At 37.8% G+C, this 141,393-nt stretch overlaps 9 protein-coding genes across 15 annotated transcripts; 5 read left to right on the top strand and 4 right to left on the bottom strand.

Annotated features, from left to right (window-relative positions):
* Positions 1-22,965: 22,965 nt before the first annotated feature.
* LOC306877758 (PR domain zinc finger protein 13-like) lies at positions 22,966-28,192 on the bottom strand. Its single transcript, XM_079429707.1, has 4 exons — positions 27,942-28,192; positions 26,310-26,441; positions 26,110-26,230; positions 22,966-24,829 (listed from the first exon to the last, which is right to left on the bottom strand). Exons 1-4 carry the CDS (start codon positions 28,080-28,082, stop codon positions 23,388-23,390), a joined length of 1,836 nt encoding a protein of 611 aa, XP_079285833.1. The 5' UTR covers positions 28,083-28,192; the 3' UTR covers positions 22,966-23,387.
* Positions 28,193-32,157: 3,965 nt separating this feature from the next.
* On the top strand, positions 32,158-35,647 carry LOC306877898 (uncharacterized protein). Of its 4 annotated transcripts, none has more exons than XR_013784906.1 (7): positions 32,158-32,487; positions 32,906-33,022; positions 33,192-33,223; positions 33,390-33,437; positions 33,538-33,605; positions 34,864-34,996; positions 35,299-35,647. XR_013784906.1 is itself a non-coding variant. In XM_079429926.1 (7 exons), exons 4-7 carry the CDS (start codon positions 33,369-33,371, stop codon positions 35,470-35,472), a joined length of 444 nt encoding a protein of 147 aa, XP_079286052.1. In that variant the 5' UTR covers positions 32,707-32,770; positions 32,906-33,022; positions 33,192-33,223; positions 33,352-33,368; the 3' UTR covers positions 35,473-35,647. The 4 variants fall into 4 exon arrangements, 2 of the variants coding, with proteins under 2 accessions (XP_079286052.1, XP_079286051.1); XR_013784907.1 differs by lacking the exon at positions 32,158-32,487 and adding an exon at positions 32,696-32,770; XM_079429926.1 differs by lacking the exon at positions 32,158-32,487 and adding an exon at positions 32,707-32,770 and having other exon boundaries at positions 33,352-33,437.
* A 1,971-nt stretch (positions 35,648-37,618) lies between these two features.
* On the bottom strand, positions 37,619-41,159 carry LOC306877875 (desmin-like). The gene is made up of 9 exons (XM_079429888.1): positions 40,492-41,159; positions 40,101-40,220; positions 39,912-40,007; positions 39,692-39,826; positions 39,346-39,456; positions 39,102-39,212; positions 38,845-38,969; positions 38,029-38,406; positions 37,619-37,812 (listed from the first exon to the last, which is right to left on the bottom strand). The coding sequence occupies exons 1-9, from the start codon at positions 40,504-40,506 to the stop codon at positions 37,725-37,727; spliced, it is 1,179 nt and encodes a 392-aa protein (XP_079286014.1). The 5' UTR covers positions 40,507-41,159; the 3' UTR covers positions 37,619-37,724.
* LOC306878561 (desmin-like) lies at positions 40,994-42,272 on the bottom strand (the record flags this gene model as incomplete). Its single annotated transcript, XM_079430990.1, has 2 exons — positions 40,994-41,171; positions 42,052-42,272. The coding sequence occupies 2 exons, from the start codon at positions 42,270-42,272 to the stop codon at positions 40,994-40,996; spliced, it is 399 nt and encodes a 132-aa protein (XP_079287116.1).
* Positions 42,273-43,520: 1,248 nt separating this feature from the next.
* Positions 43,521-45,883, bottom strand: LOC306878262 (thiosulfate sulfurtransferase/rhodanese-like domain-containing protein 3). The gene is made up of 4 exons (XM_079430497.1): positions 45,614-45,883; positions 45,127-45,315; positions 44,880-45,039; positions 43,521-44,258 (listed from the first exon to the last, which is right to left on the bottom strand). Exons 1-4 carry the CDS (start codon positions 45,738-45,740, stop codon positions 44,192-44,194), a joined length of 543 nt encoding a protein of 180 aa, XP_079286623.1. The 5' UTR covers positions 45,741-45,883; the 3' UTR covers positions 43,521-44,191.
* An 852-nt stretch (positions 45,884-46,735) lies between these two features.
* LOC306878261 (ubiquitin carboxyl-terminal hydrolase 45) lies at positions 46,736-82,357 on the top strand. The gene is made up of 18 exons (XM_079430496.1): positions 46,736-47,036; positions 47,484-47,592; positions 47,807-47,976; positions 48,976-49,076; positions 49,668-49,768; positions 58,611-58,759; positions 61,408-61,503; positions 61,633-61,763; positions 69,629-69,716; positions 75,269-75,350; positions 75,572-75,663; positions 76,061-76,117; positions 76,250-76,378; positions 76,916-77,576; positions 78,230-78,327; positions 78,627-78,713; positions 78,797-78,938; positions 79,987-82,357. The coding sequence occupies exons 2-18, from the start codon at positions 47,490-47,492 to the stop codon at positions 80,115-80,117; spliced, it is 2,418 nt and encodes an 805-aa protein (XP_079286622.1). The 5' UTR covers positions 46,736-47,036; positions 47,484-47,489; the 3' UTR covers positions 80,118-82,357.
* A 2,840-nt stretch (positions 82,358-85,197) lies between these two features.
* LOC306877904 (arginine/serine-rich protein PNISR-like) lies at positions 85,198-94,642 on the top strand. Of its 3 annotated transcripts, none has more exons than XM_079429938.1 (12): positions 85,198-85,257; positions 85,823-85,930; positions 86,012-86,194; positions 88,610-88,842; positions 88,932-89,100; positions 89,192-89,382; positions 90,063-90,212; positions 90,290-90,389; positions 90,992-91,045; positions 91,327-91,518; positions 92,891-93,926; positions 94,279-94,642. In XM_079429938.1, exons 2-12 carry the CDS (start codon positions 85,840-85,842, stop codon positions 94,307-94,309), a joined length of 2,430 nt encoding a protein of 809 aa, XP_079286064.1. In that variant the 5' UTR covers positions 85,198-85,257; positions 85,823-85,839; the 3' UTR covers positions 94,310-94,642. The 3 variants fall into 3 exon arrangements, with proteins under 3 accessions (XP_079286064.1, XP_079286065.1, XP_079286066.1); XM_079429939.1 differs by having other exon boundaries at positions 85,215-85,257; positions 92,894-93,926; XM_079429940.1 differs by lacking the exon at positions 90,992-91,045 and having other exon boundaries at positions 85,215-85,257.
* A 489-nt stretch (positions 94,643-95,131) lies between these two features.
* On the top strand, positions 95,132-101,076 carry LOC306877537 (ubiquinone biosynthesis O-methyltransferase, mitochondrial-like). Of its 2 annotated transcripts, none has more exons than XM_079429358.1 (6): positions 95,132-95,591; positions 95,705-95,857; positions 97,934-98,033; positions 98,931-99,173; positions 99,778-99,937; positions 100,140-101,076. In XM_079429358.1, the coding sequence occupies exons 1-6, from the start codon at positions 95,428-95,430 to the stop codon at positions 100,328-100,330; spliced, it is 1,011 nt and encodes a 336-aa protein (XP_079285484.1). In that variant the 5' UTR covers positions 95,132-95,427; the 3' UTR covers positions 100,331-101,076. The 2 variants fall into 2 exon arrangements, with proteins under 2 accessions (XP_079285484.1, XP_079285485.1); XM_079429359.1 differs by having other exon boundaries at positions 95,329-95,591; positions 100,191-101,076.
* A 3,724-nt stretch (positions 101,077-104,800) lies between these two features.
* On the top strand, positions 104,801-115,992 carry LOC306878045 (failed axon connections homolog). The gene is made up of 6 exons (XM_079430139.1): positions 104,801-105,244; positions 108,712-108,847; positions 109,132-109,328; positions 112,343-112,560; positions 113,526-113,642; positions 114,688-115,992. Exons 1-6 carry the CDS (start codon positions 104,985-104,987, stop codon positions 114,990-114,992), a joined length of 1,233 nt encoding a protein of 410 aa, XP_079286265.1. The 5' UTR covers positions 104,801-104,984; the 3' UTR covers positions 114,993-115,992.
* The last annotated feature ends 25,401 nt before the right edge of the window (positions 115,993-141,393 follow it).

The raw sequence follows: 141,393 nt of genomic DNA, 5'->3' as shown, positions 1-141,393 counted from the left end.
ATTCTTTTCTCGGATGTGGGATGTGGTATTCATTTATGCCCGGTTCTGTTGTGGCAACTACTTCCTGTGACTCCTTTCTCTCTTTTCCAGTTAAAAAATGTCAGGGGGGATCACATGACGCCATCATGAGCCAAGTCACACATTAGCTGAGCTCTGTATATATTACTGTCTTTTACTGTTGTTCTTCTTTTCTTACATTTGGGGTAGTTTTTTTCATTTGTCGTTGGTCTGGAGATGTCACCCAGTCGGAAACTTGCTTATCCTTCACCATCATCCTCGCCAATTAAGAAGAAAACAAAACCAGCCGAGCAGACATACAGTAGAAGACAATATGGTGATCACTTTAAAGCGATTTGAGGACATTTTGAAGGCTGAATTAGCAGCGATGCGCACCGAATTCGCCTCTCACATGACTACAATCCAGAATATGTGCTCTAAATTTGACTTTTTAATCGGGGAACAGAGAGAGCTGAAAAAAGTGATCGACACTGGCCGTCTGGATGCCCTCGAGCAGCAGGATACTGATTTACAAGACTGCAGCAGACGCAATAATCTCCGCCTGCTGGGACTAGCTGAAGCCGCCGAGAAGGATGACCCAATTGGCTTTCTGGGACCGTCACTGCCGAACTGGATCCCATCACTTGCGAGCAGATATATCGAGATCTAACGCGCATCGAGTTTACTCCAGAGCTTCAACTAATCTCTCTAAACCGCGAGTGTTTCTCTTCGAACTGTTGCGCTACAACCAGTGTTGGGCAATAACGCGTTACTGTAACGCAGTTACTTTTGACAGTAACTAGTATTCTAACACATTAGCCTACTTTTTAAATAAAATAACTCCGTTACCATTACAATATGGTGCGTTTGTCCGTTACTTTTTTTTTCAATTAATTCATTTTGGCTGAAGTGTAGCCTACAGCCAAACCTGTTTACAGCGGCGACGCATTGTGGGCGTGTTTGAGTTTATTCGAGTATGTGCGGCGGTCATGGCGAGTCAAGGCGAGAGCAAGACGAGTTTCTCAAAGTGGAAATATGCTCATTATTTCACTTTAGTTGAGCATAAAGACAAAAACATTTTAGTCAAATGTAAGCTGTGTCTTTCTGGTTCGAAGGTCCTATCTACTGCAATAAACAGCAACTCCAATCTGTCGAAGCACCTCCGGAAACTACATGCCTCGACGAAGCTAGAAGCAAACCCGGTGTCGGTAGACACACTCGAAGTGAGTCAAGCCCCTCCAGCCAAACAACAGCGACTAGATTTTAACCGGACTGTTAGCCAGGGACAGATCAACAAAGCTAATGCACGGTATGTTGTTGAAAACATGCAGCCTGCCTCTATGTGGACTATGGTTGTCCATAATAGCATTTTTTGGTGCTGAGTTTCTCCAAATTGATTCTGAATCATAATTTATTTTTTAAAATAAATAAACTTTCATTTATTTATTTCAAAATGTTTTGTGTTATGTTGTACATTGTTGATAGTTTTCATACTTAAGCTGTGAAAGGAACATTTAAAGGGCTGAACACAGCTTTTATGATGCAGAAGCCACTTTAGTTTTTTTTATTTTTGATTCTGAATATATTATTCAGCCTGTTTTGTGTTATCTCAGAAATCCTTGTGATATTTTCAGTTTGTGCTGGTCTGACTTAAAATGGTCTGAAATAAAATAGTGTTCAAAAATTACTATGTGTTCAAGTCAGTTTTGTGTTTGTATAGACCATAACGCATAAAAGAGCATTAATGGGATCTTTAAAAAAATAACAAAAAAATTACTTTTACCAGTAATGCATTACTTTTTGGTATAAGTAATCAACAAAGTAATTGAGTTACTTTTTGAATGAATTAACTAGTAACTGTAACTAGTTACTATTTCTTAGTAACTAGTACAACACTGGCTACAACTACAGGAATTTGTTTCTAAATGAAGCAAGACGCCGCGGTCCTGTGAAAGCGGGTGACGGTGTGATGTTGAGCTTCTTCACCGACTTCTCTCCCACGACGGCAAAGAAGCGGAGCTCCTTCTGTACAATACAGAAGGAATTGAAAGAGGCCGGTCTGCAGACCTTTCTTCAGTATCCTGTTACGCTGAAGATCGTCATGAAACAAGGCAAGACCAAACTAATGCACTCACCAGACGAGGCGCGTCAATTCCTGAGCTCCATTCCCGCTCCTCATTCTCCTGGGATGGAGATATAAGGGTTTGATAATACCGAGTGACTTGACTTCTGATTTACTGATCTAGAAATTCATGTGACAATCGTCTACTGGCAGTTCTTCATGTAAGTTAGGAAACTTGGTATCACTAATTTACAGTTTTCAATGTACATGATGCTATTATTTATGTTTGTTTCCTCGTTATGGAAAGTATACATACTCTTTTTTTTTTTTTTTTTTAACCCCACTTTATCACTTGTGTGAATTCGAAGTTATTCTGTTCTCTTATAATAGGGCTAATGACGGTGTTATAAAGAATTGTTACTGTCACTGATTAAGACAGGGGAGGGCAGCAGCCTGGGTTTTCACCCCAGTCTGTAAAAGTTTTATGGGGTGGGTTTTCTTTATGTTAATGAGCTTTTAAAGGCATACTTGAGTTAATTCATTTGCAGTGGTATAACTTTCTCTCATTTGTTCAGTTCACTTATTTGTTTGATAGCAATTACTGAAATTAATATAATAGGTTGGAATGTCAATGGTTTAAATGGCCCCCATAAACGTACAAGTTTTTTAGAACTACTGCGATGAAAAAAGGTTGACATTGCTTTGATCCAGAAAGCTCATTTGTGGAAGGATTATGTTCATAGATGCAATAATAAATATTACGAGGTGGTCTCTTTTGCTGCGACTGGACTAAAGGTGTTTTGATAACTGTTTGAAGAAATTTAAATATTTCCATTTTAGACAGAAATGGTGATAATGCTGACAGAATTGCCTGTACATCCCTTTATGGAAAGTAATTCTCCCTGATCCTAACTGATTCAGTTGTTTGCTCTTTTCTCCTCAAACAATCATGCAGACCATTGTTGTTTTTGTGTTCATGTATGTTTTTTTTGTTTGTTTGTTTCTTTTATTGTACAGTTTGCCTTTTAAATAAAATGAAAAAAAAAAAATTGTTCACACACAAAAAATGTCTATTATGGATTTTCTCTCTTTTTTTTTTTTAGTGCCAGGGACTTGCCGTTCAAAATTTTGGTGTTGGGACTGTTTTTAATGTTTTGATAGAAGGCTCTTGTCCTCACCAAAGCTGCATTCATTTGATTAACAGAGCAAAAACAGTTTATTTTGTAATATACTCTTTCTTATTTTAAATAATTTTTTCCCTGTTGGCAAGGTGACTTTTCAGCAGCCATTGTTCCAGTCTTCGTCACACGATTCTTCAGAAATCATTCTAATATGCTGATTTGGTGCATAGGTAACATTTTATGTTATTATCAATAATACTGAAAACTGTTTTGCTGCTTAATATGTTTGCGGAAACTGATGCGTATGATTTCAGGATTCTTTACTTTATTGTGCAACAAAAGCATTTATTTGAAATATAATTCTGTTGTAATATTGTATATTTCTTTACTATAATACTTGATGCATCCTTGCTGAATAAAAGCAATGCTTTTAAAAAATATATATTTTTCTGCATTAAAACTCTGATTAAAAAAATAAAAGCTAATGTATGCTCTGTGAGGAAAGAATATTAAGTGTGATATCGTAAAGCCAACAAAATAATTGTTTTCAAAAAAAAAAAAAATTGGATTTTATATTGTTCTTGATAATTATTAATTGATTGTTTATAATTAATTAATTATTTTAAATATATTTGGTTAATATTTATTATATATTTTTAGGGCTAACATGTTCACTTTTACAGCCCAAAAAATACATATTTTTTTCCCCCTCTCTCTCCTCTCAAATTGTTTGCATGTCCCTTTGTGGCCCGCTTGGGGTCCCTTAAACCCAGTTTGTTAATCCCTGCCCTAGAGGACCAGAATTACACACACAGTGCATGTGTAAATAGAAACATTGGGTAATGAGTAGAGAGACGTGCTATATTATCCCAAAGACAAAATGACATCTTAACCTGGCCCCTGCAATTGATATAGGACACCCCACATACATAGAAACAAATAATCAAGACCTAATTATTGACAAAACAGACAAACGAATGAGAACTACTGAAAGGGATGCACAGGAAAGTGTCATTTTCAACTGTGTGAATCCCATTGCATGGTTGCAAGGGCCTGTCGCACAAAGGAGACCGTGGCTGACAAAGCCTACTCCTCGCTATGTGAGCCCAACCTAAAAGCATCCAGATAATAATCTGGTCATTCACATGTTGAGAATACAGAGAATAAGAGGGCTTTTTCCTCCCTGGCCAGGTTAAAACACAGGCCACAATCTCCTCATGTTCTAATCATTGTCTACTTGCAGGGGATTACGGGGGCCAGCCCATCTTTTATCAATGGGTGTGGTTCAGCTATAATCATCCCTAATTTTCCTCTTGTTCCACTGGTTCGTCCTCACTCATTCTAATTCGCCATCTCTCGTGGCCACACTAACATGCTCTAAATGGGTGTCGCTAACATGTGCTGTCAATCAATGGCCCTTGAGAGTGAAGCAGTTTGAGTTGGCACTCAGTGGATCACTTTTTGTCTGCCAGTCAGTGCTTATATCCCACCGCAGGTGGGTGGTGCGATCGCGCTCTTGGGGTTAATTTAAGTTTAAGAATTAGGGCAAGGATAGTGGCAAAACGCTGGTACCCTTGAGCAAGGCACCGAACCCCCAACTGCTCCCCGGGCGCCGCAGCATAAAAGGCTGCCCACTGCTCCGGGTGTGTGTTCACGGTGTGTGTGTGTTCACTGCTGTGTGTGTGTACTTTGGATGGGTTAAATGCAGAGCACAAATTCCGAGTATGGATCACCATACTTGGCCGTATGTCACATCACTTTCACTTTTCATCACTTTCACTTCACTTTTATAATTCTTTCCTTGTTTCATGTTATGGACAATGTGATATCAAATGGGTGATAGTAATACCGTACTATTGTCTAAATAAATGTAAAAATAAAAGCAATCATTTAAATGCCACAATAGGCATCACAACATTATCAAATATCATTATGTATTTTTCATACTGGATATTATAAAGATTACATTTGAGAATTAATTAAAGATTAATTTTAATTGAGTTTTAGATGATGGCAGGTGTAAAAATACAGGAAATGAGCTTGATTAATTAATTCTTTGATTAGGAAGTTCAGAAGCATTTATTTGAAATAGAAATATTTTGTAACATTGTAAATGTCTTTACTGTCACTTTTGATCATTTTAAAACAGCCTTGCTGAATAAAAGTATTAAGTAAAAAAATGTGAATGTGATATTGTGAAAACAACAAAATGTATTCTTTCCAAATTAAATAAGTGGATTTGATATGTTTTTGTCAATTGTTAATGTATTGTTTTATTGTAATTGTTAAAACATTTATTATTTTAAACATATGAGCAGATATGATTAGAAATTAGCATAATTAAATATCCATTTATTAAAAAAGTCTAATAACTGTTATGGTACAGACACAGTAGATCATGTTATTCTCTAGTTTAGGTCTAGAAAAATATACTTCCAATTTGAGCTTATTGTTGAACATTTCCATTGTTGTGTTCTAAAAAATGGTTCAGTAATTTCAGAGCTGTAAAGGGGAACAGGTGCAATGCTTATTACCGTCTCTGATCTGCCTCCAGGAAGTACAAATACACAATCTGTAGAAGATCTGTAGGAGATGCTCTTGTCTTTCTTTCATACCTCTTTTATGCCCATACAGGTAAATACATCTCCTGTTGACTCTCCAAGGTATATAGAACAAGTTTCAGCATATAGTAACAGGAGAGAACAGAGAGTCCATTTTAACAAGGCCATGATTTGGGCTCTTCTATAACTTTTAGAAAGTCATTTGTGCAGAAGGTCATTGATTTGATTCAAAGTAGCTAAAATGCATTGGCTTTCCCATAGATCTGTTGGTTTTGTAACTTAATACACTTTGGTGAATTTCAGTTGGCTTAGACAACACTCTAGGATGTTTTTTTTCCAACTGCTTTAACCATAGTATTCCTTTAGTATTTACAAAAGAACGTTTTGCGCAAGCGATCATGCATACAGGAAGAGAATGAATGTTTTGCCTCCTATTTCTCAGTATGTTTTTTGAGAATGAGCAAAGGCCACATGAATGCAACTTATTTTTCAATCATTAAAGCATTTGTACGTCCCAGCAAATGTATTTCAAAAAGCACGAGCGATGAGGAGGTAACTAGAAGTGCACTGGATTGAAGAGATTAAAGGTTCTGTATGCTGGTGTCCCCGAGTTGAGAATACATTTATCCTTTAAAAATCTTGTCTGCATACCTCATGCAATCAAATTCACCATGTATGAGCTCCAGCTTTATCCGCTCCACAATTATCCGCTAACAGCAATTACTCCGATGGCTGCGTGCTGAATAGAGCCATCTGAAGCGGGGTTTTGAACCCTAGCCGCGGTGTGTAGACTTTCTCATGGTGTGTATTGGTGAACGCGGAGTTCCTGCGAGGCAGGATCACCTTGTGTTTATATGGAGATGTAGGCGATGATAGGCCATCACAATAGAGGCTTTTCTGGTGGAGTGTGCGAGCCTGTGTATGAGCACGATTGAGCGTTTGGTGTGTGAAATTCTCCTTTGGTTCAGTCGTGTGTGTGTGTGTGTGTGTGTGGGTGAGAGTGGGCGCGTGTGGAACATGTGGTGGTGTTCTCAGAGGAACAGCGGGGCCTTAATGAGGACTAGCCCTGGATGGCAGCTGGTAAAGTCCAGCCTTAGAATAGGTGGCTCTTCGTGCCCCTTTATACATGCACAAAGGAATGCTAATGAACCCCGCTGCTGAGTGGGGACTGAGAACCAGCCCACATGTCGCACACACACATGCATATACACTCTTACTTGAAGGCCTTTTCACCGTAACTGTCCACCAACATCTACAAAACACAAGGGGGGCGAGTCTTGTTGCAGCTTGTCTTTGAGTATGGGTGTGTTTGGGTTTTTAAAAATGGTGCATTGCTGCCTACCTGCCTCCCTGTGTTCACATATTAATTCTCATGTCGGGTCTGGTCTAAATAATGTTATATTGCAGGAGAAGTGGCTGGAGTTTGAGGACCCCTCTCCTGTAGAGACATAAAGCCCTTCATTCTGGAGCCCACCTGAGACCTGACCAAACAGACCCTGCTCTCCTGCCTAGGCAATCAGGCTTCATTTACAAATTATTCATCTTTTCATTAACCACTGTAATGCCCTTCAGAATGCTGCATTCTGACAAAAAGTAGGCCAGCTTTTCATCCTTTGCAGTTGTTCAAGTGTTCTTCAGTGGGCTTCAACCATTGTGAGGCAATTGCATTCTCTGTATCTCTCCCTATTTTTTTGTCTTTTATCAGATGCATGATGCTGCTCATGTATCAACAGAAAATATCTTAATTTCGCATTCGAGTCCCTTTATGGAATCCAAGGTCTCGTGTGAGGGAGAGTATGTGCTTGTGCCTGTAACCATGTGTTTGCACATGTCCATGTGCATACATTTTTTATTTTTACGAAAATGACAATAATAATATCGTTTCACTAGATAAGACCCTTATTCCTTGACTCAGATCATATAGAGCCCTTTAAAGCTGCATTGAAACTGCAGTTTGGACCTTCAGCCCATAAGGTCCAATTTAAGTCCACTATATGGAGAAAAATCCTGGAATGTTTTCCTCTTCAACTGAAGAAAGAAAGACATGAACATCTTGGATGACATGGGGTTAAGTAAATTGTCAGGAATTTTTATTCTGAGCTAATCCTTTAACATGAATAATGAATGAACACTGCACATTGAACAAAATGTTCAGTAAGAATTTGTTTTTGTAAAGAAATTTGTCAAAAGAGCGGGTTTTTTGTTTTTTTTGTCCCCTGTTCTTTTGAATTTTCTGAATCTTCAAAGAATCCTGAAAAAAATGCATCACGGTTTCCACAAATGTTCAACATTGATATTAATAAAAGCACCAAAATCAGCAGATTAGAATGATTTCTGAAGGATCATGTGATACTGAAGACTGGGGTAATGGCTGCTGAAAATTCAGCTTTGTCATCACAGGAATAAATTACATTTGAAAATATATTAAAATAGAATAACTTTAAGTTATTAAAGATAAGTTATTTTAGAAAATATTTTAAAAATATTTCAAGTAAAAATATTTCACAATATACTGTTTCTACTCTATATTTGATCAAACAAATGCAGCCTTGGTGAGCATTAAAGACTTTATTCAAAAACTTTAAAAATCTGACAGACCCCATTGAAAATATAGTGTATATATAAATTAACATTAGTCCAAATGATTAAATTCTGTAAAATTATTGTTCATTGCTAATGATACCTAACCCTATTTTTTATAATGATATATAACCACAGTAAACAATTTGTACAGGAAGGAATATTGTTCATTCATTATATTATATAATTCTTTATATAGCCTACAATTAAAATGAACTTGACTGTAAGCTGTTTCAGTGGCCAAAATTAGTTACTGTATAGTCATGGATAATGTACTGTTTACCAATAAATATAATTTTTGGTGGATGATTAGTATTAGTCGAATGCCTTATGCTTTGGGTTTCTGTTTGATGGGTAATATTGCCCGTATTTTCGTTTTTGTTTACTTCCTAACCAGGAACTACTTATTTTAGTTGGAAAGGTTGTAAAATTTGCATTGACCTTTAAAACATGCATGGAAAAATGTTGAATGTGTCCAAGGCTGTTGACTGTAGGAAGGCTGCTATGAAGGACCAGATTTCTAATCCTACAAAATAGACCCTGTTCTGAATAAATATCTTTTTGTTGCAGGATTTGATGTAGTTTTGCTACTATATAAAGGATAACACAGCCAATTACTTGCATATAAAAGTCTGCTTTATAGTGAATGACACTGTAAAAACTCACATCGAGATTCACTTAATTGTGGCTAACCTTAAATTGATTTAAAGGTTTTTTTTTATTTTATTGATTTATCAGGCTATAATGTTATAATGTAGAGCTGTAAATAGCAGAGCGCTGAAGGGTTTTAAGTTAACATTAATTAAAAGAATCCAGTCAGCATTAACCATCACTATTCTTTAGATTTACATATGTGAATCTGCATCAAGAACTTCATCGGAGATATTTGTGATGTGACCACCATGACTGGACTGCTTCTCTTAATCCTTAATAATGGAATTTCATGGGATGCCATTTTGCTGCAGTTCTTTTATAAGATGCCTACAGACTTTGCCCACCCAGAGAGCAGTTCAACTGGTTATGGCAAGTTCCTATGAAGCGGATCTCAAAGACAAAATAGTTGGATCATGATCTATCACTCATTTCACCCTCAATTCAGGTCAGTTGTCAGGGTAACGCATTAAGCCAAATGACGGTTTACGAAATATCAAAGTGTTGCAGCTGTTTTCTCGAGCGTGGAGAGTTTCGTGGGGGACCTCAGGAGGAGCACTTTTTGGAAGGAGCCAAAGAAAGAGCGGAAAGTGAGACTTCAATAGTAATTACGCCGAACGCAAATCGTAATCAAAAAGGGTCCTAGAGACCCGTGTGGTGCCACTTTGTCCAATCAGCCAGGGTGACTTCAAGAATACCTCCATGATACTTCAAAACAAAAGTCTCATTACAGGTAATTATGGTTTGCCAGTCTCGGAGCAGAGCCTATTGACCAACCCCCCCACCCCCCCCCCCCCCTCCTCCTCCTCTTCCTTCCCTCAGCACTTTCATCCCCCCTTCTGTACAAGAGGCCAACAGGGTTTGGAGAAGAGAGGCTATTACCTGAACGTGGTGCATCCGACATCACGGACACCGATGTTCTTCTTCCATTCATCTGGAGTGGCTCACTTTCCACAGCAATTACCGGCCATGAGATCAAAACTGGACCATTGGGGGGAATTGCGAGTCCTCCGGCAGACGGTTGTGTGCGTGTGAATGGACTGGCCAATGGTACTTGGGCGTTGAGTGCATTGGCAGAGTGACTCGCAGAGGAAATTGGTAAACTGACCGACTGGCAGCACGTGATAAAAATGTAGCAGACTGTTACGAACATCTGTAGGCTTGAAGGTCATGTAAATTTGCCAATAATAGTACAGAATTATTCGGGTACTATAAAATTTCACTTTATTACATTTTGTATGCAGGCTAGTATGGTATACTGTATTAGTAGACACAGTGTGCCTGTTTGTGGTGGTCCGCTCCGGAGCTGGTGCAGCAGGCAGCCCTGTCATCTGCAGACCATCTCACAATAAAGGCCAGCAGTGCTCGCGGTCATTTTACTCCAAGACACGTGTATTCATTAGCCTTGTCACATTCAGCTGTTTCCTCTGCTATAATTAAGATCAACGATAGGAAAAATAGGCAATAAATGGGATTTAGAAGATAAAATGAGATTGGAGAACATGTAGACTTTTCTTTGTGTGTCCAAAGAGACCTTTATTCATGAGGCTCCGTATCTGTGAATTTTGCCCTTAGTGTTGCATATGGTAAATACCCAGGTTTCAGTGGTACAGTGGTTACAGTGGTGTTCTGTTGATAGAAATTATAAAGCATTTTTCTGTGATGTAAGGTATTGTTTATAGGCCAGGGTTATTGTAGTTAAAACACTAAAATCTTAAAAAAAAAAAAAAAAAGGTTAATTAAAAAAGGTTAACTGAAATAAAATATAAAAAAGTTACTTATATTTATATCTATCAACATTCCTCATTTATTTAGCCTAGTTTAACTGTAATAATTAAAATGCAATACATACCTGTAATAATAGTGTAAATCTGTGTAGGTTTGCTATGTATGAGACAATTGCTATTTCACAACTGATTGTTTTTTAATTAGGGCATTGTCCAATATAAACACATTCAGTATGCTTTAATGCAGTGTTCTTGTCGCAGCACCTAACATAACCCTATGCACAAAATATTATGAAAACATAAAAAACATGGTATTAGCTTTGATTGTTCAGACTGAGATGCCTTGGAGAAAATCTGATTTTATTCCCGTTCAAACCACCTGTGTGGGCTTTTTTTTTTTTATCTATAAAAAAGATTTGAAAACAGTTTTTTGCCGCCTGGCTTAGTCTGCCAAAATCTAAATGGCTTGTCTTTTTCTACCCTCTTCACAATCAACATTCAAATGATAATAGTAACCATATATCACAAAAAAAACAAAAATCTTTAAATGAATGCAGCCAAGAACAAGTTTTAAACCTGTTTTCCACCACTTTCATCCTTGTAAGCCTGCCAATAAGCGTCATCATATAAAGTCACAACTCCTACTCACAAGTGTTTTCAGTTGTAAAGTATGCAAGAACGATGAAGCACATTCATATTTGTTTGGAAAAAAATTTTGGCCCATTGTTGCAGCATTTTCTTTTTTAATGTAATGGCAAAAGCATGAAGAAAAGCATTTAAATTAAAGTCTGTCCTTTTGTTTACGGTTGGAAAAAATGAAAGTAAGCTGAAATGTTTGGTCTCACTGCATGAAATGATTGTAGTCTAGGTGAATAGATGTCCTTGAAGCACAAAGAAAGGTCTTGAAACAATGTGACGAAGGTTTTTGTCATTTTTTTCTCTGAAAGATGCCTGGCTTCAACTTTGTGCTTTTGTTAATTAGTTATTGCATCTAAAAAATATCAGGGTTTTTTGGCATTATAATGTAACATAATGTAATATAATATAATCTAATATAATATAATAATAGTACCAAAGATGGAAATAAAAGAAAAACATTAACAACAACATCATGGTTTAGTTCTGTACATTTTGTATACAGCTGGTTGCATATTCTATTGACTTGATTCCTGGCTATGTGAAGGGCTCTACACAGCTTTTGGCTCACACACCCCAACATATTCCCTGAAAATTATGGAGATATTCTTCCTATTGATTGTATTAGTTTTCTGTGGTATCGTGGTTATGCTATTATGATGGGGTTTTTTTCTGCACTATTGTGCAATAGACGGGTGTATCATTCATAGAGCAGCTCTTTTCTTCTTTTTGTGAAAGGACAGCCGTCTTTAAATTACTTCCTCTGAAGTTAAAAGGCTTCACGGCTAATCAGCCTATTATTCTCTACTAATAGATGACCAGTAATTGCAACTAATAACTTATTACTCACCTATACAGATATTCTAATAGCATGTATTTAGAGAACAATTTCTTCAATAGAATGAGACAGAGAGAAAGGGAGAGGAAAGAGTCTATTCAGTGTTCAGAAAAGAGGTGTAAAAAAGCCCTCTTACAAAAGGATCTTAAAAGGCTACCTGTAGCATGTTCTTTCCCCCTTGCTAGGATTAATATGTAATCTCATTCATAGACACTGAAGCCCAGGCGTCATCTTCATCTCAAGATCAGACTCTGGGGCTTTGTTTGCTCTCCTCACATGAGGAGGCTGGGAGGAATTAAATGTGTGTGTTTGTAATGATGGGCAGTGAGGCTCCTACTGACGTCATTCCGATCTTTGAGAATAATTATGTTCTTCACGCAAGGACATATGAGCTTCTTGTGTCCAGTAAAGGAAGGTTACATTGAGATACATTTATTGTATAATTGGTTGAAATGCTATTCCACAGTGTTGTCAGTGTTTTGATCCAATATGAAGTCAAAGGCTTCTCGATAACTTAAAAACAAAATGAAATGAAATGAGGCTTCAGGAATTTTCTTCAATCCTTCAAAAAAAAAAACTGTGAAACTATTCTGTCTGCTAATTCGACCCACTGACCAGTGTCCACGGGATTTCAAAGGCGGCGAGACCAAAGGGCCATTTGGCCTTTTCAAACCTGCAATAACAAACCCAGCACCAGACGTCCAATAAAGAGACTTCCACTTCATTTAAAGGTAATTAATATTCTCTGTCAGCCTGGCCGCTTTCTTTGGAGTGGCAGGTCCAGGCACGCCCCCCTGCACTGTAATGGAGTTGACTGGTTAACTTTATGTTTGTGGCCTGTGTGCTGCTGCCCGGGTGAGTGCGCTCAAGCACAGCCTGACGGTCAGCTTAGATCTGTGTGAATGGACCTGTCTCATAGCCCACTGCACTCCAATAGACCTCTCTGTCTCTCACTGTCTACTTCTCTTTATTTTCTTTTTTCGGCCTCTCATTTTTAGATTCGCTCTGTTTCTAATGCTTTTCTGTCTGAGAACCTTCAAAATGTCAAATGTTCATAATGTCGCCAAGAGAATGTTTAAGATGCCAAGCATTTTTAGAGCTTATAAACCCTAAATTGTATGACATTACAAATATTAAGGGTTGACAATTCATAAAATCATGGGAAGGAAATGACATTGACTCATTTGGGAGAAATTGGTTAATGTTGAAATATAGGAATTTACCGATATTAATATTCCTGACAATACTGATATATTGTTGCATTTCCAGATTTTAAGAGAGATATTTTGGAGAGCAATTATTTGCAAAAGCATTTTGCTTTCGTAGAATAATTTTTTACTTTTTAAGAATATTGATGAATGTCTAGAATAAAAGTGGTTAGTTAAAAACTTTTTAATGTAAAATTGAGGACAACTGAAATTGTTGGATTAAACCTTTCCTCAGGCTTTTTCCTATTTTCTTTTTTACCTCAACTTTCACTTGGTTATAGTAAGCCCTTTTAGTGCTGTTTTATTAACAGTGTCCGTAAACAAGACCCTTCGCACAAGGTTACTCCATGGGGACTACTGGTGCAAAAGTTGAAAAGTTATGATGTCAAATATATCATACTGTCTAAATTTGAGTCTGCAATTATAGGTGCATTTCGTGCTGAAATTTTGTCAGCATTCAGCTTCCTAAGCTAACTGTAGCGATAGTTAAATTGAAAACGGGGTGTTGTAATTGCTGGTACATTAGCAGCCTGGTTTGACTACTTGTTTACTAGGCTGAAGATAATGAGGAAATCAATGGGACACATTAAGCCCAGCTTTAGCAGTACTTGGACAGAAAGCATGGCCACAAGTAAACAGATTTCCATTAATCACTCTGGTCCCTGTGCCTCTGGCTCAGTCCCTGAATGTGAGGAACATGGGTAGACCTGAAATTTGCTCTTTTAGAAGCAGGTGATCAGGAATAGGTTTTTAAAATTTGTGCAGGTCTCTGATTCTGTAGTGTCGTGTACTGTATGTGTGTGTGTGAGAGAGAGGTGTGTTTGTGAGAGCCACACTGTCGATTGCAAATAACTGATTAAATTAAGGCCAACATTTGTCAATGAAACCTGGTACTTTTGTTAGACATAAATGTTTCAGTTCTTTGGAATACCACCTGTGAAAATCAGACTTTCTGGTATTTCACTATATTTCTTATGAAAACATTTTTTTTCAAAAATAAAAATTCTGTTTTCCTTTACTCACATTTATGTCATTTCAAATCTGCATAACTTTGTTCTGTGGAACACAAAAGAAAATATTTTGAAGAATGTTGCAGTCAAAATAACATTAGACCCCTTTGACTTTCATTGTTCAGACAAAAAAACATTGAGACATTTTTTTTTTAAACATCATCTTTTGTGTTCCACAGAAGAAAGGATGTCATACAGATCTGAAACAACATGCATAAATAATGACAAAATTTTAATTTATTGGTGAACTGTCTTTAACCATACACACATATTTTATATGTGTTTTCTACCTGTTCTGGTGTCTTGGTGTAGCTGCTGGTGGAACCATCATCAACCTAAGCCTCAGAAATCCCATCTTTTGTAATAGTTTCTCTTCATGGTGATATCTATATGCAGTGTGTGGCACACAATACCTGCTAGGGTGCCATGTTTTTTGGCGGAGAAGACCCTCTCATTGTGGCCCACATCAAACAGGGGTTCAGGGGGAAGAGGCCAAAGCCTGACCTCATTTGCAGTTGAATGTGAGAGCTGGGTCTGTGAGAGGGAGCTGTGATTAGCATGTGTTTGTTTGTGGAGGCCCGAGAGCAGAGGAGAGGGTACCAACAGAACACAGCCGGTGTGAACTGCGCCCTCACCTGCAGGTACTGTGGGTCTCATGTGATGGAGAGACCATCAGAAGAACAGTTTGGTGGTGTGGTAATGGTGGGAAGTCAGATCTTCGTGAATCAGTAAAAATAAATGATTCAGATGTTCTTCTACGTGCCCCTTTATGTGCTCAAATTTTAATGAAGGCACAAACTGCTGATTGTTTTCGTTGATTCCCCCCAATTAATTGTTCATTTCTAAGGGTATTGAGTGTAATTTCATGTTTCCCGGTTTAAGTTGTTGCACTCAATTCAGGTCATCAAAACCAAAATATAATCAGCATCTGCATTAAACCTAAAATTCATCTCTCGACTGTAGAAGAGATTTACTGTAGTAAATTTATTTTATTTAAAACAATATGTAATCTACTGTTGAATAGTTTGGGGATCAGTCAGATTTTTATTTAATTTTTTCAATAAGTCGCTTATATACACCAAGGCTGCATTTATTTGATCAAAACAGTAAAATTCATAACATTGTGAAATACTATTTTAAATATAACATTCTAATACGCTGATTTAGATTTCTTATCAATGTTGAAAACTCTTGTGTTGCTTAATATTTCTGTGAAGACAGTAATGCATTTCTTCAGGATTCATTGAACAGAAAGTTAATTGGAAATCTTCAAGCCAAAGACAAAAATATTCTCAGTAAATTTACTTTAACATTACTGCTATTTTGAAGTTGCTAACCTGTTTGTCCAAGAAAAAAACTGTTATCGGTTCAGCCAGCCAGTCAAGAATCGGTTCAATTCATTCATTCATTGAGGAGATCAGATTCAAAAGAACATGGATTTGCAAATCATGCAGCAATACAGTATCATGTTGGAGAGGAACTGTAATGGGATTATTGTAATGTTTAAGCTGAGAGGTTCTGCATGGAGCTGTGCCATGCATGGTTTACTATGCAGTATTGTTCTCAATAAGCAAGTCAGGATCGACATGAAACCCTGATGTCTGCGTTGTAATACTACATTTGAAGTATTTCTTTCACTAACTAAGCCATTTGTACATTTTTTGCATTTGAGCTGGGACCTCTATTGAAGGCCATCCTCTTAAAACTGAAGTGGACAGTGGTCGATGATAACACTCTGTTCATCTCACATATTTCTGTTGTATTCGTATGTCAAACAGGTGGGTTTTATTATCAATTAGACTATCAAAAATGTGATGCTAAAATGATTACCTGGATCATAGTAAACACTGTTGTGTGAGCTCTGAACTAGGTCTGATGGACATCTCTATTGGTGTGAATAGGGAGGAAGAGGTCAGTGACCTTGAAGGACAAGAGCTGTGGGTTATTGACCACTACCACTGAAACACAATGAGCCGTGGTTAATGGAGTAGTACAAGACATCCAGAAAAGAAAATGTGTTGTAGATTCATTGTGTGTGTGTGTGTGTGTATGTGTGTATGTGAGTAGCTAAGCCATGTTAAATCCTTCATGTCCTTGTCCTTCATGTGGATGTTGTAACCAGCTGTGCGTGTGCTCTACCTGTGTTGGCCCTCTGGTTTTACCTGCTCTAGGAACACAGACTATCAACTTCAACCTCAGCTGTCACATCCACTTTCAGTAACACACACACACACAACAAACTATCCCCTCAGCTCAAAGGAGATGTCAGGAGAGAGGAACATTTGGCCTGCTATTCTGACATGGCTCATTTTTCCAAAACCATTCAGTGCTATTAAATAAAATGTCTTTATTCAGTCTCTTTTTTTTTGGTATTTTAGTGGCACGACAGGTTAGAATGTTGTTGAGAAGAGTGTGGGATCAAGAGGAAGAGGAACACCCCAATTTCATTAGGTTCAGTGTCTCTTAAAGGTGTTTTTGTACAGATTGGTGGTTTTAGTCTGATTTTGAAAGGCTGAGTGTGGTACTTGACTTTCAGTTTCTTAAGGAATCACATTCTGAATTTTTCTTGTATCCTTATGATATGTTTATTATGTTTGCTAGCTGTTATAGCTGCCCGTCTGCAGCAGGGTTGAGCGCCATTCAGATTTGAATTGAGAAGGTCCTTTAAATTCTTGGTTTTGGGTTAAATTTAAATTGAGATTCAGAACTACAATCAGAAAATTAATTAAAATGATAAAAACAAATTTCATTTTCAGAATTCATTACCTGTGATCTTTGAATTGCAATTCTGAACATTTGAACGTTTCTGAGCAAGACGGGCTATTCAGTGAGAAACTGAGAATTGTTATTCGTTGAGGCATTGTTTATTTTTCAGCCTGCTTAAAGAAAGCAATGTTTTTAAAGCACCACACTATAACACTTTTCACACTTTTTGGGGAAATTTAAACATGTTTGGAAGCATCATCTCAAAAATGACCCATGCCAGCTTTAACATCAGGCTTTATGGTCAAAAACGTAAGGGTATGATGAGAAGCGAGTGAAGTGAGAATTGAACTGCAACATTCATAGTAGGATGTTGCAGGTGACAGGGTGTCCGGGTGACGTTGGATGTGTGTCTGTCGGATGAATGTCCTTGTGTCTGTGTGCCGTGATTTTAATCAGCTGTAGGAGACACGGCTCTGATGGCTAGACAAAGATATAAGCAAGATCGCAGCTGGAGGCATGAAGAGGTGGAGGATGAGCACCATAGAGACTGTGTGAGAGAGAGAGGGGTTGTTGGGTAAAATCCAAAACCTGGAAAAATGGTTTCTTATTTCATTCTGCCTTCTAGCATTGTTTAGGCAGGAAAATTGCATCTGATCAACTAATAACAGTTTATTTTCTGGGCATAATGTGTTTGGTGGGTAAATCTGATTCAATGACAAAACAGTACTTTTATAATGTTCTAAGGAATAACATTTTTAATTTTGCTGAAACTGAAGGGACATTCTCAGTTAAATATGAAATTTAAATACAGAATTAAAAAATAAATGAAAATAAAAGCTAAACAAAAGATTTGATAGTGGTAGTTTACCCAAAATGGTCAATTTACTCACTCATGTAATTCTAAACCTATATTACATTACTTTTTTCCACATGAAGAACCAGTGAAGTAGATATTTTCAAGAAATTTCAGGTCCAGACAACAATAGAACCCATAGACTTCAGTTGTATGGACCAAAAAAAAAACTGTGTTCTGCAGAAGACAGCAAGTCATGCAGGTTTGGAACAATATAAGGGTAAGTAAACGGTGACACAACTTTTATGTTTGGGTGAACTGTACCTTTAAATAATAAATAAAATAATATTGAACAATAATTAAATATTTACCTAGTTATCTCTAAATCTCAAATGAATTAGTTCTAGAAAATTGCACAAGACATTATGGTTTGTTGTAATCCGGACGGTTTTCGTGATACAAAAACACTTTGGCAGCTGTTTTTTTTTTCCGACACAGTATACGTGTGTATATGGAGGTGTATAGATACACAAAATGAGCTAAACAAGACGTATTTGAAGTAAAGATTCTGCTCTTATGCCAACCTAACATGCCATCAGTTTAGCCACTGTACAAAATCTATTCCCCATCCATCTCTTCCCCAACTGGCCCTGAATGGCTTTCCACATTACTCCTTTAAGGGAGCTCATTCTTATCCTGATTGGCACTGACATCCCTGTGGCCTTAGAAACAAGTGCACGTCTGATCCCAAACAAGAAGTGTCCTCAGCATCCCTGCACATCACACACAGAAATTGTGGCATGCCTGGAACCCCACAGATGTTTCACCAGCACAGAGACTATTTTGCCACACAACCAGACAAAAGCCTCAGAAACCTGACCAAGGCTCTGTGCTCTTGAGCTCCTCAATGTCTCGTTGCGTTTTTTTCTTCAATTACTTTTCTACATTCAGTCAGGTTTAAAAAGGGCCATGTGTTTACTCCACACAGAGGAAATGAATGTTTCAGCATCAAGTCTTTTTGCACAAAATATATAAATTGTTTCTCTTTTTGGTGTAGGCTTAAGGATGTCTCTTGAGCATTACCTTTATTTTTCAAATCAGCGCTGTTGGAGACATGTTTTCACAGCAATAGTGAAATTTGATGAACTCTGAGAGCCTTCTGTGGCCATAGTAAATGGCGTTAATTGAATGAGTATATGTTTGGTTCTTGTAGAAACAAGTGTATGTACAGTGAATTTTTTTGGTAAATGCAGTGAACTTGCTTGTGTTCCTCCTTTGCCTCTTACTTCTCCTCAAGCACACACTGCACATTGGCTTGTCAGTGTTTCAGTGACATAGATTAGCTGTTATTATAGCCATGAACGGTATTTATTTGCTGCTTTTGATATGCTCAAGAATTATGTTTTTTACATTGCACTTAAGTGCACTGATGAAGCGAACATGTGGAATGAGAGAGAGCTGAATAGAAACTGCAGAATGCTCTTTCAAAAGTGGTTACAGATGAGACGTTAACCTGATTCACAGCTCAACATCAGCTCAAAGAGCAGGAAGTGTTGTGATCACTATCGTTAGGAATCTACCATTTTATTTTGTGTTATTGTTTTATCTAATTCATTTTATTTTTATTTTACTTTGCTTTTGCACTGAGGGGAGAGATGTGAGCAATAAAGCACAGAAAGCCTAAAAGAAATCTCATCCGTCTCCTTTGACCTGTGTGTATATGTATGCATGATAAAGAATTATGTTCGTAATTCTTCAGTAATGGTAATGCTGGTTTCTAACTGATTACCCATCTTAGCAGTCGCTTGCATCTGTCTAGTGCTGCAACGCTGCACAGAGATTTCAATCTTATGGTGGGTCAAAGAGGGTGAAGGATGACATGCCTCGTTGGCTTTCTGTGCTTTAACGCTTGTGTATTTCCCCTTTACCTGTCAACACATTTTCTATACTTCTATGTGTTTCACGGCTAACCAGTCTTTAACAAACACCTACAAATCCAATAGATGTGTGGTGGATGGGTGACGAGGTGCAGCTGAAAGAAATTGAATCGTTCTGCGGTCCTGTTCCTTGACCCAGCTGTCAAGGATTGCAATACATCTTGTTTCCTTTTTGAATGTATTTGTGGTTTTGTATATTTACTATTTCAGTGTTCAAAACAGAACCCAGTACTTTTCTGTTCAAGCTATACTTTTAAAATTATGGTGCTTTTGCTGAAGCAACAAGGCAAGTCAGTGTCCATTTTTACTGTTTGTAAATTAAACTGTAATGTGATTATTATAGGTTAGTTAACCCACTGGTTACAACAAATGAATAAGACGGACTCTGTAAACTGGTACAAATAGTGCAGAGAGAGCTTCTGGGTTTCAAAATAGTGTCCATTTTCACGTAAACAGGCATTTGTTGAGAATCTCTCATTAGCATGCCTCAGAGAGCTTTGTGGAAGTGAAGATATTTTATCTAGTGTAAATTGTACATCACTTGTTTGTAATTAATACTTGGATTGCATTAAAAAAATATTTTTTTTTCCCTGATATCACCATCTGAGTGAATTATGATGATTATCCTAAAAACTGGGTTGGCGTACCTACATATTTTACATTTACAAATGTATTATTTAGATAAGTTATTTATATATATATATATATATATATATATATATATATATATATATATATATATATATATATATATATATATATAATAACAAATTAAATGAATATTTTTTTTTATTTATTTATTGTGTTGTTGTCATTACTTCTATCTTCTATTTTTATTCCCAGATGTAACAATGGTATTAATAAGTGTCTTATAGATGTGGTAAAGCATTCCCAAATTTCTCTAGCTCTCAGACGGTGTGAAAAGCCAACAGACTCTTTATCAATCCCTCTTTCTGGTGTCTGTAGTAATCAACGGCACTAATTGATTTGAGCGCTGGTGGGGGTGGGGGGCACCAGGGGAGGGGATGAGCGGGTCATCTCTGGCCCAGATCCAAGATCTTTCATATTAGCAGTGAATGAACAGTGAACAAGTGAAGAAATAAAGTACTCCCTGGGGGAAAAAACACAATTGTATAAATTCATAAATCTGTAATTAAACAGACGTTCATTTATCCAGAAATAATAATTACATAAGCCTTTCCTCTTTTACTTCATCCACAATAACAAATTAAAACAATCATGGTCAGGTGCTGATGCCATAACTTACAGGCTGTTCTTGTGTTGTCAGTTCCTTGAAGATGCAGAGGCAATGACTGGTAACAACCCAGGCTATGAAAGAGAAGGTCACACATGTTTGTGCCACTGTATGAAGAATGCCAAAGCGTTGCACAGGGGAGAAGAAGAATGCACCATATCAAGGACACAGCAATGTGGAGAAGGACAGAGAAAGAAATAAAGCAAAGAATTCTGTGTGGAGAGAGACTGCTATTTCAGCAGTGCACAATATCCACATTCCCCAACCTTAATGGTAAATTTCTCATAACATAAGTGTGACTGTTTGGATTTATTCCTAACTTGAAAGACTTCACTTTATTTAGTCAAGATGTAATTGTTGATTTTCAGTATATACATATTTATTTAAATATTTAATGTGTTGAGGAGCGATAGAGATACTTAATTTAAATAGTACACTGTAAAAAAAAATCCATAAAATTTACGGTAAAAAACTGGCAGCTGTGGTTACCAGAATTCTACCGTATTTTACGGTAGCAACGTTTTAGGTTTTACAGTTTTAACTTAAATTTACAGTTAAATACCGTAATTTCTTTAACTGATATAATCTTAATATACCAACCTATTAAAGTACTGTAATCTGTTTTGTTCCTTTGAAATACACTGATATCCATCAAATGCAGGTGATGATGAGAAAGTCATATGATGAGTCAAAGCCCATCACAAGCAACTTTTAAACAATAGAATATACAGAAGGTGCACAGTGTCATTCACACAAGCACTAAACACCATCATGGTGAGACTAAACTGAAATATGCTATAAACATTAATTTAACAACATTAGATGTAACATACAACCCTAATAAACATAACCGATAAGAAAAAACTAAGAAGAAAGATAGTTATTTCAAAGAAAAAACCATCAAATTCAAACAGAATTTCAAATGGAATGCAGGGAATTCTGGGAACGTCAGTTTACGGTTTTTCCCTGTAAATTTTACAGGAACTTTCCGTTAACCATGTAACAGGTTTTTACCGTAGCATTTTCACAGTTTTTTACCGTTAAAATCACGATCATTTTTTACAGTGTAGGTCTAAGGAAGCTGTTAGTGGAAAAATGTGCTTCAAAGTTAACAGATTTCATTCATATTTTTTTCATGACTGAATCAATGACTACATTAGGTAATATATTTAAAAATAATTTTTAAAAGTTAGATCAGGAAGGAATAGAGCTCTATAAGTTAACAGATGACTGTAACCGATTTTTACATTGTAAGAAACGTAAATGAAATTGAGATGCTGAAAAGCATTAACCGCCATAGGTATATGTGATTATAATAATCTAATCTGGTGTCTGAGAAAGTGAACAATGTACTGTAAGCAAATCCAGGAAAATTTGATTTTCACATATTTTCTGCATGTCTTCTCAACTAGTAAAAATATTAAAGCCAGACGGTTATGTTTCGGGTCATGAAGGCAGTCTAACCTTGAACAATTTACGAATATGCCTTCCTCGTTTTAATTTATATTTAATCTTAAACTACAATGAAGCACATCTTCGAAGTATTAGTGTGGTGTATAGGTCAGCAATTATTAATTCTTACCATACCGCAAGTTCTTTTCAGAGATCTTATTTTGAAGCCAGACAAATGGTCAGACGTAGATATCCTCCATTAAAAAAGGAATATATGAAATGTATATTAATTATCAAACCTTTTCCATTATTTTCCCCATTTTATTCAAAACGGACAGTGGAAAAGAAATTGAGTTTGTTTGGGAAAAAAGGCATAGGCCTATACAATATTATTATTATTTTAATATAGGCTGATAATAATAAACGATACAACCTACAGCTGTCACTCAACAAATGCTTTACGACTAAATAGACATACCAGTTTTTCTTTTAAACACCACTTTATTTTTATTGGTAGGTGCACGTTGTTCTGCAAAGTTCATTTTTTACAGAATGTGTTAAATGCTTTTGGTAATAAAAGTGCGGATCTGACAGGTCATTTAAACGGTCAGACAATTTTAAAAACAAAATAATGCAGACTCAGGTTTTATGGCATTAACCCGTCTTTATAAAGTGCAGCTCCACATTGGGGGTGCCAAGATGTCCTCAATACCAATAAGCATGTTATGAGATTAACTTGAGTGCCTCCTTCACAAAATTATTGAATTTACTAGGGGAACATTTGCTTCCGCAAGCTTTTCCTTTCACAATATTTTTTATAAAATAAACAAACAATTCATAACTAATTTATATACATGCATAATTTAGCTACTTAAGAGCAAAGTCCATTTCAACGTGTCCAAAAATTGGTCCATTAATCATTGTGTTTACTCGATTCCTGGTCGCTCTGGTCATCTGTGAAGCAAACGTCGACGTCGCTGTCGTTGTCGCTTTTTTGTTCGCCATCCCCGAAGATGCCTTCGATTTTGTCGTCGGATTTTTTGATGCTTTGACCTGGATGCCTCGATTTGACGTGCCTCTCCAAATCTCGCCTGCGCACGAGCACCTTCCCGCAGAACTCGCACCTGTAGGGCGTATTTCCCTCCGCGTGCAGTCTGATGTGTTTGTTGAGATTGCTGGGATCGCCAAACGGCCTAAAGCACACTTTACATTTGAGTGGTTTGTAGCCTGTATGAGTCCTCATGTGAATCTTCAGCCCGTATTTTCGAGAGTACAATTTGCCACAGTATAGACACAAATGGCCCTTTTTTGGCTTGCCCGAGTTGGGGTTAGATGCGGGCAGGGACTCCAGCCGCGAACGGTTCTTCTCTACGGCGATTTCAGACAGCTGTTGCGTGTGCATCGCTATCTCCCTGTCGATGTTCGTAATCGAGTTTAGATCTGGATTCAGAGATGGTGCGCCAAAGTAGTCTGGGTATTTAAGCAGGTTGCCGAAGTGAAATTTAAGAGGGTAGTATGGGGAACTATAAAGGAGCTCTCCATTGTAAACCGTGAATGGCATGAGGGGTATATTGCTGTCAACGTTGTACGATTTCCCCCCATCAAACTGTGGCAAGGAGAACCTCTCGAAGTGAAACCCGGCCGGTAGCTGGGAGTAACGCGAGGGGGACAGGGCAGGGTGCATGCGGCTGTCAACGTGTTTGAAAGCAGAGGTCTCCTCAAAATGTGGCAGCAGAGGAAAGCCACGGATGCTGTTTGCGCAGGGAATCACGGGAGGTGTGCTGTCCATGGGGTGCGCGCATTTTGAGGGATGAACGTTAGGTAGAGGTGACTTGATGTTCCCCAGTAATTTGCTAAACCCGATACTGGTTGGTTTCCCATTAGGCTCGTCTCTCGCGACCTCGGCTGCGGAGATCTTCGAAAGTCCCATTGGTTTGAAAGCAGAGCGCACGCCTGGATGGAAACCCATGCTGTTGAGCACAGAAGATGTCCCGCCGAGGCCCAGGATGTGTCCGGGGTTTCTGGCGGAGGTCACGCTCATGTCAAGGGCTCTGTCTTGCTCCTCTGCGCTCGGTTTTTTCGTTAGTCCCGCTTTATTGGCGAACGGTGAGGTGGACATTACTCGTTTCACCGCGTCTGGTATAAAGGTGCTGTGGCCATTCTGTGGAGAGGAGGACGTATTTTGGATGTTCCCTGATTTCGGAGATCTGTTAAAGTTGTCTGTGCCTCTAGCTTGCTCGTTGTTCACCAAACTTCTGCCGTTGCTTAACGCACAGTGGAAATGTACGTGAGCTTTCAAGGTGTTCGGGTATTTGAATATTCTCCAGCAGTACCAGCAAATGTAGCGCTCCTCGCCTGAAACAAAAATTTAAAAGCAATTAAATGGCGTTAATTTGAATAGGAAAGTGTTTTACAATTAGGGTAGATATAAGAGCCTTTTTCAACCAAGATGAAAATCTACTAGTAATGCGTCATGTTGATGCGTCAAGATGTTTTATTATGCACATAGGCAACTCAAGAACGTATAATTATTGATCAGAAAATGCTTCTTTGCGGAATCTGATAACCTTTCAATTTAAAGCCTGCAGTCGTGATTTTTTATCACATCGCCTTGGTCACGTTGGCATGACACCAGTTGGGCAGTCTGGGGTCAATGATATAGATGTAATGATTTTGTAATCTGCAAAACACCGTTGTTTATTGTCACCATCAAAAGAGCAAGAGCCGGTCCAATCTGGCGCTTAAAAACCAATACATTGAATAGCGACTTTCTCTGTGTGCTTTCCCGTGGAATTGACGGCAGCTGTTGCTTGAAATCGCTAGTCGCATAAGACAATGAGGCTGGCCCATCTGTTGACGCTGGAGAATAGGAAGCGTATGTCAAGGAGCGCACAGCAGCGCTCACAGTACAGCGTCGCAAATCAGGGTAATATACATCCCACATAAAAGTTTGCATTCACTAGCCAACAATACCTTACGCAGCCAGCTAATTTACCGTAGAGCACCTTTTTGAATTTATTTGCTTTTGAATACATGAATATTAATGACTAGATGACATTTGTTAACCTCTTCCCCTCGCTAAACTACACCGCGCGTCAGCCCATAAGAGGACAGCCAGGAGTTTATTAGTGATTGAAACGAATTAGGAGAGATAATGCAGCCGTAGTGATGAGCATGATCAATCATATAGCCTATTATAGCAAATACAGTAGCCTGCAGTATGTGTGTACTCAGCTCGATAATTCCCAACCAATCAATAAGAGTTACTGCCCCAGACTACAGACCTTTCGATTTACTAACTAAACATGGATAATCTGACAGCATTCTCAGATAAGCCTATTAAATTGGATTTGCCTTGATTCTGCTGGTGGAGGCGTTACTTAAAATCAGTTTGTTGCTCATCGTGTTTACTATTATTTCATAACATATTATATTTAGGAATTCCTCTTCGCTTTATTTAATGACACCAAAATTGCCAGAATTACATAGAAAAAAAAATAAGAAAAAAAAAAAATTTCAAAACAATTTCATAATGTATAGCCTACATACAACTTGTATTTCTGAGCTATATTAAAAAGTCTGAAGTGTAATTTCTAAAAAAATTTAAATAAACGAAATTATGATGCAAGTCTCACCTTTTTCGTCATGTGTTGGAGTCGCAGTCGTAGGAATGTCAAACCATTGCGCCAGTGCGTTGGAATACCAAACACTCAACTCTTCTCCAGCCTGTATTTCTCTCAGCACACGGTAGAATATCTTTTGAAAATAAATAAAATTATTGGAAAATGTCCGTTTTTTAAATAGGATCAAATTCATTCGTTTTTGCATAACTCACCTGTCCTCCAGGTAGATCCGAGACTGCCTCGAGGTTCTGTTCTTGACTGTTCCTGGCCGCGCGTATTAAACCGATCCAATCTGGAACTGCACTGCCAGACTCATCCACGAATTCTCCCCTCACCAAACGAATCTACAAATACACCGTTTTAACATGAATAACGTGTTTTAATGTTGCTTACTTAGCTTATTGCTAAAACAGTCCAAATGTTCAGTGAAATTGAAATATAAAATTATTACGATGTTTGCCTTCTTTAAATATGTTGGAAATATTTTGTAATAGTATTTTAGAATATTTATCTAAAGATGTTTAAAAAGTATTTTATATATATTTGAAATGCTACTCATTTCAGATTTTCTTTTGCTGTCTTTTTTTCTTTTTTCTTTTGTCTCAGACATTATTAATTATATCACCCCAAGGTTTTTCAAACAAAAGAGCGTTAATATCGTTTTATTCGGTCTATTAGACAATGGCGATAATTTTCAAGGAACAGGCCACATAATTGAGTTGATATGAGAAACGAATTTGAAGAGTGTCAAAGCATTTCTATTCTGTTCAAACAAATTAAAGATTAAAGCGTGACATTTGACACAGAGATTGCACCTGATGATCGCCCATGGCCCGCGGCGTTGCATTTACGCGCATCAATCACAGAAGCAGACAGCGTAAAGAGCTCCAGTCTATTTACAACTTATTTAAGTAAATGCCATTTATATGTGACGCCTTTTACGCCCCTTTGATTTACGAATATTCCACATATTGATAGCCTTGTAGAATCAAATAATTAAAATATTTTCTATAATTTTAAATAATGTAATGTATATTTAATACATTTGGCTTCGCCTGTATTTAATAGAATTACGATTTTTGCTAATATTTAGAAGTGTTTCCAGTTAAATGTAAGCAGTATTTTATTTACTGATTGCTTGTTGTCTAGTTTACTGTTATCTTTTTTAAATGAAATGTTACATGGGAATAAGCACCCCTCAAGCCTTTGAAATTTAAAGGGGGAGAGGGCATGAAATCTCGCGCAGAAACTCAGGTCACCCTATTAAAGCGGTTAAGTGAAAGGCATAGAATGACATGTTGTCCTGCTAATATAACTCAATTATTTCCAAACTGACAGCACAAACCAATTAATACGAGGATGCTTTATGGAGAGTGAAAGGTCAGCATTGAGGAAAGTAAGATGTTCTTAACTTTTTTTAGCTGCATGTTTTTTTTTTTAAATAAAAGCAATGGTATTAATAATAATAATAATAGTGTGGTAATAATTATATTACTTTGATCTAAAAAGAAAATAATAATAGTTATTATTAACGGTTATTATTGTATAGTTTTAATTGTATGTGTACTTGTATGTAGTTGTCATTCAATAATTTAAATTTAAAAAAGCAGCAGAAAAATTACAAACGTAAAGGTATATTTGCATTCATGATCTAGCCTATTTTTTAAATATGTTGCACGTCTTGTTTAAAAAGTCAAGAATGATGTATCCATTTGCAATGGAAAAGGAAAATATTTCACATTTTTCTTAAGGTACATTTTGTATAAAAAAAATAAAAAAAAACTTTCAAAAGTGATTATAAAACGTTGAACACTTTGGTCAAGAAATAAATCAAACTAACTCACCTTCTTTTTCACTCCAAGTTCCTTGCGGTCCGAAACATACTTCCCCAGTTTGAAGATGCCCGGGACCGGCCCTATCTGAAGCCCGGCTGGGATGCTGCAGTCGGCGAACACACTGATAGTGGGTGTCCGAGTAGCTTGCATGGCTGGCTCTGTGTGGGGCTGCGCTATCCGAACCAGGAAGACCAAGCAGGCACTGATTGAGATGAGCAGAGAGTCTGAGGTGAGGACAGACTAATATCCGCCCGCCAAGTGACGCGGTGGCGTGTGTAATCCGGCTTTTCTTATGGCGCAGTCAGGTACCCCTCGGCACATTAATGCGCAAGGGCGAGCAGCGCGCTATGAGAGAGTTGTGCGCTTTTAGCAGCTGTAGAACCCTCCGACATGGTCACATGGAGACTTTCCCTCACCCTCACGCATAATGAACCGCTCCAAACGGTCAAGAGACAATAGGCCCCAGCGACCTTCCCATCCCCAAAATCCAATTTGTCAAGGGCAGAGAAAAGAGAGTGCAGAATCAAAGGTCTGGCACAACCATTAATCCTCAGCATGTGGCTTTGTCCGCCAGACAGTTCCGATATTTTAAGTGACAAATCCACTGTATAATTTCTCCATAAATTCTCTCCCCTTTTATTGTTCCTATACAAACCAGTTTTTGGAAATCAGTGACTACTTTAAATCTACTTGGCTGCATCCTTTTAGGTTTTATGTACTTCAAAGCTCTTTATTCTCTCCCTGGCTGCATTGTCTGTTGCCGTTTCAACAAAAGGAGCAGGAATGTTTGGGAGACTTGTTAACTTCTATTGACTCCCGGCGTGTGCCGTGCTGGGACCGGGCAGGTACTCAACGGGAGAACCAGCCAAAAAAATAAGAGCCGCTTTCAAAATAACCACCACCTTATCATTTCACACTTTTTGACAACAGGCCACGTATCAGGATGTCCGCATTCAGTTTTGACGAAGCGCCCCGCTGGGCTCCAGAATTAATGGAAAGTGTGAAAAACGACATTTTTATCAAAGGATGCAGGACAAAACAGGAAATCTTGTACAACACAAGAGTTGCTGCTTGCCAATATTTCATCTCCAGCGGCTTTCGGTGTCTTCACTTGTGCTGAATATTCTCAAGGAGAAAGCAATAATACTTTTATTCATTTTATTCAAGTATGTTAAACATTCCGGTAAAGTAATCATTTAGCCTGTACGAATTAATACACTTGAACATTTCGAATTTTCTTTTAAATACGTGTTGTTTTTGTTGTTGTTGTTTTTCGTTCAGATAAGGCAAGAGTAGGCCATTCACTCAGGACCCTTGGGTGTCATTTGAAGTGATTTCAGTGGTATTGTTACCACTGGTTTTAAAACTTCTTTTGACCTCTTTGATCGTGGCCCTCAATGACTGAACAGAGGCCCAGGAAAAGAAACAAGAATTTGTGGGCGATAAATTCAAGCCATGAACATGTCCTGCTAACCTCTGGCCTGGCGACTCTACGATGACACTCCGCTGTAATTGGAGAAGCAGAGGTGGGATTTCTTTCTTCAGGAAAAGGTACCCCACTGCTCCTTTCTGGGAGCTTTCTCTTTGGGCTCCTTAATGAGTCAAAGAGCGTGAACGACACGCGAACAATTTTTGAATAGGCGCATGCAAAGGCCGGCTGTGTGGTGGGTTATTTATTAATGTTGCCATTTGTGACTGGTTCCCATCCGCTCTGCAACAGCGGGTCCGGCCTCTACAGCTCTCACACCAGCCGGGCCCATTCTCATTCTCGTCTTGTGTCTTTAAAGTCGAAGTTTTCCAACTAATAAATTGTGCACAAAGGCGGAAACGGGGACGTTTTTCTTTTCTGTCCTCCTCACCGGGAGAAGCAAAGGGTGAAAGTCATCCCAAAGCGCTCATTGGAGCACGGTTTTTGGTAGCTAAAGCAGTGTTCGGAGCAAATGGGATGGAAAATTAAATGAAATCAAATAGCTTGAACGCTCGCATTGTCCGCTGTCTTTTAAACAGCACATTAATTACACGGCAGCAGCTTTATTTCGGAACAACATTGTAGACCCGAACGGAGCATTCCAGGACATTTTTTACGCGTCGGATTGTGAGATTCGGAGAAAGTGTCGGTCAGGTGCTTGAAAGCATTTTCTCAGGGTCTCAGCGCTACAATTCGAGCTAAATGTTGGATTTGATTTAACAGGTTGTCAAATAATGAAGCATGAATGTAGGGTAACAGAGACTGTGTGAAGAACTGCAGTGTCCCACCAGGGGTTTCATTCATGCGTCCAAACTGGGCTTGAGTGCCAAGGGTTCACCACTCTATCTCAACTATGCACAATGCCCGAGCTCTCTAGAAAACATTTTTTTTTTAAGCCAACCATAAAAGCTCATCCATACAAATTCCCTTTATGGGCTCTTTCTTTTTTTTTCGTTGTTTTCCTTTTATGTAGCCGATTATAAATAAGGAAAACAACTCGTTTTGTATACAAAACACTTATTTTTACTTGAGTTGTGCATCAATTTCAACAAGTCGCATGGCACGTATATGTGCTTCAAAAATTAAAGCTCGGATAAAATTATGATTATTTATTAATAAATCAATTAATGTATTTTAAATGTACATAAATATGTTTGGCTACAAATATTAATCTTGCCTACTTTAATGCGCTTAACCCACTCGCTCTCGTTGCGGGAAAGTGCAAGCCTCACAAAGGCCGGACCAGCTGCGTCGCAGATAGGGGATGCGGGTGGGACATTAGTGACGCGATTGAATAGTAATTATGCTTGTATGGGAGTCCCACCAGATGACACGATTGGGATTTTAACCCAGACTAATATTCAAAGTCGCATTAGAAAGTGGCGAGATAAGTGGCTACTGATTCGACTCTGTTCATGCGTGCTCCCATTTCTAAATGCTCTCAAAAGAAAGGGGGCTGCTTCGTTTCAGTATTCAAAGCCTGAACAAAGTTAGCTCTGCCTTTTGAACCGAATTTCCCCAACTTTAACTCTCTTGTCCCAGTTGAAAGGCCTCGCATAATGGGGTGTAAACTTGTCTGAATTGAAATGTTTCGGTGTACCTTATAAATTCATACCCTTTTTCACTCGAGCGCGTAAGAATGAATCTTCAGTCTATCCGATTCTCCCTGCTGTCGAACGCCTTTACCGCGAGTTCTATTTGTGAAGTTCATTTTTAGGCAAATGTATTCAGAGGAGGTTTGCTATGAATAGCTCTGTGTGTCAGCCGGGCCTAATTGGGATTAAGGCACTAAAACCATATGCAAAAACTGACAGAATTTCTCAGGTTTTAGAGAGCACCGACTTTTGCCCTCTTTTGATTCTCAGATCATTTAAGTGGACGCTGGGGGAAAAAAAAGCTGAGGGAGTTTCGTGTGATGGTATGTACAGACGGGACATTAGTTATTCCATTGACGGCATTCTTTCAATTCAGTAATGAATTGAAAACTTTTTGAATAATTTGGGTGTCTGCATAATATTTTATTCTGAAACCGAAAAGTAACTGTTCAGACACAACATTCATCAGGTAAGCGAAATATGTGATTTTTAATGTAATTTGTAAGGAAAATTGTTATTTGATGAAAATTTTGGCTTCATGAGTTGAAAAATGTCACCTTGAGACCTGTAAATGATGCCTAGGGATTTATTTAACATGGAAAATCTATTTTTCTTTATTTTAAATGAGACATTACACTTTTTTTGCGCACTTGAGTTTTTTTTCTTTTAAATTTAATAAGGAAATATTTTAAATAGGGCTGATGAAAGAAAATATATATATATATATATATAAAACATAATTGCATTTGCTGTTGATTCCAATCATTTGTAACGGCAACATTTAAATCCTTTTTCAGCAGCTTGTGGGCCTGGCAGGACCCTGGATAGCTCCCGTCTTTCAAAGGTCACATGGCCACTCACGTAAACGCCAGTTAATCATATTGATAATGCTCGTATGCAGGCAATGCATGAGACAGTTCATTTTTATCATGCCGTAATGCATATCACCAACTTTACAACGCCTACACTGTAAAACTTTACTGTAAATTTACAGGCATTTTCTAACAGTATTATACTGTATTTTTATAAAACAGTAGCATTCTGTATATTTTACAGAATGTCTGTAAATATACAGAAATTTTCTGTTTTCAGCCCGCTAAATTTGTAATACAGTACCATACTGTAAACGCATTGCATTGTGGGATATATTTATTTCGCGCTCAATTCAAATGTGATGTGATCTCCAAAGAAGAAGAAATGTGAACCGTGTATTACAGGCAAACTAGATTCGTCAGCGGGAATTAATTGAACAAAATAATTATTCGCGTTATTAAGATAAGCCAGTGGTTTGTGAATCTGTGCGTAGATAAGCTTTGTGAGCTTCGTTTCGCGTTTCAAGCGTTAGTGCCTGTGACGCAGCAAACAATGGACGACGCTGCCTGAGCAGACGCGGAGATAATTTGTCATCTGAATCATCTAACCTGTGCCTGAGATGGTGCTAATCGACTGGAGCATGAGAAGATGGATTAATGTTCGACTAAGTATCGATACGGTAAGCTTGTCTTTTTTTCATTCACATTTCTACATTGTTTCCACGCATGGTTTGATTTTGGGAACGTTAAACTTAACTTAAATCCCGAGTTAGCAATTCACTTGGGTAAAATTGGTTTTATATTCGCACATTCACAACATTCACATATTTCCGCGTTCAATAACTTTCTAATTATTTGTGCAATAAAGTTATTTTGGCGGACTAAGCCAGAGCGCGCACACACACGTCACACACCGGATGCGTGCGCGCACTCAGATCACTTGGACATGGTTGTGTACAAGAGGTAAAAAACTGTATAAATACTGTTCATTTTCTCACACAAACCGCTCGTTTCGTGTCTTAGGCCATCAATGTGTAGTTACGATGGGGAATTGTTTAATTTGGATTTCTCTGTGCATGTTCTTTTTCCCTCTTATAGAGACAGTGACCTATACCTGCCATTATATGACTGACAAGCTAGAACGATTTGACCTAAACATATCAAAATTGGATCTACTGAAGAAAAAAAGACACCTACATCTTGGATGCCCTTGGGGTAAGCTGATAGATACCAAATTTTAATTTCAAAGTGAACTATCCCTTTTAAGATGTTTATGCACACCTTCCTTTAATCCAACAATCAAAAACAACTTAAATAGCAAATAAGACACACATTCACATGACCTGCTTCTGATTATTATTTTTTTATTATTATTATTTTTCAGGCTGAACAATCTGATGAAGATCCGGTGCTAATGTAAGTGCTTCCCATTTGTAGTCCATGTTAAAAAATGTCAGTTCTATGATCGTGCTTTTTAATGTGTTATAATTTTGCCAGCACATGAAAATCCATAGTCATGTTCCTAATGCTTATTTCAAAAGTAGTATTCCTGATTGCTTCCATGTCTTCCATGGTCCTACAGCTGCTCCCACACTTGCAGAAATTAGATGGCCTTACCCTTCAAGCAGATGTAAGTAGAGATTACTTAAAGCATGTTGCAAATAAATGTGATTTGTTATGTCTTGGTTCTGTTAGTGATGGTTGTGCTGTCTTCTTAAAAATTGTTTCAGGTATTCACCACTCAATCTGATGTCCAGCAGTCTCTACATTTGCCAGAGAACACAACCTATAATTCTTGGTAAGTAAACAGTAAAGGTTTAGTACCTAAAATGAACATCAAGTCATCATTAACGCTATGGAAGCATATGGGTAGCAAAATTCAGTTTGAAATAATTTCAAATTCAGTTAGTAATATGCAAAATGGCAATGCATTTCTGTATTTTAATTGACATTTTACCCTAAATGTGCAAAGTTTAGTGCAAAATGAAAATGGAAATTCAGTTATATAATTTACATATAATATTTTCTACAATTGTGCATCCTGTTGCCAAGCCCTGCCTTGATGTAGCCTAAAGATTGACAGGTCGGGGGTGTGTTGCATTTTCAAATACATTTCGAATGCATTTTCAAATCCACATTGACTTTATATTCATCATGGGGTATTAAATGAAAATGCAATTGAAACGTCTTATATATAAGTGTCAATGCATTTAAGAAAAATAAAAGATATTTTAAATTACAATTTTTCTACCTTTTTACAGCACTTTTGGATCAGAATGCATTCTGAAATTACAATAATCATGTGGTATTATGATGTAAAAACAGTTTTTGCTTGGACATGTTAAACATCTAATCAATTTGGGTAATACATTTTAATTTCCATTTTGCAACTTATAAAGCATTAAAATATGTTTTTAATTTGTGTATTAAAACTAGTGTAGGAAATGGCAAATGTAAATTTTATAATTTAAATAAAATTTATGTGATATACAATAAAATACATATGTGCACTAAATATTGCACATATGTATAAGAAAATGTAAATTGAAATATATCACCATTTTACGTATTGCATTTCAATTGAATTTTGCTACCCATATGCTTCCATGCACCCTGGTGTTGTTCTAATGCCCTATGACCTTCTTTGTTTTTTGGACCACTAAAGGAGAATAATACAAAATAAATAAAAAAAAGCCTGCTCACGCTTGTCCATATAATGGCAGTGATAGTGACCAGCATCGAGATACAATAGTATCACAGAATGTTCACATGCAACATGTCATGTATTCCAAGTGTTCCGAGGGAATGCAATATTGTTTAATGAAAATCCTGACACTGACATTGGTCTTTTGTGCTCGACTGTGCATTCATGAGATACTATTATTATGCAGTTCACAGCTATAGTTGTGAACCCTGTAAATGGGATTTCCCTGCACATATTTCAGATTTAGTTTAATAGTTATGTTGAGTTGAACTATGTATAGACAACTAAACAGAACTGCAATGGAACCCACAATAGTTTATTTGAAGTATTTTCTTTCTTTTTTTATTTTCAGGTCAATCTCTAAGCAACCAGCGGTAAATGTTGAGCAGCCCAACTTTGTCTCTGGCCTTGCAGTGCTGTTTGTATTATTGTATGATTTCAACCTCCAGTATCAGGAAGAGGTGGCATGCACCCTTGCGACTGAGGTTAGCATATTTGCCATTGATATATATATGATAGAGTGAATTGTCACTAACTTGTTTTGACAGTATTTGTAAAGTACTTAAGTATATTTTAACAAATATTTTATACAGTTGATTAAAGAGCTGAATGACATATTGCATATTTAACATTATCATGTAGTCATGTAATCACATCGTAAGTGTTGCAATTCTCTGTGCTGTCTCAAAGAACTCACTTCTGTGAGATGCTGTGTGTGTATGTGTGTATTAGATATATATATTAGACATATACATAATGTTCACTTTTTTTCTTTTCTGTCTTTTAGATGCTTTCTCGACATCAGCCCTGCATGTGCATCAAAAACCAAGAAAGGAAAAGTGACTTACAAGAAGACTGGACATGTTGTGTAAAAAAAGAACAGTACTGTAAACCCACAGGTTTCCTCTCTTCTGAAAGACTTATAAAAAATATATTTCTGAAAAACCTTTCCATTCTTTAAAAGTAAATAAGATTACTGTATTTTGAATTACTTGCTAATTGTTAATTGCATTTTACATGTTTTATATTTAAAAGAAAAAGGAAAAAAAAAACTACAGCTGGCATTTCAGCCAGTAAATTCATATAAGGCAATTGCCTGGTCTTTTCTTCAAAATAAATAAAATGTTTTAAAACTCAGAAAATATTATTTTCTCTATTTTTTTGTGAATACTGTTATGAAAAAGTATATTTTTAATTTTGTAAATCCAAGAGTACTGAAATAAAAGCAGGATTTACAGTATTCCCTGTAAAGAGCACAGTGTAATACTGTAAAAAAAAGTTATATAACAGTATAATACTGTATTTCGTAAATACAGTACAGAACTGTAAATGTTGTGTACAGTAGTAGTACTGTAAAAATACAGTATGTGGCTGGCAACCCAGCTGCCAGTATTATACTGTAAATTTACAACGAAAAGTTTTACAGTGTAATACTGTAAAAAGTTATATAACAGTATAATACTGTATTTCGTAAATACAGTACAGAACTGTAAATGTTGTGTACAGAAGTAGTACTGTAAAAATACAGTATGTGGCTGGCAACCCAGCTGCCAGTATTATACTGTAAATTTACAACGAAAAGTTTTACAGTGTATAGCTCGGATGCGCATTACATGACTGGCAAAAGGCATACTAATGATATGAATCAGCGACCGTCACTGGAGACTGTCTGTAGCCCCTCATTAATGGCCAGGATTGACATTTCTGGGTTTTTCATAATGTCCAGTGCATTTCTGCAGAGAAACAATGCAAGGCAAGTACTGGCCGTTAATTGTGCCTCCGTTTCGGGTGGGATGAGCTTGTGGAAATGATGACCGTGGATAAAATAGTAATGAGGGGCTATTGATTATCCCGATATGTTCAAGACCCTGAATCGTCCCAGTACTGTCAATTATTTTTTTTTTCAGCGAACTGACCTGAGATAATAATAATAATAATAATAATGTCGTATAAATTCATATTTATTTTGTTACATTGTTATTTTGTTGTTTTTGTTTCAGTTTTGAAAATGAAATGAACTGCTGTCATGACGAAATAATAACGACTAAATGACTGAATAGCTGTTTTGACTTCTTTTACCCAGGCTTAATCCCTTTTGTTTTAGATTAAATTATGATTGTAATCCCAGGCTAATGAATTACTTGTGCTGAACAATATAATGCATAATGTCTAAATAAATCATAGTGTTGCATTTTATAGGCATAAAATTATAAATAAAATCCTTAATATGGAGAAAGCAAATTCCTTACACTCAACTTTATTGTTGCTAATCACTTGCTCTAAAATTCACACCTATATGACAATGTGAGGAGACCTTTCTTTTGTCATTCTTTCTTTTGTCACACACTGTAGGCTTCCTTCAATATTTATACTTCCTTGTCTCGATTGATTAGTTCTGGCAACCGTTCTACATGTTTTAGTGCTAGTTCTGTGTGATCATTAATATTTTATTTGCTGTAGACTTTCGACTCACAGGTATGAAGTGTAGTTTGTCAGTGCTCAAGGTCAGACTCATGCTCTGTCATTTAAAGTCTGTGATGGATGTGTATAGATCCTTTCATATTTTAAATTGGATAAATTAACAGCGAGTTGCATAGAAATGCAAAGAAAACATATTAAATTGTTAGTGTGCCACATGCCATGCTTTATATATCTGTAACTGTTTTGTGTCAGCTGCATGCTCCTTTTACCCACAGTGTCTGGCTTCTGCAGTTTTATGCTTAAGTACTCCAGTGCACATCTCTCTCACACTTCCAGACAGTTTGAGTGTTTGGCATGTTCCAGTGTGGACCGATCAGGATGTATCAGATGCAGAGGAGGAGGGCCGATTTGGATAGAATGGGGCCATACAGTGAGTGTGACTTCATGTTGTGGCAGTACCGTTCTTATGACAGCTTGCATGGGATTCCCCTTTGGTCAAAGAATCGATGTGATACACTGAGCCTGGAGTGACACATCATACTCCCTGCCTTTATCCTAAGTTGTTTTCCTGTCTGTTCCTTCCTCATCATCTGTCTCAACACAGTCATAATGTGCCCTGCGTCTACACCTGTTGATGCTGTGGATTATGTGCACAAACAATGGAGAAACAAAACCCGCAAAACAATGTGATGCTCAGAGCTTTATTGTGGACAAGCAATGCAAGACGCAAGCTGATCTTTGGTTTGTAAGGCACGCGCATCTGAAGGCATGATTGGTGAGCAGAAAACACCACTACTCTTCTTCAGCAGCAGCTCCAGAGATGGAATATGATTTCTCCTGTGTGTTGCTCTCCAGCATGTCGTCCTCAGTTTTAACAGTTCTGTGGGAAAAAGCATGCAGAATCTAAGTAGCCTGGAATGAAACTCTAAAACTGAACACTTTTTATTTTATAAAGAAACAATATGTAAAGAGAGAGATGGGAATGGGATTGGAATTTGACTTAAGGTCAGAACTGAAGTTCCTGCACAAACACCAGAACGAACACATGCAAACCACTAAGTCACGGCTCTGACAGAAAGCTTGAATTTAATGCTACCTGATGAGCACAGTCTTTCTCTCCGTCATCTCCACAGCCTGCTCTTGAGTGTAGTCTACAGTGGCGCCTGGGCCGCCAACCCCACCGCTGATGCCATTAACAAGACCTCCTCCAATGCCTTCGCCATTACCACCCCCAAGGCCTTTGGAAGGACCACTGCCAATCCCTCCTCCAAGACCTCTGGCAAGCCCACTGTCAAGACCTCCTCCAAGACCTATGGCTGAACCAACACCAGGACCTCCGGCCACTCTATCAGCAACTCCTGCAACACCTGCGGCTCCAACACTGTGAATACTCATGCTGCCGCTCATGAGGGACATGGTCTGCATGCTCTGCATCACAGAAGCAATACGAGAGTCTTCACCTTCAATGAGCTTCCTGTGAACAAAAATTTAGAAGGAAGGATTGAAGAAAATTGCAGAAATTTAGCTTTATTATACAACATTAACTTGATCAGCAAGCATGGTCCAAAAAGAGCAACAATAGAATGGTACAGACAAATATAAAAAAAATAGAAGAAAACAGAAAAAGCATTTCTTGTCAGAGATAAATATCTCTGATACATGCAATATTAAAGGCTCAGAAAAGTCAAAAGATCACGATGATTACATCTTGAAGGTATACAGAAAAACAGCACAAAAATAAATAAATAAATAAATAACAATGAAAGTTACAAAATATAGGTTTCCATAGGTTTCTGAAATAGACATGACTTGTCATTAAATTCTGGTATGTTTTAACCTGAAAGCTACAAGTGGTTTTGGAGTAGGTGGTATGTGTTTGGATTTAAAGAGTTTTTCAAGTATCTAAATCTACCTGTATGTGGTAATTTCAATCTCCAAGGCCATCTTCACATTGAGCAGATCTTGGTATTCACGCAGGAGCATTGCTATCCTTTGTTTGGAGGATTTCAGCTCAAGCTGCAAGGCTTCAATTCTTGCCTGACAAAAAAAAAAAAAAAACAGAAGTCTTAAGAGGTGCTAAGGTCATATCATGCTTATGCTCAGATTTCTTTCTTTGATTTTACTTTGTATGTAGGCCAAGACATGATTATATGTGACTCGGTTTCTCACCTGGAGTTCTTCCAGTTCTTTTCTGTACTTTTCTTGAGTCTCACGGATCTGTGCTTCCAAAGCCTCATTTTTGGTTTTCAAAGAGTCCAGATCACGCTCCTTATTTTGAATCTAAAAATAAGCAGAATATTTAAAACAAGAGGAAACATGAATGAATGTTATACTGTAGTCATTTAGAATTTTATTTTACTATTGTTACGTTTCCCAATTTAAGCATGTGTGCAGAATGATCATTAATATTTACGTCCTTCTTCGCAGTTACAATTTCCTCTCGCACGCTTCGCATCTTGTCTACATGTTTTGACGTTTTGTTGTTGAGATCATCAAATTTGGTTTTGTACCAAGAGTCCATTTCCTGCAGAAAAATGGGTTTATTAACAGGAAGTCCAGGGGATGTTGTAACATTTTGTTACAAAGTGTTTTTTGGGGGGTTTTTTCAAACAAACTTAATTCCCCCAAAAATGTAAATAATAAAATAAACCAATACCACCCCTTTCATTTTAAACGTTTAAAATGGTCAACATATAGCAACATTTTTTAACTGAAATATTTTGTAACTGATGCATTATTTGTTACACAAAAATCTTCACCTGTAAATTTTTGGCGGAAATGTCGTCATACTGGTGTTGGATCTGCTTGATGGCGCTCGAGAGGTCGGGGAGGCTGTAGACGTCTGCTACTGAGGCGTGGGCCGCATATATCTGTTTCATCAGCTCTTCGATTTCCTGAAAATGTGCGGTTTTGAAAAATGTAATAATTTAGCTTTTTGTATTTATCAAGGGCAATATAGCCATTTTGCGTTTTAATTACCTGTTTGTGTACTCTTCGAAGGAATTCTAGTTCCACCTCCAGGTTTTCTAGCTGCTTCTCCAAAGCAATGCGCGCGGCGGTGGCGGCGTCCACATCCTGAGGCGATAAAAGATGTTCACCTCATTCCCTTTTTTTTTTTTTTTTGCTTATAAAACTAAATGTTATAAGACAATTTTATGGTAATCATACCGGACGGAAGGCTTCAATATCAAGCTCGGCTTTCTTCTTCATCTCCAAGGCCTCTTCATATTTCACCTTCATCATCTCCAGCTGACCCGCCATAGCATCCTTTGCAGCGATAGCAAGGTCCTTTAAAAGTAAATATAAGGATTAGCTTATAATACATAGACTATGTCTAGCCTAAGTCTGATACTATTTTCCCCTCAATAGGAATCATCACCTATTCCTTATCTAAGACAACATTATTCTACTCAAAAAATTGCCAAGTGTAAATGAATTTAATTTAATTCATTTACATGGCTGCATGTTAATTTACTAGGTGTACATTTTATTGTAGACTTTAAACTATTATTTAATGCTTAAGATTTGTCGAAAGATCCATTCGAATGACTATAGCTACCCGCTGTACTCTCATCTGGTCCGCCAGCCTCTTCAGCTCCTGGAGTTGCTCCTCGTACAGCAGGCGGAGGCCGGTGGGCTTCAAGTATCGATTCTTTAGGGCCTCGATTTCCGTCTCCAGCAACTTGTTTTGCTGCTCTAGCGAACGGACCTTTGTTGCGATAGGAGAATAAGGCAACACTGTACACGTGTTATGTGCTCTGACTGTGTGTCCACAGAAGTGCGAATAATGCGCTTTATCTCGCGAGCCAGCAGCGGCATTTCCACACTGCCAGTGCCCGAGAAGAAATCAAGCGTGGCCAAATCAGACAAATCCTGTCAAAGATGGCTCTAAAATGAGGCTTGTTTCCAAGAGCATTAACAGCACTGTTAAATGATATTGCATTTTTGTTATTTTGTAATCAGTTACATTTATTATAGTAGGCTGTGTTATTCATAATGTAGCCTATATGGCACTATAACATTGTGATACGCATCCAGTGTTTTAATGCTCCAAGGGCATACTAATTTTGTGTGAGTGCACTTGCCTTCTCGATGTATGCTGCCAGTCGATCGTTGAGCAGAATCATCTCTTGTCTCTCAATGGTTCGTGTGTTCAGGAATTCACGGTTTTCTGCAGAAGCCTGGTCGAGATCGACCCCTGGACCCCCTCCGCTAAGACAGATGGCTCCCATTCCGACACTGCAATTGATTCAAAATTATCACAACGTGTATTCCAACAGGTAAAATGAGATGTGAAGTGAATGAAAAGTAACGTGTGGTTGACATGGGAAAGATGCATTTGATTGTCACTTTGGTTTTTATTAGGTCACAGTTGAGCTCGTGAGTTTCCGGCTGCGTGTGATTTTTATCGGATCAGTAAATACAATTAAAAAGAAACTATGTTCTAACAAAGAAATTATTTGCCACCAAACAACATATGCCTAATTATATTTGGCAGTCGAAAAATCTCTCTTAGGCAAATGCTGATAGATAGATAGATAGATAGATAGATAGATAGATAGATAGATAGATAGATAGATAGATAGATAGATAGATAATTTATTTATATATAACTTGTATGTAAATTTTGTATTATACTTTTAGATTTTTTACAGTATCATTAATTTTATATTATATCATTATAATTTTACATATTAACATATTTGTATTCAAATAAATATTTATTTCTAAGATTAAATATATGGATAAATATATTCAAATATCTTTAAATACTTCCTTAGTATGCACACACACATATACATACATTTATTTATATATATATATATATATATATATATATATATATATATATGTGTGTGTGTGTGTGTGTGTGTGTGTTTGAGAGAGTGTGTGTGTGTATAAATATATATATATGTGTATATATTTGTACGTTGTAATGTTCTCATTTTTCTTTTATTAAAAGCTTACTTTGAGCATCTCCAGAATAAATGCCAGAAACAATTAATTACTTTAAAAAAAAACATTTTCTGTAGGTTTAACAAAATGCATTTAGTTTAATGCACGTGATGTTCTGCATTGTTCCTTTATTTATCTGTGCCGCAGGATGGGCATTGCTTACCCAGTCATGAAGGGTTGACTGCGTGAGTATGAGATGGTCCTCCGGCCCACTGCCATGCTGCTGCTGACAGCGCTGGCTTTACGGGTGTAGCTGGCTGAACGGCACCTCCCGACATCCCGTCTGACGGGAGAAGGGCTGCTGACCCTCACCTGGTAAGAGGAGGTGCTGGTGTCCTCGAAACAGCGGCGATAGGATGAGATCCTTTCTGGGCTGCGACTCATCCTGGGTCAGTGGCTAAACTTTAAGGCCTTGCTGTGTTGATGTCGTCCTTGCGCAAGTTCTGCTTGCAAATCCAGACTCCCAGAGATCCAGGCGTTTTATACTCCACTATAAACATGAGTCAACGCTATGGGAATGTTGAGCCTCTGCACCATCAAAAATTGGGCGTCACTCAAACATCTGTCAGGGTCTTGAGAGGTGTTGAATGAGGGGGTAAATTATGAGACAAGGCTCCATTAGTCTGGAGGTGCAGTCGTGATGTGATGTGGTTTGATTTGTAGGGATTTTAATTACACATGCTTCTAGACAGGGCAAGGAGTAATGTCACAAGGTCAATCTGAGCAGAGGGAGATGACACTAATGTGGTCACTATTTACATGGCAGAATGTGCAAAAATGAGAAATGCGAGAGGAATTAACAAGAGTGTTTTTCTATGGCCTGTCTGAGATTCACGCGTGAGGTGACTAAGTGGGAATCACAAAGTCCTTGGAGTCTCTTTAATCAGGATCTAAAAAATATTTTTTTCTTAAAAAGTCAGTTTCAGCTGAAATATTGTCTAATCTTTATTCATTACAGTACTTTTTTTTTTTTTTTTTAAATGCTGACCGAATGTGGTTTATGAGATTCTTTCCGACTATCTAAGATTTGCCTGGCATGTGGGAGGAAGGCTGGGTCTGCAATCTCTCTGAGATGTGAACAGTGGCTAAATGAGCTCAAACACTCAGGCGTTATTTTACTCCTGCTATCTCATTCAATTACAGTACATTAGTCACTCATCCTTATAGCAGTGCTCATGCAGAAAAAAAAACTATGACAGCATTGGTAAAGACAAAAGACTAGCCTCTTTATTGGCACTTATAATTAAAACAATTTTCTAAATTTCAGATTCATCAGTAAGAAACAGCTTTGTCACATCCACATTAATGACAATGGTACACTGACAATGCTTTGTTTTTTTTGTGAGAGTGTAAGACATTCTTCTATGATTATATAATGGCAGTGCCATGTACAGCTCTTGTTATCATTAGTCACAGATTACACTGAATCATGCATAAGCAAATAAACATTAACAACACCTTTAAATATTAAAATGTCATTTATTCCTGTGATGAGAAAGTTGTCCTGCTTAAATTCTTTGTTAAAAACAGTAATTCATTCATGGTTCTTTGATGAATAGAAAGTTTAACAGAACAGACGTTATCTGAAATAGAATATTCTTTGCTGAATAAAAGTATTATTTTCTTTTTTTTAAATATGCACATAAAGTTTTGTAGTTCACTAGATTACAAGGATATGTACATCTAATTTTTCCATTTTGTGATGAAAACCCAAGTATTTTTTTCCTGTGCAAAACTAGAGCCACTCCATTTAATGTTGATTTTCATATTTGTAGCACAAATGATGAAGAATGAGTTACACCCTGCATTTTAATATTCATTTCAAATTTACATTTAAGTATTTAGCAGATATTTTTTATCCAACAAGACAAATGTGAGAACACAATTTATTTTTATTTCAAGTTTTATTTTTCAAGTATACAAAAACATAACTCAATAGTTACTTTTAAACAGTGCTGTTGAATTCATAAATCACTGAATAACATTTATATATATGTTTTCCTGATATTTGGATTGCCTGCTCAAAATACTTAGGTTTAACTACTAGGCAAATAGCCAAGAGCCCTTTGACCAGAAGTTGTAACATAGACACTGTAGGCCACTGCACTTCCCATTCAAACTGACTACATCAATGTGCACTACTCACATCATCTTTCAGGCTTAAAATATAATCACACCATTCCTTTATTGAAATGATTCAGTCTTACTAGCACATTTTGACTCGGTGTCAATGGTATAATTCAGACTGCAGTACAAGTCAATCAAACTTCTATCACAGTGGTAACATGACTACAGTGTGACAATCAGTCTTTGGTTTTTATTAATTGATGTTCTGCCCATTCTTGCCATCCACCTGGATAGTGCTGGACCCTACAAGAAGAGAGAGACAACTTAGACAACTAAAGCAAACAGAACTTCAGTATACAGCACTATAGCATATTGATCTTAAACTGGTTTAAATGTGCAATTTCTTTTATTCAGAAAAAAAAACAAAACATTTTATGCATTTCATAAAATCACTTATCCTAGAATTATCCTTTTATTTCACATATTAGCATGGTTTTATTGTTTGTTTTTAAAATTGAGCATAGTCTGGCCTAATGCATGAATGGTATAATGCATACATACTTATGAGAATAACAGTGAAAAAACATTAAAACAGAGGTCCCCAAACCAGGGAAAAGGATATCAATCAGGGATATCAAAATATATTTATTTATTAAATGCATAAATATAATTTATTTATTATAAATAATAATTTATTTCTCATTTAGTGTTTTTGTTCCACCATTTTTTTCACATTGAGATAAGTGAATTGCATTTCAAAACTTTATATTTTAATAAAATATAGTTGGAAAAATGCAACATTTAATTTTGGCCTATGGCCTGCAATCAGTTTTGATTTTTGGCCCATCATAGTAAAAAGTTTGGGCAGCCCTGCATTAAAATATAGCATTCATCCCTTATTGTATAATAAGAATAACTGCTCACTTGGTGTATCCTAAAGACACTGCAGTTTCCAGGGCTTTTTTGCTTCTTACACCAGCTAGACAGGTGAACACTATATTTTGGGATTGTGATGGCATGACTCCTCCATATTTCTCCTTGAATTCATCCTGCGTGAGCTGGAGAGCTCCGTTCACCTGTCCCACTGCAGATGAGAGAGCGTATAGTATTATAATTTATATAACATGTCTTTAAATAAACAGTATACAGATTAGGCCATGCACTAACTTACATGGCACGTTAATTGACCCCGGTATGTTCCCGTATTCCCTGAGTTCCCACGGCTCACGGACGTCTATAACCACACTGGAGTCGGACAGCAGCAGTTTCTTCAGCTGCTCGTAGGACACATCTATTGAAGGCTGGCTTGAAGAACTGAAATTTCGTAATGAAGCTCCATCATAACGAATAACACGGATGTCTGGAAGACATATAGACACGTTTGACCAACAGAGGCCGTTCTTTTGCTACACGTATAATTGTCACGTATTCTTTTGCTACACGTATAAATGTGATATTTACATTAAAAAAGAAACATACCACCTTTAGAATAATTTATACAAGTACTTCGCAGAGCCAGAAATGACATATGTATAGGCCTATAAATATATATAAATCGGTAGAGATAAAAGATTCACCGTGAGTTTTAAAACTATCGATGTCAAGCACGGTGTATTACATTTAACTGTTAAATATCAATGCAATATTTCAACACTCACGCTGTAAGCAACGCGAATGTGTCCAGCATGAATTAGTTGCCAGTTGTCTCGTAACAGGAATGACACTTCTGCTCGCTAAAACGCGGACAATACTCCTCGTCAGCCGTGAATAGACATTTAACGCCATGCTAGGATTTATGGTAATGAAAATTGCACGATGACGGTGCTCCTTATTTCTTGTTTTGTATTTAAATATTGACGAAAACACGGTTCAAGTGATTGTAAGGTATGTAGCTGGATTGCAGCTCCTGCACGCATGCGCACAACTACGTGTTACCAGTGACGCTGGCTCCTCGTCTTTTGACTCCCAAAATCGTATGCAAAATGTTTTTTTCTTTTCTTCTATCTAGCTTATCTTATTTCTAAACATTAACGTTTTTAATTTGCTTGCATGTGTTCTGACGTCATTGATACATGTTTACACATTTTGTATCGGCTAGTAAGTTATATGCTATTGTCATCTCCGTACTATACAAGCATAAACAACTTTTTTGTTTGTTTTAATTAATTTTTTTTCTTTATTTATTACTACCTCTTTGCCTATTTTTTGTATATATGTTTAACAAAATGCTATACTATGTTTTGATTTGTGAAATTATTGTCATGTTATAATTTGACTGGAAATGAAAAAAATGTAGACCCACACGTGCTATATGTGCTTCCAATGTTAAACTAATCTTAGTAGAGAAAATGGACATGCAGGAATTAAATTTGTAATTAGTGATGCTTGCTTAGGATAGCATTTGAAATTATAGAATGTACCTTAATTTTAATTTCTATATGAATAATACATTATAATATTACCGTACTTTAATTAAAAATGCAAGTCGGTATGCAGATCGCAAATATGCATATTAACATATTAACAAAAAATACGAAGACAAGTGAAATGTGCAAATAAATACAATATATGCAAAGTGTGTAACTGATTAAATTGTGCAAACAGTCAAACAAAAATAGAGTATCATAAAACAAGCAAGAGTTACGTTTTCTATATTATATTTAACAAAAACATTGCCCTTTTGCGCTTACATTTATACAAAACACCACAGCACTATTAAACTGAACGGCTCATTTGTAACTGCAGTAGATATACAAACGAGTTTGGCCATACAAGTATCCGTAGTGCGTCGTTGAGGATGCGACCACGTGACACATGTGATACTTGTGCTTTCTGTTCTTCTCCAAATGCCACCAAATACGCGAACAAACTCTGTTAATCAGAATATAAACTGCGTCTCGGGATTACTCGATTCCTGGTTGTCGAAGTGTTAGATCCAACACCAAAACTACAGGCAGAAATTCTTCCGTATTTATAAACTTGGAAGCATATGCAAGTTATCAGCTTCGCTCTTCCACCCGGCCACTTGACAACTGACGTTCACTTGGTAGTGAGCCTGGAGAGGAGGGGACCATAAACAGGGTGAGCTGGGTTTATTACTGTAAGCCAAAGACCATTCGATGTTTATAGCTTCTCTTTTGGAGCAACATTGTGCTATAAACAGATCTGACTTGCTAAAGAAGCAAAGGCCTTTAACCAATGCTTGTATCAGTTACCTGGGCAAGTCTCAGGTGTCGTGCTCTTGTTTGCTTTGCTACAGAGGCTGTTCTAATTAATGGTTGTACTGGAGACTTCCTTGTCAAAATTGCATTCAAATGCTGTCCTCTTTTGTACAGTATGCATGTGGTTTAAATAGGACTGGTACTGACTGTAATGTCTCACTGAGATAGTTGAGATGGAAAGTGTCAAAAGATTATATTATGTGTAATATAATCGTGTTGTATGATAATATTCAGAGTTTTAGGATTCAGAAACACAATGTTAACTGTGCTGTGGGCTCTCATACTTAGTGAGTGACTTTTTTCCTAGATACAAATGAGGCTGAAAGACCCCTTCTCTTTAAAAACCGCAGACATGACAAAGCGGTCTAACAAGCCAAAGAAGCCTCGTGATGAAGAATCGTCTGACGAGGTTTGTGGTAAGGAAAGGTTTCAATGTCATTTCTCATGCCAGTACATTATTCTTGGGATGCTTGGTACTCGTATCAAAAATCATAGAGAGGCATGCAAGGTATTTATTAGACATTAAGGATCTATCATGCATGAAGTTCATTCTGATTCAGATTGGGGGTTTACCAATGCTTGCATAGAGCTGTAAACTACAGTAAAGATGCATATTTTTGTGTCATCCAGGGCTGACATGCCAGCATGTGAGCAGGGCTGTGGACCTCAGCTCAGTGAAGAAGGCAGTGACAGGCAGCCTGTGGTCGGTGTGCTCCGACTGCCTTAAAGAGAGGAACAGTTATGAGGGAGAACCAGCAGGAGCACATGACATCCTTGTGTGCCTCAAGTGTGGGTTCCAGGTGAGATCATCTCATTCTGCAGCAGTAATATATTGTGCTATAATGTAGGCAGTTTTGTCAGTGTACAGTGACAGGTTAAGTCACATATTTGCATTTCACAAAGGTTGGAAACTTGACTGCCATAATAGACAATTTATTGTAAGATATTTACACACACAGCAAGGATAACTGACAAGTCAGATTTTTAAGGAATTTTAGAGGCTCTAAGCCACACTGTGTTAACGATATTGCTCAAACGTTTGGGGGTTGGTGGTAATAAAAAAAAAGAAGTTTTTAAAAGAAGTCTCTTATGTTCACCAAGTCTGCATTCATTTGATTGAAAAATACAGTAAAATCAGTGAAATTGTAAAATATTATTACAATTTAAATGAACTGTTTTCTATTTTAATATATTTTAAAATGTAATTCATACCTGTGATGGCAAAGCTGAATTTTCAGCGACCATTAGTCCAGTAAGTTTAGCGCTTTAATAGAAACAGATACAGATAGAGATACAGGTTTTTCAGGATGTGTACTGGCTGAAAGTAATTATGAATTTATGGAAATAATATTTTTTTTATATATATTTTACTGACCCCAAACATTTGAACATTGTTGTAAAAAGCGTTGGTAAAAAACGTAGGCTGGTCTAACACACAGCTGTGGTGGGTACTGCAAGTTTAAAAAACAAACAGTGAAGTTTTATTCGGCCTATGCTTAAAAGATCATATTATTCTCTGCCCCCTGTTCATGCAGCATTTTCTAAAAGTAATGTGAGTGTCCCTATCGTTTCCATTGCCCTTTTACCCACTGTTTTTGTATGGCGCATTTAAGCCGTGACCGCACATTTGGGAATATGAAAGTGGTTTGTTTGGCCTTGATTTGACAGTGTAAAATAAGTTATGTTTGCAATCACTCGATTTTGATTGAACAGGAAGAATTGTACTAAAACTTGTCCAAAACTTTTTTCCCGTCGAGAGTAATATATGATAACCTCGCTATTGTGTTTCTAACTTTCAGGGTTGTAACCAGGCAGAAACTCAGCATTCCACAAAACACCAGCAAGCTCATCACTCTGACTCTCACTGTATCACCATTAGCCTCAGTACATGGAAAGCCTGGTAGGAAACATCAACTGGTGATACTGTACTAATCATGATTATTTATCCTTATGCATTTGTAGAAAGATCAACATATATGCAAAAGTTCGGGGTCAGAGCAAGGTTGCATAAAATTGATCAAAAATGACAATAAAGAAATTTACATTGTTACATTTCTTTTTTTTTAAATGCTGTAAATGCTGAACTTTCTATTCATCAAAGATCACGGTTTCAACAAAAATATGAAATTATTGATATTAATAAAATAAAAAAAAGGTTTCTTTAGCACAAATCAGCATATTCAAATTATTTCTAAAGACTGGAAAAACAGCACATTCACAGAAATAAATTACATTTTAAAATCTATTAAAATAGAAAACAGTCATTTTAAATGTTACTGTATTTTTGATCAAATGAATGTGCCTTGATAAATGCTTTAGAAAGAATAAGAGAGATTGTTTTCAAAAACATAAAAATAAAATTATGGACCCCAAACTTTTGAAAGGTACTAGTGTATGCTCTTTTAGTGTATGTGAAAGACATGACAGGCATAATAGATGTAAAAAAAAAATATATATATATATTGATGTTTGTTTTGTTCTCCTTTAACAGGTGTTTTGAATGTAAGGAAGAGCTCTCCACTCACTGCAATAAGAAAGCTCTGGCTCAGACTCTGGATTTCCTGCAGAAGCACTCAGTAAAGGCCACCTCAGGTAGTTATTCCACATGAAAACAAGCAGAAGTGTGACTTTCTTTAATCCTAGAACAACACCTCTTTTTTCATCTGCGTGTAGTAGTGACAGTCGTTTATGCTATTGTGGAGATTCTTCTGACTCCTCTTTAAAGATTAAAACATGAAAATCCCCTTGTTTTCCAGTGCTGTGGGGAGCTCAAATAAGAGCTGATTTCTCTTAAATGGCGCTTTTAGAAGCTCCTCGTTGTTTCTCTGTACACAGCAATGCCTTGTTGGCACATCTGCTGATCATTGACCTTTGTCCTGGGATCACTGGTTTTTAGTTTGCCAGATACAATGAGGGACATATGTTTCATCACAGTCTTTAGGCAGCCTGAAAGCACTGTGATATTTCACAGGCAAAAAATGTGCTGTTTTCTTACATTTACATTTATGCATTTGGCAGACGCTTTTATCCAAAGCGACTTACATTGCATTCAAGTTACAATTTTTACATTTTATCAGTTCTTCAATATCCTCTTCTGCATTCACTTAAATCAAGTTTCATTTGTAGCACTTTTCATAATATATGAGGCATTTTAAACTTGAAATAGTTAACCTTGGATCATTCAAACTACTTGGCAAATAAAATCCTAGGTTATTTTTTTTCTCACTTTTGACTTTTCACACCACTCATACTTTATTTAAAATCAGACTTTTCACACAATACGTTTCTAAACAGCATTAGCAACCATAATTGAATACATTCTGTTTGCAACTGATTTAAATAACGTCTTGTCTCGCGCTTTCATATCAGTGAGAAAAATCTTGATGCCATAAATCCTCCTCGGGTTACAGCATGCTGTGCTTCAGTTACTGTTTGAAGCTCGTTATTGTAATTATTGTAAGAAAGACATAAAACTGTCGTTTTAGCATTGATTTGTGCCTTATATGTGATGTATTAAAATTTGTGATACTGGAATCACAAGCTGTTGGCTCAGTCTTTAGTGTGTTACCCAGGTGTATCTGGCTGACTGCTTTCTGCCATAACAGCAGCTCCCTGGCTCCACCTAGAGCTCCAGCACCAATGCTGCCTTGGATGCAGGATGAAGTTACTCTGTTACACATTTAGAATGAGAAGTATTTATGAGAAGTATGTTATTTCTCCACTTACTAGTCTTGTCATGTCTTGGAAAAGTTGTTTCCAAGATCATCAGATCCATGATCAACTGCTCCTTTGTATGATTTTTTTTTTTTAAATTGATGAATCTGTCTTGTGGGACATATTTCACTCCAAAATCAGAAGAAATAATTAGAAAGGAGGAAATTGGTCAATACGATTTTTTTTTTAAGGAATCAATACTTTTATTCAACAAAGACACATTAAATTGATCAAAAGTGGCGGGAAAGACATTTGTAAGTTTACAGAAGATTTCTGTTTCAAATGAATGCTGTTCTTGAACTTTTTGTTCATCAAAGAATCCTGGAAAAAAATCTTGGTTTCCACAAAAATATTAAGCAGCCACAACATTAATAATAGGTGATGTTTCTTGAGCACCAAATCAGCATGTTTGATTAATCATGTGATACTGAAGACTGGAGTATCAGCTGCTAAAAATTCTAATTTGTCATCACAGAAATAAATTCCATATATTAAAATAGTTATTTTACAATGCAATAATATTTCACATATTTTGAACAGTTTAGACATTTTTGTCCTGTTGTTGTTGTTACATTTTTCATTTTGTTTTGTGTAATTTGAGTGAGTTCTGACCTGGACATATTGTTGCAAATGTTATGAGATTCATCTAAATCATTAAAGCCTGGCTGAAATAAGAATCAACATAAGAGTATGATCATGTATGATCATCATCTTAATTACTTTGTTACAGCTGTCTGTCATTGTTTTAGAGTTTCACCTATAAGCGTAAAAGTGAGCTTGTATTCTCTGGTATGCAAACTTGGACACCTTCTCCATCTGACTTTGACAGTAAATGCCGAAGCACAGTGTCTGTTACAATTCTCATTTCCTTTTTCAGTGATCAGCAAAGGCTAGTTTATAAAATTTCACATAGCTGTGAAATATGCTACCACCTTGTCCTCGCATGATACTTAACAGTCATTGAATCCGTTTCTGTCCCTGTCCGTGCCCTGATGCTCTGGTGCAGCAAAGTTGAGCTCATTTAAACCCAGCCTAACTGGTCGACCGCCACTCCAGGGGCAGCCAGGTTCTTGCTGGAGAAGCTGCGCTCCAATTCCGTTACTGCCGCACGGCTGCGCTCATTAATGGCATTAGGCGCTTGAGTGGTGCTCCCCGGTCGGATTCCCTGAAGAACAACTGCAGCTGTGTGGCGATCGGATCCTGAGCTCTGCTCCTCCCCCTACTCTGACTCATCTCCCATGATTCCTCGTCTCTCACTGTGAGCTTCAGGGAGAGGGTCTCGTTTTCTTCAGGAGGAGCAGCTTGTTTCCAGCGTTCATCTTCAGCTGACAGATATTGTGAGAAGGACTTTTTGCTTGTGAAATATTTTCTCAATCATCTTTGCAGGATAGCCTTGAACATATTCAAACATCTTTGTGTTTGCCAGATGATAATTGTATATAATATCTGTCCGATCAAGCCCGATAGACTCTCCGAGCCAATAAACTCAAAGACAGAAAAGGGAAAAACCATTGTGACGTTCTTCTGGTGAAGACTAGAAGGTAGCTGGTGGTGGTCTGTGGTATTTGGCCAGAGTTGGGCCACCTCCTGCCCACATCCTTCTTACCTAGCTCTTTAAATTACCTGTTGCCATTCTTCCATGCTCGCTGTTCCTGGCGAGCCAAATAAATGAGGGAGAAATGGGCGGCCATTGTGGCTGCAAAATGGACTGGCGCTGGTATAGAGGAGCTGGTGAAATTGCATTTCTGCAATATTTGAAGGCCAGGTTTTTTTTAGGCCCAGCCTGTTGTTGTTCGCTTTTTCTCATAGACCCGTGGCACAAAAGAGCCCCAGCAAGAATTTTCCAGAATCTATAATAGTTTTCCACAACAACAGCAGGGAGAAGAAAGAAAATCTATTAACTGCGCTCTCTCACCAAAAAGGCCTTCAGCTCAAGTACCAGAGTCTTAGTAGAAAGAGACTTGACCTCAGAGAGCCAGGCTTGTGCTTGAAACACAGCTGGGAAAGCTTTGTTTGAGGAAATTAAAATGTTTTTGCTTCAATAGGCATCAGAGGCTGGCACGTGCAGCAGTTGAATATTCATTTTCTCTTATTGATTTTCAGTCTCATTTCATATTTCATGAGGCGAGGGTTCAAAGTTTACATGCTTTACATTTACACAATGAAATACTTTACATTTCTTGTTTTTATTCTTTTTCTAAACACAGTTGTTTGGATTTTTGCATAATAATACAGAGTAAGTGGATAATATTAAGATTAGCATAGAATTGTACCTTGTACTCGGGGTCTCTTTTGTAATTCATTGTGGTTCCTAAACCAGTCTAAAACAGGTAAGCACTTAACGAAGTAACATTTCGAAGTAGGGATGCACCTATACATTTTTTTTTTTTTATCTGTCAAATGTAATTGTGCATGTTTGTTGTCCGTATTTTTAAATTTAGATTCCTTTTTCTTTGATTTAATGCATAAGTAAGGTAACTTCACATGTTGCATTTAAACATTTTCACATTTAAAAATATTAATTTGTAATTTTATTTTCAAATTATTTTTCTATTTTAATTGTAATTTTAATATATAACATTAAAAAAATAATTATCCACCAGAATTTTAATACCAGTGCATTTCAAGTCTACTAAAAGCCTCCTAAATTATTTTTCCTTACTGGTTCACATTTTTTTTTAATATAATGTTGATTGTATTCATTGGAACTCATTAACCTTTTTTTGATGTGCACTTTTATGGTTTTTAAACCTTGTTTTACATTTAATCTGCCAATGTTGAGGGTTTTACGGCTTAGTCTTGTTGATTACTTAGGATGGTTAGCCTCGGGTGGAAGAACGCTCTTCTATTTAGGTCAATCCAGGGCCAACGTGAACAGCACCTTTATATATGTGTGTGTGTGTGTGTGTGTCGTGTATGCATGTGTGTGCATGAAGAATCAAGATGTTGGATACCCTTGGCCTCAGATGGCAATGAAGCACGGTTTTCATGCCCCATGGCCACAGCAAATTAACAAATGAATAAGACATTTGGTGTTGCTCGGCCTTCCTCATGACTGCTTGCCGTCTTCAGCCTGAGGAGAGCTGTCCTTCACTTTATGAGAAAAAAACGGGAAGGTTTTGCATGGTGTACATGTTCAGTGCATTCACTTCTATAAGTCTGTGCTTGACTCTTCTTGGCAAGTTTTCCACTGCAACGCTTCAAACACCTGTTAGTTTTGTGACACTTGTTTCAATGCTTTTCCTTAAGCACCAATGAATAGTAGTGCTACTTTTATGACCTTTGGAGTTACGTATACAAAACAGGTTATAAATAATTACTTCTGTTAGTATGGTCTTGCCTAGGTTGTCTATACAGTTATTTACCCACCCTCATGTCGTTTCAAGCTTGTATTACTTTCTTTCTTGCACTAAACAAAAAAATATTGATGTTTAGCAGAATGTCCAAGCTGCTTGGATGATATAAAGAGGCTTGTTTTTTTTGTTTTAATTTATCTGTTATGACTTATTGGATGTTTAAACTGGTCATGTTTACTTTCCCTATTTTTACATTGAGATTACCTAATTTCTGTCATCTAACACTCACATAAAGTTAATCTTTAAACCACTAATAATATTCAATATAATCTTCAGGAAATCTCTGAATGAATGTCTATTTATCATTCTTTTCAAAAATAATATTGTGGTGCCTAAATTCCCTTGTAGCATTTAGCAATGATTGAGTTTAGTTTTAGTGTTTTGTTTTCATTTATTTAGACAGAATAGTACAGAATATTAGATGGGCAAGAATGCGCTGTTGTTATTGTTAACTAAAACTACAACTATTAAAAATGTTGTTTGTTATAATAATTTTTTGTATAATTTAAAATAACTGAAATAAAATAAAATGGAAATATTAGATGAAAAAATTCAACATAAACAAACAATTGAAATATTGTCGTATTTACATTTAAGTATTAAAATGAATAAAACTAAAACCGAAATAAAGCTAAATAGAAATGTAAAAATGGCAACAACAAAAAAACACACAGCAATTACTAAAACTTAAACTGAAATTAAAAAGTAAACCGTAATAATAAAACTAACTAATTTGAAATATTAATAAATACTTAAATAGTGTTTGGAAAGTTACTATTGGGGCCTCCTTACTTTTTAAAAATGTATGCAATGCATGTGAATGGTGACATGGCCCAACTGTGGTCACTGTTTGCTTTTATTGTATGGAGAAGAGCAGCTTAGACATTCTGCTAAATAACTTTTTTGTGTTTCACACGATAAATTCTTGCTGGTTTAGGGTGAGGGTGGGTAAAAATGTTGGTTTTTACAGTGCTTATGAAAGATCTTTTTAACACCGTTAACAGGAGACCACATCCCATTCACTTTGGCACTTGTGCGTATTGTAGAGAGCTGGGTGGATTGCTGATCGTTTAGGCTGCCCTGGGGACATGCTCTACAGTGTCACTCCTGCCCATATTCAGTGGCTGAGCAAGGAGAGCCAGGTGGTGGTGCCGAGTGCAGGACAGTCAAGCGTGGCCGTGGTGCATGCTGACATTTGCCTTTGCTAACTGCTGCAGGGAGAGGAAAAATCTGTTTTTCCATATGCTTGTTCAGGGCACTACACCCCCCCCCCCCCCCCACCCCAAGACCCATCTATGCATCTCCTTCACTGCCATCCTGGCAGATGGCTTTCTGAACATTGTTTACCTTGATCAGTGGGCCCAGATGCGATGTAAGTCTATAGGCATTCCCACATCGCACATTTATTCTCCTGGTCCATTCAAAAAATGGGACCGACAAGATGCAAAACTACCTTATTGCCATCACACTTACTCATTCTCCTATTTGCTCTTTGTATGAGCTGTGCGTCCCTGTTGTCCATACTTGTTTGCACCACAGTGTTCCTGGACATATGGGCTCCCTCCCGAATGACTGTATGGACACAGACAAACTTCCAGATGTTTCCATGTAGTGCTCCAGATGCTTTTGGCCCCACTTAGGAATAGCAGCACTCCAGTCTATTGTTTTGATGCATGATTAACTCCTGTGAGAACAGAAGCTGCCCACTTTAGATTTTGTTTTTGTTTTTTCTGAACAAGGCTTAATTCTGGGCCAGTTTGTGCAATAAGTGTGTTTGGATCTGCATAACATTCGGGGCAGCTCCGGAGAGCATTGTCGCGCAAAGGAAATCCAATTTACTTCCTGAATTGGAGAACATGGATTGACCTTGGGTTTTCCCTCAGATGCGGCGGTGTGACAATATGGATTCAGAAGGGGGGGCTAAATAAGGTGATGCTGGGGCGACAATGTCAGTTCAACCTGAAAGATAACTCGAGACGTTTTAGTTGCTTTCCTGATTTAAGAAATTACTTTTTCCACCCCACCAAATGCTTTGGTATTAATTGTCTGACCCCTGGTATTATCCAGCAGAGATTCATCAAAGGCTGACCTGCAGAAACATCCCCCATCTGCACAGGCATTCAACAGCCTGACATTTTTATTATTGTACATTTAAAGTGCCTTTTTTCGTAATAGTTGGATACACCAGAATGTGAAGGGACATTCATATAAGTGCTTTGGTTTTGTTTAGTTTGTCTAAAACTAAGGCATCATATTCCATATTGTTTATAGCTCGTCAATGTATGTTGTCCTCTTTGTGGATCTTTCCAAGAGGAGGTAGCGTTCTAGAGAAATCAGTGCACGCTAAGGCATGTAACAACTAATTTTATCCACTTTCTAAACAGAAATCATTCATGCAAGAATAAAGCAATTGGGACACAAGAATAAAGCGTATCATTCCACTTGAGGGCAAAACAAGCTGTAGATATGTGCAAAACCTGCGCTCATCTATATGATATGAATTACTTCAGGTCATTTTGAAGTTATTTAGAGCACATTACATGAATACAGTACACTAGTGTCTCTAGCAAATATAATTTTATCAATAATTACAAAACAATTGTAGAAAAATAATATTCAATCCTGTTAGTTGCAGTGCTGATACCAATTTTGGCATTTTGTTTATTAGTGCATTTTTTAAATACATTTCTAAATAATTTTGGTGTTTATTCAAGCTAATCGGAGCATATGGCTGCTTATTTACTTAATACTTATAAAAAGGTCCATTTGTTTTCCTGCTCTTACTTATGTATAAAAGTACTACAAAAGAGTGTAAATAGCAATATTTAGTAGCGGCAAGCAGCACCATGCTGACTTTCTTTCTCATTCTTAGTGCCTTGGGTGCTTGTAGCTGTTCATTAATGCTTAATTTGACAGAACACTTGTGCTCTCCTTCGCAAATGGTGCCAGTGAGTATAAAAATAAAAAAGAAGGGTCCAGAGCCATTCATGGATTCAGTGTTTTAATGATTGTCCAGTGCTTTGTTCTAAAGGCCACCACCCAGTTTGACAACTGGTCCACCAATTAAAACTTTTCAAAATATCTCTCATACAGAAATTGCAAGTAAGTTTCTGTTGTGTATATGTAGACTATTCATTGAGTTGCAGTTTTTATTTCTTTTTCCAGTGAAACATGCAGATATTTGGTTTATGCATATAAAAGATAATGTATCGTGAAGGCTAACTTAAGGGCTGTGCTTCATAATATTTGTGATTTAAATACTGATTGTAAAATATTCATACACCCTATTTTACCCTTTTCCATTCATTTGGAGATTTCTGGCCTTGGCTTTGGCGTTTTCTCTCTCTTTAAGCTAGCAAAAAAAAAAAACATTTTTATTGTTTAATGGCTTTTTTGGCCTTGTATTCTGTATGTCATTGTGTACAGGATATCTACTCTTTACGCACCATTTTCCGTCAAATTTGCATAACAAAATTGAGACTTCCTTTAAATGACCATCATCTAATTATCATGTTATTGTTTATTTGGAATTTAAAACACATTGTACAATATAAAATGTATATTTATTGGATGATGAAAGACAGTACACAATACAGTAAATAAAAAAATAAAAATACTGACTAAATGCTAAAGTTGATATTCAGTTAATTTAGTACAATTTGTGACATTCATTAAAGTATGTGTGTAATAGTCATTTAAGTCTTTTTTTTTCAGAAATTTCAAGTGTTTTAGTCATTGTTGAATAAATGATTTCACAACGAAGTAGTTGCTGTTAGAAATCATTGTTAAAATAAATTACATTATTGTATCTGTATTGTTGAAAACCACAGGCGTCATCCGCCTCTCTTCTGAGGGGCTGAGAGCTATTTACAGGACCGACTGCTCTCTCTGAATTATCATGCAGGTTGCTTTCATGTCTCCTGAGTGTTGAAAGCAGTGCACCCGTCATTTCTCTGGAGTTTTGCTTTTTTGTGCAGAAAAACTCTCTATTTCTCTCTCTGCGGGCCTTGTGTTTAACCGCCTGGGCCAAGAATCTCCCGCAGTGTCATGGCAGTTGCGGGGAGCAGCTGGGCTTGCTCCCTGCTCCCTAACCAGCGTAGTTTTATCCAGCTGTCATCTGCAGCCTCTCCCAGCTGCTACCTAGCATGTTAACCCATTTCTGCTGCAGAAAATCAGGCGCACACTGGGACCAGGCCCAGTTCAGATCTTCCTATAACAGAAAAACTGTTTTCATTTCACTAAATTAAAGTTTGTCAAGCTTTCAGCTTTTTTAATTGCACTGAAATGATTTTGAATGTAGATAACCTGCTTTAATAGTGTCTTAATTAGAGATTTGTTAATTTATATTCTGTTCTGTCTTTTAGGAACAACCTCAAAAATTATCAGGCTCAGAGAGGAACCCACTGAGTATGTGGACACTCAGAGAGGGAAGACTCCAGTGAATAGCACACTTATCCCAGTCAAGGGCATCAACAACCTGGGTAACACCTGCTTCTTCAATGCTGTGATGCAGGTAAAGTCATGTCCAAGAGCACACATTACTCACCTGACATTTGGTTTGTGTCAGGTCTGTGTGCTTTGGTGGAAGCCAGCGGGTTTATGATCTGGGCTATTTCCACAAATTAATTCATATGTTATTTGGAAGAGTCACTAAAACTGCCCCTTCACCCTTGTGGCCTTGAGAAAACACCTTATTCTTTCTCGTTTCCGCGGGACGAGCTTATTTCAAGAAGGACACTTCAGATTAATCTTGAATCTAAACAGTTCACAAAAGGAAGCATAACCAAATGAAAATTTCCAATAATTACAAGGATACAAATGAAATGAAATGAAACGAACAAATTGAACTGTATATATACAGAGTTCTGGCATGAAACTCTGGCATGAAGATGACGCAGTCCGATAGGTCTAACTCAATCTGACCTAATGAAATCATTATCACATGGCACAGCTGATTGGCTCGCTCCTGTATCGGTAGCCAATGAGCTCGCAGCTCAACATTCAAATAGATAACTTGAAGCGTGCTTCAGAAACACCTTCCCCAGCTCCACCTGTATAGATCTACTATGAGGTGATTCATGTATGCTAAATGGGGTTTATTTCATGTACATTATATTTGCAGCAGCAGTATTTTTTACATGCTCACAGCAGCATGTTGTGGATGTATTGGCAGTAGCAAGTCTCGGTACTTGCTCTGCAGCTGCAGCAGCAGCATAGCAGATCTATTCGTCCAAAACCAAACACATTGTCATGTGCATTACCATGTCAATCCCTCCAAGAGTTGTAATAACAGAAATATATATATGTGTGTGTTTGTTTTGGTTTTTAAAGAAGTCTCTTATGCTCACTAAGTCTGTTCACACTTAGTGAGCACAAGACAGCCGAGGGCGTCTTTTGTTGCTATAAAACAGCTGCAATGGTAGCCTAGCGCTGTGTGCTGCAGAAATGTCGGCTTTTGAAGTTAACGGGGAGGGTATGTCGGTTCACAACTACGTTTGTGGGAGCGCGACATTATATGGGGAAGGAAACTGTATGTGCTTCCAACAATTTAGTCCAGGAGCTCTGGTTGGATGATGCACGGTTTCATTCAGCTCCTTGTGCTCCGAAACTAGTACGATCTGTCTAACGGCTATCTTATCCTTTTTCTTGTTGTTTTTGTTGTTATGGAAACGACTCGCCACTCGCTGTCAAAAAGGCGCTTGACGTAAGGTGTTTTTTTCAGAAAATATAAACTTTTTTCAACTTAAAAAGATGCTCTGAGCTGCAGAAAAAGATACCAGCGGTGGCGTTTTAAAAAGCGCTCAGGACTTTTTTGAAAACACGTTTTACTCTATAGGATTATAATGTAAAACAGACGCCAGCAGTTTCAAAAAAGACGCCAAGTATGAACATAACCTTAGGCTGCATTTATTTAGTCATAAATACAGTAAAAACAGTAATAATGTGAAATATTATTACAATTTAAAATAAGTTTTCTATTTAAATATATTTTAAAATGTAATTTTAAGACAGAACTGCTTGTAGTTTCAGCAAACCCATCACTTCATCAAAATTAACCTTCCAGTTAGGCTCATCAACCATAACTCCTTCAAAAACAGCCAGAAAGCTTGGAGTTGTGATTGATGATAAGCTGAATTTCTCAGACCACATTGCTAAAACTGCCCGGTCCTGCAGATTTGCATTATACAATATTAAGAACATCAGGCCCTTTCTCTCGGAACATGCAACACAATTCCTTTTCAGGCTCTTGTTCTGTCCAGACTTGACTATTGCAATGCTCTCTTGGCAGGTCTTCCAGCCAATTCCATCAAACCTCTACAACTAATCCAAAATGCCGCTGCAAGATTAATCTTTAATGAGCCGAAAAGAATGCATGTCACACCTCTATTCATCAATCTGCACTGGCTACCAATAGCTGCTCGCATTATAATGTTTGCCTACAGAACCACAACTGGCTCTGCACCCCTTTACCTAAATTCATTACTTCAGACTTATGTGCCCTCTAGAAGCTTGCGTTCTGCAAGTGAACGACGCATTATTGTGCCATCCCAAAGAGGCACAAAATCACTTTTTACTGACTTTTTCACTAACTGTTCCCATCTGGTGGAATGACCTGCCCAACTCAATCTGATCAGATGAATCCTTACCCATTTTCAAGAAACGGCTAAAAACACATCTCTTCCATCTTTACTTGACCCTCTAACTCTAGCACTCTCTATTCTAATTTTATTTCATCTATCTGTCATCTTTTTATTTATAAAAAAACACACATTTGACCCTCTATCAATTGCATATTTATTCTCTAACTGCTAGCTTTTCTTGTAAAACTAACACTACCTTTCTTTTTATCTACTTGTTTCTTATATAAAAAAAGCCTATCTACGTGTACTGCGTTAGGCTAACCAAGACTTGTCATAGCACTTGTATGTTGTTGCTCTTTTGTTGGTTTTGATTGCTTCTAATGTCCTCAATTTGTAAGTTGCTTTGGATAAAAGCGTCTGCTAAATGACTAAATGTAAATGTAATTTATTCATGTTATTCCAGTCTTCAGTGGAATATCAATGATGAAAACTCTTGTGCTGCTTAATATTTTTGTGGAAACTCATCTTTGAGAAAATATAAAAGAGAAATTGTAAAAGCTGTTTGTGTGTTTTGGTTTAGAATCTCTCCCAGACCCACATGCTGAATGACCTAATTCAAGACGTCAAGGAGAAGGGACATAAAATGAAGATCTGCCCCTCTGCCGAGACTAACTTGGTAGGTTCCAACTATCATGGACTAGACTAGTCCAATCTCTGTCATAATCTCACTCATATTAGCTTTTAAATATGCAAACGCCTCTCTGCTCTGTGTTAGATACGATATGAGTTCAATGCTTTCTTACAGGGGCCACTAACAGTGACGCTGCCCAGCCCAGAACCCCTCACCTCAGCCATGTTCCTGTTCCTCCAAAGCATGAAGGAGCCTGGAAAAGGGCCTGTCTCCCCCAAGATCCTTTTCAACCAGCTATGTCAGAAGTATGTTTCCACTGTCATTTGTAAATATACACTATGAAAATCTCTGAAAGCTCTGTGAGTCAGCAAATATAAGCGTAGCTAATTGATTGCCGCTGTACGCCAAGCGGTTTCAAGCCTCTGTTTTAAACTCAAATGGCTGGTTGGATCTCTGTTCTCGGGGGTTGATTTTTATGCCGTGTACAGACTGAACAGTTCACTGGCTGTTGCTTAAATGTTGTTTGATCGTGCTGAATGGTTGGGTGGCTCAGACAGGAGCCTGCCAGGCAGTTGGGTGTCTCTCTGGTGCTTCTGTGATATTTAACTCCGGTACTGTGCCTTTATCAGACCTGTGGGTTTGCATATGTGTACATGTGCGTTCTGCTCACCTGGCATCGTCTCAGCCTTAAGCGCACCAATTCATTTGAGAATATGCATGCACACAAACACATCAGCCATTATGAATGCATAAAATCTATACAGTGCTTTTTCCACATCTGCCTGATGTCTTTTATATGTTCTACACACACACACTAACGTTCAGAAGTTTGGGACCTGTATGTTTTTTGGGTTTTTTTCACTGAAGGTGCATTGATTTGACCTGTCAGCAATACACTCTTTTTGTAAGGGCTGATTGTAATAATCTTGCTTCTGTTTACAAGCCATAGACAATTGACCTATCGGTAAGCCCCGCCCCCCTTAGTTACTGTTGCTCCCTCGGACAAACAAACAGAGATGCTCTCTGTCTTACAATGACGGCTGCAGTGTGAAAACCTTGTCCCACAATGTTTTTGCACAGTTTTAGACACAGAAGGCCACCAAATGGGAATTAAATATTCCATGGAGTGATTTTAAAATAAATTCGATGGGTTACTCGAAGCGAGGGTTTACAGATCTCAATGCAAGCGGGAGAAGTGTCATATTACGGTCGGATGACAACATGCAGGATCAACACTGTTCATGTATGGCAGGGTACGATTAAATTAATGTACATTTAACTAGTTTAATATAAAGAGACAGTGAAATGTAGACCTTCGTTTATGTGTTTTTGACCTACACTGTACAAGACGCGAGAACAGTATGCTATTTAGGTTTGTACGTTAGCATGGACTCACTAACTTTAACATTAGCTCGTTTTAGCCAGAGATACCTTGCTGAAGCACAAGATAACATTAACGTTCTGCTTGAGCAGATGAAAATTGTAACTTAATGAGTGTATGACAACTAGAAAATGAAAGTTTTTGTCTTCATTTGTATTGGGGTTGAATACTTGGGGACATTTTGCTCTGTTTTGTTTGGATTCAGGAAATGTAATAAAATAAATTATTTCCCATCCTCTCAGGATACCTGGAATCAGTGTTACAAGTACGCCAGGCACATTGTTTTTGCATTTTTGAAGCATAAACCCCATAAAACCGTTGCGAGCTTCGGATCTTCCAATGTTTCTCTATGGCGCTGAAACCTAAAGATGTCCGAGTTCCGCTCCCCGTGCAACTGATACTCAACTGCCATTGGCTAGTCTGCGTTCGAGGGGAGGGGCTTACCGATAGGTCAATTGTTACCCTCTCTAGTTACACAAAAGTCTGGTGTTTTCATGTGAAAGCATTAAAGGGGTCATGACATGAGAAATCAAATTAGCCTTGATCTTTTGGCACAGTTGGGGTCTTTGTACCATTAAAACATCCTGTTTCAGTTTCACCGCTTAAAACGTCCTCCTCCTCATTATAAACAAAGCATTTATTTAATCAAGCTCCAAAAACGTCTCGTTTTGGATCGTCTGGAAATGACGTTTTATTTTGATTATGTTGTTAACACACTCGCATGCAGTAGCGAAGGGGGTGTTTATTAGGGTGACCATATTTTAGTTTTCAAAAAAGAGAACAGTTAGGGCACAGTTTATAATAGGTAGAATGTAAAATGTTTCAATACAAGCATTTCAGTCAAATTAAATTTATGTAATATTTCAAACCTTTAGCCCATAGGAGAAAATAAACCCACCGCAACAGTTTAAAATCACCCCAGTTTCGTGCAAAAGAAATGCGGATTTGGCAACCCTTCGTCCAACACGAGCTGCATCCAAAGTGATATAAGTACTCCGCATATTGATAGCGGCATCATACCTTACTTGCCAAACTAAAATGACTGGGAAACATTTTATTGCATTGTACTGTTTTTAATGTAAATAGATAACGGTTTTATTCAGAGGTGTGTCTAAGTGATTTATTCAAAAATGTATCGCCTGAATGTTTTTAGAATTTTTGTCTAGTGTACATCTGAAATATCTTTTATAACCTTTTGTTAATTGTATACCTTGAATAATTTATTCAGAGATAGCCATGAAATAGCCTTGATGCTGACATGGCGTTAAAAAGTGAATGAATAAATAAATATTGATAGCGGCTGATGCGCAAAAATTATATTCAATATTAGAATGTTTGCAGGAGCAGGCCAGAAATTCAGCGTGAGGGCAGGGCTTTAATACAAAAACGCACACAATGAATGGCGACTGTAGAAAGCAAGAGCCAAATCCTGGACAGTTTGCACGATTTAGAAATCCTAGCCGGATGTATTTTTAGGTCCAAAAAAAGAGGACATGTCCGGGGAAAAAGAGGACGTATGGTCACTCTAGCATTGATAATGTTTCCTATACAATGACATTAGCCAGTCATAACAATGGCCAATTACTGGCAAGCCTTAAATGACCCACCACTTAAAGAGGCAGTCCATAAGTTTTACCTCTTTGTCGCCGTCTATGTTTGAAAACCTGGAATTGCAGCTCTGTGCGGAATTATCTTCAGTGCGTGGGGTTGTGATCCGGTGTTCTGGCACGGTTTCAGCGCAAACAAATCTAATGTTTTTAGGTGAATGTGTAGCTGTCAGTCACCGCACTGGTGTGGATACTGTACTCAGGAATCACAGATTCTAGCCCATGTCTTGGAATATATGACCCAAATAAGAATTTTCACCGTATATTGCCATCTGAACAAGTAACAAGTCTACCACGCTAAAAGAATTACAATAAATCACGCTACCAATGGTGATTTAAATCTAACAATCTTATTAGCTCATATCACATCAAACCGTGAAAATTATTATTATTGTTATACTTTATTCTCAAATTATTAATGTTAACAACATTAGCATTGCGTGACAATGAGTATAGTGTGTATTAGCATGTAGATTTCTGTACAGTTTAATCTACTTGTCATACCATTCAAATTTCATATTAATAAATTCTTTTAACCCAAAAAGAAAACTATGCTCCCTTCGAACTGGTTGTCTTTTAAAATGCAAATTCTGTGTAATCCCAGGCTATCTGTAATCAGAAGCATATTTAAAACTGGGATTGGATATAATTTAATTTCATTCACATGTGTTTCGTATACACAATCCTTTTTGGATTACAATCCGCCATCAAAATGATAATTATTCTAGCTGCTGTGAGAAAAGGCTATAAACGATCTGCCACCTGCAGGATCCTTAAATGCGATAACCTACTAGCCGGGACAACTTCTTTGTTTACAGACGTGATGTAATGATGCAGTGCCATGCTCGAATTTCCTGCGGAAACCTACCCGTACCTCTCAAATTAGAAAACATTATTATAAGCTAACCGTTGTGAATCGGGCTAAAGTAAGGTTATGGTTTTGAACACTGGCTGGTTATGTACTTGCTCAAATATTGATTTTGGATCATTTTTAACCTAAAAAAGTTACGGACTGCAGCTTTAAAAACAGGTAATTTTAAAGATAGTTTCAGAATGAGGGTTCCAAATATTAATTTTATTAATTTTATTTTTTTTACTTAAGTAAACCTCAAGGAACATTTTAAAATAATAATAATAAAAAAAACATGTCATGACCCCTTTAAACACACAGAATTTCTCTGCCTCAGATACACCTTTAATGTTATTCCCTCTCTGTACGGTGGACCCACATGCGCACACTTTGAGCACTCCAGAGTGCCAGCTCATAGGGTCAAGTGAAGGCCTTCTGTTCTGCACAGTTTATGTGTGGGTGCTTGTGCGATCCAGCATGTCCTTGACAGGAAAGATCATGTTTGTTTAATGTGTTTTTTTTGACTGGCAAACTACGGGTCACAGCTGTTGGTCTGATGGGGTACTTGAACTACTGCACCATCTTGAACACCATCTTGTACATTTGCTATGTTGGACAATGTGGCAGAATGGCATCTTTTGAGACATCACGCTTTAAAGGACAGTGTTTTTGAAGATGGGATGGACACCAACCATAAAATGGGTGAAGAATAAGTAGCCTGTGTGTGTTTGTGTGTGTTACACAGCTGAGTGCTATTGGCATGGTTGATCGAGGGCCAGGTCACGCTGCCAGCTGGACAGATCTGAGCAGCACCAGTGCCAGCAGCGGCCCATAGAGCAGTCAGCAGCATTCCCTGCTACTGGTGCTAGTGAGGGTCCCAGCCTGTAAACAGGCACACTGACCCTGAGCCCAGATGTCCTTATCTTCTGTTTTCTGTAACTACATTTGAATTTGAGTTATATCTATGTCTCGGACCCTTTGCATACTTCACATTGAGGTGGAATGGAACTTATTTCTTGTTTGTTTTGTACAGAGATTCAAGCACGTATTCACTGGTTCCAGTTACAGCACTTTCAATGACGTTCTGGTTGTGCGAATTGGATAATGTGAAATAATAAGCTCTAGTTACACTGGCTGCTATTTTGGTTCTCATATCTCATCAATTTTCTCCCTCTTTACTAATCACTATGGGATACAAAACTGAGACGATTACAGGTTATACTTTCTCAGAAGGTTGCTTCTTTTTGGATTAAAAATATTTGGCCTGTTTTTGCTGTTTAGTTTTAGTTTTGCTCTTTATTTCAAAAGAGCAAGGACAGCAAGAATCAGATCATTTTATTTATTGCCCGATGTTTGTTAGGTTTCTGCGACCAAATTCTTTCCGTTTAGTTCTTCTGTCTATATGTGAAAGATAATGTATGGTTCAACTGTTTTTCTTTTAGTTTTTTTTATAAACCCAAAAATGTTGATGACCGATGTAAAAGGTAGTAAACTGAAAGTGATTTGTGACCAGTTTGTTGGCTGCATATAAAATAATTCTGTGATTCTCAACCAGCAGGCCGTATGTATGTTTTTGTTCTCATAGATCTGTGTGTTTTGTGCTCAGCGTAAGATGGATGTATGGGAGTGTTTTATATTCGACTGATATAGTATGCTAGTGTGTGCATGTGTGCATTGCAGCATTGTGCTGGGGCTGCCTGGCGTCTGGTACTAACTCATCCGCTGTTAATTGTGTTAGTGGTTACAGCTGTCCGTCTGTGGCAGGGCCATATTGGTTGCACCGCTACAGGCTCCTTCAGCCTTCTCTTCCAGTGGAATGAGCTTCCAGAACATTCTCAGTCTCTCCCACCATCAGCTTCCCTCCAGAACACATTCACTCTGTTCCTGTCTTTCTGCAGCTCGTGCTGTGCTTGTACCAGCCTGAACCGCTTACTGTTTGAACCTCTTACCAAAGAGCTAGTTTGGGTTTGACATTGGCAGATGTGGATATCTAGAGAGATTCTGAAACCTAAAAATTATCACTCATAAAAAAGTAATATTAATCAGTATCTACTGTACATACACAGTGGGGTTCAAAATCTAATTCTGTTATTACAAATGATGAGATCCCCAAAACAGTATGAATGAAAAAAATAATAATAATGTCAAAGTCATAAATTTTGACTGACATTTGAAAAGAGTCTCTTGGTCTTACCAAAGCTTATTTAAAAAAAATATGATATAAATAAACTAATATTATTGCAGTTAAAATAAAGATTTTCTATTTTAATGTATTAAGATTTTTAATTAATGCCAATGTTGACAAAGCAGAATTGCTGCTTAATATTTTTGTGGAAACCATAATATATTTTTTCAGGTTTATTTGATGAATAGAAAGTTCAGAAGACTGCATTTATTTATTAAATGTAAGTCTTTACTCTCATTTTTTTTAGTGCATCTTTGCTGAAAAAAAAAATTAATTAAAAAATAAAATAATCAATCCTACTGACCACAGACTTTTGAACTCAAGTGTATATTTATCATTTATCAGATTAATATATTATTATTTTACTTTAGAATATATTTTTTCAGGTTTTATATATTTTAAATTAAATTTAGACTCCACTGTAGGTTGCTGTTGCATTTTTATGCTGGAAGTTCTCCATGCATGCTGCTACAGAACAGTAGTGCTGATAAGAAACGAAGCAGTGAGAAACAGAGAAAGGGGCGGAAAGCCCTCTGTCCAGACCTCCTGTTCGTGACCTGTGTTAGAAGCAGGTGGCTGGACATTCTTAAACGCACTCCGGTCACACAGAGTCATGTAGAACATCAAAACTCATCAGCCCACGGTAGAGGCGTTCCAGACTGCCTGACCCTCCGTCCTGCCAGTACATTCCTTCACCCGGCCTGCCCTCACAAACACAGTGCTTGCTAGCTTAGCAGGTAATAGCAAAATCATTGATGAGCATCTGGACAGCCTCAGTCATCCCAACCCGACCTAACACTTTGACTTGCCCTTTTACCCTTGGGTTCATCGCCAGGCCAAATGGCCTTCCCATCATCTTGACCAGCTATCCAACATCAATGCACAACAGGTTGATGCAGGGCTGGCTTTAAACAACCATATGTTGCCCACAGCTGGCCCACATCTGGCCTGGGCTACCCAGCAGAGAGTCTAAGGAGTTGTTTCCTGAATGCCCAACATGTTTTTCCGCTAGATTTGCCACAGGGTTAGCTGGGAGGAAGGACAAACGTATCTCCACAGTGTCACTGTCCTCCAGTTTGGAGTATTTAGGGTGGTCTTGTATGGTTCTGTTCTGTACATGTCTGTAATTTCAGTTATTTGGAACGTGGCATTAAATGTGTTTGAAGAACATCAAGATATGACAAGTGTTTAAGGATGTACTGAAATTTAGGTCACTGTAAATGTTGGTCATAATCATAAAGGCCATAAATTGCTGTTGTTGGTTTTAAAAAACAAGCAGAAATTCTTTGCTGAAAATTACATTGAATTGAATGTACTGTAAATACTGATTTTATTTTGGATGTAAATACACACACACATACGCACACATAGGCGACATCATTTTCTGGGATTACTTTTAATGGTTTCATTATTGAATAATTGAATTTTGCTTAACTTTTGCATAACCCTTTGCTTTTCTTGGCTTAATTTTACTGAGAACATTTTGTCTATTTTAAAGTCTCCATTACAGAACACTTACATCTTAATAACGTAAACTCACCAGCCTGGAAGAATCAAACAAAATTACAGATCAACAGTGAGCAAAGCTAGTATATAATCACTCTAAAATGACTGTTGTATAAGGTGGTTCTTCACATATTAAAATGTGGAAATTGAATACCTTTTTTAGATTTTTAATAAACCTTTTCAGTTCTTTGAAATCTTAGAGAAATAAATTCCAATCTTGGGTTTATAATTCAGTAGAATGAGAGAATTGGTGAAAGGTCAGACTATCTTTATATATCTGTATGAAAGCATATGTGGCTGCGTGTGTGTGACCGACCTCAGCTGCTTGAATGATGAAATGAAAAGTGAATGAAAGTTGTCAGGGAAAAATAATAGCTGCCTTTAAGATCCTGAAACCTCCCGAGAGACAGCGAGAGTCACCTCATGCAGCAACAAAGAAAAGGCCTTGAGAGAATATTATGTCCATTCTTCTCTCATCTTTACTCGTCTATATGCTGCTGATTGCTTTTTGTGTGTGGCTAATTGGTGTTTGCGTGGCTTTGGCTCCTTTTGTCCCTTTGGATGTATTTACACTTTTGCCAATGTGTTTGTGTGACAGGAATTCTCTTTCTCTTTCTCTGTGTGTGTGTGTGTGTGTTCAGGGCCCCTCGCTTTAAGGGTTACCAGCAACAGGACAGTCAGGAATTGCTGCATTACCTGCTGGACTCCATGAGAGTGGAGGAGACAAAGGTGAGTGCATGATTTTTTTTTTATTTTTATTTTTTTATTTAAAGAGTAACTTTTGGCCCTGTTTTCATCTGGGATTGAGATCCGTCTCATGTAATACGATCACAAATGGTCAGTCGAGATCATCATGTAGACCTGGCAGTAATGTGCATCTTATCTTCTTTAACCACTTTTGATTTAATTTTAAGGGGAAGGTAAAAAAATCGTTGCTTTTAAGACCATATTCAGATTATAAATAAATAGTAATATAGTTATAATTAATATAATAATAATTTAATAAAAATATATATTTAAAAACAATTCTTGCTCAATTTAGGTTTTTTAAAGTTGATCTAAATGTATGAGTGTGCGGTCACTAGCTTATATTTTTTTAAAGAATGAGCGTTTACACTTCAAGTATAGGGTGTTAGAGTTTTACACCCTGCTTATGTGTTTGCATTGTCCTGTTTCCACTGGAGAGGCCTAAAACGGATGTGAATATCAGGTCTATAGGGGGTCTTGTTCTCAGCATTACGCCCTCAGTCCTCCTCACTGCATATATAAACTATACCAGTCAATGCAAAGGGCTGCATTTGCAAACTGACGATGGGTTTGATAGAGTGGTTCTTGTCTTCTTGTGGGTCTCTTAATGCGGACGTGCTAGGGGCCAAGACCCACACAACCCCACCAGTGGCTCTAACTGCCCTAAGAAAGCGGGTGCAGCATCAGGCGATGAGCCCCAGGGCCAGCCAGGCCCATTCAGACTTGTGAATGTGGACAGTTGTGCCACTTAGGAACCTTGCAAGTGGCACGACTGGCCTCATTGTGCATCCTGGGAAACAGTCAGCTGCTTGTTGAGGCTTTGTGATGGAGGACCGTCTCCACCTCCCTCCCTCCACACTTAGGGGAGGCTGAGGGGGAGAAAACAGGAAACAATCTGGTTTAAATGTTCCTCAATATCACGTACTTCAGTAAATTTACAGATGGCATGTACTTTCTCTCTCTCACTCACACACACACACACATATATATATATATATATATGGTTTTTAAGATGAAACAAATAATAAATATTTCTACACTACCGTTCAGTACAATTAAATTTTTTTTTTATTCTGCATAGATGCATTAAATTAATCAAAAGCGACAGAAATAAATATTTATAATGTTACATGTTACAAATAATTCTACTCCAATAATTCTGGAAAAAAATGACAATTTCAACAAAAATATTAAAATGCACCACTGTTTTCAACATTAATTAATGATAATAATAAATGTTTCTAAAACACCAAATCAGCATATTAGAATGATGATCTGAAGGATCATGTGACAGGAGTAATGACTGCTGAAAATTCAGCTTTAAAAAATAGCTATTTTGAATTGTAATACTATTGATAATGTTCATGTTTTTACTGTTTTTTGATTAAAGAAAACTGCTTAGCTTTAGTGAGCATAAGAGACTAACTAAAATAACTATTTATATTTGAATTTGTATACTGATTTAGAGATCTAAACATGCAAAAGTGAAATACAGTGGGGCAAATAAGTATTTGATACACTGCTGTAATAAACTTTAGAACCATTGTTCTAATTTTAGCTTTTAGGGAATCACTCTTAAAATTCGATATTTATATGATTAATTGAGATTAATCAGAATGTCCAACTTATACCTTGTTAACGATACCTTATTAACAACTTGTCCAGCAAGCATTAAAATCAGCACGTTATTTCTTAACAATTTTGTTAATCTTATTCGCGGCCAAAAATGAAACAAACCAAATAGTTATCAAATTCATGAGCGTAGGTAAACGCGATCTTTGGCAAATAATTTCAGACTTGCAAAATCACACGGCACAGACATGAGATTTCTTAATAGAATCAAAGTTTATTTCACTACTCTAACACAATACTTAAGCTAAATGACACAAACAGAAGATGTAAACAAACACACATTCGTTGCAATGAATTGTTTTGATCTGAAGAGTGTTTTAGGTTCTAATGCTCGTTTTCAACCTGAGGGAAATCACACACACATGGAACTCTTCTGTCTTTACTCTTAGCGATGAATACAACCAGTTTCCAGCAGATGTAAATATTGTCTTACTTACTTTGCTTTCACTCGAGTTGAGTTGAGTTCCTTCCCAGTTCAGGAAAGATCGTGCGTGGATTGGAGGCTTGGTCGGTCGTTGTCACGAGAATACTCTTCAGTGGTTGGTTGGCTTCGTTCTGACTTGATGACGCTCCCAGGAAGTTGGTTTCAGTTTCTGAGGCTTTAGATGTCAAAGTTCTTTGGAAGTTTGAGTCTTGATCTCAGTTCACTGCTCGATCATGATGTTAAAATGACTTAGAGTGCCGAACGAGCTGAGCTTAAGCTTGAGCTTAACTTTTCTTTCCAACTCCCAACTCTGAGACACAGTTGGGTATCTGTTTTTAACGGGCCGATTTGGGATCCACCCACGGGCGACTGACCCATTCGGATTCTTCCTGTGGGGCGGAGCCCCGCCCTGCACAGCTTCTTTCCGTGCATACATTATCTGCTGCCTTATTTCATAAAATAACACACACATCCTAGCAGATTCCTATAAGTGTCCTAATTTGTACATTATGATGGCAAAAGACCATTTTCATCCATACCAGATTATTTCTAATGAAATCAGCTTTCATCTGAAATCAAACACCACGTATTTTTGCATAACCAAAGTACATATATCAATTGTATCCATTACGCGGTTAAGCCCTAGATGAAACAATCCTTAATTCTAAATAATCACATCGAGCATGTGAACTGAACACTAGTGATCAGGTAAAGTTATACATCAAAAGATTACAACAATACCATAAGTTCCAATAACACAGCAAGCTTATACATGTCATGAAAACCTTAATATATGTTGTGAATATATTATATATATTGTTTTCGAGTATATTGCTTCAATAGCAGAAACTAGTATAATTTGTCCCTTTTAAAATACTTGAGCAAAGCATTGAGTCTCTTTGTCTGTTAGGGAGCGATAAGGCGCATTCCTCTTTTGGAGAGAAACGCGAGGTCACGAGTGTCACTTTCCTGGAGATCTGGGAATCTTCTTAGCTGGACATGTGCCGTAAACACGTAATTGAATTACTGCGCTAATGGAAAGGAAAATCAGGGAGGGTTTGTTTCAGAGTTTTCCCAGATGACAAGGTCTTTGCCCTGTTCGACTTTATTTATGATAAATCCGGTCGAGCACTGAAGGTTCTCTTCTTTAAAGACATCCAGATGTTCCTCTCCAATATATCCTGGTTTTTATGGTCTCAGGAGATAAGGAGGTTCAGGGCAGGAGATCGGCCAGGAGGGAAGCTTTGATTCCCGCTCAAGAAATGTGTTGTCCGAAATGATGTGTGTGTGTGTGTGTTCTGGTTTCGACCAGGCCCTACACTGCCGATTTTTCAAGTTTTCCCACTTACAAAGAATGGAGAGATCTGTAATTTTCATCGTAGGTACACCTCAACTGTGAGAGACATGATTTTTTTAATAATGAATTTCCATTTTATTGCATGAAATAAGTATTTGATACAATAGAAAAATAGAACTTAATATTTGGTACAGAAACCTTTGTTTACAATTACAGAGGTCAGACATTTCCTGTAGTTCTTGACCAGGTTTGCACAAACTGCAGCAGGGATTTTGACCCACTCCTCCATACAGGTCTTCTCTAGATCTTGCAGGTTTTGGGGCTGTCGCTGGGCAACACAGAGTTTCAGCTCCCTCCATAGATTTTCTTTTGGGTTCAGGTCTGGAGACCGGCTAGGCCACTCCAGGACCTTGAAATGCTTCTTACAGAGCCACTCCTTAGTTGCCCTTGCTGTGTGTTTGGGGTCATTGTTATGCTGGAAGACCCAGCCACGACCCATTTTCAATGCTCTTACTGAGGGAAGGAGGTTGTTGCCCAAGATCTCGCGAGATCTTGCATGGAGCCCCAGTCCGAGGGACATTGATAGTCATCTTGAATTTCTTCCATTTTCTAATAATTGCGCCAACAGTTGTTGCCTTCTCACCAAGCTGTTTGCCTATTGTCCTGTAGCCCATCCCAACCTTGTGCAGGTCTACAATTTTGTCCCTAGTGTCCTTAGACAGCTCTTTGGTCTTGCCTATAGTGGAGAGGTTGGAGTCTGATTGATTGAGTGTGTAAACAGGTGTCTTTTATACAGGTAATGAGTTCAAACAGGTGCCATTAATACAAGTAATGAGTGGAGGATAGGAGGGCTTCTTAAAGACAAACTAACAGGTCTGTGAGAGCCAGAATTCTTGCTGGTTGGTAGGTGATAATACTTTTTTCATGCAATAAAATGGAAGTTAATTATTTAAAAATTAGACAATGTGATTTTCTGGATTTTGTTTTTATATTCTGTCTCACAGTTGACTGTACCTACGATGACAGATCTCTCCATTCTTTGTAAGTGGGAAAACTTGAAAAATCGGCAGTGTATCAAATACTTATTTGCCCCACTGTATACAAGTACAAACAAACATACAAGATTTTGCACACAAAAAAAAACATTATCTTGTCAGCTTTAAAAATAGTTAAGGTTACAGTCAACAATATGATTTAGATTTATATAAAAACAGCTTTCTTCAAAATGACAGTGTGCAACAGAGCTGAGACCCCTTGAGCCAGTCACCAAACATGGACACCACAATATTTGTTGATTTAGCCAATAGGATTTCTGGTCAAAATATGCTAATTAACATCACTGAATTATCACCAATTAGCTGTTGAATAAAACTGCTAAGAATGAGGTACTCCAGTGAGCTCAACTTCTCAAGAGAGAGTGGTGGCCTAGTTATTTTAGGGTGTTTGTGTGATTAATTAGTGTGTGCTGCAGCAGGGTCTGACACAGATGGGGGTTTGGGGAGTTGAGTGGCTGAAGGAGTGGGATTAAACAGGCTTTTGACCTAAATAGCCCGTCCCGAGCGTGGGGACGGGACAATGGGGGAGACTGGTCGAGCCCCACAGACAACGCCACCACTGCCAATTATATATTGATTGGTGCTATACTGTGACTGTGTCTTCTAACAGCTCTCTCACCAACACAGTCACTGACCATGTCACCTCTCATTAAGACCACAGGGACACTCGCCTTCACAAGTCTTTATGGCCACACATACATGGGATATACAATGCATATGTGCTGCTGTGTATAATATGTGAAGCACACACTTACTTTTCATCACATACACGTGTTCTTGGCCTTGCATTTTCTTCAGCTTGTTTACCACAACAGAAACCTGAGGAAAAACAGAACTCATTCAAGGGTGAAGAGTTTAAAGTCTGTGGGGGAAAACGGCTGTGACTTATTTGTTTTTTTTTATAGATGTCAAATTCAAGTAATTTTCCATATATAACGAAAAGGTTGACATTGTTTTTTTTTTTTATTTAATTGAAACGTTAACTTTTCATTATTAAAAGATAGAACTGTAAGACTTTTCCTGTGCTTCTATTATTTTGAGCATGATAAAAGGAGCTTTTTGTGACAGCAACTGTTTGAGCTTCATTATCTAACAAAGTGGCATCACATTGTGTTTACATTGACAGCGCATTAAAGCAGGCATCCTCAAAGCCTTTAACAACCCCACAGAGAAGACAGCTGACGAGGAGACCAAACGACAAGTGAAGGGTGATCAGTCTATGTTTCCGTCACCTGCATTTCAAATCACTCGGAACAATATTGCCATCTAGTGACCGCTTGTATTCACAAGATTAAAAAAATAATGACACTATTCATATGAAAACATAATTTTTAAAAAGGATCTATTATTTGTGTTCAGAGTTGTTTGAATGTGTTTTTATATAACATAAATATGCTGTGTATAACATCAATTTTAATATGCTCTGCAGCTTATGGGAAGGAAGGAGTGAAAATGAATTTTGTCGATCGGATTTTTGTCGGAGAGCTAACTAGCACCATAATGTGTGAAGAGTGTGAGCATGTAAGAATTTCGTCTTTTTTTTTTTTTTATGTATAATGTCCACATAAAAAGCCAGATTATATAAATTGTTAACATTAAAAAAATAATAATAATGTGTGTGTGTGTGTGTGTGTGTATATATATATATATATATATATATATATATATATATATATATACACACACACAATAAATTTTAACTTTATAAATAAAAATTATGCACTTTAAATGTTACAATATTGTAAGTGTATACATATGAATTTAATTTACAATAAATGCCTTTTAATTTACTATAATGCAATGTAATATGTATACAATATATAATATGTAGTGCAAATTCTTTTTATAATATTTATTTTAATAATACAGTGACTACTATTTGTAATATGTGTAACATGTTTATATGCTTCACTCCTAGATTTCCACAGTGAAGGAAGCCTTTATTGACATTTCCCTTCCCATCATAGAGGAAAGGGTAAGACTCGCAATTGTAAAACATCTGTTCCTTTATTTTATTTGCATTTAATAATCTGTCCATTCACTAAATGTGCTAAACTGTCTTGAATTGAGTGATGTCTTTTGAGGGTTTGTCGCTTTTCTTGCTCAGATCTCTAAGCCTACAAACCCTGGTAGATTTGGGAAAAGTGGGCGGGAGCAAGACGGTCCAGCCTCCCATGATGACTCATCAGCTGCCCATTCACAAGCCAATAGAAACAGCAGGAGGTTGAGTGGACAGGTAGGTGGAGCCAATATTAGAAGAGAAGCATTGATAGTTCTTATTCACTAACATTCTAAATTTGTGGTCTGAAATATTACGATTTCTTTTGAAAGAAGCTCTTTATGCTCACCAAGGGTGCATTTATTTGATCAAAAAATACAGTGCGAATGGTAATATATTCTCAAATATTATTTCATTTTAAAATAACAGTTTTCCATTGGAATGTGTTTTAAAATTGTAATTTATTCCTGTGATGGAAATCTGAATTTTGAGCTGCCAATACTGCAGTTTTCAATCTCACATGATCTTTCAGAAAACATTCTAATATGCCGATTTGGTGTTAAAGAAACATTTCTTGTTATTATCAGTGTTGAAAACAGTTGTGCTGCTCAATATTTTTGTGGAAATTTTTTGATCAATTTAATGCATCCTTGCTAAATAAAAGTATTAATTACTTAAAATTTTACTGACCACAAACTTTGGAGTCGTAATGTATGTGTTTCCTTGCTTCGTTGTTTTTAACATTACTTTATGTTTGTGTGATGGTGCGCTTAGAAGCTGCAGGGTCGCCATTCATCCACTTCTCATGATGAGAGAGGTGCAGATTCGGTTTCTAGCCGACAAGAGGAGGAGCACTGTGTGGCTGGGCGTGGCCTGGCCAGTTGCCGGGCGGATACGCTGGGCAGCCAATCAGACTGCAGCGAGAAGGATTCCAACCTGCAGGACAGCAGTAACGATGCGGACAGCGAGGCCTCCGAGAGCGAATGGTCACCACGAATCCCATCTGTGTCCACTCACAGTTTCACATCAGATAAAGTCTCAACCACCACGACTTCAGCCTCAACAGCAAACAATCCAAGTCTAAAAGCAAACCTGAGCCCGAGCCCCACTCCCTTAGCCTCCATTAGACCTCAGCAGGGCGGTGCTGTAGAGCAGCTTGTCAGCGCTGTGTCCAAGCTAGGCCTGGTACACACTTCCACTGACACTCTACCTGTCAGTCACAGCCCAGAGGAACCGTCCGAGATCCGGGAGAGGGACCGTCAGCACCATCAAGGGGCCTTCCAAGCCCTCTGTCACAGCTACACCCCCAGCTCTAAAGAGTGCTCCGTACAGTCCTGCCTGCATCAGTTCACCTCTGTTGAGCTGCTGATGGGCAACAACAAACTGCTCTGTGAGAACTGTACTGAGAGAAGGCAAAGACAGATGAAGAGGAGTGGTATGTATACTGACACATTTGAAATATATATTTGATATATATATATATATATATATTAAAAAAAAGCTACATACATGTTTAGGCTAACCAAAGCTACATTTATTATATAATTATATAATTGTTTATGTTTATTTATTTTATCAAAAATGTCTCTGGAAATTGCTCATGAATCCATTTTGATCTGGCAAATTCAAGGATTTTAAACACACTTTACAAAGAAATTTAATTAAGGCCCAATGTGTCACATTTAATAGTTTTGTCTGAAATAATGCAGTAAGCAGTTAAAAAAAATTGTTATTTTAGGAAGTTAAATATAAAAATGTAATATGCTTTAAATATAAAAATTAACACTTCTTTTTAAACCTAGAAATGTGTATGCCATCCTTCCTTATAGCCAGTAGCCACCATGTTAAACATTGCAATTTCTTTGTAAATTTCTGCTTATTCATTCATTAAAAATGACTTTGTACTGACTTCATAAAAAATTACTTTGCTTTCCAGAGTAGGTTTTTTTTAAGAAGCTATTACAGAACACGGGTGTAAATCTTTATGTAGGAATAAATTAAATGAAAAGTATAAAATGCTATTTTTATGGCTGATCAGAAATACTGGCAAAAGTGTAGATCAGACTGTTGTTTTTATGTATGTTTCAGAAAAGAAGTCTGAGAAGGTGTACACCAGTGCCCGTAAGCAGATGCTCATCTCGGCACTTCCTCCAGTGGTCACTCTTCACCTTAAACGCTTTCACCAGGTCTGAATCATCCTTAAATTATAACCTGCTTTTGTCATTTGTGTCGCATAAGTACTTTGTGTCATTTCTGACAATTTGTTACCTAAACACAACTGCTAGATGCATCATCACCATTAGACATAAAATGTAAAGTTTAATTAATGAAATGCCCACTGTCATTTTCTGAACCTATTAACCAAGCATACTTTCCAGAGAAAAGAAAAGCTCTGGGGGGAAGTATATGTATATGTGAGCAAGGTCATGTGTTATAGGCTTCATTGTGTGGCGATACACTGATTGAGCTTTCTTTATCTTTGCAGGCTGGGATGAATCTGAGGAAAGTTAATAGACATGTGGATTTTCCTCTTTTCCTAGACCTTGCGCCTTTCTGCTCTGCCACTTGTAAGGTACTGATTAGTGTTATACATATCAGTAGACCAATGATTTATGAATCCGTATACAGTATTGATTGAGTACATGTGTGTGGCAGAACCTCGGGTCAGGAGAGCGTGTGCTGTACAGCTTGTACGGCATTGTGGAACACAGCGGATCAATGCGAGGTGGGCACTATGCAGCCTACGTGAAGATCCGCACCCCCCAGCGTAAACCTGAGCAGCGCCGGAACCAGTCAGGTACAAAGCCGCCCAGGCAGCTTATAGTTTCCATGTGCTCGTCAATGCATTTCTTTGCAGATGGTTCTGAAAGGCCTGAAAAACCTGTGGGTAAACAAAGGGTTGTCGGCATTGGACCACAACCTTGTGGATGCAGCTTGGTTAGTAAAGGCCAAGTGGGATTTGTTTGTTGTTGATGATCTATAGATGCGTTCTTCTCCTCTCTGTACTCAAGGAGAGAGCATACCTTTCAGCAGTGTTTGGAACAGAGTGAAAAGCCCACAGAGAGCTGTATATATATGTATATATATGTGTGTATATATGTGTGTGTGTATAGGAATAAAGAAAAGCAAATAGTCTAAAAAAACAAAACAAACAAAACCCAGATGAGTCCTGTACACTGCAATATTCTTCAAATCATATTTTAATGCAATGTTTTAGTTCTGCAACCTTCATCAGGCATTGTTTTCCTAAAATAATCTATTTTTTGTTTGATTATTTGATTTTGAGTATTTATAGCCATTTAACATATGTGACCCTGGACCACAAAACCAGTCTTAAGTCGCTGGGGTATATTTGTAGCAATAGCCAAAAATACATTGTATATTGTGTGTGTATATATATATATATATATATATATATATATATATATATATATATATATATATATATATATATATATATATATATATATATATATATATACACACATATATATATGTATGTTATTTATAGGAGTTCTGGTGGATTTCATGTATCCTAAAAATCACTGAAAACCATAAAATATTAGAATCGTTTTAAATACTCGTTAATTACACATTACTTTGGTACACATTTAATTTCAGCGTGTTTGTTATTGTTTGTTAAATACACAGCCATAAATTTGCATACAGTAATGTATTGTTTGTTGCATGCATTGTTTTACATATACAAAAGCCCTTGTTTAAAAAGAAAAAAAAATCCACTTAGTTGTAATTGACTGTAAAAATGCTGAAACTGATGACTATTAATACAATCTGGATGTTTTTGTGGATGTTCCTCTGAATACCAACATCTCTTTGTTTTTTAGGTTCCAGAGAGGCCAGCTCAGCCCCACTAGGTCAATGGGTGTATGTTAGCGACACCAACGTACAGACTGTACCGGAGTCCAGAGTGCTGAACTCTCAAGCTTATTTACTTTTCTATGAAGAACTCCTATAGATCCCGACATGTGCGTGAATGCAAGATGATCCAGACGAATGCAAAAGGCAATATCAGCTCAGACAACAGCGAGCACTTACTGCATGACTATATCCCTGTATTTTAACGTAGGAAAGATTCCACATACTAAAAGCTTTGTCTTATGGCTCATTCATTACTCAAGGTGATCTGAATTAAAAATGGGAGCCATTATTATTGATGTAAAATAATATTATGAGTATAAGTTATTTATATTTTACAGCTAATATTTGAGCTTAACATTAATTTTTTTGGGGGGGTGTTCATTTTGCAGGAGAAATTGCCAAAGAGTAATTTAGGATAAATATGTATAGAATATATGATATGAGAGGGAGGATTGTGCCAAAAGAGTCTATAACCTCTGTTGTGAAAGGGAAACTCAGCACAATATGCAGCTGTTGCTTGCAGAGCTGTTTTAACCCATCATTTCCTGCACTGGATCACACAAACTAGTTACACACACATAGACACACGCAAACAACATGTCATCATTTACTTGGAGACAATTTAATAATCACAAGGTTGCTTGACAACAATATAATAAATTGTAATTTGCTGATTTTCATTTATTTTTGTTAACACGTTTAACTTTGGTTTGCTTGATCAATACTAATGTTTTTGAATGTAGTTTGATTCAAATTATAAAAGTGGGCCGCCCTCTAAAGTTTTATGACTTTATAACTTGGATACATTTCTCAATATCTAATGGTTAGGGAGTTGGTGCAATGTTCCTAGACTTTGTCAATTTTTTCTATTTTCAGAAATGAATATGAGTAGAAAAATGTTTATTATTATTTCCCCTCAAGATTTTTGAAACTATATCAGTGCCTACGGTTTATGAGGGTTGAGGTTGTTTTGCATGTCTTTAGCTAAGTATTCAATTCATACAGGAGTTTAAAGAGACGATTTGTGTATATACTGATTAGAAATATACATAATTGTATGTAAAATATGAATCTTGTTCAATAATATTTATTCTGATTACTTGGCAGATATTGTAACACCATAGATTTCTGTGGTGCATAAGGCTTCAGGGTTCCTCAAGCAGTTTTTTTGCTTGAATTTTGTGAACATAATCCAGTATAAATCATTTAAAATGATAATTTAAATACATTTAGTTGAAGAAAACCTTTGAGTGGGTTTTCAATGGTTTCATTTCGTTACATTTGGGGTCTCTTGGTGCCTTGTCTCTCTTTCTCTTAATGAAGATGTTGTCGGCCATTAGTATCCCCTGTCGCCACAAATCCCAGGATGCCGTTTTCACACTGTCCTCAGCTGAGATTCGGCGTGACTGGTGCAAAGGCGTGCTGTTTTAGACCATGTCACTGACTGGTGAAGAGGAGGTGGGTGTGGAATCAGAAAAGGGCAATGTCTGAAACGATCGTGTCCTCCTGCCTTCCTCCTCTCCTCATTCTGTGACATTCAAATCAAGACGGTTATCAGTTACAACAGAGTGTAAAAACACCATCAAGAGTGTGCAATCTTTGCAAAGCATGTCTATTTTTAAAGCAGGGCTCTCTTTCAGGGACGGTGTGCGGGTGATTTAATGCGAGTTAATGATTGGATGTGTTTCCCTCAGTGACAGAGAAACCTGATATGAGGGACGGGTGGAGCTGATTTTGCTTTCAGAATGTGAAGGGAGACATTCAGACATATCCGGGTGGAAAAGGGTTTTTGCTTTTCTTCATACCTTCAGGGCAGACATAACAAGTGGTTAGAGATGATGCTTGTTATCTTTTTTGACCCCAGCTGTGTTTCTGGATTACTCTACAACATGTAACCTCTTCTGTCACTCTTTCATATGCAATTCTGTCTGTTTGGGGTGGCAGTGCAGTTTTACACATGTCTGAGGCTGGGCGAATTATATTCCCCGTCACTGGACACCACTAAAAGTGTAAGAATCAGTATTATGGATAGGATATCAAAGGTCTTGTAATGGCCATTTCATTTCTTGGGTTTGAACCAACCCTACTGTATGCATTTATCTGCTATTATGTGTTGAAAATGCCAGAGAATGTCTGGTGTATTCACCTCTTTCGTGCTTTACAATTCTTGGTTGGTTGAGGGTTTGTCTTCAAAATTCCTTCATTCCACACAAGCTTCAGTCACAGTGTGGTATTGAATTGCTCACTGAAACATACAGTGTGGCGTGTCAGTAAATACCACAGCACTCTTGTCTTTGAGACTAAATTCAGAATTCAAATAAAGCAAGGGCAGAAACTAAAAGAAAAGTTTGTTACGTTACATTCTTATAACAATATGTCTTATGTTCATTTTCATGAGAACTGGTGAATTTAAGATGTTCATGCTCATTTAAACGGTCCAGTGGTAAGACAATTCCATATATTTTCTAAATTAATACAAGGCTTAAAATTGCTTGTGTAATAATTAAACCCCCCTCTCGCTCTCTTATATATAAACCTATTTTATACTTTTTAATACTTAAAATGACTTTTAAGCTAATAATCATTATCATCTGTTTAAAGGGGGGAAAAAAGACCCAGAACAGTGGTTGTCAGCCAAAATTATTATTATTTTTTTTTAAACAAACAATAGAGTGGGGGAACTATGACATCACTTTGTAGGCCGATCGGCTGTTAGCATCACTGGTTCCCTCAACAAAAAGCCAATAGGATTTTTTCATAGGTTTTTGGATTACTGCAAAAAAATAAGCTGTGCTCAACCATAGTTTATGAAACTTACACGTTTTTAAGATGATTTCAATCAAGATGTAAGCTGATATAGTTTTTCTTATTTTAATGTGTTCCCCCAACAACTGTCAAATTAATATTTTATATGTTATGTTAAGCTCAAGAACATTTTATTGGGTGTAAATTGAGTGGGGAAAAACAAAGCAAATCCATAATCATGAACAAGAAAAGTCATTTAAATTCGTAATAAGTTCAGTAATTGAAACTTCTGGAGTTATACATTTTTATATATATATATATATATATATATATATATATATATTAGTGTTGTCAAAAATATCGATATTTCGATAAATATCGATACTGAAATATCTGAACGGTACCAATATTAATTTCCCGAAGTATCGATACACCGATACTAGCCGAGCTGTCACTTTCACTTCTCTCCAAAGGCGCGTGGACAAGCACCACACGTGACCGCACTCGTCTCCTTCGCTCTGGTTAAATAGCAAAAGTGAAGTGAATAGAAAGATGACTGCTCTGGTTGTTAAAGAACACAGCAGGAGCGCTATCTGTAGGGATCTATGATCTCCGCGATGCAGAGAACGCGCACGGAATCCAGTCATAAACACGGAATTTACCGTTTAAAGCGGAATGTCACGGAATTTGTCAAAGTTTGGATGAATTAATTAAAAGTAGGTCATTACACTTAAATCAAATCGCGATATGGACTAGTATCTGTAAATATTAAGCTGCAAAAGTGGATTTAAATATGAATCCTGCATGTTCTGCGCGTCTCTGTGTGAATGTGCTGCACGTGCGGTTGTGTTTACTAATGTGGCGCTCGCGGTGATTTCAGCGTCTGCCGTCCCAATGAGGACATAAATACATCAACAATATCTCCAGAACTGATCTGAAAGGCACTTTACCAGCATTTTACCATTTAATTTGAGTAAAACTAGCATCATATCATACACACACAGAACTTTAAAAGTATTCACGGCAACCCGTCAAAATAAAAGTTCGGTTTAACAGCCTATTAAAGACCGTGTGCCAGAAATAGGCTATATTACTATTATTTAGTAGAATGTACATAATACTACTACTTACTACTACTGTCAATTTTTTTAAAGAAATAATCACAAAATGTTTAAATTTTAATAGTAAATCCCCTTCATTTGCCAAAAATGTAAATGTCTAATTTTCATTCATTCAAATATAAATGAATTAAAATTGTTTTATGCCTTCATCTGATATCCAGTAAAATTTAAATACACAACACAGAATTTCTGAGGGGGAAAACACATTTCATAAGGCTACTGTAAGAATAAATAAAAATAGTTTGTATGCATTCAAATAATAGACATGCTAAAACACTTTTATTGTTACCAAATTTGGTAACAATAAAACATAAGGTGAGAAAAAAATAAAACATTTCATACGGCCCTAAACGTGTCATTTTTGTTACACTTTTAATAAATTAAATGTTAAATTGTATAATTTATGATTTTAATGAATTAGACATGCTTTTAGATTAATAGCATTTAATTTGACCATTAAAAAAAAAAAAAGAGTCCAGAAAAATTAAAATGGAAAAAAATTGAATGTAGAAAAAAAATTTACGGAATTTGGCGAAAAATAAAACGGATTTCATAGGGCCCTATATCTGGAAATATTTTGGTTATGAAGCAAATGAGAATATCAACAAATAGAACTTTGGATTTTAATTAGTACATGTATTAGTAAACGTTAGTTTCAATTAACATTTAACTAAGATTAATAAAAGATTAATAAATAAATCAACAAATGCAGTACCTCAAGACATTTTTTTGTTCATGTAAAATATACCGCATGTTCTCGACTTGTTACATTTATCTTTAAATTAAAAAAATTACCCCCTTAATATTGTGGCAGTTTTTTTCTCCGTGGTATCGAAAATGGTATCGAGTATCGATATTTTTCAAGGTATCGTATCGAAGTTAGAAATTCCAGTATCGTGACAACACTAATATATATATATTAGGCCTAATAGCCTACATTGCAACTTCTAATTACTGTAAATGCAAAAGTTTGAAAACAAACAGCTTTGTCATTACAGGAGTACCGTGACCCTGCTGTAAAAAGGTCAAGAAGCACTGACTTAGATTCAAGACCTAATAATATGCAGATTTTGTATATGTAAAACAAACATGCATGCAATTTTATAATATTTTTTAAAAGGCTATTAGGCAAATCATTTTTCCTTGCTAGGTTCAGCGAATCTTGGTTATTCTTTCAGATTTTTAAGTTCCTACAGTGAAATCTGATTATATTTATTTAATAAATATATATAACAATAAAAAGTGCTTATTATTCACGTGCGTCGCAAGTATCCACTAGAGGGCATGTGTGGTGAGGTCACTAATGTTGGCATTGTTTCCGGGTCATCATTTCATCGCCATTTTACTGGTGAGGATCAGAGAAGTGGAAAGGTAAGAGATCGCAACGTGTCTGTAAATCTTCAGCCAACTACTTCAGAGTCCTGCGCTTCTTATTCGCATCAGTTGCGGCGATCGCTGAACTAATACATTTTGTGTGTTTAAATCGAGAGAACAAAGTTTTTAATAAGTGTTGATAATGGAGACGCGCGGCCTAACGCTTGCATAGCTAGCTCTACGACGACGCTTGTGTCTATTTAATTCATGTCATAATTATATTCAGTGAGAGGTAAATACACAGAGAGGTAAATGCACATAAATCCGTTATAAAGCACTCAGCGTGCATTTTAACGATGCATGGCTAAATTATGCTAGACTGGTTTTGCAGTAGTCTGAGTGAGACCAGTATTTCTGTTGTGTCTCCCCGGAACTGCAGCTGCGCGGGTTGCATTACAACTGTAGTGATCGACGATGACAAAGCAGGGCTTGTTTTTCATGCTCTTATAACTGCTATTCAAAAGGCTTAAATGCTACATTTGCAGTAACCGTTAATGCTGTGCAAGTAAAATGTTCGTTTCATAAACATCTGCATGCGTATTTCACAATGCTTCTGGCACAGGAATCACACGGTGAGAGATGTGGGACCAGGGAGGACAGCCCTGGCCTCAGTGGCCCCTGGGCTCACAGCAGCAGTGGATGCAGTCATTTCAACATCAGCAAGATCCAGGTTAGGCCGTTGTTCTTATCTAATTAAGCTTGCGCATACTAATCATATAGTTCAGTGTTTTAGGTTTGTGTTGTTTTGCAGGTCAAGTGGACTGGGCTGCTCTAGCACAAGCATGGATTGCACAGAAAGAGTCCACCGGAGCCGTTGCTGACCAGCCGGGGATTCAGCCCAACGGCCAGGAAATACAGAACATGGAACCTCCAGCCCATAATAACCATGGTGCCTTTCCCGGCGGTCATAATTTTTGCAGAGGTTGGCAACCAGGTAAGGCCAATTTTTCAGTTTGACTGAGCATTTTGGAGGTATATCTTAATTAGATGTTCTGCTGGAATGGTAGACTTCTCTGTGGTGTCGTATTTCGTTCTTCTCCAATCCAATCAACAACTACATTTATTCATTTAGCTGACGCTTTTATCCAAAGCGACTTACAATTGCTATACATGTCAGAGGTCGCACGCCTCTGGAGCAACTAGGGGTTAAGTGTCTTGCTCAGGGACTAGGGATGTAACGGTATGAAAATTTCTAATCACGATTATAGTGATCAAAATTATCACGGTTATCAGTATTATCACGGTATTGTTAAAATGTGCTGGAGATGTTCAAAAAGTACCGAAACATAAATCACTTCACCAAGTTTCATACTTAAAAATCAACAAACAGCAAATAAAATGACTTTTTGTTTGCATAATCACTAAAACAATAACATTACCAGTGAGGTCTGGATTTTAAATGACAATTTGACTGACACCAGTTTAATAGCATGTTCAAATAAATAATGTAAATGTTCAAATAAAGCTTTGAAAAAGTTTAACATAAAAGGTAGACCACACATTTCAGCCTTTAAAGAAAAGGGTTAAATTAAAATGATAATTAATAAATGATTATATGTATTTTATCTGCTCCATAAATAATTCAATATAGCATATCTGAATTGTTTAAATGTACATAAGTTTGTTTTTCATCAACCGGTTAAAATTTACAGCAGGTCATGCAAATTTGGTCAATTTTTTGGCCAGACAGAAACTGCACACAGACTGAATGTAAATAAGTGTCTGTAAATCCACTCTCTGGCAGCAGGTGGCGCTTTATACGGAAAAGCTGAATTACAGCTGATTCCTGTGAACTCCGCGAACACTTCCTTTAGGTATTACATGGAGCTAAGATGAAAACAAAATGCCATCGAATTGTTTCTGAAGACAGTCCGAACCTTCAGAGGTACATTCATATGATTAATTCATTGATATATTAATTTGTATAATTCCCTAAGCACTCTTTTAAAACCTCCCAGCTTTTCCGCCCTATTTTCACTCAGAACGAAACTACTGTGCTGCTGTGCGCACGTGAGACTGTTACTGAAAACTCTGCTTTATGCTGGACAGTATTTATTTATCGCGAGTTGTTTAAATCACGGTAATCGAATACGGTTTTAATGATAATTAAAATATGAAACGGTAATACTAACCGCGGGGAATTTTATCATGATTTATCGTCAAACCGGTAATCGTTACATCCCTATCAGGGACACATTGGTGTCTCACAGTGGATTCGAACCCGGGTCTCTCACACCAACACCATGTGTCTTATCCACTGCGCCATCACCACCCCTCTGCTCGATATAACCAAGTCCTCACCCTTTTTCCTCGATTATCCATTTCATTCAGACATGCTTCGTAATACAGAAGAAATTATCCGTTGCTTGCTACTCCTGTTAAGTTGTGACTTTAAATATTAAATAGTCAATATAAAGCAAAAGTAGCCCCTTTTCAAAGCTGTAGAACAATTAAAAGAATAATTCACCCATAAATGAACATTTACTGAAAATCTACTCACCCTATGGGCATCCAAGATGTAAATGAGTTTGTCTGTTAGAGGTTTCATCATTGGAACAGATTTGGAGAAATTTAGTGAATGGGTGCCGTCAGAATAAGAGTCCAACCAGCTAATAAATGGATTGATTGGACTGGAGTCATGTGAACTATTGGTGGATTATTACGTTCTTATCAGCTGTTTGAACGCTCATTCTAACGGCACCCATTCACTACAGAGGAACCATGAGTGAGCAAGTGATGTAGTGCTAAATGTATCTGTTCTCATGAAGAAACAAACGTCTATGATGACCTGAAGAAATTTTTGGATAAGGTACGATAAGACAGTTTGTGCTCAGAATGCTATAGTTGCAATATGTAACATTTTTTGTTTGTTTGGCTGTAATATTGAGAGGCAGTTTATTGCCAAATAACTTTATTACATAGTTTAATTCATCACCTGAAAACACATTTTCAATTGTTAAAATTATTAATCATTTTAGAATTCTTGTCATATAGTAAGTCCAAAGACTATATAATTGGCACTATTATTTTTGTTATTGTTATTTTAGTTTACATTTATTTTGTGTATATTGACTAAGTTATTGTAAACATTATTTTGCAAGGGTATTGATTGAATTGATTGAGCAATGCGGTTGTTTTTGTCATGAATATACCATGTCACTGGCTATTAAATCATGAACAAATAAATGCTGCTTTTTTTTTTTTTTTTTTTTTGGCTGATACATGACATCTTTGACATTTGATGCATGCCAAAGTAGGGCCGATGCATTTGTCAGTTTGCCGTGGAACTTGTTTACTTGCAGAGTTTTACACAGTTTGTAAATAAGGACTGTTTGCTGATTGTTTATAGAGTGGGGAATGCATGGCCAGCCGCCTCCTCCCCCTCCGGAACAAGCATGGATTCCTCCTGGACAAGGACCGATGGATGTCGTCAACCCGTCGGAAGATAGTAACAGTCAAGATAGTGTGGAGTTTCCTGGAGACCCACACCGAGGAGGCTTTCCTCAAAACAGTCATGGGTTTGGGGGTCAGCCTGAGCCTTACCCTTTGGGCCCAGTTGGCGTCAATCAGTTTGATTATCAGGTACGATTACTTGAGTCTGGGTTATCAAAAGTTATTTTAGGTCTCCTAACTTCCCAGTTTTAGTCACATTTATTCCCATTTCCTGTTAGCATGGAGCAGCGCCAACGGGGGCAGCATATGGGCCGCCCTCCACCGGCTTTCATGCACCTTATTGGCCCGAAGGACCACAGAACAGAAGAGACCGGCTCCCTGGCTTCAGACCAGAACGGCCCAGATCCCCAAACCAGATGGGAATTAAACCAGAGACGCCTACTCTTGGTGAATATAAATATTGATTAATATAGATGCATAGAAAAAATTGTTGTTCTAAAAGGATCACATTGTGATATTGTCTTGGTTCCTGGTCTAGATGCTGTTAAACGGAGGACTTTGCCTGCGTGGATTCGAGAAGGCCTTGAAAAGATGGACCGTGAGAAGCAGAAAAAGTTGGAGAAGGAGAGGATGGAGAAAGAGCGTGCTGAAATGGCAAATAATGAAAGAAATAGCGATATGGTAGAGGAGGAAGGTGATGGGCCTCGGTTGCCACGCAAGAGCAAATTTGTAAGCATCTTTTTCAGAATCAGTTTACACAGCGAAGGAATCTGCTGAGGTTACTTTGGCAACTGTTGTCCCAGGGTTCGCTGACATGCACAAATTATCTTAATTCAAAGACCCCATGAAATGTCTTGATGAGTGCAGTGTTCTCTCTCGTGTTGATGTATTTTAATTGGGACATTTTAAAATGTGTACACTACTGTTCAAAAGTTTGAGGTTATTGTGGTTTTTCTTTTTTTTATAAATAAATACTTTTTCTCCGCAAGGGCTGCATTGAATTGGTCAAAAATGACAGTAAAGACTTTCACCTTGTTACAAAAAAAAATAAAAAATGCTGCTCTGTTGAACTTCCTATTGATAAAAAAAATCCTGAGGAAGTAAATCATCAGGAAAGTATCAATATGTACAAAAATATTAAGCGGCACAATTGTTTTCAACATTGATAATACGGTAGTGTATATCTGTTAAAATGTATTTTTTTGACAACTTATAGGCGTAATCTAGCACATGGGTGACTAACTGACATTGACTGAGCCACAAAACTCCAACTGATTTCATGGAGCCTTTTCAATTTAATTACATTGCTTGTTAGCTGTTGCACACTAACACTAATAATTCCTCTCGGCGCTTATGTCATCCACAAGTGTATGGTCTCTGGTCCAATCACCTACTCCTCTTTAATTTAGGACAGTGATGATGAGGATGGTGAAGAAGATGGTGCTGTGGAGGATGGCATATTGGGGAGAAGGTTGGAGTTTGGTGGTAGAAGTTCTCCTCCACTTCAAGAAGACCAAAGTGAACCAATAATGACAGAAGAGGAGAAAGAGTTTCAGTTGGTGTGTACACACACTTTTGTCTCAGCATTTATCTTCCACACTTGTGTTTCTCAACTGGTCCTATTTGCTCCCTACAGATGCTGATGACTAAAACTCTTCTTACCGAAGTCCTCCTTGAAGTCACAAATGAGGAAATCTTCCTAGTGGCTAAAGAGGCTCATCGCAAAGCCACTAAAGGTCTGCTCCTGTTCCCTTCTGTCCGTGCAACTGTGCCTTCAAGTTTAATTCTGAGGAAGAGCCACATTTCCACAGAATTTAGACTTGGTTATGTTTTGACTGATAAATATGAAGCCTTTTTATCTGACTGATGCATCATGGTAATACTTTATGATAAGCAAAAGTGCAATTCTTCATCGGCCATTCTCTGCTAATGCAACAGAAGACGAAAACCGCAGAGGGAGGGTGAAAATGGTCGCATAGATGCAGTTAAATGCAATCTTACAAATGGTTCCCAGTCAAATCTGTTCCTAGATTTACTTCCTGTAAAACAAAAGTACTTCCTCACGTCTATGTTTGCCAGACAGCTTCTTATTATGAAAGTGACACTGCATTAGTACAGACTGGTTCTTTCCTCCTCCACTGTTTGCCTGTGTGTTGACGGACTTTGTGTGATAACCTTTTTCTTCTCTCCATCTTTTTTTATTTTATTTTATTTTGCCAAAGGCAGCTCTTGTGAATAGTGCATATGTGTACCCTCATCTCTAGAGACTCTTGCCAATGCGAAACTGGTGGCTGTATGTGTTTTAACATGTTGTTCCTGTTGTTGATGTGAATCAAAGCTCCTGCAAAACAGCTGGCACAGTCAAATGCACTGGCTTCTCTGACTGGTCTCGGTAAGTGTCTTTACATTTTGGCCCGACGGGGTGGGGTTTGGGGGATATAGGGAGGTGGGATCTCTAATGAACTTTATTACAAGCTCAAGAGCTCAAGCAGCAGGTCTTCTCAATGGTTAGCTTCCAGCAACACAGATAATAAAAAGCATGCTTCGTTTATTGAGGTGGGCTTTAGTGAAGTATTATGTAGTCGAATGGGTGAGAACGAGGGACTGTTAGCGTGCGACTATGATTGCCATGCTCCTGCTGTCCGTTATAAGAGAGGGGCTTTGTTGCTGCAGGAGGGCTGGGTGAGTACGGCTCGGACGAGAGTGAGGATGAGGAGCGAAGCGCAAAGGGGTCGGACTCATCGGACACAGATGATGAGGAGCTGCTACACCGCATTCGCCAGAAACAGGACGCCTTCCGTCGCAAAGAGAGGGAGCAGCAGCAGCTGCAGGAGAGGCTGGCACTGGAGGTACAGACTGTAAAAGGTGGGTGCTTCTAGAGAAAATTGTGAACCTTTTAATGGCATATTTAATTTTTTTATATATTCAGTTTATCAGCAGAAATTATCAGAAAATAAATTCATTTATTTATATGCACATATACGTATACATATACACACGATATGGACAAAAGTATTGGGACACCCCCTTCTAATGAACAGGTTTGACTACTTTAGTCATTTCCATGAGTAAAAATCTTAGTTTAAGCATATAATCCCAACTGAACACATCTGGTGTGACTTTAAATGCAGACCTTGAGCCAAAAACTTATCACCAACTACCAATGACTTGTACATAAACTATATGGCAAAAGTATTGGGAACACCCCCTTCTTTAGGCACTTCCAAAACTGGCAACAAAGATGGAAACATAATTCTTGTATTTAAATGTGTATTTCCATCTCTGTTGCAACAATTTGGAAGGGTCTAAAATGACTGTACCCATATGTACAAGTCATTGGTGTTTAGTGATGAGTTTTTGGCTCGAGGTCTGCATTTAAAGTCACACCAGAGGTGTTCAGCTGGGATTAGGACTTGGCTTTCTGCAGACCAGTCAAGTTCTTCCACACTGACTGAATCAATCATTTCTTTTTGAATCTTGCCTTATACACAGAGGCACGGTCATGTTACAATAGAAAAGAGTCCTGTCCAAAGTGTTGCTATAAAATTAGAAGCACACCATAAACATTAAGATTGGTACTCATGGAAGTTACTAAAGTAGTTACAGCTGTTCATTAGAAGGGGGTGTCCCAATAATTTTGCCAAATTTGTTTTATTTTTTTATTACCATCAAAAGATAACTTAAAAGTCGTTGTGTTACATGAGAAGCATCATGTTATAGACATTACAAAAAGTACCTTTGGAAGGAATATTTTGTGATTTTAACTATTTTTACACAAACGTCTAAGCCCAGTTCACACCAAGAATAACTATATTAGCGTCCACACCAGCGAACGATATTGTCTGTTTATTATAAGCGCACGCTCATCTGCTGCTTTAAATTCTTGAGCTCGTGATAGCAGGATTGATTATGATTGGCTGTCACTATTTTTATCGTTCGTCAGCTGGAAAAACCTTAACTTGAGTAGTTGTGGTGTGGACTCTGCTATTCTTTAATATTTAAAATGATTTTTAGAACTTTATCGTTATCTTTATAGCTATTGTGCTTGGTGTGAATGGGGCTTTAGGGCTGCAACGGCTATGGTATTTTTTTTATATATATATATTTATAATATTATATGCTACTTTTTAAGTGCTATAATGTATTTTTTGTTTTTAGTTTTAAAAGAAATATATTCAAACATTTATTCAACCTTATTGTAAAATGTTTGTACAGTAATTTTTCTTTGTGTTTTCAGAAGATTTGGCATCGGACAGAGTAAGCAGAGAGAGGGCAGGTTATGAGGAGGAGCAGACAGAGTCTAAACACAAACAGGAAGTTAGGGAAAGGGAGGCGGAGCCCATATTAGAGCGACGCAGGTCACGTAGTGAGCCTGAGGTCAGTGAGATCAAGCGGGCGAGCAAAGAGCACACAGGGCGTAACGGAGGAAGTGCCAGCCCCTCGCCAACTGAGAGACGTAGCCGCACCTCCACCTCCAGCTCTTCCAGCAGCCGGTCCTCTTCATCCTCCTCATCCTCAGCCTCCTCTCGCAGCTCCTCCCGCTCCTCGTCTCCCAGAAGGAAAAGGCGACGCAGCCACTCCATCTCTCGTGGGACTCGCAGGCACAGTCGAAGTCGTAGCTCTCGCAGACGTCAGTCGGAGCGTGACAAAGCCAGAGACAGAAGGCATAGCAGCCGTGCACGCAGCACCGAACGTTCCTCTCGTCACAGGAAGCGTAGCCATTCACGGCAGCGCAGGTCCAGCAGGGGCCGCAGGAGCAGGTCCAAGGCCAGTCGCAGCCGCAGCAGAGAGAGGCGGCGCAGCAGGGACCACAGGCGCAGCCGAAGTCGCAGTATGAGCCGCAACAGGAGGAAACAGAAGGCCTCCAGCAAGGACAGGGAGAGAGACAGGAGGAAAGAGAGGAGCCGGAGCCATGAAAAGGAAAAGAAGAAGAAAGATTTAGATAAAAAGACAGAAAAACAGAAGGGCAAAGAGAAAGAGGGCAGTTCAGTTAGGGACGAGGAAGACGATGCTAAATCCAGGCGGAAAAAGGAGAGCGACTCTCACAATGAGAGGTTTTCCCGGCAAGACAGTAAATCTAGCAAAAAAGGCTCCGCCAAAGCTAGCAAGAAGTACTCTGATTCAGAGTCCAGCAGGAGCAGGTCCCCTTCCCCTGAGTTTAGCAAAGAGAAAAAGTCTAAGAAATCAAAACGTAGTCGATCAAGGTCAACGGAAAAGTCTCACAAGTCTGGTAAGAAGGCAAGCCGCAAACACAAGTCTAAGTCACGATCAAGGTAGTATTCATTTTCTTTCTACATTTTTATTGTTGAACTGTTTTAATTGTTTGTGTGTGAATGATCAATTGTATTTAGAATATCACAGCTGTTGCAATCCAAATTATCCTGAAGTTGATTTTAAAAGAACATGTTAAGTTTAAATTTGCAGTCACATAATGTTGAGTATGTAATAGCTGAATTGTGCACAAATGGTTGGACTGTGCTTCCTAAGTGCTACTGAGATTGATGTCATTTCCCCCTTTTCTCATTCAGTGTTGATCCAACAGCTGTTTAAGGTGTGTGTATGAAGTTCTGGATGTGATCTGTACTTGTGATTGCACTAATAGTCTGTCCAATGTTTCTCTTGCAGGTCAACGTCTCCCAGCCGCCGCAAGCGTTGAGGGGCGTTCTGCCTCTGATCTGTGCACTTCTTGTAAAATTCCACGAGTTAACAGGCTTGTCTCATTATCGAGGCAACGTTGTAGGTGAACTCTCCACTCTAAACCCCCTCACTCCCCTCATTTTGTAAATATATGGTATTTTTAAGTGTTGTCTTCAAAACAGGAGATTTTGAATGATAGTTTCTCTTTTTGCCTTGTATTATGCAAGACTAAGCGTTCAAGTAGTCAATAGAACCTTGAAACTGTAACATTTTAAAACCTAACACCAGAGGAAATAAATTCTTGTTTCATGTGAATTGTCCAATAAAACAAGAATGATTCTTTCTGTCTGACATGGCCTGCCTCTTATTTTGTTTTTAAAGCTTGCTGCTTGAAATGTGATGACATGACACATCTATTTATAATAGATTTTGCTTTTATGAAACCACATTAAGAGTTGTCTACACAGAAATTACAATTTTGATCATGGTCCATGAAACATGAGAAATATCCATCCACTATTTTCAATATAATCAAAGTGAATGGGGATGTCAAACTCCACAATGACCAAAAGAGCACCGTAAAGACATCTTGAATTATATAACTATACTATATTGTATTATACTGACACTATGCAGTGCCTTTCACATTAAATTATTCCTTGATAGTATGAGCTCAGTCTGATTTGAACATATTATTCAGACTTGTTTTATTAACTGAATTATTCTTCACAGCAGAAATAGTCATACAGGTTTGAAATGACACGAGAGTTAGTATAATTGTACAATTGTATTTATTAAATTAATTCAACTTAAAGACTTGTATGAGCCACATTTTTATTTATTTGAGAAGTGCGTGGAGAACAGCGAATGTTAAGTGGTTTTCAGGTCAAGAACACTGTTGTGGTTGCAGATTTCTGGTTTAAACGTATTCCCCTTTTTCAAACGTGTTAAAAGTTAATCAGTTGAAAAAATATATTTGTCATACTGTTGGGATAGGAACATATGGGATAGGAACGTTTGATTCCATGTTGAGTTTCTGCTCGGTCAGAAGTTCTGCGAACACGCCGCGGTCACATTGGATTTACTGACAGAAGTCAGTGGAGATTTAAGATGCATGTGACGCAGTAAAATGTAATTATGTACTCCAATAAATTAGCACGATTAGCTTTTGGGCTGTTGGCCGAATCTGCGTTAAAATGCCCGTTAACCCGAAGCGTGTCCTCCGGAGTGAAAGCAGTGCGGTCTCTGTGCAGCTGGACGGTGTGTCTGCATCACAGACAGAAGAATCTGCTGTCAAACGGGTGAGACTGATTTATGTGCATGTTATTAAATACATGTTTTTATTGTCAAAAGGCCAGTGTTCCTGGGTACTGGGTTTTTGTTTAGCAGAGAATCATAACGACCTCTCCCGCAGATTGACCCGTCTAAATGTCCGCCTGGTTTCCCAGACTACTCTCGACCCCGCCGAGGTGCGGAAGTTTCAGGCCATGGCGAGCAAGTGGTGGGATTTACAGGGGGAGTTTGCAGCCCTGCACTCCATGAATGACCTGAGAGTGCCTTTCATACGGTGTGTACAATTAACGAAAAAAGTGCCATAGTATCACTATAGTATTTTTTAACATCAGTAAAATTTTAGGTTATTAGAATGTATACATACATATACATTTTTAAGACAAGATCTGATCTCCGTTTTTAATGATCATTTTAAATGGTCTTATTTTCCATGTGACCCATTACTGTTTAAAAGTACTTCTAGTAAATGTAATGCCAAATGTTGTATGCATAATAGCTTAATTTTAAAATTTATGAATGAACAATATACTGTTTTAATTAGGGATGGGCAGTATCAGTTTTCTGCCAATATTTGATTTGTTGATATTTGATGATATTACAAATTTAACTGTGCATTTTCATTACCTTTTAATTTGACATTTAGCTGGTATTTTCTGTTTTCTAATGCTTAATCCTAAAAAATTTATACATTTAGTCATTTAGCAGACACTTTTATCCAAAGCGACTTACAAATGAGGACATTAGAAGCAATCAAAATCAACAAAAAAGCAACAACATGCAAGTGCTATGACAAGTATGAGTTAGCTTAACGCAGTACATGTAGAAAGGTTTTTTTTTTTTTATTACAAAATGAAAAATTCGAGAATCTAGTGTTAGTTTTTTTTTTTTTTTTTAAAGAATAGAATTAGAAAAGAGAGTGCTAGAGTTAGTGGGTCAAATAAAGATGGAAGAGATGTGTTTTTAGCCGATTCTTGAAGACGGCTAAGGACTCAGCTGCTCGGATTGAGATGTGCAGGTCATTTCACCAGGAGAAAACATTTAATTTAAAAGGCTGTGAATGTGATTTTGTGATTTTTCTTTGGGATGGCACAATAAAGCGATGTTCACTCGCAGAACAATTCTGATCTTTTATTTTTATTTTTTTATTCAGTGGCAATAAAGGGCTTCCATAATTTTGTCTTTAATGTTATAATTGTTCTGGCTAGATTGTTTATATTGGTGCATCCCTTCCTTAGAATAGTGTTATATGGAGTATGGCATGTCACACCTACAACATAAATTTAATGTTTGGAGTCAGTAATATTTTTAAAATGTCTTTTAAGAGGTTATATTCCATAAAGTTGCATTTAATTGCTCAAAATACAATGAAATAAAGTTGGGAAATGTATTTCTGTATTAGTCTAATTTATCCCTGTGGACTGATCCATATTTCTCCCCAAGATTCTTTGATAAATAGAAAGAACAGCATTTTTTTAAACAGACTTTTGATCAATTTAATGCATCCTTCCTTGAATACAAGTATTAATTTATTTATTTTTTAAAAATGTCTCGATGATAATAATCTTATCTGAATTATTTATCTTAATCCAAGTCAGGCTGTTCTATCGATAGTACTAGCATATCCAGAGATAGAAAACAGAAGCATCTGTCCCATGCCCAGGTAATGGCAGTTAGGGTGGAAGGGTGAGGACAACAGCTAGAGTTTATGCAGCATGTCTGCGATTCGTCTCTCGGCAGCTGTTTCCAAGAAGGTCAGGATGGATATTGTGATTGTCATTGTAAGGCTTTCCCCTCGCCTCCTGGAATCATCCTGTGCACAATTTCTTCCCCTTCCATGAACACGGGATCAGTTGTAGTGTACAGCATATGTGGAGGTGCCCCGGGGGCTTGTTTAAATGAGGGAACTCTGCGCTGTTGCTGGTTATTACGTTGTACTTGAGGAATGTGTGTTTTCTAGAGATCAGGCAGGGAGTTCCTTTGAAGACGTTGGGGTTTGTTGGCAAAGATGGGCTGAGTTAACAGGATTGGCAGTGAGCACCTCGGGCTGCTTTGGTCTGCATGGTCTCTCCAGGCTTTTGGGGAAGATCGTGAGGATGTTGCCCTTAGGTCCAGCGAGATGAGCAGTGAGGATGTACGATTGCTTCAGGATGTCAGAGATGTGTCTAGCCGTAAGATGTGTTTGTGACTCAGGAAGCGCATTGTGAAATTGCATTCTGTGATTAGCTTCGGATTTTCTGTTTCACGTCAGTCTGATGTACATGGTTTCAAAATTATGCATGACCAGAGGTGACATGATTTCTAGCCTAATGCCTTCTTAACCTCATTTTGTGACCTTTGACCACATTTTCAGGGATAATTTGTTGAATTTGCACGGTGTGCGGCAGTTGGGCAAACCTCTGGCTGGACTCAGAATCCTGGACGTCGGCTGTGGTGGAGGTGTGCTGAGCGAGGTAATTAGCGTTAATTATGAAAATGACTACGGATAATATTGAGCTAGTTGCACTAGTTAGTCCAAGTGCAGTTTTTCAGTTTACTGTATAATATTTTGCTATTTGAGATCTGGTCTGGGTGTGGTAGCAATATAAAGCTGGTCTAATGTTTGTTAGTTTTATAACATGCATGATTATTTTTGGCTGGCCACAAATGATAACTGAAAACCTACCAACTGAACTACACGATTAAAGCAGACAGCTTCACGCCCATTGATTTCCTCCACTGAGATAAACACGCTTTCTCCAGGCTGTCTCTTTGCCTGATGTGTCATTGTTGTGTTTTGGTGAGCATGATGTCTCTTGAGTGTCCTGTCATGCAAAAGCTTCCTTTAGGGCACATCAGTGGTACAGACAATTGACTGGTTACTGCAGCCCTATTTCTGAATTTCTGCCCTGAATGACCAGCAGAGGATGATGTGCAGTTTTATTGTTTTTTTGTGCTACTATGTTTTTACACCTAAAGAAGTTTTACATGCAATTTTCTTTTCCATTAAAATATGTTTACCATACAAATCTAATACAAATCCAAAATCAGCAATGAAAAATTGCTAGTATTACTAACTCCTGTGGGTTAGTGTTATTTTTTTGTGCTATTATAGTATTTACTTTGTCATTTTATTATTATTATTATTTAAATATTTCTGTTTAACTTAAATGTTTAATTTAGTAATTTCAGTATATTTGCCGGGGCAACATTTCTAGTTTTTCATCTAAAATTAATATTTTATTTTGTCAGTTTTATTTCAATTACTGATAATATGTAGCAATTTTAGTTAATGTTAACAATAACTAACACTACTGTGGATGCTGTCAAACATGAGTATCAAAAAACAAAGTAGCACTAACCTTTCTTAGCCACTAGGGAGGTTAGGGGCAGACGTCCTGGGAATCGACCCAGTGGAAGACAGTGTGCGGACCGCAGAGCTGCACTCCTCCTACGATCCTGATTTACGAGAGAGAGTTCGCTATCAGGCCTGCACCCTGGAGGACCTCGCTGAGGAGGAGGTAGAGGGATTTCATGCTGTAGTGGCTTCTGAGGTGGTGGAACATCTGGCTGACCTGGACGCCTTTGCCAGCTGTTGCCAGCAGGTGTTGAAGGTGTGTCACAACATCACTGACATCTGAAACATGACAATAGCACAAAAGTAACAGTGAGATTCCCAGCAAAGAGAACTGAATGGACTGATTTAATCTCCTGAGTCAGTGTGTCAGAGGACAAGAAGAGTTACTCCAAATCCCCATAATCTTTCCTAATGCTGTGACATCCAGGCACTTTCATCAGTCAGTTTCTGTTTTGCTTTCTTTTCAGTTTCATCTTAGATGGTTTGCTATTTAGAATTTAGAAAAATAACGGAATAATTTAAATATATATATATATATATATATATATATATATATATATTTTTTTTTTTTTTTTTTTTTTTTTTAAAGTATCTCACAATAAGAAAAAATATATTAAATACTGATATTTATTGTATGCATTAAGATCTTGATATTTTATTTTAAATATAATCAAATTAATTTAATTCAAAGAGTGAACACTTAATGGATCTTTTTACACACAATTTGTCATATCCCTATTATAGTGTAAATACAATTCTATTAAACTGTAAAATGTTAAAATAAAACATTAAAGTATTAATGTATTACATAATATTTGTAATATTTTTATGTATGTAATGTATTATGTAATTTTTTTCAGCCCGGTGGCTCTCTTTTCATCACCACTCTTAACAAAACCAACTTGTCCTACGTTTTTGGGATTGTGGCAGCAGAGCAGCTGTTAAGGATTGTTCCGAGTGGAACTCATGACTGGGAGAAGTTCATCAGCCCAGAGGATCTGGAACGACTTTTGGAGTCTTGTGAGTGTCGTCTCTGTATTCCATTTCTCTGTCACTATCATTTATTGATCAGTTTCTGGGTATTACCCCTTCACTTTTCTATCAAGGATCTCTGGTATATATTGCTTAATGGTTAAATATGATCTATTTTTCCACTGCTACAGTGTTTATTGTACTGCAGAATTTGTTACTTTTACCATTTTTCTGTCTCACTGTATCCCAGTTGGTTTGTACGTGGAGGCTATCAGAGGCATGATGTACAATCCTCTCACAGGAGCGTGGAGCTGGCAGCAGAGCACAGCCATCAACTATGCGTTGCATGCAATCAAACGCAGAGAAGAACCCCAGCCTGACCGGGTCTGGGCTGAGAGTGAGAATTTGGATGAACCAGGTCGAGCCACAAGTTACAGCTGAGCTATTATAATGTGGAGATGCTATCAAACAGACTTCACCTGCTCGAGAATAGATAAATAACCCACACTCAAGATCTCAAAATATGTTGCATAGTGAAGAGTTGCTGAGCCAGTAATAGTCATTCTTTGCATTGTGTTCCTTGATAAAACATTTTGTATCGGAGGCATGATTCATCTTTTCTAAAGCTCTTGTTAAGATGAGAATTTGAGATTGAAGCACTTTTGATCCACATGCCACAGTCACAATTCACATGTCATTTCAAAGATTCTTTGATATATTTTAATATATTGTGTTTTGTGGTGTTGCTCTTTGGTTGATTCGTGTCTGAGGTCAAACAGAAAAAAAATTATTACATAATGATTTGTGACTTGGCACTTAACAAAGTATAGGTACTTAATAAAATGAAAAGAATTGTGTTGTCATTGAGAGGGTGTTTTATTCAGCCTGAACGATTATTTCAAGAACATCCTTAGAGATGTATTTATTATAAATTGACAACTATTTCAATGTATTATTTTATCCAGATTTATCAGAGCATTTATGATTTTTTGTTAAATTTTATTATTCTACTTTATACATGCAAATACATTTTTTATATATATATATAGTGCCTATAAAAAGTATTCAAACCCCTTCATTCTTTTCAAATTTTATGTTGCAGCCTTATGTTAAACTCCTTTGAATCACTTTTTTTCCCACATTGGCCTACACTCCATGACAAAGCAAAAACAGAATTGTCACAACTTAAAAATAAAAAACTGAAATAAGCAAATTGTGTAAGTATTCATACCCTTAACTCAGTATTTAGCTGAAGCACTTTTACAGCCTCAAGTCTTTTATGATGCGACAAGCTTTGCACATCAGAATTTGGCAATTATCTACCATTCACCTCTCAAGCTCTGTCAGGTTGGATGTGTGCAGATGCACATTTTCAGGTTTCTCCAGAAATATGTGATTGGGTTCAAGCCCAGGCTCAGGCTGGGCCACTCAAGGATATTCACAGAGTTGTCTATAAGCCACTCTTGCTGTGTGTTTAGGATCATTGTCCTGTTGAAAGGTGAACCTTCGGACCGGTCTGAGGCTCTGAACTAGGTTTTTATTAAGGCTAATATTTTGGTGCATTGAGCTTTTCTTCTACTCCGATGAGTCCCTCAGTCCCTGCCGCTGAAAGACAGCCCCACAGCATGAGGCTACTACCAGCACACTTTACTTTTGGGATGGTACTCTGACTGCAGGTGATGAGGAGAGCTGGTTTCCTTCAAATGTGATGCTTAGAATTGAGGTTCATCAGACCAGAGAATCTTGTTTCTCAGAGTCTGAGGGTTTTTTTTTTTTTTTTTTTTTCAAATTCCAATTGGGTTTTCATGTGTCTTAACTGAGGAGAGGATTGAGTCTTGCCACACCGCCTTAAAGCCCAGATTGGTGGAGTGTTGCAGTGATGTTTGTCTTTCTGTAGGATTCTCCTATCTCCACATATGATCATGGAGCTCAACTAGAGTGACCATCAGGTTGTTGGTCACCAGTCTAACCAAAGCCCTTCTCCATCAATTGCTCAGTTTGGCCAGGAGGCTTGCTCTAGGAAGAGTCCTGGTTGTTTCAAACTTCTTCCATTAAGGGTAACAGAGACTACATGCTTCTGTGACCAGTCAATGCAGCAGAATTTTTTCTGAACTCTTCCCCATATGTGTGGCTTTACGCAAACCTGTTTCTGAGCTCATTTGATATCCATCTTTTCACACTGAGAACAACTGAGGGACTCATTTGCAACTATTACAGAAGGTTCAAATGCTCACTGATGCTCCAGAAGGAAAAGCCATGAGACATGAAACTTTTGAACAGAATGAAGATGAGTACATTTTTCTTGTTTTGCCTAAATATATATATTTTTCATTTAGTACTGCCCTTCAGAAGCTACAGAAGATACTTGCATGTTTTCCAGAAGACAAATTAAGTTAAATTTACCTTGATCTTCAAATTCAAAAAGTTTTCACGCCCCGGCTCTTATTGCATGTTTTTTTTTTTCCTTCTGGAGCATCAGTGAGCGTTTGAACCTTCTGTAATAGTTGCATATGAGTCCCTCAGTTGTCCTCAGTGTGGAAAGATGAATCTCAAAATCATACAGTAATTGTTGGAAAAGGTTCAAATACACAAAAATGCTGGAAAACCAAAGAATTTGTGGGACCTGAAGTATTTTTCTGAAGAACATCAGGCAGTTTAACTGTTCAGGACAAACAAGGGACTCATGAACAACTAGGTCTATCACTAAACAAAAAAAAAACACAGCTTTGGATCGTTCAGGTAACAACACAGTATTCAGAATCAAGTGTATGTAAACTTTTGAATGGGGTAATTTCTATAAATTCAACTATTATTTAAACGTCTTGATATCTCAGGATGTTGATGTTGCCATCCACTCTTCAGATCTCTCGCACGCCCCCATACTGAATGTAACCCCAAACCATGATTTTTCCTCTTAAATATAAAATATATATAAACACATCAGATATAAACATGTAAACATATTTTATATGTTTATATCTGATGTGTTTATATATATTTTATATTTTCAAATATTGCAGAAGACCTATTGGAACCCGCATGGACCCAAGATTCACACAGAAAACAGTCATGTTCGGTGGAGGAAAAATCATGGTTTGGGGTTACATTCAGTATGGGGGCGTGCGAGAGATCTGAAGAGTAGATGGCAACATCAACAGCCTGAGATATCAAGACGTTCTTGCTGCCCATTACATTCCAAACCACAGGAGAGGGCAAATTCTTCAGCAGGATGGAGCTCCTTCTCATGCTTCAGCCTCCATGTCAAAGTTCCTGAAAGCAAAGAAGGTCAAGGTGCTCCAGGATTGGCCAACCCAGTCACCAGACATGAACATTATTGAGCATGTCTGGGGTAAGATGAACGAGGAGGCATTGAAGATGAAACCAAAGAATCTTGATGAACTCTGAGAGTCCTGCAAGAATGCTTTCTTTGCCATTCCAGATGACTTTATTAATAAGTTATTTGAGTCATTGCCGAGACGTATGGATGCAGTCCTCCAAGCTCATGGGAGTCATACACAATATTAATTATTTTTCCACTGCACCATGACTTTATGTTCTGTACTGTACATTATTTCTGTTAAGTGACAAGACTTTTGTCTAAGCAAAGTCTGACCTTTCTGTCCTAATTAAATAATTAAACATCGAGGCATGATAAGATTTTATTTAGGTAAAATAAGCGTAATCTAGAGGCCTTTGCCTTTCATATAAGCCACTTCTGATTCCAAATGATCAACTAGAAGTCAAGTTATTATTTGTTGTTCCTACAACTTGGATAGACGACAAGACTTTTGTCAGGGGGTGTATATACTATATAGTGCCCTCCAAAAGTATTGGAACAGTAAAGACAAAATTGCTCTGTTGGCTGTGGAGTCAAGACATTTACAAATATGATTAAAAGATGAATATGAGACAAAACTACAGAATGTCACATTTTATTATTGGGGGATTCAACACAGATGTTTTACCAGCTAAGAAGTTCAGCACTTTTAGAGTTTTATCCCTCTATCTGATGTGAGCATAAGTATTGAACAGTTGCCTCACAGGTCTTTCTAAGTGATCAGCTGTTTCCTGTTGCATTAATTCTTCAGATATTAAAAGCAGGGAATGTGTTGTATCAGTTATATCCATTACTTCTGTATTCTGAATCTTGCATTCGATGATGACACACACACAAACCAGGATGAAGACGAGGGAGCTGACTTTGAGAGAAAAGCAAGCAATTTGGATGCTAAAAGAAAAGAGAAAGTCAGTTAGAGCTCTAGCAAAAACAAAGGGCATGGAGAAATCAAGAGTTTGGAAACCACCAGCGACACCAGCAACCAACAACGACCTGATCGGCTGAGAAAACAACAGTAGTTGATGACAGACAAATCATAAAAGCTGTGAAAATGAATCCTAAAAGACGTGTCTGTAAAATCACTAACAACTTCCAGAAAGCTGGGGTGATGCTCTGACAATTTACTGTCCTCAGGAGAGACAGAATTACAGACGCTACACAGTAAGATGCAAACCTCTGACCAGCACCAAAAATAGAAAGGCAAGATTAGAGTTTGCAAAAAAGCGCATAAGTGAGCCAAAAGAGTTTTGGAACTGTGTTTATGGATTAGTGTGCGATTAGTTCTTTTTTTTTTTTTATTGATTGATAGCACTAATATATATATATATATATATATATATATATAAAATTACACACGGACACATAAATATAGCCCATATATTATACTGCACTAATATATATATCTATCAGTATTTTATCGTGATATAGGCTAAACCAATGAAGAGAAACGGACGCTATTAATCACTGCAAACCACGATGTCCTTCAAATGATGTTTAGGTCTGCGGCTGTAATTTAAAAAAAACCTGAATGTGTTTTATTTGCCTAGCTTCCCTGTGTGATGCGTCGTGACGTCACTCAGCTCCAGCACAGCAACAAAGGAGGATGCGGAGCTGCGCGCCTGAGCCAAATCCCGTTAAAATGCTTTTCTTTTGCTTTACAAGACCGACATAACACACAACCATGTAACATTTGTCCGTATTTATATGGATAAATGAAGTGGCGCAGGATTCGTTGGAGGAAGCGGGGGGAGAGAGAGAATGTACTGGGTCGCGGGTTTCGCCTCCTCCCGCTCGTTCGTGGTTGAACTTGGCCGGAATCAGAGCCCGTCCCTCGTGTTGTGTGGCTCTGATGAGCGTCACTTATTTTATGGGTACATAGTAGCCGTCCCTGTGCAGGATTTCGGCGGGATCATGTCGGGATTGGTATCGGATTCCTGGTGGAGGAAGACGCTTTACATCACCGGAGGTGCCCTGCTGGCTGCGGCTGCGTATCTGCTGCACGAGCTGCTCTCCATCAGGTCAGTGCTGTGGCCTGCTGTGCTGATGTCAAATGATATATGAAATGACCTACTGTTATTGTTTACAATATTTCATAACACATGCATTTTACATTTGAACCTCTCTAGGGAAAGATGTAAATATTGGTCCGCTTGGCAATGACAGTGCCAGTGAGGTTCTCGTGTTTTCCTTGAGCTCGCGTGTCCGCTGGGCTGCATCAAGTCACGTTTTCTAATTGACATGCACATGCGGTGTTTGGCCGCACGAGAGCATATGAAAACGCCCTGTCATCAATACCCAGCCGGGATTGCCCTTGTTTACATTCGCGCTGAACAAAAGTAACGTTACCTTGATAAATTCGTTTTCTGTCCTATTATGCGGCACGTGATCTTGACTGTTTACTTCGCTAGATCACGATGCCCTTGAGCAGTGTTGTACAAGCGACCTTTCTTGGCTCATCTGCAGGCCATTACCTAATAACAATTCAGGGGGGGGGGGGGGGGCTGTAATGCTATCGAAAGTACTAAATCACTTCCGTTTTAGTGACTGGAGGACTTCAGCACCACAGGCAGTGGACAGCGTCATGTTTGAGTATTGAGGTCCGCAGCATTCATATCATGCCGATGCTTTACACTTTATTCAGTTTGTCATTGAATATAGATTTGATTTTAGTGTAAAAAGACATAAATAGACAGATCAGAATGTTCATGCATATCTGAGAAGGTGAGTGGCATCCTAATAGATCTGAATGGCCTTTTTATAATAATTTGGAAAATAGTTCCAGATTTTGTTGTTTTGGCCTGGATAATAAACTTTGACAGTCTGTTAACTCTAAAAAATACATAGCACACAAACAAACAAATAAATAAATACATACATGGAAACTTTTTGTTTTCTTAATTTTGTCATGAGTATCTTAACTTTACATCATGGTTAATTACAAAGCCACAGGTGTAATATTTTGAAGTTGTGTTATGTATTCATTATGCAAAGGAAAATTTCTGTTACACTCGTATAATGCATTATAAATGTATTCATAGTGTATGTTGTAATGCATTATATGTTAAATGCTTTAAAAATGCATTAAAATATATTTGCAGATACCTTGTTACATCTTAAATTGGCTGTTTCTCATGTGTTTTGATGCATTATGCTTTCTAAAAATTTTTTACATGTATGTATTTTTCTTTCTAAAATGTTATATTTTCTAATATTTTAGAAAGTTTAATGCATTAAAACATATGATAATCAACCAATTAAAAAAACTATATAAAAGGAATCTTCAAATATTATAATGCATAATGACATACATTACGAATAATTTTATAATGCACTTTACATAAAGGCTTTAAGTTATAAGTGTTACCAAAATTTCTATTGCTGTGTATCATATTAACCTTGCCCTGATAGGTCCCGGTCTACTACTAAACACTGTTTAGTAATTGGATATCTGTATTTGTTATTGGTGCTTTGAGTTTAGAAATCATGATTGCTTTTTATTAATGATGGTTAAATGTGGATGGATTTGTCCTGTTACCCCTCAGAATCTGTGCCAATCTTTCTGATCTATATTGAAGGGATAAAGATCTTTTCCGATGCAATCCACATGATTTTGGGGGCTAAATAGCTGCTTTTAAAAGCTAAATTATGTTCCTGTAAAACATTTTCTTTCTGTTATGCTTGATGAATTTCAATGCCAGGGTGATGGATTCTCCCAAAGAACAAATATGCTGAAAAAATACACGCCATATTTTTTATCATAATGCGTGCCAACTAAATACAAATACAAAGTTTTGTTCCATATGTCTTATTGTGATATTTAACCATCAGTTTTTTGAGTGACCTTTTATACAGTGCCCTCCAAAAGTATTGGAACAGTAAAGACAAATTTGCTCTGTTGGCTGTGGAGTCAAGACATTTACAAATATGATTAAAAGATGAATATGAGACAAAAATACAGAATGTCACATTTTATTATTGGGTGATTCAACACATAGATGTTTTACCAGCTAAGAATTTCAGCACTTTTAGAGTTTCATCCCTCTATCTGATGTGAGCATAAGTATTGAACAGTTGCCTCACAGGTCTTTCTAAGTGATCAGCTGTGTCCTGTTGCATTAATTCTTCAGATATTAAAAGCAGGAAATGTGTCATATCAGTTATATCCATTACTTCTGTATTCTGAATCTTGCATTCGATGATGACACACACACAAACCAGGATGAAGATGAGGGAGCTGACTTTGAGAGAAAAGCAAGCAATTTGGATGCTAAAAGAAAAGAGGAAGTCAGAGCTCTAGCAAAAACAAAGGCATGGAGAAATCAAGAGTTTGGAAACCACCAACGACACCAGCAACCAACAACGACCTGATCGGCTGAGAAAACAACAGTAGTTGATGACAGACAAATCATAAAAGCTGTGAAAACGAATCCTAAAAGACATGTCTGTAAAATCACTAACAACTTCCAGAAAGCTGGGGTGATGCTCTGACAATTTACTGTCCTCAGGAGACTTTGACACAGAATTACAGATGCTACACAGCAAGATGTAAACCTCTGACCAGCACCAAAAATAGAAAGGCAAGATTAGATTTAGCAAAAAAGCACAAAGGTGAGCCAGAAGAGTTTTGGAACTGTGTTTATGGACCGATCAGACAAAGATGAACCTTTATCTAAGTGATGGGAAAGCAAAAATGTGGAGGAAAAAAAGGGAACTCCAATGATCCCAAGAATACAGCCTCATCTGTAAAGCATGGTGGAGGTGGTGTCATGGCATGGGCATGCATGACTGCCTCTGGAACAGGCCCTCTCAACTTTACTGATGACTTAATGTATGATGACAGTAGCAGAATGAATTTGGAAGGGTACAAAACCATCTTGCCTACCAATATTCAAGAAAATGCCACCCGATTCATTGGGAAGCGCTTCATATTGCATCAGGACAATGACCCAAAACACCCTGCCAGTTCAGTCAAGGAATTTATAAGGGCAAAGAAATGGAAAGTCTTAGATTGCCCAAGTCATGAACATGAATTTCACCAGCTGGAGAGCAGAGTAAAGGCAGAAACTCTCCAAAACAAGCAACAATTGAGAGTCTGGTGATGTCTATGGGTCACAGACTCACTGCTGTGATTGTGCGCAAGGGATCTGCAACTAAATAATAGCTTTTAATCTTTTATATCTGCCTTATGTTCAACTGTCCCAATACTTATGCTAACATCAACGAGTGGGATGAACTCTAAAAGCGCTGTTCTTTTTATTTGGTAAAACATATACGTGTTGAAAAAGTTAATAATAAAATGTGACATTCTGTAGTTTTGTCTCATATTCATCTTTTAATCATATTTGCAAATGTCTTGACCACAACCAACAGAGCAATTTTGTCTTTACTGTTCCAATACTTTTGGAGGGCACTGTATATCTGTTCATACTGAAATCCTGAGTAGATTGTCTGATTTTACAATCTATGGTTGATCCCCTCCTTATAGGAAAGAACAACAGTTGGATTCTAAAGACGCCATCATCCTTCACCAGTTCTCCAGGCCAAAAAACGGGGTGCCAAGCCTTTCACCTTTCTGCCTGAAAATGGAGACCTATCTGCGCATGGTTGATCTGCCTTATCAAGTATGCATAAAGGAGCAGTTTGGATTGTGGGGTCCATTTCCTTTGATCAGTGGTTACATGCAGTTATTGGAAGTCACACCATCTGCTGTTGAAATGTCAATGAAATTCATGAAAACCCTTAGAAAATAGGATTATGTTTTTTCAGTTCATATCCAGATGCTCCAAAATAAGGAGTAGTGTTTTTTATATTAATAATAATAATACTTATTATTATTATTTTAAATTGCTAAATACTAATTTATGGTGTACATCTTTTCACCATCAATATGCTTCCTTTTTTGCAGAATTACTTTGATGGAAGCCTCTCTTCCCAGGGCAAGATGCCTTGGATCGAGTATAATTATGAGCAGGTGTGCGGAACTGAATTCATAATTGACTTTCTGGAGGAGAAACTTGGTGTGAGCCTAAACAAGGGTCTGAGCGCTCAGGAGCAGGCGGTAGCGCGGGCCATCACCACCATGGTGGAGGAACACTTGTACTGGTGAGTCATGTGCTGCCATTCAGAATGAGTCACTCTGCTGCTGGGCCCTTGCTGATATGTGAGGATCAAATATGCACCTACAGATTATTGACTAGAGTCAGTAGAGTTCTGCAGTTTGTTTATTTGGCTGGGGAGTTTTTGATTTTTAAAGCCTTAAAGGAATAGTTTACCCCAAAATGAAAATTTGCTAAAAATGTACTCACCCTCTGGCCATCCAAGATGTAGATCTTTTTTCTTTTTCTTTTTTTTATCAGAGCATAATTGTAAAAGCTGCAGTGAATGGGTGCCATCAGAATTTAACTTCAAACCATTGCATCTGTATTGCTTTCTAATCTGTGGATTAGAAAGCAATACAGTGGACTGTACACTGCAATACACTGAAGTCGTGGCCTAATGGTTAGAGAGTCGGACTCGTAATCGAAAGGTTGCGGGTTCGAGTCCCTGGCCGGCAGGGATTGTAGGTGGGGGGAGTGAATGTCCAGCGCTCTCTCCACCCTCAATAGCACGACTGAGGTGCCCTTGAGCAAGGCACCGAACCCCCAACTGCTCCCCGGGCGCCGCAGCATGGCTGCCCACTGCTCCGGGTGTGTGTTCACGGTGTGTGTGTGTGTGTGTGTGTGCATTTGTTCACTACTCACTGCTGTGTGTGTGCACTTGGATGGGTTAAACGCAGAGCACCAATTTCGAGTATGGGTCACCATACTTGACAATACGTCACGACTTTCAACTTTCAACTTTTCAACTTTAATGTTGCTTTCTCCAGTGAAATGTTGTCTCATCTGAATCAGGAGAGAAATATGCACAGACCGAGCATGGTTTATAAGCCAAAACAGTTCTAAACAAATATGTCAGTGAATTTTGATGTGAGAGGACAACAGGGTTTGGACTTTTTCACTGGTGAAGAAGCGTTATTATGCATTATGGTCTCGTATTTTGGACAGAAGTGAAAGTTTTAAGTTAAAATTCCTTAATAATAGATTTGTTTCTTACAAGCATGCAGCTTTTCAACTGTCTGAACTAATGGCATCCATTCAATGCAGAGAATCCATTGTTGTGCAAGTGATGTAATGTTAAATTTCACCACATCTGTTTCAATGAAGAAAGAAACTCACCTACTCGTCTTTGATGGCCTAATTGTAAATACATTTTCAACAAAATTTTTGGGTTTCAACTGTTTCTTTAAAGACATTCTTTAAGCAAAGGTCTAAATATACAAAAAATAATTACCCAAAACTATAAATCAAGATTTATAATTTAGGTTGATAAATCTATTTCATTACAAAATATATATATATTTAAAAATCATTAAATTATATTTTTCAATTCCCAAATCATTAGTGTATCATGTTTTCTATTCAATAGTATTGATTTATTTGATTCATTCATCTGAATTTTAGACGTACGTCCTGTCCAGCAGTACAAAAGCTGTAAAAACACATGACCCCTTCTACAACTAATAATAATCATCAAAAATTATTTTTATAATACTTAAGTGAATCTGTCTGTGAAAATATTTAAACTGTTTTTTTCCAGATTATTCTTGAAGATTAGAGCTGTACTTGACAAATAGCCAGACAACCAATTTATTTGCATAATAAAAATGAATGAAAAGTTGTATTGATAACCATAAACCACTAAAATATGCGTGATAAGCTTGCAGTGGACTGCTGACATGATATGCAGTGCAGGCAGCAGATTTATAAAATGAATGACTCGTGCTGAAACATTATCCTACACATTGGGTATCATTGTGTAAGCATTATACTCAATTGTATAACCAGTCTCTTTTCTTACAGCCTAATCTCTTCATTTCTTTTGCATTATTATATTCCTTCAAATGAAATAATTTTTTTGTTTGTTTCTTTCTTTTTTCTTGTGCATTCTCTCTTCACACTGCATAGAAGTGCTTTACACTGTGCTATATATAGCATCCCACATGGCTATTGATTGAATAATTCATGAGTTTGAATATCTGTGTCCACTCCAGAGTAGTGTTGTGTACGTCAGCTGAAGAGCTTGCTGAGCAAGAACATTAATTGAGCTATAAATTAGAGTGATAGATGTCATGCTGGGAAATAGGCACGAAATCTGGATTATGACACTGGTGGATTTTGATCAGGAAACAAACCTCCTGTAATGTACTTGACCCATTTCAGTAAAAAGTAATATCAGATTAAGACTCAGAAATGTAAACAAAGCGTGTAGCGTACATTACTGTTTTATGGAATCCATATATTATATCCTTACAAATTAAAAAGCCATGTTGGTCAATGCAATGTTTGAATTCAGTAGTTATTTTTGGTGCAGAATTTACACACTGCAGCTTTGAATCTGATTTAAACCTGATGAAAGGCTGATTGTAAATTCCAAGTGGTGAGTTCAAAGCCATGAACCCAAAGAGCGCTTGAAGCCATTTTGGATGAATGGTTTTTATTAATACATTGCCGACTGTGCAAAGAAGTTAATTAGAAGACGACTTTAATTAATTTGATTCAGATAATCACAGAGCAGAGAATTAATTCAAAGTTTAATCTCAAAGGCCAAACTGAGTTTGTTTTCTGTGTGAGACTAAAGCTGCATACAGTAACAGTTATAATAAAGTTTATGATGAATTGCTTGTGCTTATGATCAATTATTTGTTGAAGATTTCCTCATTTGTAAGTTAAAAGCAGCTGCAAAATAAATGTATTATGCAAGTTAAATATGCAATATAGTATATGCATGTTGTAATGCACTTAATATATCTGCTTTCTAAAGACTTCATTTTAGGAATCAATAAAACTGTTCCTCTCCTTGCAACATCGCTTACTTAAGAAAATAAAAGTCAATTAATTATATAATATAATTAATATTATTATTAATGTTTTGTCTACATAATATGACATTTGTATTTTTCCTACACGATATAAATGGCTCTTTATACATGAAAATATATAGATACATTTGTACTTTAGGACAGGAATCATCACCTTCAATTTATTCATCTCTTTCTTCTCTGATCTCTGTCACCACAGGACCATTGCTTACTGTCAGTGGGTGGATAATGTTCAAGAGACTCAAAGGATGCTGGACCTTCCCGGGCCCCTCAGTGACCTGCTGAAATGGATTCTGTGTCAGCTGACTGGTGGCATTGTAAAACGAGAGATGTACTGTCACGGCATTGGCTGCTTCACTAAGGAGGAAGTTTACACCCTCATGGAGAAGGACATGCGCACACTGGCCACACTGCTAGGTGAGCAGGACAAGACATAGAGGGTTAAAATGATACTTTGTCAGGAGCATGTTTTTGTGATGTGATAAAATGATTTATTTTATTAAATATTTGGTTACACTTGATTTTAAAGTCCAATTCTCTCAATTAACAAACCATTAACTACAGCATGACTTTTGCCTCAATAAACTTCTAATTTGCTGCTTATTAATAGTTAGTAAGATAGTTCTTAAGTTTAGGTATTGGGTAGGATTAGGGATGTTGAATATGGTCATGCAGAATATGTGCTTTATATGTACTAATAAACAGCCAATATGTTAATAATAGACATGCTAATAAGCAACTAGTTAATAATGAGAATTGGTCCCTATACTAAAGTGTTACCAAATATTTTTTTTATAATAAAGTTAATAAAATTGTATATTATATCATATTTATGTTATGTGTGTATCATGATAACTGCCATATACACACGTGTTAAAAAGTTTTGGTTTTATGTTATTAAAAAAAATAATAATAACACTCTAGCACAGAAATAACACAGAAATAAATTACAATTTAAAATATATTCAAAAGGAACAGCTATTTTAAATTTGAATTGTATTTCACAATATTACTGTTTTACTGTTTTGTCTGCAAACGTGATCGGTAGTTTAATTGTGTTTCTTCTGGGCCATAAAATTGCAATTTGTATTTTTTTTATAAAAAGCTAAAGGCGTTTTTTTCTCAGTGAACCTTTCACAAAACATCAACACACAATGTGATTTTGTTCCTAAGATATTCACTTTTGGTGGCTTAGTGCAAGTAATGTTTTACATATTTGTTGCCATATATATGTGGGGGGTGGGGGGGTAACTTTTTCATGTTATCCATTTGGTAATTGAATTAACTGAAAATCTAAATATTTTCTGAAACAATTTTAAAGAAGTCTGTTATTTGTCCTTATTTTCGGGCCAAGGGTTAATATTTATTTTCTGCACCATCAGGGGATAAGAAGTACATCATGGGTCCCAAGCTGTCCAGTGTGGATGCCACGGTGTTTGGTCACCTTGCACAAGCCATGTGGACGCTGCCTGGCACACGGCCCGAGCAGCTCATTAAAGGTGAGCAAGACCTTGGAGAACAAAAGATAGAGTCATACATGTCTTCATTTTAGATGTTGTTTTATTTAAAGGGATAGTTCCTCCAAAAAATGTAAAGTCATCATTTTTGTTCCAAAGCTGTATGACTTTATTTCTTCCATGAAACTCAAAAGGCTCTATTCTATACAATACTGGTGGACTGGTATATTAAATTAGTTCACAATTTCTACTATCATATAGTTTTAGAAGACTTGGCATATAATGCCAATGGATTTCTTTTATGGTACTTTCGGGTACTTTTTAGCATTTTTGGAGCCTGACAGCACACATCAAAATTAAAAAAAGCGCAGTGTGAAGATTCTGCCTAATATCATCTTCTGTGTTCCAAGAAAAAAGAAAATTAAACAGGTTTGAAAAGTTCATTGAAAAGTTCCATTTTCTTTTTGGGTGAACTATTCCTTTCAATTTTGTGCCCTGGCATGGCAGTTTGTTAAATGTCCACTAGATGGCATTGTAGGCATTTAGTTATGCTTTTGCACAAGTTCAGTCACACATGCGATGTCAAACCACCTCAGCAGAATAGAACGTCAGTCCGTTTCCAGAAGTAAAAGAAATTGCATTAATTTTATCCATAGGGCAGATTTTTAATTAAAACTACACTGCCCATTGTTCTGCGCAGGAATCTCCACCAGTCAGAGAATAACTGCAAATAATTTAATCATAAAATATGTGAAAGCCATCCGGTAAAAAGTCTTGTAGTTTTTGTGCAATTTTCAGTTGTCAATTTTTAAAATACATTTTTACCCTTGTAAATGGCTGGTTTGGTTCATTGCTTATAACACTTTAACAAAAACCTTTTTTAAATCCCTATGGGTAAAATGAAGGGGAAAAAGGAGCCAAGCCTGTTGAAAAAGTGGTCGGGCATTATTATACTCTAAAGAAATGTTGCTGTATTCTTTATTTATATTTATTCTGAGTGGAGACACAATGGAACAAGAATCAGCCACTCAGCATGTCTGACAGGTTTCAAGCTGTACAATGAATAACTATTTCTATCTGCGCACAGGAGAACTGATCAACCTCGCCATGTACTGTGAGCGCATACGGAGGAAGTTCTGGCCCGAGTGGTTTGTAGACTTAGAGGACTTCTGTTACGACAGTGACAACGACGCTAGCAGCGGGACACCCACCTGCATGCTGGATCTTGGTCTCTTTTCCAGGACAGACACTTTAGAGGAAAGTGATCTAAGCCTCCCGTCACACAGTAATACACACTCGCAAGACTCAGACCACTCCACACGCTCGCTCTCAGACTCTGACATTGAAGCCGATGGCTCGGATGTGGAGCAGCAGATCAAGGGTAAAATCTAATAGAGGTTGCTTTTTATCTGGTGTAAGAGAGCTTTTTGGGATGCATTGTGGCTCCAGAACCATTGATATTTCTTGCCTGGATGAAAAACACTTTGATGAACCTGAATTAAAAACAAAATGTGTGTACACAACGTGACATCAGTCATGGACATTAACACCTCAAGATTTACACCACAGAAGTTGGATGCATGTTACAGATCATTCATTCTCATCATTGTAAAAACATTATGCCTCCATCCTTCTCAGAACTGTTTGTTTGTCCACGGTTTCAAATTAGCTTTTATTAAAAAAAAAAACTAATATTTCATGGTTTTTAAGACCACCCACTATGTCTCTTTTCTCTAACATTAATCAAACATTTGCTCCAGAACAGAATCATGTAGCAAAATACTATCTGTGTGAATTCCTCCCTCCTGTTCAAACCTAATAATTCCTGCTCCCAGATCAGCTAAAGTACATAAAATAGAATTGATGGAGATGGATAAAAGGATTTATGAAGCATAAAATAACAAAATGAGAATCCAATCTTCAGAAATATTTAGGCTAATACAATAAAACCAAATCTCTTTCTGTCATTTTTATTAGTTAGGGCTGCAGTGTGTGTCATCAGTGTCAGACTCTTGATCAGTCTGAATGGTGCTTAATGCCTGTGTGCCTGACAGCAACCATTTGTGCATGTGTAACACCCTTTCCTCTTCATCTCCATGTGTCTCTTTCGGTTTGATTCTGTAATACAGACCGGTTTGCGTATCCCCACCAGAGGGCACTGTGACCATTCATATGTTGAGTGGGTCCTTTGCAGCCCACTTGCATTGCTGTTGCCAGAGTCGCTTCAAGCTTCTGCCTTAAAGAACGTTTTAAATATTAATAACAACAGTGAACCTCTAGTGAACACTAAACGGTCAGCTTTGTCGGTAGGAGTCTGATCATACTTTTTTTTATTCATGTGTGTGATTTGTGTACCAAAGTGTAGTGCGTTGAGCAGATTTGCCTTAGTTGACCCTGCTAGAAAAACCAGCATAGACCAGCATAATTCCCATGCTGGTTAATGCTGGTTTATGCTGGACTATGCTGGTAAATGCTGGTTTGGTGCTGGTTTAGCTGGTGGACCAGCAAGACAATGCTGGTCTACCAGCATGGTCTTGCTGGTGATGCTGGTCTACCAGCCTGGTCTTGCTGGTGATGCTGGTCTACCAGCATGGTCTTGCTGGTGATGCTGGTCTACCAGCCTGGTCTTGCTGGTGATGCTGGTCTACCAGCCTGGTCTTGCTGGTGATGCTGGTCTACCAGCTTGGTCTTGCTGGTGATGCTGGTCTACCAGCTTGGTCTTGCTGGTGATGCTGGTCTACCAGCATGGTTTTGCTAGTGAGTCTCATTAACCCTTTAAACATCTCCTGCACAAAATTTGTGTAGCGCCCCCTGCCCTCTCGAGAGTTACAGCTCTCAAGCTTCTCAAGTCTGTTAGGGTGGAGCACCAAGTTATGGTGATATGTCTCTCGGCAAGCAAAATGTAAAACCTAGAATGTTTCTGTCTATTTTATCTTATTTATTTTTTATTTATAATAATTAGGTATAATTTTAAAGCTTAGAAATTCAGCTTTCGAATGCATCCAACCATTTTGATAAACTCCTAACCAGTGATGCCTAGTCAGTCTAAACCGAAGTGTACCGCCGATGGGCGCCCCTAGCGAAGAAAAAAATTATAATCATAATTTTTAAAAGCAATGCCTTGATCAACACAAAATAGGAGTCATTGGAAAGCTTGGGGTCTGACCTTTACAATGCATTTGGCCACTTTGATTCATTCCTAAGTAGTGCTGAGTTATTTGCGGATAAATAGAAAAAATGTTTTCATAATTGATGAAAAATGTTTTTTGTGCCATGTACTCTAATATATCAGAAACATACAACTCAGATAGTCATGTGTCATTTGAAAGGTCTCATTGAGTCGAATAAAACAAGTATAATTGTTTGGGGTTTTGACTAAATTTGAGTGAGACATTACTTCTATTTCAAAACTGTAAAGGGCTAAGAGAAAGGCTACCTTGTTTCCAAATGCTGTAACTTTTGTTTACTTCATGATACTTCACAGTTTAATTCACATACAGCACACATGTTGGGAAACATCACCAAAAAAAAAAAAAAATTCTTTCATGAGATATTGAACATCAAATAAGAATAATATGAAAAATGTTCCTTGACCCCACTATTTATTTTTTACATTTTATCACCTATTTCTCAAAATGAGAATATTCAAATGCAAAGTTTTTTTCCCCCTAAAAATATAGAAAGATTTCTATCAAACGATACCTACTTTTTAACTCTCCTTGCTACGGCCTTGAAGTTATGAGTCATTATTTTTGTATATGGCACTCAGAAAACAGTTTTTAAAATTCCTTCAGGGAGTCAAGAGCTAAACAAAAAGGCATATTTTGTTATAAAATACTGTAACTTTTGGATACTTTATGCAATCACCAAAAATTTGAAACAGATACAGCTAACATGCTGGGGAGCATCATCAAAAAATAATTTTCCTCCTACCTTATTTATATCCTGAGATACTGAATGTCAAATAAGGCAGATATGAAAAATTTCTCCAGCACTCAAATTTTTCTTACATTTTCATCAGCTATTTCTCAGGAGGAGAATGTCCTAATGAAATAATTGTTTAAAGTTTTCTATAAAACGATACCAACCTCTTTACTCTCCTTGCTACAGTCTTCGAGTTACGAGTCATTATGTTTGTGTATGTCACTCAGAAAAAACAAATGCCCTCAGGACTTAAAGGGTTAATGCACATTTATGCAGCCAGCACTTGGTCCATTTAATAAGTTGCTTGTTTATTGCTAAGTTTAAAGTACTGAAATAGAAGACAATGAAATAGAAATTAGGCTAGCAATGTCAAGGAGTTCTTTAAGGGAAGTACATTAATATATTGTAAATACTTGGCCTGCAATACAACACATACCATTATCTCAATTTTCATATAAATTAATTACAATAAATATAAAAATAAACTGAAGATTATAGAACATTAACGTCTGTTTGAAATAAGTTTTATTATCGCAACAAAAACATTTGCACGTTACATTCACATTTATAGGAATTGCTTGATAGCATTGCTATCATGACAATATATACACAGTACATTCAATATTCATAAAATAAATTATCATGCTTCCCTTGATACTTTGTGTGCAAGATGAATACATGCCTCTTCAACCATCTATATTTTCTAGCCTTTGTGGCAATATGGCCTGCAACAGTCAGTTAACAAACACTGTACACCAATATAACAGATTACATTAACAGTGTTCCTACAAGCATCCTCTGACAATGTATTGTGGAGGATGTTTAATCAAAAAGTACATTGCAGTAACTTTGGAAAGCAGTTTGTTTATCATTTTCAGTTTCAATGTCAGTTGCAACCCGTAAGGCCCCATTACACTGAGCATGTTTAAGGCATAGCACTGAATTGTGGGAGGAGTGCAAAGGCATTGTTAGGTGACTGACAGTTGGAGCATGAAATTCTTGCTTGAATCATCGGTACAAAGAATGAATTTAATAATTCAAATATACAACTATGTGGACATAAAATCATCAGAATACTACAAAAATAAAATATATAAATAAAAAAATACTTACAGAACCAGTGGCCCTTTCCATTTTATAATTCTATAATTCCATTCTATAATTCCAGACACATCAGCATCTCATAACATCAGTCATCATCAAACTGGAGAAATAATGACCCTTGAAAGACCACCTCATCTGTCAAACATGGTGATTATAGTTTCACTTGTGATTTCACTTGACTGAATAAACTTAATCTTAGGACTTCTGTGTGTTGATATGTGCAGGCTGTTTAACATGTCCCTGACTCTGACACCTAACAACCAAAAGAGCCATAGAGCCAATATACTGTATATAAGAGTGGAACAAATGTCAACTTTATCATTCTTTGTGAAGTGGTGACTTCATATACAGTACATCCCAGCACAGCTCTGCCTAGCTTCAATCTGAAGCCAAAATAACTGCAAGTACCTGTGAGAGGTGTGCAGGGTCTTTCCATGAATGGAACTGGTTCAGGTGTCATTAGATGACCTAAATGTGAACTTGGGTCATGTGAAAACTTGAAGTGGTGTCACAAGTGTTTGATAGTGATGATAAGCCCTGTCTGTTTTTTTTCCTTTTCTGTTTTTCTCTGGCCTTGGGTGCGAATGTCTTCCTAGATATTTCTTCTTTGTTTCCAGATATTCGTTGAGCCTTTTCTTCAGGGTCCTTGTTCTGTCAGCGAAGTAGCGTTTCCCAATGGCGTCACATGCGATGTCACACTCCAGTCTTCCTCTCAAAGGGGGTCTTGTCTTGAGGGTATCCCCAGCTGAGATCTTAAGATGTTCAGTGTGTTGTGGCTGTAATAACCTGGCTAGTTGTTTTGACAGTCAACCTTGTGGGATACTTCTGGTGGTGCCTGTTGAGTTAGCAGTGTTCATCCTTACCTTAAATAAAGTCAGGATTCTCATTATCCACTTGTTGTATCTGTTGGTCACTGAGACCTGCTGAAAACTAGAGGAAGGTGCAGCAGGTCTCAGTGACCAACAGATACAACAAGTGGATAATGAGAATCCTGACTTGATTCAAAGGGGTAGTTCACTCAAAAATGAAAATTCTGTCATTAATTACTCCACCCTCATGTCATTCCAAACCCGTAAGACCTTATTTCATCTTCGGAACACAGTTTAAGATATTTTTGATGAAATCCGAGAACACTCCCATAGATAGCAAGGTTCCTTACACAATCAAGGCACAGAAAAGTACCAAGATGATCGACAAAGTAATCCATGTGACATCAGTGGTTCAACTGTAATGTTACGCAGCTACGAGAATATTTTTTGCGCAAAGAAAACAAAAATAACGACTTTGTTCACGACAGTACCATGACGCAAGCGTGTGGCGGCACTGACCCAGATCTGGAGTGATGACAGTGAACACAAGGCAGAGGGCACGCGCATGTGTTCAACTTCATCACGCCAGATCTGGGTCAGCGCCAGCGCCGCTACACGCTTGCGTCATGGTACTGTCATGAACGCACGTCCACAATTGACGCAGTAGAGACGAAAATTTGGAATAAACTCATTATTTTTGTTTTCTTTGCGCAAAAAATATTCTCGTAGCTTCGTAATGTTACAGTTGAACCACTGATGTCACATGGATTACTTTGTCGATGATCTTGGTAATTTTCTGTGCCTTGATCGTGGTAGTACCCTTGCTCTCTATGGGAGGGTCAAAGTGCTCATGGATTTCATAAAAAAAATATCATAATTTGTGTTCCGAAGATGATCGAAGGTCTTACGGGTTTGGAACGACATGAGGGTGAGTAATTAATGACAGAATTTTCATTTTTGGGTGAACTATCCCTTTAAGGTAAGGATAAACACTGCTAACTCAACAGGCACCACCAGAAACATCCCACTGAGGTTCCCACAAGGTTGACTGTCAAAACATCTAGCCAGGGTCTTACAGCTACAACATACTGAACATCTAAAGATCTCAAGACCCCCTTTGAGAGGAAGACTGGAGTGTGACATTGCATGTGACGCCATTGGGAGACACTACATCACTGACAGAACAAGGGCCCTGAAGAAAAGGCTCAACGAATATCTGGAAACTGACATGCACAGTCTGTGAACTCCAGACCGAAACCGCTCACAGCGTTTACTGCACAGGGGTCAAAGTCATTTCAAATCAACGACCAGTCTTTGAACAGAAAGGGCTTATCATCACCAACAACTCACCCCCATTAGTCAATCACTTGTTATCATGTGAACACACTTGTGGCCCCATTCACTGGATTATGATTGTAAGATTTGTTCAACAACCAATCCTGTTTTCTCAAGGGGAAACCAAACATCGCTAATGTTTATGAGAAGTAATTCAAAACTGCAGCTGATCATAGTTTTAGCTGGTAGCTGGTACTTAAGATTACTACAGCTTAAAGCGAGCTACAGAATGACCACCTATGATGAAGACTAGTCTCTCTCATATGCATTTGGAAAGTCACAAATGTATGTCTGATCACCCGTCTTTAAAACTATGCATTTCTGCTCTAACCTGTCTACTGAAATCAGACACACTGGCAAAAAAAGGCTTCCACTTACAAGTCTGATATGTGACACAAACCCATGACCTTGTGATAAAGGAAACGAGGCATTTGTATAAAGTTTTTTGAAAAGGACAGCAATTTCTGTACCCCCTTCTGAAGGAAAGGATACAATATTTTGGATTTCTCCATAAACACCATCACTCATCTTTGCAAAACAGTCTCTGCGTCTCTTACTAAGGCTATAGCTTTTGCTGGTATAAACCAGTCCTTTATGCACCATTCTCTTGTGCACTACCAATTCATCTGGTGCATGTTTCTGTGCAGAAATGAAGGCTCTTTTTTCATCATCAGTAGTCTCTGTCACTCTGCCACTATCCAGAACAGTTGTGTCTTGAAATTTTGTGAAACTCTTTACTCTTGGGTCATTTGTCATTTCCAAACAGAACTCCTTAACTTGCTCGCTAACTGCATACCTTGTGGTAAAGAGTGGTATTGCTCTGTGCAACAGGAATTTGTTCACAATCTGCAGAGCTACACACTTTGTTCCATGCACCAGTTTCAACAGACCACCATTTGCATTTTCAAACACAAATGCTGAGTGTGCCCAGAGTGGCCCCCACAATTTCACTGATTTAGCAAGGTGAGTTAGCAGGTGTACATTAAATGTCATAGACGCCTCACCATACAGCAACTGAAACCTTGCCACAAACTCGAAAAGCATGTTATCTGCTTTGTTGATGTCTTGGAAGGTAATGCTCTCATTCAGAAGTAGAAATACTGCTGATACCAGAAGGCCTAGGTGCTTCACATAACGTGGTTGAAGTACATCATTCAGGACTGGCAAGCTGTAAAACAGGAGCCATGCTCGCCACTCTGAGGCTTTCCAGTACTTGAATTCTGCAAGGGGTCTGGGTTGTCGTGTTATCAGGTGTGGTGGCTTTATGTCCTTGATCCTGTTTTCTAGCACCCTCATAGTGTTGGGACTCCCAATGTAGTAGGGTTGATCACTGTTGTTCAAAAGAAGCTCTGTGAGCTGTCTAATGACACCAAGTAAGACAGCATGCATATAGTCTGGAACAAAGCCCCACACTATATCAAAATAGGGCATGTTTATGAGTGGTGATGGACCTTTTACTCCTCTGACACTTCTGTTTTGTGCTAATGCTTGCTCCATATCTGCCAGCATTTTCTTCGCTTCTCTGTCAGGATATTCAGTGTTAGTCACAGTGTACTTCACCTGTTTCTCTACTAGAGTACCAGGATGCAAACAGAAGCTACAACCAAAGTACCCATTAAACTGTGTGGTGTTTTGCATGGCTGGTCTTGCCTTTGAGTCTACACAACAACACATTCCAACAATTTTGCTGTTCACACATGTTCCATTTTTTCTCCAAGACACGCCACTGGATGCCAGTGTTTTGGCCTGATCAACAAAGGGTCTGAGAAAAATAGACATGACTGGCTCTTGAGTACCAAACCAAAGACCTGCAAGCACTACATTCTGAAATCTCATTTTGGGAGGGAGCTCGTTTAAATGCAGGTGTATGGGCCATATAGAAAATCTGGAAGACTTGTACACAGGTGAGCCATCAGAATTGAAATTAAATGACAAATTGTTGGGATCTGACAGAATTTCACCTGGTCTTGACAAGTTTCGATACATTTCACCATCATATATGTCTGAGATGACATATTCATTCTGTGGCCTTTGGTCTCTGCAGTTCATGCTGTTTTGAATCTGAGGATTTTCAAGCAGCGTCTGGATTTGAGGTGCAATTGGTATGTTGATAAAAAAGCTTGCGCTATTCAAGGAACTGATTTCAATGGGAGCACTACATATTGCACACTGTTCAATGTTTTTGTCTTGTATGCCTTCTTGTGTGCCAATGTATACTTTACAGGTTTTGCAGTAGAAGTGGAACTCCACAATGTCTGAGTTGTTTTTAAAGACCTTATTGAACAAATATTTTGATCTGGGTAACACCTCTTTGCCAAACAGAGTATTTATGAGCTTTAATAAATCATGAAGTTGTGTCCCTGTTATATTATGTCTTGCTGCATGACTCATCACCATGAGCAGTGCCTCAGCCTTTGTCGTTGTACCTGCTGACATTAGTACTGAATCCATGTCTGAGTCAAAACCTATCTGTCTGAATGGATCATCTTCTGGAATGTCTGGAATTTCCGTATCAACTCCAGAAACACTGCCTTCAGATGATGAATCACAACTAAACTGCTGGGCCATGTCACTTGGTTGCTGCTCAGATGTAAGCAGAAAGCGACCAGATGAAGACATGAGCTACAAAATTACAAAGAAAACACATTCTTGAGTGCATGTGTCTACATACAATGACAGTAAACTAAGAAATGTATGACTGACTGGTAGGGCTGTGCGATATGATGGTATACGCAGAGCCAGATTTATGCATAGGCATTCTAGGCAAGTACCTATGCTCGCTCGTCCAGGGGGGGCCAAACACAATGAAGAGATATATAATATTTTTTTTATACTATGGGCTATCTACAACAGTAAAAGAACCACAACCCCAGAAGACATTGAGCAAATAAATATAACACACAATAGGGTAAAAAAATTGATAAACTATTTCCATGTCTTCCACCTTTTTTATGTACAGAAATCACACTTTCTTTCTCCCGTCCTCTCTCACAGATGCACACACAGTACAGACACGCACTCGTGCATACACGCGGAGACGCGCATAGAAACTTGTTGTAAGAGCTTCCCCGCGAATTTCTCAACAATATAGTTTCGCAGCTGTAACGAGGTTCTTGAAGCAGTGCAACTTAAGATTCACTATTAGTAGACGCTGCTTATTACATGGGGTTGTGGGGTACATGCGTATCATATGTACACGAAAACTGCGTATCATATGCACGCCAAAAACGTCCGTATCATATGAACGCCAAAGTCCATTTTCGCGTATCAATACCACAAGTTTTCGTTTTTATTTGGCATACTATTTATTTGCATTTTCATGAGACTGGGCAAATTAGTTCAACACACAAGATTTCAGGACGGAAACATGGAAAAAAATTGCAAGTTTATATCTCACAAAACAAGTCAGAATTGTGAGATAAAAAAGTATTTTAGTAATTTACAGAAAATATTCTATATCGGGATATGTATCGTTATCAGGATATGAAACGGGATATGAGATTTTGGTCATATTGCACAGCCCTTCTGACCGGTGACAAAGAATGGGTTGTTCCCTGCCCTGACCTCAATATTTGCGCAGCTTGAACCTGGTCTGACTTCACTTTCATTTTCTCCGCAGTTGGAAGCAAGAGGCAGTACCTGAAAGCACAAAGAAAGATTTAGAAAAAATAATTCAACAAAACATGCACCAAACAGCAGATGGGTGTTTTAAAATGAAGGCTCATAAAAGCAGGATTAAGCTGTTTAATGAACTAACTATATGATCAGACTAATTCAAGCTTGATTTAAAAGGGTGGAGCTTTTGGAAATATAATTGTAATATGGAACAGCTTTTTTATGAGTGGGACCCTGTTTTGTTTGTGTCATTCACATGCATGAGGATGCACATGCCTCTGCCCTCTGGGAGGAACTACATGTCTTTGACCATCATTACAAACCAGTTTAAGAACAGATTTTTCCTGCTGCTATAAGGACTTCAAATGCCTGCACTCTGCATTGTGATACATGCAACTTCTCATTATCTAGGGATATTGCGATTATTTATTGTGTGATATGTTACGTCTGCCTAGGCCTGCCCGATATGGCGATATATATGATCATTTGACAATAGAAAAACATTGTGATTGATGTTCTAAAGAATACGTTACAATAGGAAATTACACTTATGCAGTGGTATAAATCAGTTTATCACACCATATGTTAGCCCCTTTAGTAACAAAGCTAATCACAACCCACTGTGAGGTACAGCTAAAAGGTTTCATGTCATGTTATGGTCCAAGTGTATGTTTATTTACTATTTACTTTATCTGAAGCATTTGGTATGGGAAAGTGGTGTCAGACCTTTGGACCCCACCCCGTTGTTGACTGAAATACTGTTAGTCTAAATCAGGGGTTTTCAACCTTTTCGGACACGTGCCCCCCCAAATTTGTCTAATTTCACTTTGAGACAGTTTTGTGGGGCTAAGATGACACATAGTGGGGCTGAAGCCTAAAAAGGGTTTAGGACTGCCCCTGGTATAGCGTGCGTAATTATAATGAAACAAATATATAACCTGATAATAAATATATTACCTGATTCAATGTGATGGCAGAGCCTGTTTCTGAGATGGCAACATGTCAATACGTGGTTGGATTCCCGACACGGCTAACTGTAAATCATCTTACACTGTCAATAAGCGTGACTGATACTCGAGTCAACTCTGCTCCAACTGTTTGACTGTTTAGCAGTGGCACTAATCCGATTGCCCCCTAGTGGATGGCTATAGATTTGCTAGCTCGTATTCATAAATAGGCTACTCGAGGGCCTCTGAATTAAAAAAAAAAAAAAAAAAGTCGTGACGTATTGTCAAGTATGGTGACCCATACTCGAAATTGGTGCTCTGCGTTTAACCCATCCAAGTGCACACACACAGCAGTGAGTAGTGAACAAATCCACACACACACACACACACACACACACCGTGAACACACACCCGGAGCAGTGGGCAGCCATGCTGCGGCGCCCGGGGAGCAATTGGGGGTTCGGTGCCTTGCTCAAGGGCACCTCAGTCGTGGTATTGAGGGTGGAGAGAGCGCTGGACATTCCCTCCCCCCACCTACAATCCCTGCCGGCCGGGGGCTCGAACTCGCAACCTTTCGATTACTAGTCCGACTCTCTAACCATTAGGCCACGACTTCCCCCTCTAACCATTAGGCCACGACTTCCCCCCGGAAGTAACAGATGCTTGCACCCCCCTTGACAGGTGCTTGGTATCTAAAGTCAGTCAACCTGCATTGTGAAGTAGAATTTCCCCAAAATAAGCCTGAAATAAGACTGGCTTAACTGGAAATCTTCTTTAAGGAAATCTTCTTGGGGAAAGTCGTGGCCTAATGGTTAGAGAGTCGGACTCGTAATCGAAAGGTTGCGGGTTCGAGTCCCCGGCCGGCAGGAATTGTAGGTGGGGGGAGTGAATGTCCAGCGCTCTCTCCACCCTCAATACCACGACTGAGGTGCCCTTGAGCAAGGCACCGAACCCCCAACTGCTCCCCGGGCGCTGCAGCATGGCTGCCCACTGCTCTGGGTGTGTGTTCACGGTGTGTGTGTGTGTGCATTTGTTCACTACTCACTGCTGTGTGTGTGCACTTGGATGGGTTAAACGCAGAGCACCAATTTCGAGTATGGGTCACCATACTTGACAATACGTCACAACTTTTTTTTTTTTTTTAAACAACACTTGTGTGTGATTGGTAGAAGAGCTCACCATGTTGGCCGTGTCATCTGGATCCAGTTGTAGATCAAGATCGCCAGATGAAGACATGGTCTGCACAGGATCAAGAAGAACAGTACTAAATGTAGTAAAGCCCTAATTATGTCATTCCTTAATTTAAAAAGTAGATAAATCCTTCACCTCATCATCTGCAGTGCTCAGGTGTGGACTGATTCTGTCCCCTTGACTTATGTGGTCACCAGTGAAAGCCAAAGCCTGAACAACCAGGAGTAACTTTTAGACAACAATTTCTACAACAACATGCCACAAGCCTGCAGGGGCCCATTTCAGAAAGGAGGTTAAGTAAAAACTCTGAGCATGTTAACCCTGAAATGAGGGAAACTCTGGGTTTTCCATTTTTGGCTGTCCCAGACGAAAGATTGGCATTGTGAAACAATCATGGCGAATCAGAAAATGCCACAAAAAAAAAATCACGATGCCAGTCTTTTGTCTGGGACAGCCGAAAATCGTGCAGTGTGTCTCGGGCTTAAGTCAACTCAGAGTTCAAGTTTTAACTCAGAGTTGGTTGAACCTCCTTATTGAAATGGGCCCCAGATGTGGTTGTAGAAGAGCTCACCATGTTGGCTGTGTCATCTGGATCCAATTGTAGATCAAGATCGCCAGATGAAGACATGGTCTGCACAGGATCAAGACGAGATGGCACAAGCACAGGGAAAAAAAACTGTACTTAATGTAGTAAAGGCCAATCATAATTGTCTTTTAAATTAAAAATTACTCTCTCACCTCAACATCTGCAGTGTGTGATCCTGAACCATCTGCCACCTTTAAAGAACATCTTCAGGTAAGACTGAATCATACTGAATCATTCTCTGAATACAATATAATTATATAATATAATTGATACACTCTAAGGATTAAAACATATTTCTCATGAACTGACTTACATCCAAATATCCTCTTTTCAGTCTTGCACGGGGAAATGTAACTGTGCTCTTAGGCTCTAAGTACAATTTGTACTTGCGTTTTGACATTCTAAAATTAAAAAGGACATAGAAATAATTATTAACAGACATATTCTTGAATAATACGATGTTGAATTTACACAGTAATTATGTTTCTAAACGCTATGCCTCATACAACCAAAATAAACTATTGGTTAACATTGTTGGAAATGTCTTCTAATCCTTCTGCCTGTATAAATTGAACTATTAGATTTATCAGTTATTTGCCAATTGGATGACTTGGATTATTGCACCAATAAGAAGTGTGATATACACTTGGTTGCCAGATTATTGTGCGCAGCCTCAATTCAACAGTTCTGTATCCTCCTCCATAAGGTTATGAGACTCTATAACATATACTGCTATTGTTGAAACTGCTTTAGAGAGTTGTTTATTCAACTTTATAATCATTGTGGAACTGTTGTGTTATACATATGTGCTTCTGTTATGTTAAAGTCAAGTAAACCCTTTAACTTTATCATTTTATAGTGGGATCTAAGACACACTATACAGTATATGACTGTTGTCTGTAACCAAGGCAACAGTGCATCTCGCGCTTCCCGCCGTTAAAGCTAAATTCGCTCGTGAGGTAACGTTAAAATTACTCGACATTTAACAGGATTGGACAACTTTACCCAACAAATCTGCTTTATACTATAATTCAACTATAAAATAGAATTGAAAATATGTTCGCCTATGTGAAATATATAGAGGACGGGTGTAAAGAAATCGTCCCCATATCCTACATTAAGGATTTTGACCATAATGCTAGTGACCTCACTCAGACTTACTGGGTGCGCTGGCAGGATAAATTTTTCAAGGGACAAATTTTGCTGCTAAAGGGTGAGTCATGATAACGTTAGCTCCAATAGTTCGTTAATAACATAATGTAAAAAAAAAAAGAAAAAAAAAAGTCCAACTTAGAAATATTATAACGTTAATGAAGTGTATTAAATGGGATGCGAGTTTTGGCTAACGCGCTAGCCGTTAGCTAGTTCAATTAATTGTGGAAAGCTAGTAAGTTAACGTTAAACATTATTTTCTTAGGACAGATGACAGTGTATAATGTTATAGCAGGTGCTTTGAAGTACTTACATTCAGTGTTATTAATATTCCAGAGTCCAGAGAGGAGATCGAGGAGGAACTGACTAAGGGGAAGCGGGTCCGTGTGAGACTCCTGAAGGAGTCCACGCCTCCACGGTCGCGCTCCGAGAAGGAGGAAGCCAAAACAATAAATGTAACGTTGATATTGATGTTATATTTCCAATGTTAGCTAACTTAATAGTAGTGTAAAATTGGTAAATTAATGTTATTGGCTGCTGCCTTCTGATCTGTTCCCGTTTTCCTGTTAAAATGTTGTATAGATATCCGTTTCAAATTAAGCCCTCTATGTAATAGCTGTAATTACAGCTATTGCCATCTTGTGGCACTTGCATGTAACTACAGAATAAAACGTATAGTGAAAATACTACAATACATTGAAGGCTCAAATATGGAAAAGAAAAAAGAAAAACATGTGCTCTATGAACCATGTGTGTACTGCAATGTATTTAGTGTTTCTGCCCACATACAGGTTATCAAATTATCACCATTATCAGGTGATAATATCAGGCTCCTCCAATCATGGTATTAATCTATCCAATAACATATATTTATTTTACATTGTGTTGTTTGTTTTGTTAGGTTGTATGGGAGTCTTGCATTACACTGTGATGCCTTTTCTTAATTATGCATTTATCCATGTTTTCAGACAAATCAGAAAAAAGCTGCAGAAGAGGCCAAACGAAATAACCTCTTGGCCTTGCTAAAAGAGAGAAAAATTAGAAGAAAACAGTCTCCACTCTGCCCAACTCCAAGCAAGAGAATGAGAGCTCATACCCTGTCTGATTCATTGTCAGAAGAGGATGATGATGATGGTGGGGTTGTACCAGAAAAACAACTTGAGGAGGCAAGACAGAAGCAACTGCTCCACCTAAAAAAAATAAACAATATGTCCCTGCAACTGCAGGAAACTAAAAACAAGTAAGGGATTTTTGAATAGCCTTTAGACATATTTATGCTTTTCTGTCAATGTGTTCTGAGAATTGATCTTTAGCCCAATGTTTGATTTAACCTGCTTGTCATAGCACCATAGCAGAACTTGATGCATATACTGTACATGTGTGTAGGTGTACTACTATAAGTAGCTACACTGCAAAAAAGAGAAAAAGTCAAAAAGATTATTTTGCTTACCCCATTGGCAGATTATTTGCTTGTTTTAAGGAAAAACTCACTTAATTTTGAGAATTTAGATATTTAAGAATTTTTAGATATTTGGACTAGAAACAAGACAAAAACTCTAATATATATCATAAAATATTTTTATTTGTTTCTTATAATGTCAGCTAGTCATGGCAGACAGTATGTCCTTCTGTTATAGGTTAGAGGAGCAGGAGAAGATCAGAGCAGAAGTTGAGGCGGAGAATAAAGAACTACGTTCTCTAAACATGCAATTGCAGCAACAACTGCTGAAGACACTGAACTCCTCATCAGCAGCAAAGTGCAGTGGTGTGGACGTGATATAAAATCTCTTTGATCATAAAGCCTAATGTTACAGCTAATAACTTTTAGATACAAGTTATTATATATATACATGTTATAAATTTTTTTGAACCTCTAATTCTAGCACTCTCTATTCTAATTCTATTTTTGTCAAAGATCCTGGACCACCAAGCCCTAAGGAGACCTTACAAAGTAAGAGTAACAAATAAATTACTTACAGATATCTGAAACCTATATGTATATTGAGTATATTTACAATGTTTTGTATATAGTTGCAGAGTCTAGCTGTTTCAATAAGGTGGAACCATCTGTATCTCCAAAAGGAGATGAGGTACAGCATTTCCCTCATCATCTGTGTGCATGGATTAATATAAGAACCCCAACTACACTTAAAGTTTTTATGAATATTGTATGCATATGTACATTCTAGTATCTTGATTATTTTTGTTTTTAATTCTGTCAGATTCACTTGGGGGGAGACGTTCGAGTGCGCAGAGAGGCCTGGTCAAGGATACAAAACAACACGCGGGATTCCTTATTTGTGAAGGAGTTGGCGGTGGCAATCTGGGGCACTAAGACTCTGGGGGAAAGAAGTCTCACAGGGAAGGAATGCTCCACCACCAAAACCACCAAGCAGCGTTTAACCCCCCAGAAACTTCAGACATTAAAAGGTAGCAGTAGCCAGGGTTATGGAGTAATACATTGTGAGTAATACATAGTGTATAGAGGTGACATTTTTCTTTGTTCTGGTGCGACAGAAGAATCACTGTTTATCTGTACATTTCTTTTTAGTCTGCTTCAAGGAGTGGCTTGTCAGAAAGAATGTGGATGAGACAGAGTTGCAGGCCAGATGGGGAAAGGCTGGACGGTGTGGACTGAGTGGTTGTTTGACAGTGATTGCTCTAAAACATCAATTAAAATAGCTGTGACAATTTAAACTCATGCATGAGGCTTATCTTATTTTTTCATGTTCTTTGTTTGTTGTGAATTTAGTCTAACGCTTTTGTTTGCTTCTTCTGCTTTTATTAAGTATTATGCGACAGTTCTGGTCCTCAAATTTGACTAAATAGAGTGGTGCTCTCTTGATCTTTTTTTGTGTCACTCTGTTTGTGTTTTTTGGGTTCCATACAGACTGTCATGTGCATTAGTTTAGTTTACCTCAGACGATTAGTTCAAATTCTAATTTATTCAAGAATGAAACAAACAGCTGTTTGCCTATGGTTTTAGGAATACTGTGAATACGGACTTGCTACTCCTTTCACATACTGTTTTTTTGTCTGCTATACAGTACGGAAGTACAAAATTTCAGATGCAACCATTGTTTTTATGAGTGAGACACTGAATCATTCACTCTTCTGATTTGTTCAAAACACTGATTCATTCAGGAACGAAACAAGACAGCTTGTTTTTATAAGTGAGTCATTCAGTCATTCACTGTAGCCTACTGATTTTGTATGAAAGGTTGCTTTTTCACAAACAAAACTACTACTGAGTGTTACTTGGACTTAATTTGGAGCAACAGTATTTTTGTTGAAGCAAAAAATACCTGCCGATAAGATTTAAGTTACTCAGACTTGTTGAACTTGTTGAACGATTTTAAACTTATGTTCATGTTCTTTCGTGCTGATATTCAGAACAACAATGCTCTTGCTCGCACGATATTGCTTAAATATAGGTTTTAATATTCAAAAAGTCAGTGTGAATGTTTTCCAACCTGTGTGTGCATATGTGTATGCGTGTGTGTTTAGCATGAGCTACCATCTTTTCAATCAGGCTAATGAGTGGCAGCCATCCATGCGCAGAGGAGGGCTGATTAAGGCGTTTCCAGGCACTGGAGACGTGCAGAGGAAACAGCAGGGGAGAGAGAGGGAGATAGAGAGAGAGAAGAGAAGAGAGACAGGAGAGAAAGAGAGGCCACGGATCAGGAACCAGGTTCCCGCGGGATGGAGCAGGTGCAGGCTGCGAGCAAGGCCTTTGGGCCCAACGGGGCAGCCAGAGCTTAAAACAATCTGCATAGTACCTTCTTTTAATTTAGGCTCTTCTACACCCCATCTCTCTCTCTCTTTCTCGCTCTTACTGCTGCTTAACAGATCAGTGCTCCACAAAGAGGGGTAAACAGAGAGAGGCAAATTAAAAAGGGAACTCCCCTGATACCCCAAAACAAATTAGTGCAAACAAATTACACGGAGTCAACACACAAACACTGCAGCATCTGTGGCTTTGGACTGAGGATGGCAGCGGCAGGCATAGCCTGTGCACACGCTCAGAACCAAGACAAACACCCAGTGATAGGAAGACTTCAGGTCATTCCACTTTCAGACCCTGGAGCCAATCCCTTTTAAGCTCCTGTTTGTTCCTGCTAACAGACAGAAGTGCCATGCGCATTTAAACGTGCCCCCTCAGATTTATGAGCCCAGAAATATTTGTATTTTTATCAATTAAGTAACAAATAAAACGCTGTAGTAAAATTTCCATCATCTACCTATTCTCATGTCAATCCAAACGCTTTTTACTGTGGAACTCAACAGTAGACATTAAGTAGATATTATCAATTCAGATCAAGATTTAATGGTTTAAAAAGAGTTAAATATGTAATAAATGTATATTGTATATATATTTGAATGATATGTATACTATTATTTTATTTTTTTTAAGAAGTCTCTTATGCTCACCAGGCTTATTTATTCAAAAATATAATATTAATTATAAATATGAATATGATAAAATATTATAACAAATTAATTAACTTCAGAAATGATTATAATATGCTGATCTTGCACTCAAGTAACATTTCTTATTATTATCATCAGTGTGGAAACAGTGACATTTTTTTTAAGTCAAAAGAATAGCATTTATTTGAAATGTAAATCATTTGTAGCATTATGTCTTTACTGTCATTTTTAATAAATTTACTGCATCCTTAAAAGTAAGATTTCTACATATCTTACAGTTAAAATATATACTAATTAATTAGTAATTATGTACAGTTACTTTGTCTTAAGTGTCACTCTTGTGTCACAAAAAGAGGATAGATATTTAACATATATTCTTTTACAACTGAGTTTGAGTGTGTGTTTAAATGGTTTAGAAAACCAGTCGTATGAGTAATCAGCCTCCAGGAAAATGGCAGAGACTAATGTAGACTCTCTCTGCCATACACTTTCATTTATTCATTTAGTCATCTGTTCACTTGTTTGCACACTGGCTCTAGCAAAAGTCACAAACACAGCTGAAAGTCAACACATATATTCCACCCTCCATATGGAACATACTTCCCTCACACCGTATGGAATAAACAGGGCCTTAAATCAGGATATCTGGAATCCAGCCTGCGTTATGTCTTGATCCTATTCTATTTCCCTGTCTCTCCAATCTGTCCTATAAAATTAAATGCACAAAGCCCATAACCATAAATCTGAAGAATATCATACAATCACTGCCCATTTCTTTGAATTGTTATGTGTATATTTCTGGTTCTCAATCTCTCTCTGTGTGTGTGTGTGTGTTTGTTATAGGAGAAAAATCATATCTGGCTTCATCCTCAGGCCCCCTGGCCACCTGGCAGAGACAGTGACCCTTCCATCTGCCCCCCGCTGTCTTCCTGTTTGTGTGTGTTTTGTGGATCCAGAGAGATGGGAATAAAGTGGCCCACACGGGCCCGGAGTGCAGCGCTGCATGTGCCAGGTGACTCCCCAGGCCCTCTTGAAGACCTCGCTCCCCTCGTCTTTGGCAGCCAGGCTCAGGTGCGGCTCAAAAAGACGGGACTATGATGCCAACAGGTGGCGCTGTTTTCTACTCCAATTACGCCTTTGTTTGCTCGTTGGCATCCAGTTTGTTTTGGACGAGTCCCCTCGCCCGCTGGACAAGAGCCAGGGGGAGTTTTGTATGTGTGTGGGCTGGTCTTTCCACCAACATTGCTTCTCAAGGCCTCCTCGGACAGAGCCAGAAACGATAAGCTCGCGGTAAGCTCCTGTTTTGAATCGAATGTGAATGTGCCACGTTCTTGATCATATTCTTCTCAAAGACCCACATATGTCTGACCATTTGTCTCGCAAATAGATGACGAAAAAGAAGCCGCTCTCGCGTTTGTTGCCGGAGAGTACGTGTTCTCTGACCTCCAGCTTTTTCAAGATCTGCTCTGCAAGGACGTCTTCAACCCCCGTCGTCTCGGTGGATTAGAGCAGGTACTTTTTCAAAAGAGAGAAAGAGAGAGGGCGAGTCACTTTGATACCCCCCGACTGAAAGGGGCATCGGTGCAACAGAGCGGGGCCCCATCCCAGAATCCCCTACTTTTCCCTCATTATCTCCTTCCCCAAGCTGCTGTTCCTCTTCCCCTGGATGTTATCTTCAGCTGCTTATGCCCTAATACCACAATTGTTGTTCTCTAAAAACAATCATTAGCAATCCCATTGAGGCTGAGGGGTTTTTAGCAGCTTTCTCTCTCTCTCCTGATGGTTTCTCCTAGCTCTTTATCTCTTCCTCCTCTTTTTTCCCTCCTGAAAACAGAGGGATATTGGCAAAGCCCCTTTAAACTCTCTAGCATTACGGTGGATTATTTTGTGCTGAGACCCTTGGACATGCTTTTTTTTTTCTTTCTCTGTCTTTTATTATTTTCCTCACTTCATGGCTGAGGCAGACACGCTAGGTAAACATTTTGGCGTCACACTCGATTGCGTCCCAGAAATTAAAAAACGCAGAGACAATGGGCCCGGGACACTGACACGTTAAGACCTTGGCTCTGGGGGGATGGCTTGCACGCCGCATGACAGCACGGCCCTGGTGGGCAGAACAATGCCGGCCTGCGTTCTTTGGTGTGTGCGCTCGGAGCGGCGCGCTTTAGACTATCTGCTCTAGGCCATCTGTCTATCCTCCTCCTCTTCTCTCACCCCACTGCCACGGCGGATTTGAACTTGGCTCAATTATTCATCTGTTTACAAACACGAGCGCAAACAGAACAGTTGGATCAGTTGGGCGTGGGCCTTTTTGGGGGGCACTGATACTGAAAGTTTTCCCAAAGGCAGCGTAGTGTAAGAGATTTATTTCGCGCTTGCAGATACTCAAGCGGCGACCTGCTGCAACGACGGCAGACGTGCCACAATATGTGTTGTGCTTATGAGCTTAAGTGGACAGCTGTTTGTGGATACAAATCAATAGTTTCACTTAAATAGTAAAAAAAATGCTTATCCCTCAGTTTTATATCTTATTGTGGTTTCAAGTATGGCACTGTTGTGTCTGACTGCTGATTTATTGATCTTATTTTTGACAAATAATGAGTTGTAGTGGTTGACCTATGCAGGGCTTGGCTGCTATTGCTGATACTTGAGAGTACATTCTCCCTACAGCCTATAGAGGGCACTATTAATATTATAATAAATGAAGTTTTGTTTGAATAATAAAGTCAAACTTTTTTTTCATTCCAAACAGTGACAGTGTGTTTCCATGTATAAATTCCTGTTAATGTTAAGGTCATTTTTAAATTCAGTTTAAAAATTATAATGCATTATTTTTAGTAGATTAATTATCAAATAAAAAACAGGTTGCCCACTGTTTGCCCAATCAGTAACAGTGACACCGCAAATAAGAACGTTAACCCGGGGTTAGGAATGTACAGTCTGTTAATGAATACCCAGGGTTAACAGTTAACCCCAGGTATTGTGAAATATGATTACAGATAACCCAGGATTCCGTTTATCCGGGGTTTAGGATGACACATGGTTAACCATTTCAAGCGTGAAAAGCCCTACAGGTTTGGAACAACTTGAGAGTGAATACTTCATCACAGAATTTTCATTTTTGGGTGAATGATCACTATAGGACAGAAAATAGGATCAGTTTTGATTCTATGAAAGTGATGTCTGGCCTATGAACCGGATTCTCTGCCCTTGCTGCATTTCAAGTCTGAAATTTTAGTAATAATCCAATTTCTCTTTTCTCCTAGAGCACTAATAACGACTAATAAGCTCTTAAACGAACTTGCTAAACATCAGATTCCGATTTTATGAACTCTCAAGAAAAACTCTTGTTTTAATCAACCCCCTCAGCTCTCTTAGTCCACTTCTGTTCTCTTTCACGTCTCGAGACTCCTAACTCTCTCCTGTAATTCCCAAACACAAATTTGCAATAAACGATTTGTACATCGCCCTTTTTTCTTGGCGTAACTCAGAGACAGATTGCACCATCTCTGTCAATTCTCTCACTTCCGTCCTAAGAGACCGAAAAGGTCTGCCCTGAAGCAGCAAGTGTTCCTCCCCACATATAAGCTGCTGCATTGTCACCGTGTACTAAGCCATTCCTCGGAGAGCTTATAACGTTCATTAATCTAATTAAATATGTCTTATTGCCCAAATGAAAGGCTGGAAGCTTTGCTGTAGGATAAGTGTAGAGTAAAACTGGGTCCCAGCAGAGAGGCACACAGTCAAGTCGAGCTAACGGTGCTGTGCTTCATTAGGCTCCTAATTACCTATTGTTTCTCAGTAGTTTGTGCTGTTTTAATGAGAATCTACAGGCACTTAGATCTAATCTGAATTTTCTAATCTACTGGTCCATTCCCGGAGAGTCAAAATGTTATTGGTTTATTTGTAATCATACTTTTAAATGGTGGAGATATGACTCCCCCTGGGGCTATCGCTGGGTTTTGAGTGACTAATTGAATTCTTGGCTCACAGACGCTATTCTTGGGTGTGAGTCAGAGATGAGTGCTCAGTGAGTGCTCAGTCAGTCAGTTAAGTGTGAGAACGTGCGCCCGGCTTCAGTTGCGCGCCTTCGCGCCGTATCAAACCCTCAAAACTCACCTTTAGGGCCTCCATGGCAACACCTCTTTCTCTTCTGAGGAGTGAAGGTTCAGCGTTTGCAAAGAGGTCACACTAAAGCAAACGTGGTAAACTTTAGCCAGAATGTGGCCAGTAATATCCTTAATCCTTAACAGAATGATTGTTAATCTTTTTAAAATCCCCATAAACATACAAAGTGTGAAAAATACAGTGTACTTTACAACAAAATTGAAGCAGAACCAGAGAGTGTAAATGGGATTTTAAATACCAAGCAACAAAAAAAAAAATAAGTAGCATAAAATAAAACTTTTTTCTAATACTAAAATTCACCTTTTTCTTTTATGGATAACAGGTGAAAATATTTTGTAGAATTTAAAAAAAATATATAATGAATTATATGAATTATACTTTCATATAATGAAAGTCAGTTGGGTTCAAAACAACATTGGACCCGAGTGAATTTCACTGTATGGACAAAAACACTAAAGGTTGGAATACATTACATATAGGCCTACAACTTTTGCTCTGATTTATCATCACATAGTGTATGATGGTCACAGATTTAAATACTGACATAATAGACAGTATTTTTTCAATTTTTCACAGAAAAATGTGCAAATATTTTAGGGGTACAATAGCTTGTAGTACTGGGGCAAAACCCTCAAACAGGCACCTTTGAACCCTCTTTTCCTCTAAAGGGTTCATAAGAGTACGTATTTCTACCTTAGGGGTACATATTTACTTTAAGGTACTAATACGCTCCCTTTAGGGAAAAAGAAGGTAAAAAGGAGTCCTTTCGAGCATACTGCCTCAGTACTACAAGCCATTGTACCCCAAAGTTATAATTTTTGCACATTGTTTTCTATCATGGTTGTCATAAACTGTTTGGTTACCAATATTCTTCAAAATATCTTCTTTTGTGCCCAACAGAAGAAAAAAACTCATACAGGTTTGGAACGTCTTGCAGGTGAATAAATGATGACAGAATTTTCATTCCCTTTAAAGTCACAACAAAATAGAAGTAGCAACAGATATTTTCTTTTGTATTGTGACGTCCATCTGAGTATAAACTTTAAATTCTTTCTGACCTCTGCTGATGTTGGTGATGCTGCAGGGAACATTATCAAAAAATGTGCATAAATAACTATATTAGCATTTTCAATGACAAAACTGGTTCTAAAAATAGAAAATAAGAGTGGACCCAAACAACTTCCTTGTGAGACATCACGAACATGTGGTATTCAATACACCAGATGGTCCAAAAATACACTCTTTTGGAACTTTCATCTCTTTATAAGAGTATGGTGAGCTGTGTGTGTGTGTTTATCTATTAGCCAGAGTTTGCAGTGCCAAAGTGCTCATTTGATATGTGACCTGCCACTAAAGAGTCAGGATATTTATCATCTGCTGAATTGCCTTTGTGCGGTGCTGCAAAATGGCAGCAATACATTCTCAAATGAAACCGCTTGAAGGTTAATGAGTGGCAATTGCCCAGTGAGGACTAAATCTATTAGCGTTTCATAGAGGAAATCAATCAACATGACCAACTCTCACTGATTTGTCATTTTGAAACATTGCCCGTTTGAATTGAACAGCACATTCTGTTACATGGGATCATCTGTGATGGTTTGATTTGCTCTTCATTAAGGTGATTAATGCTCTTTATTCTGATTCTGGATCAGTAAACAAGCTTTCATCCCGTGGTGCTGTGCTGTATTAGGTCACCCCAGACAGTGATAATGACTCCAGATGATTACAGTCCAGAACTTCAGCTCCTCGCTTGACGTCTGTCAAAGGAAGACGATGAAGTCTACAAGCAGATTAACCTCAGTGCTGGACCTTCTACCTCCATCACTGACAAGTATCCAAAGTGTTTATTTAACCTGGACTCAAAACCTCAGTTAATGGAGCAAAACAACCTCCGTATCCAAGATGGCACAACCTGGGTAAAACATCCCACCCCTAATGAAAACAGAATGTGTCAGAGGAACTTTGTGAACACATTCGGTCTATCCGCTTCAGTTCAAACCACTGAGCCCTCACGCACAAACACAGAGAAAATGTGGCGGGAGAGTTGAGGGATGGCAGAGGAGGGAGATTCTGCAGATTGTGTGATGATGAAGAGCTCTGTGCCGGGTTCTCATTTGCTGGAAATTTCCTGTTATCACATGTGCTCAGACTGCGCCTCCCTCTCAGTCTTGTTTGCTGTGTGTATTATTGATTGATGCGCTGTGTGGCTGGGGTTTCATTTGCCCCGTGGGCTCTTGAGAGTATGCACGTCCAGACGTACACTCAATCAACGACTCAAAGCACAGATGGATGCTGCCATACAAGATTCCCTCTCTCTGTTTTTGCTTGTCTTATCTGTCTTTTTTGGAAGGAAATTGCTTCATAAATTATTATATATACAGTTCTTGTTTTCCAAATGTGACTGATTGCTGAGCATCTTTTTACAGTACAGAAGAAAACGTATCTGTATTGAAAACTGATCCTGTGACAGTTCTTAGAGTTTTTAGCTTTGTTCCAAAACCTTTTTAGCTGCCTATATTGTTCACAAAAGTTTGGGGTCAGTAATACTTTCATTGAGCAAGAATAATACAAAAGATTTCTATTTCAAATAATTGCCACTGAACTTTCTATTCACCAAAGAATCCTGGAAAAAACATAAACCAACTGTTTTCAACATTGATAATATTACCTGAGCCTCCAAATCAGCATGTCAGCATCTATGTAAAATACATAGTACTGAGTACATTTATTATAATTACATAAAAATATGTGTTTGATACTTTTATGTATAATAAAATAAAAAATAACTAATTTATAATCAACATTTCTTTGCAACGCTGCCTTATAATTTGGCCAAAACAAGCCATCTTAAGAAGCACCCTTCATGTTTATGAAGTCTTAAAATGTTCTCTTCGTAGGCAACTCTGTAGGTTTTGGAACACAGCAGTTGTGATGTTTGCGCCTAAGAAAATAACACCGAAAATCATGCCTTTTCATAGCAGTAAACTGCATCCATTTTTGATTGATGACAGCTTTCAGACACGATGGGCTTGTTTTTTTATCACGCTGGCGCAAAATGACCGGGGACAGACACAGGCAGAAGAACCGCTTCAGTGGCTAATGAGAGGCATTATTCAAACTCCTGCTCTGGTGTCAACATCGCATGTCCTGCGTCTCTCACTGCTGCTGCATTAGTACAGACAAGCAGCCCAGTGACTGTGACAATTAAAGCTATTCCTCCATGCTTCATTTTTACTAGTCCACAAAAAAACACATCTAAATAACATGGCTAAATTAGACGTAAAACAGCACCAGCTGTCATGTAGACGTGCCATCAGTTTGTCTTTTTGATCAGCTTTCTTTACTGATAGTAAAGTATCAGTACTGATAGTATAGATTTCTTTACTGATAGTACACTTAGTAAGACAGGTAACTCTGCTGTGGAAACCGCTGTCGAACTTTACATCTTTTAGCTTTGTGTTCAAGCTGCCTCTGTCACAAGCCATTGGCACTGGCTGTGTAAGTGTTCTCGGACCATCAGACCAGAACGGCTTGAGGTAACGGCAACATGTTCTTGTCTCAACTTTTTGATGGAGTCTCCCTTTTGTGTGTTTATCACTAAGGGAGGATGCACCTGGGGCAGCTGTGGAAAGAGACAGGCCACCACACATGACAAGAGAGAGAGACAGAGAAGGAACGAATGGAGAGAGCACACCGAGGAGGAGAGAGTTGCCCGTGGTGTTGGAGGGAGCTCATCAGACAGAGCCCTTCTCCATCTGTCACAAATAATTTCTGCTCTGGAAGTAAGGAAAGGCAAAATGTCAAAATATTTGAATACATTCCATGGGAGTGTGTCACGCTCGCAGAGGGAGATGCTTGGCAGCAGTGGGGTGGAAAGGGAAAGGCTTGTGCAGTGGATGAACTGGGATTTTATAATGTTGTAAGAACAGTCAGATATATATAATACATCTTTTTGAATATCAAGACGAAATAGTATGAATAGATAATAATAGTGACTAAAATTACTTTTAAAAACCGTGAGTGTTTGGGATGCAACGCCGCAAGGGGCTGATAGTAATTATTTCTATTAGTATAACACCTGGAGTGTTCATTTTATAATAATGCCGTTTCAAGTAACTATTTTAACAGTCTTAATTAATTAAAAATATCAACTTGTATATTTACCTGAGGAAGTGTTGATTTTATACACGGAATATTAAAAAAGTGTTTTTGATGACATACACTATACCAAGGTCAGTAAGATTTCATTTTATTTTTGAATGAAATTAATATTGTTTTTACTTTTATACAAAAATGTTCTGTTTCAGAAAAATGCTATTCTTTTGAATGATCTATTCATCAAAGAATCCTAAAAAATGCATCACAGGTTAGGTAAAAATATTAAGCAGCACAACTGTTTTTGACACATTGGATAATAATATATTTTTTTTCTTAATTTTCAAATCAGCATATTAGTATTATTTCTATATGATCATATGACTGAAGACTGGAGTAATGGTTGCTAAAAAAAATCAGCTTTGCTATCACAGGAATAAATTACATTTGAAAATATATGAAAATAGAAAACTGTT

The sequence above is a fragment of the Barbus barbus genome, assembly GCF_936440315.1.
Source record: "Barbus barbus genome assembly, chromosome: 12".
In the NCBI taxonomy this organism is placed as follows: domain Eukaryota; kingdom Metazoa; phylum Chordata; class Actinopteri; order Cypriniformes; family Cyprinidae; genus Barbus; species Barbus barbus.
The sequence above is the reverse complement of the archived record's forward strand: the minus strand, read 5'-3'. Positions and strand labels throughout refer to the sequence as shown.

Bases quoted from the DNA above. Each gene is read 5' to 3' on its own strand.
- LOC306877758 (XM_079429707.1), bottom strand. From the start codon at position 28,082: ATGCAAGCTACTCGGACACCCACTATCAGTGTGTTCGCCGACTGCAGC. The intron at 26,442-27,941 runs GTGAGTTAGTTT...GTGTATTTGTAG, and splicing joins AACTTGGAGTGAAAAAGAAG to ATTCGTTTGGTGAGGGGAGA. The intron at 26,231-26,309 runs GTGAGTTATGCA...TATTTTCAAAAG, and splicing joins CGGATCTACCTGGAGGACAG to ATATTCTACCGTGTGCTGAG.
- LOC306877898 (XM_079429925.1), top strand. From the start codon at position 33,324: ATGTTCCTAATGCTTATTTCAAAAGTAGTATTCCTGATTGCTTCCATG. The intron at 33,438-33,537 runs GTAAGTAGAGAT...AAATTGTTTCAG, and splicing joins GCCTTACCCTTCAAGCAGAT to GTATTCACCACTCAATCTGA. The intron at 33,606-34,863 runs GTAAGTAAACAG...TTTTATTTTCAG, and splicing joins AACACAACCTATAATTCTTG to GTCAATCTCTAAGCAACCAG.
- LOC306877875 (XM_079429888.1), bottom strand. The intron at 39,827-39,911 runs GTAATTAAAACG...GCACATTTTCAG, and splicing joins TTCGAAGAGTACACAAACAG to GAAATCGAAGAGCTGATGAA. The intron at 39,457-39,691 runs GTGAAGATTTTT...ATTTTTCTGCAG, and splicing joins TTTCCGCCAAAAATTTACAG to GAAATGGACTCTTGGTACAA.
- LOC306878262 (XM_079430497.1), bottom strand. From the start codon at position 45,740: ATGGCGTTAAATGTCTATTCACGGCTGACGAGGAGTATTGTCCGCGTT. The intron at 45,040-45,126 runs GTAAGTTAGTGC...TCTCATCTGCAG, and splicing joins GGGGTCAATTAACGTGCCAT to TGGGACAGGTGAACGGAGCT. The intron at 44,259-44,879 runs GTGAGCAGTTAT...CTCTTCTTGTAG, and splicing joins GTGTCTTTAGGATACACCAA to GGTCCAGCACTATCCAGGTG.
- LOC306878261 (XM_079430496.1), top strand. From the start codon at position 47,490: ATGAGGCTGAAAGACCCCTTCTCTTTAAAAACCGCAGACATGACAAAG. The intron at 47,977-48,975 runs GTGAGATCATCT...TCTAACTTTCAG, and splicing joins GCCTCAAGTGTGGGTTCCAG to GGTTGTAACCAGGCAGAAAC. The intron at 76,379-76,915 runs GTAGGTGGAGCC...TGGTGCGCTTAG, and splicing joins GCAGGAGGTTGAGTGGACAG to AAGCTGCAGGGTCGCCATTC.
- LOC306877904 (XM_079429938.1), top strand. From the start codon at position 85,840: ATGTGGGACCAGGGAGGACAGCCCTGGCCTCAGTGGCCCCTGGGCTCA. The intron at 85,931-86,011 runs GTTAGGCCGTTG...GTTGTTTTGCAG, and splicing joins TCAACATCAGCAAGATCCAG to GTCAAGTGGACTGGGCTGCT. The intron at 90,390-90,991 runs GTCTGCTCCTGT...TGTGAATCAAAG, and splicing joins TCATCGCAAAGCCACTAAAG to CTCCTGCAAAACAGCTGGCA.
- LOC306877537 (XM_079429358.1), top strand. From the start codon at position 95,428: ATGTACTCCAATAAATTAGCACGATTAGCTTTTGGGCTGTTGGCCGAA. The intron at 95,592-95,704 runs GTGAGACTGATT...CCTCTCCCGCAG, and splicing joins AAGAATCTGCTGTCAAACGG to ATTGACCCGTCTAAATGTCC. The intron at 99,938-100,139 runs GTGAGTGTCGTC...ACTGTATCCCAG, and splicing joins GGAACGACTTTTGGAGTCTT to TTGGTTTGTACGTGGAGGCT.
- LOC306878045 (XM_079430139.1), top strand. From the start codon at position 104,985: ATGTACTGGGTCGCGGGTTTCGCCTCCTCCCGCTCGTTCGTGGTTGAA. The intron at 105,245-108,711 runs GTCAGTGCTGTG...CCCTCCTTATAG, and splicing joins CACGAGCTGCTCTCCATCAG to GAAAGAACAACAGTTGGATT. The intron at 113,643-114,687 runs GTGAGCAAGACC...ATCTGCGCACAG, and splicing joins GCCCGAGCAGCTCATTAAAG to GAGAACTGATCAACCTCGCC.